At 39.9% G+C, this 144,179-nt stretch overlaps 1 protein-coding gene and 1 long non-coding RNA gene across 2 annotated transcripts; one reads left to right on the forward strand and one right to left on the reverse strand.

Moving 5' to 3' along the window:
* Window positions 1–29,640: 29,640 nt before the first annotated feature.
* On the reverse strand, window positions 29,641–33,704 carry LOC143441400 (uncharacterized). Its single transcript, XR_013108754.1, has 3 exons — window positions 32,624–33,704; window positions 31,597–31,756; window positions 29,641–30,508 (listed from the first exon to the last, which is right to left on the reverse strand). It is a non-coding gene; the product is annotated as an uncharacterized LOC143441400 (long non-coding RNA).
* Window positions 33,705–34,695: 991 nt separating this feature from the next.
* On the forward strand, window positions 34,696–94,526 carry Spred1 (sprouty related EVH1 domain containing 1). Its single transcript, XM_034494857.2, has 7 exons — window positions 34,696–34,838; window positions 68,426–68,600; window positions 77,519–77,687; window positions 78,992–79,038; window positions 84,219–84,377; window positions 87,545–87,646; window positions 89,537–94,526. The coding sequence occupies exons 1-7, from the start codon at window positions 34,807–34,809 to the stop codon at window positions 90,182–90,184; spliced, it is 1,332 nt and encodes a 443-aa protein (XP_034350748.1). The 5' UTR covers window positions 34,696–34,806; the 3' UTR covers window positions 90,185–94,526.
* The last annotated feature ends 49,653 nt before the right edge of the window (window positions 94,527–144,179 follow it).

A 144,179-nucleotide genomic window follows, 5' to 3' on the forward strand; every position in this document is an offset into this window, starting at 1 on the left:
CCTGTTGTTGGCAAGGAGTAGCCTATTCACCAGTGGGCCTACTTCACTTCACACACCCTTTGCAAAACAACATTTTTGGAAGAAATCCAATGACCTATGAAACCAACACAGGGAATATGCCAGGTAATTAAGACACAGGCAGGTTTTCTTTGGTGCCTCTCTGCCCCTGCCCACACTCCCTCCCACCTCTCCTGGCTTTCAAAGTCAGAAATACTCTCTCTCTCTCTCTCTCTCTCTCTCTCTCTCTCTCTCTCTCTCTCTCTCTCTCTCTCTGGCAACACTCCTCCTCCCCTCCACTCCTTGCTGAGTGTGTGAAGACTAGGAGATTGGAATAAAAGGGTTCATGTCAGGTGACAAAGCTGGCACATGTTAAACACTTAGCATTATACAGCCGCCCCTTCAGAGTGCTCCAAATCCATCAGTCATCATGGAAAAATTAGAAGCTTTACTGGGTTCCTGCCTCTCCAAACAGATCTTCTCAGCTCCTTAATGCACTCCATAATTCAGCATTTGAGAACAGAGCCTCAGACCAACAAGACTGTGTCTGTAACACACTGTCAGGCAACTTGGAAAAGACAGAGAGGAACAAGTCAAAACCATCAGCAATTTCATTAAGGGGATAAGATTAATCTTGAATGATGCCCAAGTCTGACTCACATTGTCAATTATATATGATCTCTGCAAGCAGGCCATTTTCCCAACTCACTGAAACATCTGCACATTTCAATGGGCTGAGCTTCACCCTATCCACTGCCTCTGGCTGTTTTTGTTGTGGATTATGTAATTTACTGAGTGACGCAGTAAGAAAAAGAATGCTTTCTACCTGCACTTTGTACACGAGAATGGCCAACGATTAGGGCAACTGGCTAAATGGCCCAGAACCTTGTATTTCAACACCCTAATTTGCTCTGTGACCTTAGGCCTATTACTTCCCGTCTCTGGCATCTGCTATAAAATTGATGTGGAACAACTCTACTTGCCTCTGTCATCACTGGATCTGAAACAAACTGTATCAGCCATTCAAACATGGACTGGTCTCTGAAACAAATACCCAGAAGATTTGGGCTAAGATTCCTGCAAAGTACACAATAGATATTATTTCAAACAACAAAATATTACCATTATGATTTATATTTGCATTTAGCTGTAAGAAGCTATGCTTAAAATGGGGGCTTAGAGGTGGATATAGAAGGAGGAGAAGGAGTTCAAAGCCAGTCTCAGATGAACTGCAAACTCAAAAACAGCCTGGGCTCTATGAGACTCTGTCTCAAAAAAGAGTTGTAAAATAAAAAGAAACTTACATTTTTATCTACCAGTGTCAAGTATAGCAAAAAAAATTAGAGATCTTGGGTCTGTTAAACACAAATAAAAGTCACTTTAAAAAAACATAATGCATTCCACAAGATTAAAAATTATGTCATAAAGACACTAGAAGGAAATGGGTTAATATTCTTATAACCTTATGGCTTTCCTATGGATGCCATAAAATCCAGATGCACCAGAAGGAATCCTGATAAATTTACTACAGAAAACAGATTTTTTTTTTTTTTTTGAGAAGCCAGACACACATAAAGCCAGCATATCAAAGAACTGGAGGCAACATTTGCATTTGACATTCCAGAAAAGACAAATGTCTCTAAAATATGATATCCTTTGAAGAAAATCTACACAAAAATTAGAAATACAAAAATCAAACAAAAGATATAAACAGACCAAAGGGGCAGAGAGAGAGAGAGAAAGAGAGAGAGAGAGACAGACAGACAGACAGACAGAGATAGAGAGAGACAGAGAGACAGAGAGAGACAGAGAGACAAAAATTGACCAACATGTGGGAAGATCCCCATCCTTGTTCACAGTGCTTACAAAAGGAAGGTAAAATCAGTTATGTCTTCTTGCTTGTCAGACAGACTGGTGCTTCAATGCTTCTGCCTCTTGACTAGTATAGCATGGACAAAGGACTTTCTATGTCCTAATGACTTATGTGGATACTCAAAGGAGTTGGTAAACAGACGAGATATATTGAATTTCACTTAAAGAGTTGGTAATTCCTCTCCAAGAATTTGTTCTTCAGACATACATTCAAAAATATACAGAGACTATTTACTTTAGCATTGTAGCCATAAAACCTGGGAGCATCCACATGGTACAATACTGATTCTAGACCATCAAAATTATAGTACGTGTATACGTAAGATGACCCAAGCTGTTGCAAGTGCACCTTTAAGAGAAAAAAACAATGTCAAAATTAATGAATATAGTACATCCCATGTAAAATTAAGAAAAGAATCATATATAATATGAGAATGAGGACAGAGTTGTATAAATGTACTTTTGCTGTTGTCTTAGAATCTTGGCTGTTTAAACACTTACCAAAGTATTTACCCAGCATTCTAAATAGCAGTGTTTTATATTATCATCCAAACCTTTCTTTCAGAGAAAGAAACCCTATGTAGTGTTTCTTAGCGCAACCTCCACCTTCACTTTGAGAAGGAATTGGAGACTGATCAGAGAAGGAGAAGGGAGACCAGAGAGGTGTCATTCTCATAATTGAGTTAGTGCTCCCTGGAGGCCCTCACATCCAGAGAGGCTGAATAGAGAGCAAGAAAAAGCACACTTGGGAGAGGATGGAGGCTCACCAGAAGGAGACAAGGCAGCTCCCCAACCTCACACTCTTCGATAGTCTCTGAACACTCACTTGCTGCCTGCTACTCTTGCGACAGCACGGTGAAAAGTGAAAAAAAAAACAAAAAACAAAAAAAAAAAACCCAAATGCTGGAGGTTGACCAGTTGTTCCCTAGAACTTGAAGCACACCACTGCCTAGAAAGGAGCTAAAGTCAGACAAAATACATTTTAGTTAACTTCTCTTGTTGCTGGGACAAAATACTGACAAAAGCAACTTAAGGAAGAAAAGGTTTCTTTTGACTCATAGTTCAAGGGTATGGTTCATGCTTGCAGGAAAGGCATGGCTTCACTCACCATGAAAATGACTGGTCACATTGTATCCACCACCAGGAAGCAGAGACCAATGGGGGTTGACCCTCAAATCCTTTCTTCCTCTGTACTCAGTCTACGACCTCAGCCCATAAAGTTGTGCTACCCACATGTAGGGTGAGTTTTTCCACCTCAATTAACCAAATCTATAAACTCCTGCACTGCCTGCCCAGAGATTTGTTTCCAATTCTAAATCCTATCAAGTTGACAATTGTGACTGAGCGCTACAGCTCTATTCCTTGTCAACTCGACACCCAAACATTTCACTTTTAAGGGACAATCTTGCACCCCTTGACAATACTAACCATCACTGGGAGTGTCAGGAATGACCTGCTGGGATAGAGCAAAGAAAAGGGACGCTGGTGGAAACTAGGAGTCTGTGGAGCAGTCTCCAGGCCTTTCCAAAGAGCCAAATGATCATCCCAGAAAGTAATCACATCTATGCTGTGGAAAAGTCCTTGCTTCAGTTTGTGGCTTGTGTTAGCAGGACTATCTCAGGGGAAGTCTTGTGGGAGCTGGAGAAGTGTAGAAATCTATTTGGGGAGAGTCCTTAGAGGCTTGGAGATCTACTATAACAAACAGTTCAAGAGAACAGAAAGCCTTTACTAGATCTCTGAAGTGCATGAGAAACCCACAGACCCACCCTATGCAGGAAAAAGCCAGAACATGACATCTATCACGAAAAACAGGAATAGGTCTCAGATTACATGGCCCCTTTTAGGTAAGACCTTATCCTTTTCTTTATGTTTTGTTTCTGTTTTGTTTTGTTTGAGTCAGTGTTTCACTCTAGCCCAAACTGGTTTGGAACTTGCAATGAACCTCCTGCCTCAGCCTAGAAATGCTGGGATTATTGGCATGAGGTACTTTGTTTCACTAAGACCTTTTCTATTAAATGAAGGAGGAGCCATCAGGAGACCATTCCACCTAGGTATTCATCCCATGAGGATTATCAATTTACTCTTCCCCCCACCCCTCTTCTAATATCTCAACACCCATAATCAGCTTGAAGAAGTTAATGAAGAGTCAGTGCCCCTATTCCCTGGGCTTGGGGACTGAGGTGGTTAATATTGGGCTGTCTTTCTAGGGAAAAGTAGTGGTTTTTGGTGGAACAGGGAGGATTAGCTAGGATTTATTGCATAGCCATAACGTACTGGTAGAAATATGTATAATTGTTATTAAGATGAAGTTATAATTTCTTAAATGGTACAAAATTTACTTTGATTTCAAATTTAAGGTTTTCATTGGTACGAGCTTCTTATTAATATAAAAGTGAGATGAATATTGTTACTATCATAGGCATTGCACCTGTATAACACATTTAGGAATACAAGGCTTAGACCCAGTCCTTCTTTAACTTTTTAAACTTATTTGAGATGGTTAGCCTGTGAATTAAGGGCCTATAGCAAATTCATGGCTTTGAGTTTATTGTTAGGGTGTTTTCTATATTTTCTTTAGAAATAGCTGAGAGGAGTGAACAGACAACAATCCAGATTGCCTTACATAAATAGTTGGTTTTCAAAACATCAGAAATCCACAGAATTGACGTTACAAACATTTCTTTATTAATGTTCATTGTGATTAGAGACCTGTCTGCTCCTGACAGCTTCCTGTCGTGGATTCTAAGAAGAAATTGAGCATCCTTGGAGTTATTCCAGTTGTGGTGAGACAGCCACTAGGCAAGAATTGCCTCTTTCCATCTACAGACAAATTACTGTCCAGAAAAGGACACACTTGCAGAATAGTCGACTGATTATATCTGCCTAGACAGAGTAATCAGCCCTTAATAATTCTGCATCACTAAGGTCTGTCAGATGATTCTGGGCCAGAAGGCTGAAGATTTGATGCTCCAACGTTCGGTAATATAGGGGCTTTCCAGGTGTTCAGCGGTCTTTATAAATTGGCTAAGTTTTAGAAGCTATGCTTAGTGCTTCCCATAATTTCAGTTAACTCAGTCATTTTGGATCTCTGATGGGGTTGAAGACCTATAGTCTCATAGCCAATTCTGGCTATTTACTCTGAGAGAAAAGATCTGAGTGGATGGTATTCATTCTAAAGCCAAGAAAAAAGCCAGGTTCAAAACTAAGGTGTTTTAGTTAGGAGAGATGACAGAGGTTCTGGTTAGTCAACAAAATGATGGACTGGGTATTAGGACTATCTTGTACCTCACTGGTACAATTAGGAATAATTATGCTCTAATTGCATTTTGAGAGAAAAGTTTTATTTTAACAGGAAGGGTGAAGCTAGGTGATGAGAGAGAAAGAGAGAGAAGGGGCGGGGCAAGGAAGCAGATGTTCACAGGTCTCCCCCAGTCAAAGATAGTTTATATATCTAGGTTGGGTATTGGGTTACACTTCTGATTGAGCATTACCAAACTTATAAAGCCTTTGATTAACATTTTAAAAAATGTATAAAAACAAAAAGGAAAAGGGGGCATGGGATAGGGGTTTTCTAGGGAGGGGAAATGGGGAAAGGGGATGGCATCTGAAATGTAAATTAAAAAAAAAAAAAAGAAATAAAAAAAAAAAAGACCTTTTCTATTTCACTTTGCCTCCTACCCCTCTCTGTTCTGAAGGATCCTGGGATCAGTATGGGTCCAGCCAGGTGGAAAAGCAAGGTTAAGAAGAGGAAAGCCAAAAGCTACAGTTCCTTTCTCCCTGAAGGTTTCTTTTTTTGTTTGTCTTTTGAGACAGGGTTTCTCTGTATAGCCCTGGCTGTCCTGGAACTCACTCTGTAGACCAGGCTGGCCTCGGATGCAAAAATCTGCCTGCCTCTGCCTCTCAAGTGCTGGGATTAAAGGCGTGTGCCACCACTGCCTGGCCTCCCTAAAGGTTTCTGAACCAAGCCAGGCTTAACCTCTGGCTATAAACAAGAGGTAGGAAGGTCTCTAGGATTTTATTTTATTTTTTATTTTTTATTTTTTATTTTTAAAAAAGGGGCAAGTGTTTTAACATCTGAACAGGTTGGAAAAGCTTCAGGATCTGACTGAGGTACTTACTACTTAGGGGCCGTGCCAAGAGGAGTGCAGAGGGGAAAAAAAAGGCTACTTTCCTTGTTCCCTCTTTCAGTTTCATTTACTTAATGTGCAATTTAGCCATGTGCTAAACATTCCTAAAAGGGTCAACAAGAAGCTGTTAGCTGCCCTTCAAGACACAAGACTAGAATGTCTCACAGGAAGCCTTGTTAAAATCCAGACTTTGAGCACCTTTTTAAAAAAATTACTCAATATTTAAAGACAGTTTTAATATGGAGCTAATATACATCTTGTAGCCAAAAGAATTTTCCTGGGGCATTTTATATCATCTCTCCCAGAATCCTCTCCTTCAACTTTTACACAGTCAACTACCACCTACTTGGCCTAACTGACTAGTACTAAGTAGACATCTCTGGCTGTCTAGTTGCCCTTACAAGGCACTAGAACCTTTTGGCATCTATCCCTGCAGTGTGCTAAAAAAATAAAACTCTCAAGAGGGAGGTCCCAGACAGCCGGAGCTGTGGGTAGTGAGACTTACCTAACCAAGGGCATTGTAGAGCATTCCTGAAGCCTTCACAGCTGTTGTCAGGGCTCCTGACACATTTATGAAGTTTACTCATCCCAGTACACTTCTTAAGCCTTGACTGACAGTTGCTGTCAGGGCTCCTAACACATATGTCACACAGCAGAAGGGGGTCCTGGTATGAACAAGGTCAGGTCTAGAGAGTTCAATGGCTGTCACTAGGATGCTCATTCATTCACTTATCACTGTCAGTCAATAGCTAGTATTTTGATTGATTATTATTACCATGCCATGAAGTAGGAAAAAAAGAAAAGAAAGAAAAAAGAAAAAAATACGACAAGGAAAGAAAAGGCCTTGGGTAGTTCTTTTGCCCATGAACTTTGTGGTTACCAGGGTGTGATTATCTCCATGTCTAGACAGTTGTGAGGATGGTCTGTATCCCTAGGAAGGCTCATGGCTCTGGTAAGGTACTCTCGCTTTCTAGAATAAGTGCTTTCCTCATGTCTCTGCCAAAAAGAAAGGTGTGATGCAGAAACAGACAAGCTCTAAGGCCTCTGTCCCAGCCTAAGGTCTCATGCTTTTGAGTAATTGCAGCCATACAGAGCCTGTAGATGAGTGCATCTTTGCCCCCAATTTCCACTGAGGAAAACCTTGTTATTCTCATTACCTTAACTTCTCCAAAAGCTATGGACAGGGAAAGAGCTACATTCTCCAGACTAGGGAGAAACAACCAAAGAATGTTCCATTTGGTCCATGAAGAAAAAAAAGGCCTACATTGCCATTCTGCCAGGCTTCTAGCTATGAGGTGATCTTTCTTGGGCCTTCACCTCAATGTTACCAGGTTTTTGGTTTTTTTTGTTTTGTTTTTTTGTTTGTTTGCTTTGTTTTTTTAATCCCAAACTGATTCCTCCAGAATCACCCAATAACAACACCAAGCATCTACTGAATAGTGAAGCCAAGAACAAGAAGTCAGAGATATTCTTACAAATCATCTGTCACCCTGTTGGGGTGAGGAAGTTATAAGATACAGTGTAAAAGAAAGAAAGTCTGGGTAAGCTAAAAGGGGAGGAATATTCATATCTCTCCTAAAAATTGATAAAGATTTATGTCTTTTTGATATTTTCCTGGTTCTTTTATTGCCAACTGCCCTAGTGCTTGCAGGGAGGAGTCATTTGTGCATACAGATAGAATTACAAGGAATTTACAGGTTGCCTGGCAGCCACTGTGGTGGCCATCTTTGTTCTAATCAGTTTTTGGCTAGCCTACCCAAATAGGAAGTTCTGGCCTTCAAGTATCCTGTCCTCAAAGGTAAACAAGATTAGGACAAGGTACCAGGACACTGCCTAGGCCTCGTCACAACCAGTCCCCTCTCCAGTGCACCTACCAAGTTAACTTCTTAGCAGCTGTCATCAAGGCTTCAGTTACAGCAAGATGACAGCCATCAAAACACCATCAATAAGAAGAGCCAGTTAGGACCACCTAGGAGTAAGCAGTACAGGCTGAAAGGAGCAAACTGTGGGGCTTAACTTCTGGCTTTAACCTAAACGACAGCTAGAATGGTCAGGAGCCAGGATGACACAGATCATTAAGTCAGGGTCAAGCAGGAGGAGGAATAAAGATGGAGAGAGTGCAGTTCAGTAACTTGACTACTTAAAATAACAAGATGGGGGAGGGGAGCTGAAACAAGGAACTGTACTTCCAGCAGAGAAAAAAGTTAGCTTCGTTTCTGGTAGACTGTCAGGGTGTGTAGGACCTTAATCAGCTGGGGCATGCTGTGGGGCGCTGGAAAGTCAGAGAAACGACTGACAGGAAAATTAACCTGGATTTTGGAATGTGCAAGTGAAGATAACTCTCTCTGACCAGTTACCACAAGACTGCCAGGAAAGGAAGTTGCACAAGACAGAAACGTAACAATTAATTAACAATGCAAAAGAGCCGGCTCTGGAAGGGAAGGACAGGAAGCTCTCACAAACCTATAAATTATTCCTGCTTATTGAGTGCTAAAAGCACAAGTTCTAGACATATATAAATAATATATCCCTGTAAATAATTGAAAACACAAGGCAAATTACATAAGCAGAAGCCAACTCTAAATTTAGCGAGGCCAGTGGCTCTTAGATCCCCTACACATTATGTTTCTCTCTAAGCCTCAGCACCTTGGCTGGATGTGGGGAGGTAGGGATGGGGGTAGGTTATGATCCTACCCTATCCTAGAGAACTGACTACAGTATTTCCTTTCTCTGGCTTTGTAGCCTCCATATCTTTTTTTTTTTTTTTCTTAAGTATGAACAAATGAGCTGTGAACTCTCTTCCAGACTTGGCTTTCTGTTTCTGTGCAGATACACATGTCTTGGAGCATCCCAAAACATCTCTGAATTTCAAGTTTGGAATTTCTGTTGGGATGAGTCCTTGAGCAGCACTTCCTGCAGTGGCTTGGGAATCTTGGTTTGCTGGTGTGTCTGTCTTCAGCCAACTGAGTGCTCTGTAGCTAGAAGGTTCGTTCATGCATTAGCTAATTGTTGTTCTCTCCTTAGGAAGTTAGCTTGTTGTCTATTTCCTTTGGAGAAAGGCTTCATTTTCTTCGTTCTGCAAAGCATATGGGGAACAAGACCCCATGCTGCCCGTTTCCTCTAGCTATGGCTGTGTTCCACCTTAGGGGCAACTTAACAAGTTGCCACCTGATTAATGAGAAAGGGAAAAGTTAGATGCAGGAGTTTGGCAAAGCTTCCTTTGCTTCCTTTATCTGAGATTGTTAAGATACAGAGGTAATGACTTAATCACAACTGCTGTTATTTAGTATATAGGAACCCGGTGACAAGCACACACATTATCACTGGTCTTGTGATGACTGGATGAAATAGATATTATCATGAAACTCAGTCTCAAAGATTAAGCAAATTGTTAGTGACCACATAAGAGACAGAAATAAGAACCAACCAGGTTCTCATCTGACCCTAAACCCCAGTTCAGTTAATCACATTGATTCTGAGTCAGTTACAATGTCTTAGCCTACAGGAGTGACATAGTTACTCTCCAAGTTTCAATATTGTAAGCTTATGTGAAGACATTATTTCAGAATCTTAGACCCTTCTCTCTTACTGTCTTGAGTTTACATTTGTCTTTGCCCAGTACTATAGCTTGAATGTTTGTATCCCTCCAAAATTTATGTTGAAACTTAATCTCCAATGAAACACACTAGAGGCATGGCCTTGAGGAGGTGACCTGGCTAAGAAGGATCCGCCATTCTGAATAGGATAAAGGGCCTAGAATGGAGATCGAGAGAACACTGAGATTTTACTCCGGCATCTTACACCAAGTGAAGGGTCAATGTTTAACAAGCCCCTTTGGAAGCAGAAATCGGAGGCCAAATATATCTTGATTTTGAAATTTACAGCCTCCAACTGTGAAAAATAACTTCCAGTTATTTATAAATTAATTGGCCTCAGATATTTGTATCTGAGAACAAATGGACGAAGACACCGAGTAATACACAGTTGTACTCAACCACAATTTAGAATGTCTCTGCTATTATAAAAGCATTTTTATGTTATAGTGTCAGATAGCTGGTATCATAAAAGGAAGAGGACTACACTAAGCTATGAATTTTACATCTTATCCTCATTTGTATTTCTCAGAATTTTGCATACTCCCTTAAGTTGATCATAGTTATTAATCAATGAAAATTTATATGACCATTAACTGTGAATAAGTACAACTTAGAAACCAGATATAGATATGTAATGTCATTGTTTAATAAAATAATATATAAACTTCAAAACAAGGGGAAATGTCTGCTTGAAGATTTCTCGTGGAAATCAATTTTGTTATCCTAATTGTAAAGAATTTAATCTAGCCTAGGGTGAACATTAAATCAAAGGGATTTCAATAGGTGAGTGTGTTTCAAGTGAGAAGTAGGCATTTAAAACTACAAACCACAGATCTAAAACTACTGGAAAGGCTGAATGGCTATTTCCATGTTCGGAGTTTGCTTTTAGTATAAAACGATTTTGCAGAATTGAACAAAGTCTCTGGGGCAACAAAAATTGTTTAAATTTCAGGCATTGAAACAGGATGAAGCCTGTTTGGCATATGATAATAAAATAAATAATTCTTAAAGAACAAGGATGCTGAACTTGTATCAAAATCTCCAGCCCCTGCTGGCCATCAGCACTGTGATTTCCTGATCTATGACCTCTTTGTCTCCAACTCTATCCTCTGATTGCAACTGTCACTGAGTCACACAGCCTGCTCTAGGCAAGACGCCAATTTGATTACAACAACTGCTTGTGCGACAGAGAAAGTTAGTTTTCAGGGTCTTAGCAAATGGTTCACCCAGGCTCCTGGTTCTAGGACATAAAGTTTGGCTGTCATTCCTAAGATGAAAAGTTAATGACGCCTAACCTGATAAACCAGTGATCTGGGAGACTTTTATAGACAGACAGACTGACAAGACCCTCAGCTCTAATAACCAGATATGAACACAGTGACATTCCTCAAAAGCTCAGAGTCCATGAGCTCGCTCAACACCTTTACAATCCTGTTTTTATTTTCCATGGTTACAGTGTGACTTGCTCATTTTTGGATTCCAGATGTCTAGTGCATGACACATGTACAAACAATATTTATTTAGCTGAGGTGGAATAATTAAGTCACCTAGTTACCTGTCTAGCTTTATTTACTCCCAAGGCTGTTTGTGACTGGGGAACAGGGCACTGAAGATTTTCATATACCTTTAGTCTTTACAACTGAACTAAGTCACTCCATTTTCAACCAATTTTTTTCTCTCTACAGAGAGAAACTATATCTTCAAGGGGAAGAACAAAGCCAGGCCTAGCAGCACATTCCTTTAGCTCAGCACTCAGGGCAGAGACAGGTGAATCTCTGTGAGATTGAGGATAGCCTGGTCTACATAGTGAGTTCCAGGATAGCCAGAGCTACATGGTGAGAGAGACCTTGCCAAAAATAAATAATTTATTAACAAATAAATAACAAAATCTTACTAAATAATATCGTGTTCTATTAATGTAGAAATATAAACATATGCATGTCACCAGGTCGGGCTACCACTGTAGCAGCTATGAAGTACATTACTTCATTTTCATGTTTATGTGTTGTCATTGGTTTGGATCTAAAACATAAGTTAGGACATTAAAATTATTCAAGCCCTCAGAAAGAAACATGTCTCTATTTGATACACGCCCCCCCCACGCCACTACCCAATTGATAGTATACTTGTTTTATTTAAATAGCTTACCAAATAAATTCTTATTAAATTGCATAAATAGGTAATTATAGGAGTAAAAGTATAAGCAATGATATCAGCTGCAATGTAATTACCATTTCTTTGTCTCCACTTATGCTAATGTGTACAAATATTAGCTCACCTGTGGTGTCAATGGTGTCTTTACCTGTGAGGAACCTTAGAGAGAGAAGGGATGGATTCAAGGTCGCCCGTCTCATGAGCACCAAAGCTGAAGCTCAGCCCAGAACTCCTAGGCTCCGGAGCTTAGTTAACACGGAAACAGAATCAAAGATGTGGCTAGTCAATGGCATTCTGGAGCCTGACACTACTTGGATAGCCCTAATGGAGAAAAAACCACACCAGGCCAAGAGCCCCGCTTTGGTGAGGACAGCAATGATCACACAAGCGAAGTCAAACTTGGCAAATCCCAGTGAGTACAACTTAGCTTGAGAGTCTGCACTTTGTAGTCATTGCCATACTTCCTCCCTCTAGAACATTCTTCTCCCTGCTCAGCCACTCTCTGTTTCTGTTTTGTAGCTGGGGTGTTCTCCACAACATCCCGCTCTCTCTAGATTTCTTCTTCTCTTCCTCTTGCTCTGAGTCAAAGCTGGGATTTTTTTTTTTTTCAAATGCTGTTCTATTAAGAAACAAAGGGGCAGAGGCTTGGGAGATGGGTCAGCAAGCAAAATGCTTCCCATGTAAGTATGAGGACCTGAGTTTGATCTCTAGTACCCCAATGAAAGAGCTGGCCTGTAATCCTAGCACTATGGAGTTGAAGGTAAGAGCATGTTTGGGGTTTGCTGTCCAGCAGAGCTGGCCAAACCAGTGAACTCCAAACTCAGAGAACCACCTGGTTTCCAAATGTAAGGCTTTAACTGAGACTCCACCTCCATGAATAAGTTGGAAGAGCAATGCAGGATGATTCCAGACATCCACTTTGGGCCTCCACATGCTTAGACATACGTGTACACACACACACACAACAGAAAAGTAAATTAACAAAATTTGGTGACTGCTACTTTTTAGAGAAGCAAATAACTCAATAGTAAGGGGAAATGATAGAGCCCTCCATGCTTGGCACCAACAAGCATTATATTCTTGTATGTTTCTGTTGTTTGGAGAAGCTGTTTCCTGAGAAAGTATAAGAAACTAGGACTCGAGCACACTTCCTTCTGTACATTGCATGGAGCAAGCAGAACTGCAGATGAACAGCTGGGGCTGGAATTGCTCTCGCCATGCTCACCTGCAGTCTGTCTGCTGCCTACAACGCACTCACTGTGCAAACAGCCCCCAAAGTGAAATCTTTTCCACACAGACCCTTTCTTTGTATGTTAAAGCAATCTCTATAAAGAGATGGATAAGGAGAACTATCCAGAGGAAGAGAGGAGATGACGTGATTAGAAGATGAAGGAGACTTTTATAATGATACCATTGTGGTCGGGAACCACCTCATTGAAAAACATATGGATAGTAATCAAGTCTAGCACAAGTGACCCGAAGGATCCACGATGTCCTTTTACAACAGGACTGTTAGGAAGATAAAAGTTGATTAAACAAGAAACTACTGATGGGTGCCAGTTCCCTCCCTCCCCTTCTTCCTTCTTGTTCTTTTCTGTGGTATGTAAGATCAAACCTACAGCCTTCACTGCCTAAGCAAGCATCACATTGCTAAGCTGCAAGTGTAGACCAGCTCTTCAATAGTAAGTTAAGAAAAGCTGGCACTTTTTTACTTTAAAGGGTCACACTTTAAACAAAATTAATGTTTCCTTTACTGAGTTCCTATGAGCTCTAGTCTCTTCTATTATGGATCTTTCCAGCAATAGTTAGAATATCTTGGGTGGGGCTTGATAATTTTACCTTCAACAGGTTTTTTGGTTTATCCTGGTGCACCCCAAATCCAGCAACCGTTGGCACATTGTTTATTGGCTACCTACCAGTGTATTAGAGATACTGATTATCTATCTATCTATCTATCTATCTATCTATCTATCTATCCATCCATCCATCCATATATACATACATACCTTTCTGGGACATTTAATGTATGTTTTCACTATTCTAAATCATGGTACACAGTCTACCTTCATAAAAATAATCAGCATTCATTGAATGTTTCCTATGTGCTAGCTAAGTTTATGCAGTCAGGACAAATTGTTAAGAGGTAGGATTTACTGAGATAAAATCTGTGTATTTTAAGGGTTTTGATGCTTATTTCTAACCAGCTACAGCAAAAGATTAGCTCTGTGGACATTCCACACTTTTTATGACGGAAAAACACTGATGGTTATGTTGCATGGTGGCTAGCACTCAGCTATCCACTCAGTAAGCACCCTCAAACAGCTGCTTATTCGAGAGACTTAGAAAAGATAAAGCCCCGTGTCCTGGCTCCTGCTTTGGATCTTAGCTGCTATTGTTTCTAAAAGTAGCACTCCTGAGTGGTTGCTTCCAGGAATGTCTACCCAGACTGAGCCACAGAGACGGTTGGCTGTCTCTGGGAACTGGAACATTTCACATGCTGTCTCTTCCAGGACCCATCAAGCCATATAGCTGTAGTCAAGGGAACATAGTAGTGTGGAATTACTGGTCCCAAGAATTTTTTTCAAATAAAATCTGATAGCAGATTGAAAAAATGCTCTGATATGAGAAAAAAAAAATTGTAATGACCTAAATAAATGGCCAGGCTATGAAGAAGTTAAAGCAAGCCTAAAAAATGTAATAGTCAGGTATAGAGGAGTTATCCAATGAGGGGAAAAGATATCTTTTCTTCTGTGGTGATTTTGAATAAGAATGGCCCCATAGGCTAATATGTATGAATACCTGATCCTCAGCTAATGGAACTGTTTGCAAAGAATTAGGAGGGGTGGGTAGCCCTGTTGGAGGATGTGTGTCACTAGAGACACACACAATGGCTTTCCATACCATTCCCAGTTATCTGCCTCAAGACATAAGCTCTCAACTACTGCTCTGCACCATGCCTGTCTGCCTGCTGCCATGCTCCCTGGCATGATAGCCATGGACTAACCCTCTTCAGCAATTAGCACAGATTAAACACTTTCTGTTATAAGTTGCTTTGGTGCTTTTTTGTGAAAATTGAAAAGTAACTAAGACATCTTCTTACCCTTTTTATACATTTCTGTCACGTGTCATTTGTGGAGAACTTTAGCTTACACTTATCACCCACTTACAATACCTTAGCCATGAGGTGGGCCAGAGAAGGCACTTGGAGGGGTGGTGTTTACCTATGTAAAGCCAATCGAAGGTAAGTTTTAGCCACCTAAAAAGACGGGTTTTTTTTATTACTTGACAGGGCCAAAACTTTCCAATACTTATTCAGAGACAAAGCCACCACATTTCCAAAGACATCATGGAGGATTTGGTTCAGAGAGTAAAGTGTGGGTTACATTTTACCTGGACTTGGAGTAATGTTATGAAAAGGAATTTTTTTGAAACTGGAATGAAATTTCTACTTACACGACTTCTAAAACCTCCAAAGAACATGGTAGAGTGAGGACTATAAGCAACTTCAGTACATATTATCCAATCTCTATTATTTTATAAATTAGAAAGCTATGGCACCAAGGACCTCAAAAATGAACCCTATGACATCTGTCTGTAAGCCAAAAGCTGGTTGCCTATATGGCTCTCTTCTCTTTCCCTCTTAGCCCTTGTAATCAACTCTTGAAGAATTTGCAATCTCTAAAGATAAATGTTCTTCCTTTGCGGCAAAGTACTACATGGGATATATAATAATTACTAAGTAAAAGTGTATTCTCCTCCTGGCTGCCTACAATGTGCCTACAACTAGATGCAATACTTACTGTGAAAAGAGGCAGTTTTTCTCCTCTTTACCTACAATGTGCTTCTCACAGGGTGTAAATACCCTCATCTTTCCAAAGGGGAAAATACAACTGCAGACTTACTTACTTACTGTTGATCTCATGGCTGTGCTTGTCAGAGCAGTTATCACTCTATGTGGACTTCAGCAAAGCTGGTGTTGGAGTCAGCTAGCACATGGGAACACAATAGAGAGCCAAGGGAACAGGATGCTTCCTGACATTTTCAATAAGGAAGCACAGGGATCATGACAAAGATATATGTGTGTGTACACACAAACACACACACACAAACACACACAGACACATACACACAAAGCTTCCTAGCACTGAGGCTACAAATCACTGGTAGCACATTAGTCTAAGCATGTGTGAGGTGCTGGTTTGGGTGTCTACTGCTGCTGCACTAGCCCAGTGGAGGGTGGACAATGTAACTATTAGGAGTAAGGGGAATCAGAAGAGCGCTGGTTTGATCTAAGAAGCAGTATAGGCAGGATCAGAAATTCTGCTGCTGATGTTTTCTGCTGCAGTCACGTTGCCCATCAGAAATCAGGTGTGGTCCTCAGTGAATGTTCATGATGGCTACTGAACAAAGACATGTTTACCTGGACCCCAGAACACCTGTGGTCCAGTTCTGGCTTTCTCACTGGCCTTGGGAACCCACTCTCCTGAGCCTCTTTTCTCACTGGTACAAGAAGGGTATGGACTAAGTGATGTCTTTGGCAAATATTGATATGTTTGCCCAGCTCTGGCTTAGCAACTGCCCCTGTCCAACTCCAGCATCCATGTAATTACAGTGAGACCACACAACTTACCATCACATCGTCCGTCAGGCAGAGGCATTCCTAAGCTGAGCCAATGGGAGAGGTCCCGCCCACCAAGGTGTTTCAGAATTGGAAACTAAAGGATTCTGTTGGCCTCTTTCTGGTGTCTGAAGCTGAGACTATACAGACCTGCAACTCGTTGGTAGTCACCTTCAGCAATTTGATCTGATGGTAAACAGAGCTAGGAAGGAAGGAAGGAGGGAAGGAGGGAAGGAGGGAAGGAGGGAAGGAGGGAAGGAGGGAAGGAGGGAAGGAGGGAAGGACAGAAGGACGGAAGGACGGAAGGATGGAAGGAGGGAAGGAGGACTTAGTCATTGGGTAAAGTAAAGTAACAGAATCACTTTCAGATCTGTGATCCCAGTTGAATCTGAGAGCTGGTGCACCCCTGGTCTTACATGGTATTTATGTAACATAATACTACAGAATCCTTATGCTACTATTAAATGCCTTAATGCCTTATTAAATTCCTTAAATGGAAACTGACTTAAAGACAGAACATCTGCCCAAAGGAGAGATCCTAGGTGGGGACCACAACTGTACTTTAAGTTAGGATACATACCAGAAAGTTAAAGGAAGCATCATCCTTCCTGAACGTGTGAGTACGAGACAGAAAACAGGCAGCCATTTCTACAATCCTAAGAAAGCTGGAAGGCAGGCACACTCCCTGTCACTATTTAAAATGTTGATATTTGGCTTCATGTGTTTTCTTTAAACTTTTACTTTTAATTTTTAAGAGGGAGTTAAACTATTTGTCAACTGCCTCCTTCAATTTGAGCTTGAATGCTATACTTGAATACTTTCAATTTGAGGTGAATACTGCATTCAGTCACCTTTGTCCCAGGTCTGAAACAAAGGGTTCCATCCTCACAAAGGGTCAAAGCAAAGGTCTCGGAAAAAGTGAAAGGGGAACAATGAATGGACACTTTAGAAATGTGTTAAGCCAAACAATATCAAGTAACTACATAGTAGGTTATAGTTTGCCTTCATGCTCACAATTCATGTTCCTAGGCGCTCTCTTCACTGAGTAGGTGAAGAGCTTTGCAAATAAGCGAGTGAGCTTACTACGAAGTTTAACAAACTGTTTGGAAGCAGTGCTGGAATGGATTCAGAAGCCTATTTCATGGGACTCTGAGATAAAAGCCTTTGTAATGAAGTCCGGGGAAACCTTTGATGTTGTGCTGTGGGTCTGAGTTTTCATCCTGATGGCTGTTGAAGAGGCAGAAGGTCTGCTTGCCTGCCACCCTGCACTATTCTGTGGCTGAGAACCATGGCCTCCTGTTACTGGCTCAGTTGTCTTTATGTGTAGGTCTGTGCTGTGATTGGCATCTGTCACTGATCTGACAAGGAGATACATTTAATGGGGTCGCTGAAGAAACACAGATGTCCTAATTTGACACATACTGCAAAGAACAAATGACCCCATGACTCCAGGAATCTTCTAAAGAGGTTGGAAGAGTCTCAGGAGGTACACAGAGCTACATTCATTAGGGGAAAAAAATGTAAGAACTTTGTTCTTCAGTGCATTTATTTTTAAAAATTCTACTTTAGAATTTTTTAAAATTAAAATAATGCATTACTAGATCAATGTATTTATACTATTTGTATTTTGATTTAATTTATTAATTTTAAGGTTACCAATGAAATATAGGTTATTTTTGAATGATCTTGGGATAGGTAAAATCATATTGTGTTAATAATAGCACATTTGGCCAGAGTCAGAGAGCATTAATTGAAGCCCTATGGTGCTTTTTACTCATTTATGCAATCTCGGACAAACCCCTCACCTGAGTGCTTTAGTTTTCACATTCACTAAATATATTTATGAGGCTTTATGATCTACTGCATGTAGGACTGAACAAAATTTTAAATAGTGTATAAATTTCAGTTACTACCACTAAATACTTCCTTAAAATTCCCTATATAAATATTCTAGGCTACCACCAATAGGTACGTTAAGAGGTATATGCAAATCTGTAAAATAAGTTTTGTTAAGGCAAGAGATAGTCTAATTTGAGGTTAATAAGTATTCCTTACACAGTTTCAATAGAAGAAAGCTTCTCCCTTTTGCTATTGTTATCTCAACATCTGCTGCTTCATTTTAATCCATGGCTTTATAAAGAGACATCCAAATAATATCATTCACAAAATACTCTCCAGAGAATTCCATGGCTAAAGAGAGGAAATGCTGGCAAGGAGCTGCACCCAAACACATTGGCTTAAGCTTTTATACTACTTCTATTTTGCATTAATTTTTAAAATGAGTGGTCTGAATTTAAGCCAGACAGGAAGGAGTTGAAAGAAAAGAAACAGAAGATGGATAGAAAGAAAGGCTCTATGAGTTCCTTAATCTTTGTTTGGAGGCAAATTCCCATACTATCAGAGGGAGCCTAGTACCACTGTCTCTCAGAAAGTGTGGGTCCAACCAGGATGCTGCTGACATCTTCAGCCAGATAATTTGCTGCAGTGAGGGGCTGTCCTTAGGAGTGTCTCTAGAGTCTTCTCACTAGATGCCAGTGACATTCCCTCCTGCCCACCCCCTGAACTATGACAACTAAAAATATTTCTAGACATCATCAAATGTCCTCTGTGTGTGGGGGGATGTGGGGGTGGGGTTTGGGGCTGGACGAAAGAAACTGCTCCCAGCCGTGGGCCACTTGGATAAAGTAGTTTCCTATTATTTTTTCTATTGTGCATAATTGGGTCCAGTGAATTAGTGAGACCCTGAAGACCCAATTCTAAACATTATGATGACTCTTTCAGAATGTTTTTCAAGTGTACACTTTCCAATTATTTAGGAAGTTTGTATTAGACCTATAGTGCCTGTGGGGTGTAAGTATAAATCTTCCTTTGGAAGAGTTCGGGTCCTTGGCATTTCTTTGGACTATAGCCTGGGGAGGTGAGACACTTGGGCTTTCTCTTGATTCTCAGCATCCACTGTCTTCTCCCTTCTGTTTTCCTCCATGGCCCTCACTTTTCTCTTTTCTCAGTCTGTGCCCTTGTTATGGTTTCTTTTCCCTCTGATACTGTTTTAGTTACACTCTACATGAAGACCCAGCGTTGTGGTTACGAAACCAGATGGCCTGACTTTGAATCAGAGCTTTGAGACTTTCTTGTTGTGAAACCTCCTTGAGCTTATTTAACCCCCATCTGCTTTCATTTCTTTCCCACTGAAATGACGGCGACACCAAGAGTATCTCTCTGTGGTGGGATGACCATGAGCATAGACGAAGCAAGTGGGACTGGCCAGGTGGTGAGCGGCCAACAGCATTAGATATTACAGTCTCTTCCTTTCCAGCAGCATGGAATATAGGGCTCACGTTTAGAGTCCAGCGACGCCCACCTGCATCTCTCTGGACAATTATTGTTCATTACTGCTTTGAGAAAGAAGACAGGGGGTACCTGCTTTTAGGAGCTGACTAAACTGCTTTGTGCTGGGGCAACATTACAACAAATGTACTAGGGTTAGTTCATTATAAGCCAAGGATACAGCTCAGGAAACTGAGGCAAATATATATATATATATATATATATATATATATATATATATATATATATGAGAAGCAGGTAAATAATAAAGCTCACTGAAGAAGAAACATGAACGACATTAAGGTTGGTAATTAAGGAAGTACAAAACCAGAAATATTTGGGTAGGGTGTTACAATTAATAAAAATTAAGAAAGATCAATATCCTCGTGTATGTGAATATTAGAGAAGATGGTACTGTCATTCATTACTAATCAGAAAAATAATTGTTTTTTTAAAAAGACATACTTTGGGGGGGAATCATATAATTCTATCTTTAAAATGTTTATTCTCAAGTCAGCTGTAGTATTTTACATTCAGGAGGCTGAAGCGGTTAGATTCTGGAGTTCAAAGCCATGGGCTACAGAACAAGCAAGACCCTGTTACAAAAATACAATAAGTAAGTAAACAAACAAATTCTTCCTTTTTAACTTAGGAATGCTACTAATGTACAGTTTCCTGAGAGAAATCTTTACTTTTAAGTATACTTTAAGGTAAGTATACAGGGTATTCACAAAAAGCATATTTCTGACAGGAAAGATTGATGTAGAAACAGATCAGTAAAAGGATGCAGGTAACTTACTGTCTACCCACAAACTACCATGTGACTATTTCAAAGACTAAGCACTGCTATAAAGCATGCACACGGCATGGTGCCATTGTGGTGCATGGAAACCTGTGTTTATTGCCTGTGCATTTAGATATATAGTAAAGAGTCTGAATTCGTATATTCTCAACTACTAACAGTAGTCCCTTGTCAACATGGAGACTTGGTGCCCTTTGCAGAAATTTCTGAGAGTTCCTAGAGCTTACACAGAACACTTGATTTAATTTAAAAGGCAATTTAGTATCATTTCCTTTGCTCGCTGGGACTCCTTGGGGTGATGTATGTAACTTGGTTTCTTTTTCTGTTTCTGTGATTAATGACTCTGACAAGAGCAACTTAAGGGAGTATGGGTTTCTTTTCCCTCACAGTTCCAGAATCCAGTTGATCATGGCCAGAAAGTCCTAGCAGCCAGAGCTTGAGTCACCTGGTTCCATCACATCTGTAATTTGCAAGAAGAGAATGGTGAATACTTGCACTCAGTTCATTTTCATGTTTTGTATAGTCCAGGGTCCCAGCCCAGGGCATGGTAGGCAGGCCTTCTCATTTCAATTAACCTAATCAAGATAATCCCTTACAGACATGCCCAGAGGTTACCCTAATTTAGATAATCCCTTACTATGTGGCAATGGCTTCTCCCCTAAGTGAGTCTAGTCCTATCAAGTGGACAATTAACACTAACCATCACAGGATGAAAAACTCATGTAAACAGTCAAGTTCCTTAAGTCTGAGTTGAGGTGATTACAATTTCTCCATTTGGTATTATTTTTTTAAATCACTGTTTAGAGTTACACATCATGCCTCAGGCTCACAGGAACTTCCTTCAGATATCTAGTTCATAACTATGATTTCTAAATCATAACATAATTTCTATCTACTAATATTGTCAAGATATTTAGTAGTCTAGATATTTAGGGAGGACAGAATATATATATATATATATATATATATATATATATATATATATATATATATAGTTTTTTTTTTTTCAAGACAGGGTTTCTCTGTGTAGCTCTGGCTGTCCTGGAACTCACTCTGTAGACCAGGCTGGCCTCGAACTCAGAAATCCGCCTGCCTCTGCCTCCCAAGTGCTGGGATTAAAGGCATGCGCCACCACTGCCTGGCAGGACAGAATATATTTTAGGATGTAAGTTTCCTGGTCTCTTTCTTTCTATTACTTTTTTTTGGTGGTGGGGGGGGAGGATGGGGTGAATCCGCTTCTCAGTCTAGCCTTAAGTGTGCATGCACCGAGGTTGCATCTCATCTCATTATGAAACCAAGGCTGGTTAAAAATTGTCAGCAATTCTTCTGCTTAGTCTCCAAGTACCGGTCACTATGCCCAGCTAAAGCCTCCTGGCTCCTTAGTTTGATATTGAGAACATACACTGGAAAGTTAAGAACTTTTTTTTAAAGACTAAAATAGAGATCACACAAAGATATTAGGTAGTATAGAAATTTTACATGCACCTAGAAGAAAAGAGAAACATAAGTCAAAGTACAAAGTGTGTGGGATGGACACAGGCAAGGCCAGGCCGATGGCCTGGGGCATTCAAAAGGGATATAAAAGACAAGTACTGACAGCTAGGATCTCGGAATCAAAGCAAAACCACATTCAACTAAGTAAGTAAAAGATCACTTTCTCTGGGTGTTTAGGTATAGATTAGAGATTGCTGGGCTAAGCCAAAAAGGATCGATATGACAAACAACCGCTAGAAAATAGAACTGAAACAAATATAAGCTGGCTACATGCACACTTAGAGGGCTCTGTGTGGTTGGTGCCCAGCAGGTGTTCTCCAGTATATGTGTTTATTTCCTCAGGGCAGGCTGAGGGGGAGGTGCCTTGACAGTCTTATTTTGGTAGGGCTTCACACTCAGGGTTGTGGCCCTGGTGTCCCAGAGTACAGAAGAAAAAGAGAACCACACACTTGTCAGATCTCTAGGCACCGTTTGGCCCCTGAGAGGCTGAATCCACACAAACAGCAGTCAGCACTTTATGTTCACATTCTCTGTGAACACATGGATGGAGTCAAGGTCAAGGATGTTTTTCACTTCCTTGTTCTTATGTATGTTTCACAATAGTGCTTCATGGCAACTTGCTGTTGTCTTTATTGTGTGAAGCAAAGCTGGTTGCTCCCATGCTATACTCCTTCACTCATAGTGCTTCGCTTATAGTCCTTACCAAGTGACCTCTCCTTACCAAGTGACCTCTCCTTACCAGGTGACATTTCTCCTTACCAGGTGACATCTTCTTACCAGGTGACATCTTCACTACATTGTAAGTTTCTTGAAGTCAAGGAGTGTGTTTATTTCATCTCCAGTATGAACCTGGTATTTAAAATAAATATCTCAATAAATGAAGATATTCTGATAGGGAGATCTTCTGTGAGTTTATACAGATAAACCAATCCTTGAGTTGAATCAAAATATTCTTGCTAGTAAAGTCCAGGTAGCTAGTGTGTTTTCAGAAGAGTCTCCATATCTTTAATGAGTACTTTGGTCTTATACCATAAGATATGAGTCATCCTCCTCGTCCTTCCCCTCCTCTTCTGTGGTGTTTTGAAATAGAGTTTCTTTTCATAGCCTTGGCTGCCCTGGAATTAGCTCTGCAGACCAGGTTGGACTTGAACTCAGAAATCTACCTGTCTGTGTCCCCTGAAGGCTAGAATTAATGGTGTGTGCCACCACCACCCAGCTACTTGTCAGACTTTCTAATGACAGCCTTTTACTTGAGTGAATAGGAACTCCCAAAATAGAAAGTTGTAAATTAAAAGTTGTCTTATGAAGGGTAATGAATTATAACACTCATAGTAACCTCTGACAAATACCTATCAGATATCCCACTTCATAAGTTCTTATATCGATAACTGATACATCTGAATATTGAAATTTTATGAAAGCATGAGAAGGACAGATAGCTAAGTATAGACACTAAGCAAATGGAGTTAAGAATACTACCATGGCCCAAAACAAGAATAGCTACACACTGCTAAGATGGAGGCTGGACAAATATTTGCAGAAAGCAAATTTATCTTCCCAAATCAATTCTAAACCATTTTGTAAAAACAGTCAAGAGATGTAAATATGTAAGCACAATGAAGCAGGTAAGAGAGAGTCTGTTCAAAGGATGTGGCATGGCTTGGCAAGAGACCCAGAAGGAAGTCTGGGACAGTGCAACAAAGGAAGGAAACCTGAAATAAACAAAGATTGGCTAGAATCCAGGAGGCAAATAGGGTGTGAAGTATTGAAGGGCCTTTGATAAAGAGTTATAGAGCCCAAGGTGGCTCTCTAGTATTGTAAAGGAAAGACAGTGTCTGCTTGGCCTTTTAGCTTTGGGAGAATAAAGACAGTTCTTTATGGTGAGGTGATCATTGGCCAGCTGTCACTAGAACTGAAGAATTTAATGGTTTGTTTTCATTTTTTTAATGAGGGCTTTTTGTTTGTTTGTTTTGTTTTGTTTGAGACAGGGTATCTCTACGTAGCCCAGGCTGTTCTGGAATAGGCTATGCAGACCAGGCTGGCCTTGAACTCAAAGAAATCCACCTGCCTGTTTCCTGAGTGCTAGGATTAAAGACCTGTACCATCATGCCCAGTTTATATGAGTATTTTTATTATATAAAAGTATATACAATAATACAATAGGTTTTCCAAAATGAAGGTGTCACATTTGTTTCAACTAAAGAAAGTCATACCAGTTAACATATTACTTGCTAGGTATTCAGTCATGTGGCATTGTTTATTAACTAAATGTTGCCTTGTCTCTGCAGACCTCCAGGTCCTCTGTGGATCTATAGCAGCCCTGTGGATTCTGTGGCACACTGCATTTGCAGTGTTATCCTGTTTTCTCACTCAAGCTTCAAGATCCATGAGCAATATCTTAATTTTTCTTGCATAGTCTGTCTTTCTTTCTTTCTTTCTTTCTTTCTTTCTTTCTTTCTTTCTTTCTTTCTTTCTTTTTGTGGGGTGGAGCAGGGGAAGAAGGTCTTAGTCTGTAGCCTAGGATAGTTTGGAATTCACTGTGTAGCCTAGGCAGGCCTCAAACACATGCTCCAGCCTCACCAGTGCTGGGGTACTAGAAATGTGCCATCACACCTGGCTGCCTCATTACAATAGCTTTTTCTGCTCCTCAGCCTTACAGTGTAACTATGGAAACAGAGGAAACTGAGAGGAAGGGCAGGCAAAATGGCTCAGTAGGTAAAGGAGCTTGCCTCCAAGCCTGATGATCTGAATCCCATCCTTGATTCCCCCATGGTAGAAGGTGAGAACTCCCGGGAGTTGTCCTCTAACCTCCACATACATTCCCCCAACCCCAACACACACAAATAAATAAACCTTTAAAAGAAAAGATTTCGATAGTAAAGGTGCTATTTAAAAGAAATAACATTTTCTCAAATCCTAGTATCTCCTTTCTAGCTTTTCTTCACCTGTATCCATTAAATGTGTATATTCTGAATTTGAATTACAATTGCACATATATACGCATATACCTATCTACCAGGTAAAGAGTTGTTACATATAGTTTGTATGTTATATATAAATCAAGAGTGTTTAAGATTTTTAAAAGTTTAATAGACAACTTGGCAATTACAACAAAACATAGAATTGTAAGAAACTCCAAAAGAGTTGTGTTAGAAGTACTGAGCGTTATGAAAACACAGCCAAGAGTGAATAAATTAAATTCTAACATCAGATTACAGAGGGAGCTGGGAAATAAAGAATGGATTGTTAGTTTATTTTTGGAAGTCAGGTATGTTTTAGAGAAAAGAAGGAAAAAGGGACTATATCAACTATATTACCTATTGTTAGGTGGGGAGAGAAGCCCGACAACAGCTACATAGGGAAGGAAAAAAATATTTCAGCTCACAATTCCCACAATCCATCATGGCTGGAAGACATGGCCCCAAACATTTGAAGCAGCTGGTCACATTGTATCCACATCCAGGAAGCAGGGAAGGTCCAGGGCTGATGCTCCCCAAGCTTTCTCCTTTTCAGGCAACCCAGACAAGTCCAGGAATGGTACCATTCAGGCTGACGGCAGTCATTCCCACATCCATTAACCCAATCTAGAAAATTCCTCATGGATGTCCCCAGAGAGCTGTTACCTACTCTGACAAGGTGACAGTCAATGTCACAGGGAGGCATAGTTCCCAAACTGAGTCTTAGGACTGCAGGGAACTTAAGCAGTATGCCCACCCAGAGGTGAGCTAAGACAAGGTGCCAAGGGGTCAAAGTTACAGGCTGGAAGGACGTGGGTAAAGGGAGCAAGGGCATCGGCCCTGTGTGTTGGGACTAGAGAAAGAACTAGATCAGTGAAAGAAAAAAAAAAAAAAAAAAAAAAAACCTTAGGTTTTTGTATTCTTAGTCTGCACAGGTCTGAGACACAATGTTTCCAGTCAGTGTTAACAAAGGACAGCATCACCTAAAGATTATCTTTTACCAGGACTTGTGTTTACCAGTGTGTAGATGAGGGAATACTGTTAAGTGAAAATTTTAATTCAATAAGGATGGGGTGGAGGCAAGGTGCCTACATTTCTAATCAACTCAAAGTGATGCTTTGCAGCTCTGTGTAGCAAAGATGGACACTTGAAGTATTTTTATAAAGCAAATAAATAAGCGAATTTATGTTCCTCAACAGAGATATCTCCTGTGGGCTTATCAAAGACCTTAACTATGAAATTATCCTCTCTTTTACCTTTAGTAGAGAGAAATGAATAGGTAATCAGATATCAAAAGGCAGAATCCAGTGTCCCGGATCAAGCTAGTGATAACACACTTGAAAGCATAAACATTGTTACATATTCATTTTAATAACAAGATTAGTCCCTGTATTATTTATAGCAGTACACATCTCCACACTAAAGTGTCCAAGACAGCTTTCCTGTGATAATAGCTTAGTTTTATAGCTAAGCAAATACATATGTCTATTGGGCATTTGAAATATCCCTGGTACACCTCAGGAATAAATAGCCACACATGGCTACTAGCCACCATGTTCATTAATGTTGCTGGCATCACCCAAAGATGCCAGATACCCAGATGTTTTTGCCTTCTGATGAAGTATTCTTGATACTAAGACTCTAATTTAGCTACTGATTTATAAAAAGAGATCTCAGAAGTCTCTGAGCCCTGGCCTGAGAGCTGATGGATCATAAAGAAACTTGAGGACCATAGAAGAGAATTGAAAACACCCAGCGAATTTAACCCCCCTTCTGTTTAAAGGTAGATGGTTTCTCCTGTCAAACTATCATCCAAAAGAGTAATGGCTCAAAATAGAAGCATGTGCTACCTAGGAGCCTGTGTTTAAAATATTCCGTAAAACACTGAAACACATAAACGAGAGTAAGAAGTATGGGAAAGAGAAGGGGGAGGGGGAGAAGAGGGAAGAAGCTAGGGAGGGAGAGTAGTAAAGCTGCAGCCTTTACTACTGTACAAACCCCTGACAAGTACTTAACCTCCCTGATTTTTAATTCTCAAGTCTCTGTAAATTGGAGTTAGTAATGGTACTTACTGGGCAAAGACATTAAGAAGCTAAAGTCCTATGGGACACTAAAATCCTATACCAACATTAATTATTACTCACTAAAAGAGAAGTCAATGCTATAAAACGATAATCTGAGAACTACCTAGAACCTTTTCTTAATACTGTTAATAACGTTTGTATTCTATGCACATAGCTTTAGAAGACTCTTGAGATGCATATGTGTCTGCTGTAAGGGAGCACAGCCTTTATGGAATGGGAAAGCGGCAGCCATCTGGGAGGGCAGTGGTACAGGGGAGTGCTTTATTCAGTAGCAAGGGTCTGCTAAGCATCCTCCCTGCTAAGATTACACTGAACATAAAGGAAATTGCAGACTGCTCACTTCCCTTGTACTCATCCTAATCTTGTGGAAACTTCCTGTAAAAGGCAGTTATAGCACTAAAAGTAAACTGATTTCACACATACCGGATACAACCAGACTAACAATTGCAGTCCCTAGGGAGAAATAGAAAATAGCACACTTGCCTTTCATACTTTACATTGGTTTGGAAGAACAAGGAAACTCAGAGAAGAAGAGAAACAGGCTAGAGGCAAGGGAACTATTTAGAAATGTGGTTACTGTTTAGTAATTCCACTGAGTGGTAGGCCTCATTAGCCATCAGATTGATTATTCTACAGAAAGGGAGAGAGAGAAGGAGAGAAAGAAGGAAAAGGAAGACAGCGGGGAGGTAGGTAAGAAGGGAAAGGGAGAGAGAAGAAGGCAGGGAGTGGAGGAAAAAGAAAGGGGAGAACAGGGAGGAAAAGAGAACCAGGAAGGGAGGGGAAAGAGAGAAGGAAGAAGGGGGAGAGAGAATCATTGTACAAAGCATATGGCACCATGCAAATAGAGTCAAAGTGTGAACTCTAATGCTTAACAGCTATGAAGGAGCAATGCTAAGGGAAGGGGGGGTGGGGGGTTTTGGAAATAGAAGGGAACTTGTTCTTTAAATAGAAGGGAACCTCAGGTGTCGGCGTGGCCCTCTCCTCTTGGGCTTGACAAGTGTGCAAATATCTGTTGAGAGCAAAGAGTCAGACATGGTATGTGTGTGTCTGAAATGTTGAACCACCATTATCCGAGTACAGAAGGAAGTGCGAGGAACTTGTGGTTTCAGCCCAGAGTCAGGCTACACAGCTTCACCTTTATGTGTAGATAAGGCCTTGGCACAATCTTCTACCCCAAAAGCTCTGTTATTGAAAACTGCTGCTAAAAAGAACACCAAAACAATGAAAAGTTGTTTTTAGCCTGTTCCCTGGGAAAACAAATGTACATTCATAGAAAGATAACTAGCAAAAAGTTCATTAATGCATTAATAATAACGTATAAACAGTAAAGGCCAAAAGGAAAGAACCTCAGAAGACATCTTCATAGGAAGGATGGTTACAATAGAGTGCTGTGTGGTGGGGAGACTGGTGGAGACAGAGCATAGGGTACCATTTATTATCCTTGCCAATTTCATCACAGCATCTCATACTGCTGTTAAGAAAATATCCCTAAAGAAATGATTTAAGAAAGCAAAGCTTACAGTATCAGGTTATGCCAGTCATGCTGGGGAAGACATAGTGGCAGGTATTTGAAGCAATGGGTCCCGAGGCATCTACAAGCACAAGGCAGAGACCAATGGGCGTCGGTCCTCAGTGGGCTTCCTCTTTTTCAGTTCAGGACCCCAGCCTGTGAGATGGTGCTGCCCACAGGGAACGTGGGTCTTTCCACCTAGGCTAACTAAGTAGAAAACCCTTCAAAGGCCTGTTTCTTAGGTGTTTCTAGATCCTGTCGAGTTGGCAAGCAATGTATTAACCAAACTTGGACTATTTTATATGCTGGAAACTTAGACTCCACCTATGACTTAGCTTTTCTGAAATTATCCCATCCTTGTCTCACTTGACAATTGAGGTTTTGCTCCTCTCTCTTTGGCCCTTGGCACTACTCATGATTCCATTTTCCTTTCTATTGCTATGACAAATACAACCAAAAGTCAGCTGGGGAGAAAAGGGTTCATTTGGCTTCGAGGTTACAGCCACTACCCCAGTGATTTTCAACCTTCCTAACACTGCGACCCTTTAATACGTTCAGTTCCTCATGTTGTGGTGACCCCTGACCATAAAATTATTTTGTTGCTACTCCATAACTGTAATTTTGTTATTGTTACAAATATCTGACAACTGTAGTTTTGCTACCGTTATGTAAGTATCATACATTCAGGTTGAGAACCACTGCACTACCTTGTAACTGGTTGGTGTTTGTGGCTGTGGCCAACTTTTAAGAAGCTGAGGACAAAGTACAGAGAGCTTGCCAACTGTGGGAACCAACAATTGTGGCCAGCCTTCTTCCTCAGCCCCACCCTCAGAGAAAAACAACCAAGCAAATACAAATGTCCTCTCCCTTGAAGAGCCACAACCTAGCCTTGGAATCTGTGACTAGTAGCAATTGCCAGAGCTGGGACTTAAGATGTAACTGTGATGTCTGTAGCTTCTCACATACAGGAGAGGCTGGAGAGGCTGTTTCTTTTTGTTTGTTTGGCTGTTTTTTTGTTTTTTGTTTTTTGTTTTTTTTTTTTTTTTTTTTTTGTTTTTTTTTTTGTTTTTTTTTGCTGGCTAGAGCAGTGGTTTTAGCTAGGGATGTATTAGGAGACAGGCTGACAAGGTACTTGCAAAGAAAGTGGAAGACTGTGAAGGACTAAGATGGCGTACTTCTGGAAAAGGAGAGCTGTTAGGTATACTACAACCATGATGACTAGAGCCTCTAGGTGAGGGCCTCACCACTCACAGGGCTGGGGGCAGAGTTTGAGATAAAGCATTGCTTAGTTCACAAAACATTCTGGGTTTGATGCTCAACGCTTTGGAAAAAGGAGTCCAAAAAGAGGCACTCACAGAAGATGATGGGGGAAAGACTTTTATAGTGGAAAATTTCAATATAAATAGTGAGGGAAATATACTTGCCTATAGCCAATCTTGAGTCCTCAATCTCTGCAGTCTTTTATTTTGAAGCAACTGGCAAGGGCAGTTTAAATCAGAGGAAGGCTCTGCAGGTCTCATAACCTGGTCTTCAAAGACGGTCTCATGGGGCAAGTCTGTGTACTTGCAGGCAGACTCTTGGGACAGATGGACTGGGTAACATCGTTGGTTGGTATCCATCTTGGAGACTACTGCTTGAGGTAAGGCCTCATAACAACGGGCTGCAAATGCTACTAGGTAGATGAGGATGTCACCAGGCTCTCCCATTAGATGTCCACTGATGAAAGAATTCCGATAGATCACCCTCTTCTCCCACCAAGATTAAGAGCAGGTTCTGAGGCTAATGGAGATGTTCCCAGGCCCACACAGTAGCAAACTGATCGAGGCATCCAATGTCCTGGAGCTCCAGCTCTTGGCTGACACTTAAAGAGCTTGCAGCAGCAGAGGTCTTCTTGTCCCATGTCACTGGGACATATCTTTTATACTTCAAGATCTAGACACCAGGCTCTGAGCATCCTTGTAAGATCATTTCTGTTCCACAGTTAAAAAATATTTTAATGTATAATATATATTAAACTGTCGCGAACCCCCCACGCTTGGGCACCAAACTGTTGTGCTTATTGGAGCCCGATGTTGGACGCCAAACTGTTGTAGCCCGTATTGCCCGTTCCGGTCCGAGGGTCAGGGTCTAGCGAGAGAGAGAGTGGGGATAAAGGGGAAGAGACACGAAGAATGGAGACAAGACAGAGATTCTGATCAAGTCTCGTTTATTGAAGGGAATTCGGAGCTATTTATAGGCTTTTGCCACGTGCCTTGTAGGCGCGTGGATACCACGTGCCTTGTAGGTGTTGATATGACGTAAGCCTTACAGGCGTCTATAGCGTGGACAGCACGTGCACCGCAATGCCTTGCAGGCGTGGATAGCACGTGCGCCTTATAAGCATGTATGGTGTAGATAGCACGTGGACAGCACGTGAACTGCATTGCCTTGCAGGCGTGACTACCACGTGCACCTTGCAGCTGGGGCCAGTAAACAGCAACACAAAATATGTGGGGTATCAGAGTGTGCTTTAGCTGTTGTAGGCTATTGAAAACCAAATCTTTCATCAGGGTATATGGTTCCAGATGGCTGCAAAGTTGATCTAGCCGCTTTCTGCTAAAGTCGGCTCCCAACATTAAACTGGTTCTATAACCAGGCAGATCTTGAACTTGCAACCGTCCTACCTCAGCCTCTATATTAGCTGGAATCATAGGCCTGTGTCAGACTGGCCTAGATTGGTTTAAACTTGAGTGGGATATATATATATATATATATATATATATATATATATATATATATATTTAAAGTAAGTAAGATCGTCAACTATTGGTAAATGGTGAGAACTACAAATGTCCTCTTAAAATGGACACAGAAGGATCTTAACTAAAAAGAATTGATAGCTTGACCACCACCCACATCTTGTCCATAGGGCACAGAATTAATAGATGTATTAATAATTTAGGCTGTTCTCTCTCTCTCTCTCTCTCTCTCTCTGTGTGCGTGTGTGTGTGTGTGTGTATGTATATGTGTATGTACATTGCTTGATATATGATAAACAAAGACAGTTTTCTCATCTTACCCGAAAGTCAGCTCATGATTTCTGGCCTGCACAGGAGCCTCAGACAGCTGTGTCTTCTCAAAAAAGAAAGCTGCCTTTGTAAATGGCCAACCTTGTCCTTAATCACAACTATGATGGTTATCACTGTTGATGGCTTACCAGGGGCCAGGTCGTGTGTCTACTGGGGTGCACAGAAGAGGACAGATGGTTATTTGTTGAATGATTGAACAATGCTGAGTGCTTTACAATTAACCTTCACATGCCATCACTTTGACACGGGCATTAGAACTTCTGTTTTACAAAATTATAGTGAGAACTGGACATACCATCACCTCAGAATTTGTTCTAAGTTCTTTATGTGTGTTGCTAGCCCATTAATCCATGTAAAAGCTCTGTGAAATAGATGCTATTAGCCACATAAACTAGACCAAGTTTAAGTGATTTGCTTTAAGAACAGTCTATGGGTGATTAGACATGACTCATGCTCTTCACTCCCACCTCAGTAATGGGGATTTAGCCCAGGGTCAAATGTCTGTCCCCACCCTCCCCCCAAGGCATTCCGCTAGAAGGCTAGATCTTTGGCCCCTTTTTCATTTTAAATTTTTATTTTGAGACAGGGTCTTGCTAGTTAAGGAGGCTAGCCTTCAACTGGTTCTGTAACCCAGGCAGACCTTGAACTTGCAACCCTCCTACCTCAGCCTCCACATTAGCTAGAATCATAGGCCTGTGTCAGTTTGGCCCAGATTGATTTAAACACGAGTGGGCAGAACCAGTTAGTGGCAGAACCTGGAGAACAGACTACCATCAACGCTCTGGGGTTCAGGTTCTTCACATCATAAGATCAAGTTCAAAATGGTAGGGGTAACGATCTCTTCCAAGGCCTCATTCACTCACTCTCTCCCTCCCTCCCTCCCTCCCTCCCTCCCTCCCTCCCTCCCTCTCTCACTCACTCACTCACTCCTCTTTCCCAATCGCCACTTGCTCCAAAGATGAACAATCCTGCAGACGTGGCCGGAAGGCAGTTATATAAAGAAACTTGAGTGATCACCGTATGGGTTTTTGGTGCACGCCTGGCTGGGTTAGCGCCCTTATTCCTTCCTCAAACATACGTTAGGCACTCTTATGTGCACAGTCCTGTTAGCACATTACTGTGTACTCATTCGGAGAGCAGCAATTCTGAGGCTTCCTGGAAACCCTTGGCTGAAGAGTGACGGTTTCCTTAGGAGGCCCTCTGGATTTCTTCTTCCCCTGGAATTGTTCTTTACCTCAAGGTGGCTGGAGCAGCAAGCTTCCTTCCCTGGAGGTTAAGGAAATTTGAGAACAAAGTGAAAAGCCTATCGCAGAACCGCCTAGGGAACTTGGGAGCACTAGGGCACTAGGGAGTCAGTCCCCCAGGCGATCTTGTCTATAAGCTGACTACGTAGATAGAGGAGAGATAATAGAATTTAGAGCTAGGAGTTCCTAGCCCTCCGGTCACAAAGATCCCAGGCTCCAACCCTCAACCTTAGAAGGTTCTTGTGCAAAAAAGACCTTTTGGGATGATTGCATACATTGTCCTCTGACAATGCAAACGTGACAGCTGCCTATCCAACAACCGTTCCGCCTCCGTTCGCCAAAGTTCGTGCCACACTGGCTTCTCCTGCGCTATAGTTATGCAACCTCGCTCGCAGCGGGAGTTATTTCCTGTGCTGCTAGATGCGCCAGATTCAGTAACCCGCCTACCCCAGGCTTCAATGGAAGCCGTTCTCCATTAACAAGCACTCGGGCTTTCAGACATGAATGCCCAGCATTGCTTGTTGTTTGCGCAGTGAGAATCGCGCTGCGACGTATTGAAACCAACTCTTTCTACACACACACACACACACACACACACACACACACACACACCACCCTTGTGCAAGCAGCAAGGGGACTGCAGCAATGCAACAAGAGGGACAGCAGGAGGAGCTCGCTTTGCAGTCTTGGCCTGTAACCCCCACTAAGAGATGAACTCATGCCAGTTCCATTCTTTGCAAGAAAAACACAACACACACACGCGCGTGCACGCGCAGAACGGAGTGGCCCCCTGATTTCTTCCCGGAGCACACGGTGTGCTGCCTGCTCGTCCGGGCAACCGGGATAGTCCAGGCCGAGTAACCGTGAGTTGCAGGTCGCAACAATACCAGTCCCAGAGAAGCTCTGCTCACTGCTCCCACCCCCGCCCCCTTGCCGCGGCGTGCCAAGAGTTTGGAGCGCGCGCACGCACACGCGCGCGATGCAGTGCAGCGACATATCCCTCCGCCACCCTCCGCGCCCCGCTCCCGCTGCCCGGCGATTTGGGAAGCTAGGGGAGGAGGGAACTACTTTTCTGAAACTTGTTATGCTGCCCACGATCTGGAGCTGCAGTGATTCGACTGCGGGCCGGGGCTTTTAGGTCTCCCTCAACCCTCCGAGGCCCCGCGCCTCCGGCTCTCAGCCGCGCCCCACGTCCTCCCGCCAGCGCCCGCGCGAGCCCCGCCGCCGCCGAAGTCGCGAGGGACTACTTCGCCTGCCTCTCCCGCGGGCGCCCCCAGTTCGAGCGGCGGAAGGAGCGGGCGGCGTGAGCGCTTCCGCCGCCCCCCTCGCGGCTCCCCTCTCGCGGGCGTGAGGAGCGGACCGCGGAGCTGCGCTGATCTCGGTCCTCCTCACCGTCGCTCCGCACTGTGCCCTCGGGCTCCGACGCTCGCCTCGCGCCCTGCCTGCGGCCCCCAGCTGGAGCGCGTCTGAGGGAGCCCCCGAGGGCCGACCAGGCGCGCCGCGCGGGCAGCCGGCGGCCAGGCGGGAGATGGTGCGCGGCACCTCGGCGGGACCGCGCCGCCTCCCGCAGCCAGCGCTCGGCTGCCCCCCGCCGGCTCCCGCCGCCCGACCGTCGCCGCGCCCCTGAGAGGAGCACCGCCTCAGCCACCGGCCGCGTCCCCCTCAGCGCCCGCAGTCGCCCGCGCCGTCTCGGCTCTGCACCCGACCTCGGCGCGGCGAACCGCTGGGGTCGCCACGGCCGCGCTCGCTGCCGCCGCCCCCCTGCGGGGGTGGCCGGGCTGCCCGGCTCGCGGGGCGCCGCTCCGGGTGAGGTGTCCACCATGGTGAGGCCCCCGAGCCGCTGCCCGCGCGCCCCGCCGGCCGTCGTCGCCCGCCGCCCCTCGGTGCCGCCGCTGCCGCTGCTTCCCCGCCTGCTGTTGCTCCTCCATCTCCTGAGCGGATCACGGTGAGGGAAAGATGAGCGAGGAGACGGCGACTTCTGACAACGAGTAAGCGAACCCTGGCCTGGTTGAGCCCGGTGGGCAGCCCCCTCCCCCAGCTTGTCCCGCCCGTGAGGTGATAGATGCCCGATGTGTCGGGCCATTTTCTTTAATGGCAGCACCCCTTCCCATTCGTGCATTTTCGCCTCTCTGCTTGGGGAAGGGGATCGAGTGCAGTGCAGAGGCGGCGTAGCAATCGGACGTCTCCGAGACGGAGTAATTATGTGGGTATCTCAAAGTGGAGTAGAAACTACCCTTTGCCTGCCCTTCACTCCGGCATCACACTCGCACCCCCCAACACCTTGAACACCCAGCCACCCTGCCTTTACAGCTATTTCGCTCGGAAACTAATGTGTGGGAGCTCCTCCAGCCGCAAACTGCTCTTGAATCCTAATTCGATGACTCAGTGACTCTTAAATACCGATTAAGCCTTCGCCCCCCGCCCCACTTTTTAAACTTATGACCTATACTATTCTAGTAAAAAGATAGGGTTAGGGAAACATTTTAAGAATTAAATAGGATTAAGGACACCTGGAGTGTGGGCGATGTTGAGTATTGTGTTTTTACCTTCGCGAGTATTGAACCCATCTTCATCAAGAACAGAGTAATTAAAAATTTTGAATGCTGGTGTTTGGCTTCCGTCTGTGAAAAAGCACGGTTTACATTGCCGAACGCGTTAGTGACTTTATCGGAGCTTCATCCATGACTTTTAAGTTTTTGCTTATTTGGACTGTCCTTAGGTTTTCCAAACGAATCACCGTGCCTTTTAAATAGTTTGCTTTAATGTAGCAGCCTCTTGGAGGAATAATGGTGCTGTAAGAGTTTCCTGTTGAGAAGAGAGTTAATTTGGGGGCAGATTTTGGTGACTTTTTTTTTTGTAATTGAATTCAAGTTTTGTTTATTTTTGGAGGGCTGTGAAGAGTTAAATGAAGACGAGTCCTTAGGATACGTTCTTTTAAATAAAGTGTATTCCTCAAGTCAGATCTTTTCTGGAAGGCTTTAAAGGCCAGTGCCGAAGCCCGTTTACCGTAAAATAGCTAGAAAAATGCCGAGCAACGTCGTCCGGTCCCCCCCCCCCCACTTTTGAAAAGCACGCACTGAGGAGCGGGTGTGGAAGGAGTTGGATTGCTGCAGTCAGTGCAGTCTAGAAGCAGAAGTGGCCGCCATGTTCTCTCTTTTTGTGAATCGCCCTCATTTGCATAGCACACTTCATTCATAAAAAAAATAATTAAACATCCATCACCTTGGACAACTTGAAAGGGTTTCCTGAGAAAACCATTAGAAGCTTATTTGTCCTTGTGTAGATTTTTGGGCTCAGAAAGTGAGGAGAATTTGAAGTTTTAGATTAAATTTTGGAACATACGCGCACAGACAAACAACTACCCCAGTTCTCAGAATGTTGACACAGTTATGTGGGAAATATCAGTTCGGGGAGGTGCTGGGATCACGTGATCGCCTCCATTCATAAAATACCTGGCTGTCCATTCACAGTGCAGTACACTGTCACTGCCTTCCGCAGACTAGACCTATTTTGAGAGAGATCAAGAAGCCTGTCTCAGATAGTGCTGGGCTGGGAGGAAAACTGCGGAAATGCTGAAGGGAATGACGGGAACTTTTATTAGTATCTTGCAATAAAGCAGCTGGGATAAAAATCTTAAGATCTATTTTAGAGATGGGAAAGATGTCTTACCAGTTTAATAGTTTAGAAAGTAGTATTCCCTTACTATGGCCGAGGAACAAATGATGAGATGTAGATTAATGCAAGCATAGAATATATTGTTTCAAAACGGGCCTTTTTTGGTTCTATAGTAAATTGAAAGTGCAAGTGAGTGTATGAGAGAGATCTCAGTGGATGGAACCGTTGTTGAACTAAAATGAAAAAAATATTAACTATGGTTTTAAATCTCAAGATACTGATGCCTTGAAATAGCCCCCCCTCCCCCAAAGGTACTTACGGGTGATTTGGAAATTATTCGTCCAGATTTTTAAAATTGTTTTCACAGAGATATACTGCCTTAATCCATTGTTCTTGAGGAGCCTTGTAACAGTGTCAGTTTGGGTAGTAAAAGGGTAATCTATTTTAGCATGTATTGTCCTCTGAGAGGTTCTCCATAGGGCAAAACTGGGTGGTGATGGTTAGTTAATGTTAGGAAATGATTGTGTTCATTTGCTAATCATTGCTGATAGAACCAAAACTGTTTACTTGTGCTTTAGCTCAGCCACAAAGTGAATTTCTTGGAATGTCCTTTTTAATCTGGTCATTTGTGTATCTCATCTTTAACATAGGAGGTGAAGTTTTGAAATGAAAATTCATTATTTGTAATTACACATTAGGAAAAAAACGAGAGATCCAGTAGAGCCCTCATGGGCTTAGGCTTGGTTTAAAATGGCCTTGTTTTTATTTTTTTATTTTCTCTCTTAAGCTATCTTTCATAGGGATTTGATTACAGTAGAAATTATTCTTAATACTTTATTGCTTCATCTTTTTCTTTGTTTCTAGCCTTTTAAAGAAAGTGAAAATGATCAATTTCTTGGAAGCCCATGTTAACTTTCAAAAATTGATAGCCACTGTGCTAAAATATAGTAGAGCCTTTTAGAGCCATCATTTTGAAAAACCATTATTTGAATTTAGACTTTGTGTGTATATGTGTGTGTGGAAATAGGTAACTGAGGTGCTTACATATCTAATCAAGAATTAGTGGAAGGTGTATTATATAAAAGTGTAAAAGGCAGCTTATCAGTAATAAGTCAAATGAGGGAAAAATGCACGAGACTAGGATGAAGCCTTAGATTGTTTCAAATTCATGTTTGAAAATAAGATTTTTAGGCAGGTAAGATGGCTCAACTGGTGAAGACGCTTTATACTTTGTAGCCTGATGACCTGAGTTTCATTTCTGGGACTTACACAGTAGAACCTGTTCCCACAAGTTCTCTGACTTCCATGTATACATATGGCACCCATACATTGAAAACAGTCACACAAATAAATGTAATAAAACATATTTTAATTAGACTTTTCAAAAGACAGTAAATATACTCTAGAAGTAAACTGCTTTATATCACAAATAAAGGAACTGGCAATATAGTTTTATTTTCAAAGTTAATACTTTATTTTATGATGCTCCAATTGTTTCCAGTAAAGATATATCTTATGTATATAATGGATTAGCCTTTTAAATAAAATTTTGAACACCTAAGTATATATTATGTAATGCATAAGGGCCTTGGTAATTTGTTGTTGAATGAGTATAACACTGCATGGCCTTTGCCAGTTTGACCAAAGCACTTAGAGGAGTGAAGTATCTGAAAAACCAAGCGTTTTGTTTATTGTGCACAAATAAGCCAGAACCAAATGCCATGTCAGAATTAGCAAGCTAGGATTTACAGTAATTTTAGACTAGGCTAATTAAAATTGAATCACTTGTGATAAATTTTTGGTAGTATAATCCATGTTAGAACCATTTCTCCTGTCAAAAGCAAATTTTGTGGTTATATCATTTAGTGCTTCATTAAAAACATACTTCACAGTGGGACTATGTGAATATATGTATTTAATTCCATTTATCTTATTTGTGTGTATGCATACGTTATACACATATAGTTAGGAAGTATTCTAGAACTGAATAGAAAGAAACATTGGCAAGCTGTGTAACAATTCAAGTAATGTATGTTTATGTAGGTATCATGGATACATAATATAAAATTTGCTTAGAATTCAGTTGAACTCAATGCTTGCTCACCTTGCTTCACTTCTCTTTGATATAAAGCTTTTGGTTTTTAGTTATTATTTCTTTAACTATGCTAACATACTCAAAATAATAAACAAAAGAAAACAAAAAACTTGTGGAAATAATTTTCTCTCAAAAGACTCAATTATGTCGTGATCTCCAACATTCTGTCCTCCTGTATCATTGTGCACTTGTTCTGTACTTACTCAGATTTCAAAATCATTCTCAAAATAACACACATTTTTATGTGTGTTATTGCGCCTTATTTCATAATGCTTGTTATACACTTTTGTGTGTATGACTTTGTTTATACACTAGGGATTATTTAGCTTTGTTAGAAAATAGGCCGAAAAATTATGGGAAAATAAATTACCTTTTAAAGAAGATTTACCCTTTTATTTCCTAAGCCCAAAATTGGCTTCATTTTTGACATGTTTTATTTTCTCAAGTTTTAGAAATAATAGGTGAGACCTAAAACTATCCTGGATACTCCTGGATAATCATTGTGTTGGGCTCTGAGCTATGCACTGTCAACAAAAAGGTACTCATTTATCTGGTTGATTTCAAAGATTTGAAAGTCCCTTTCTTTTACAACTTCTCCATAGCGCCAACTATAATAAACTGGTTAGGAATAAAGAAGCTCACTGATGGGGAAAGGGTAAAAACTATAGGCTTCCTAATGCTGTTGCCAGTGCACTGAGAAGTATTTAGGGGGAAATAATTTATTTGTTGTGCTACCATGAGATATCAAGGACTAACATTTGTTATGTAACTGTATATTCCTTTACACATGATTTTAATAATGTTCATATATTAGATTTTTTCACATTGTTCCAAGCACTATGTGAAAAGCTTTATTTAAGAATTACATAGCTAATGTTTGTACACACACAGACACAGCACACCCTCACTCTTTTTCTGAGTGGAATGGAATTTCATAGTGAATGTTACAGTAGATAAATATATGTGAATATTTTTTGCTATGTTTGAGTTATCTTTCTAGAATGTGACTTTTAGTGGCTAGTGTATGGTATACATTAATGTTTACTAGTCTAGTATTGTTGGAATTTGTTCTGTTTTTTTTTTTTTTTTATTGAACAGTACAAAGATGACCTTGAAATTTTTTTTTTTTTAGTTTGTATCTGTTTCTTTTTCCTTGAGATAGTCTAGGAAGGTCACATCTTTTTTTTTTTTAAATTACCATATACAAAAGAAAATATTGTATATGAGAATACTTAGGCTTTGAAATGTCTGTTCAGTTCTCTTTTAAAATTATAGTTTTACGGAAAATGAAATTTTATTCAGACTGTTAAAAACATGCTGGGTGGTAAAGTAGAAATGATTTGTTTAGAAAAATGTTTTTGAGTAGCTAAAATTTTTGAAATACTGCACTATAGAATTAAAGTGATCATTTTGAAGTAATTTGCATATCTAACTTTTAACTGTTTTGTGCAATGTAGTATAATACAAAGAACATTAAACTTGAAATCAGGAGACATGCTTTTCTTATAACTAATTCTGTGATCAAGGGTGAGTGACGCTGGCTCATTTGTAATTGAAAGAGTTTGAACTAAGCATTATGGACTCTTCTAATATGCTAATAGTGTATGATTTGTTTTAATGTTACCAGTGGTAGATACACTCACTTGATTTTGCTAATTATATTATTTTTGACATATATAAGCAAATGCTGCCTGATATTATGGTGGTAATGTAAACACATGGATTTTGAGTAAAGAGATAGAAAACTTGCAAACAACTGATACCGTACATTCAGAAACAAATCGGGATTACTAACCATTTTATTTTCATTAGGAGATGAAGTCTTACTATCTATTCCAACTTCTCAGACTTGTTTGGTTTAAATAATCTTCTTTACACCCTCCAGTTAGTTAGGGATTATAAGGGGACTAATATCCTACACCATCAGCGTGGATTAGTTGGAAAAGTGAACAAAAATCTACTGGACTTGAATGCCAATATCAGGAGTTCCATAAGAGACATACTAACATCATGCCAGTCTCTTAAAGCTTTACTTGGTGACCAGGAACACCAGTAAGTCATTCTTACTTGGTCACTTACCAAAACCATGTTAATCTAACACATTTGGTTTCAGAAGTTAACACAGAACACAGGTAAAGTGTATTATTCTCCAGCATTTAAATACTGTTCTGTGATGTTTGGTGTCATAACTGTACCCTAACAGTCGAGAGCTAAAGTCATTAAATCTATGAGATTTGTGTCTGTGATACTTGGAATGAGGAAATTTTTTATTTGTTTGTTTATCTTCTTTTGAGAGAGGCAGTGTCTCATGTAGCCCTGGCTGGCCTCAAATTCACAGAGATCTGCCTGCCTTTCTGCCTCTTATCTAACAAACAAAATAATACCAGTATATTGTGAACATTTGCTTTCATGTTCTGAGTAAAGATTGGAAAAAATAGGTAGATACAGAACATATACTGGGAAGACCAGAGAGATAAAGGTCTAGTTCTGTATTTTTGGTTTGTTTGTTTTTTGTTTTGTTTTTTGCTTCATAAAACAAAACAAGCTGAGGGGTGGTGGTACATGCCTTTGATCCCAGCACTCAGGAGGCAGAGGCAGGTGGGTCTTTTGAGTTTGAGGCCAGCTCTGGTTTACAGAGGAAGTTCCAGGACAGTCAGGACTACACAGAACCAACCAACCTACCTCCCTCCCTCCCTCTCTTCCTCCTCCTCTTCCTCCTCCTCCTCTTCCTTCTTCTTCTTCCCCTCCCCCTCCCCCCCCTCTTTTTTTTTTTTTTAAGGCAGGGTTTCTCTGTACAGTGCTGGAACTCACTCTGTAGACCAGTCTGGCCTCAAACTCAGAGATCTTTCTGCCTCTGTCTTCTTCCACAGATAGAGGCATGTGCCATCACTTCCTGTCTAGGGTTTTATTTAAAAACTGGTCTTAATGCCTTTCTGAGCACATTGTAGAAGTACAGGTAGGTTTGATGATGTTCCCTCATTTTAGGTGGAAAAGGACATGTTTCTCATAGTTTCAACTCAAGAGGTGAATTTAAATATCACAGTAATAGGGTCAAATGTTTACTTTCTTGGGAGAAATAATCCTTTTCAGTTTCAGTTATTTCATGAGGTAAACAGCTCATGTTCTTGTAAGCTGTGATCCAGCTAAGATTTTTTACTGGTGAGAAAGATTTGCTAGCCAGTTCACTGTTCTTGGTTTAATCTGTTAGAATTTTAATTGGTCCAACCAAAAGTCTGTCAACTTATGTGTAAACTGCCAGTTTTGGTCATGAACAACTAGCAAAAATATTAATATATATTATCATTAGTCCTTGATATTTAGCCTGCTATTCTGAGGTAATTTGTTAACTCAGAAATAACTTCTTGGATATGTAACTGTATGCTTGGTTTAGGAGTTAATTGGAAGTTTATTGATGAATTAGGTGATGAATGTACATACTTTGAGGCTTGTTTGACTAAAAAATACTAGGTAGAAGTTGAGAACATGTAGCAAATAACCTTAACAAATGCATCAAACCAGAGTATTGTTTAACTTTGCCTTTTAAAAATACACAAATACACACACAGAGGGAGAGAGAGAATATGAATATGAATGAAATAGTAACCTTTAGCCACCCTTTGTTTTCCTTGGCAGCTTTTTTCTGAGTCCTGATATTTAACAAGGGAGCAAACAGCTTTAGTGACCAAAAAGCTTACTGATCAGACACACAGTCTGGACTGCTTTGAGTCTGAACCTGTGTGCTGTTTGTCCTCTAGTAGAGATCAAAGGAAAAGGACAGTTTGGCTTGTAATTACTGATTAACTTCAGCTCATCCCAATATTGCATTTATCCTGCCTTAACTACAGTTAGCTTTTGGGAAGTATAGTGAAAACAGTACTAGCAAGATGGAGACTTACAAGTGGATCTCTGAGTTAGAGGCTAGTCTGGTCTACATATATGTAACATTGTCTTCAAAAAAAGTAAAATAGCTAGTTTTAAATGACTTTGAGGACAAGAGCAATTAAAGTGAAAGATTTACTAAAAAAAAGTAGCTATAAAACCTCTACAGACCGTTCATAGACATGAACTTTATGTGAATATATTTTTCTTTTTAAATGTAAATATAAAGTTATTGTTAAATTAGATTTTAATAATAGGTCAAAAAGCAATAGAGCTATTTATTCATTCCTACTTGGTACACATAATGTAAAGACTGTTTCTTTGGTTTGGTTTTCCAGAGATAGGGTTTCTCTGTGTGGCCATGGCTGTGTTGAAACTCATTCCTTAGACCAGGCTGGCCTCCAACTCAGAGATCTGCCTGCCTCTGTCTGTCTCTTAAGTGCTAGGATTAAAGGCACATACCACCACTGCCCAGTTATCTGCATATTTGAATAGTCCTCACTAATACTGTGATATTTCATCATACTGTACCAGAAGCTGACATACCCATTTTCTCCTTATTGAGTGCTAGGTTTCCATCTCTTTAATAATACAAATAACACCATATGGTTGGTGTTCAAGCTGCAATCCTAGCACTTAGAAGGCTGAGGCAAGAGAATTTTAAGTTGACAATTACAGATTTCAGGTTAGCCTTCGCTGCATAGTGAATTCCATGACAGCATGTTTCTGTCTCTGTGCCCCCCTGTGCACGCTCGTGCACGCTTGCGCGTGCGCTCTCACACATTCTCTCTCTCTCTCTCTCTCTCTCTCTCTCTCTCTCTCTCTCTCTCTCTCTCTCTCTCTCTCTCGCGGTGTGTGTGTGTGTGTGTGTGTGTGTGTGTGTGTGTGTAGACCAAAGAAGGATGTTTAGTCTTCTGCTCCAGCACTCTTCCATCTTACTTTCTCATGGAACTCAGGACTTCTGGAAGAGCAGTCACTGCTCTCTTAACCACTGAGCTATCTCTCTAGCCCCCATAGACCTTGATTTTTAAAAAACTCCCAATAGTATATATTATTATATATACTACAGTATATATATATGATACCTATTTTTATAAACATCTTTTTTTAAAAAACAGTAAACCTCTACACAAACTTATTTGGGTAACTACTGAATAGTAAATAATAACTTCATTGGTTTTGTTCATTTTGTTTTGTTTTTCCAGTACTGAAGCTAGAACCTGGGACTTTACACACAGGAGGCAAGTACTCTACCAACTGAGCTATATCCCCAGCCCCACATTTTAGCCTTTTAATAGGCCAAAATAAGGCATTAGATTCTCTAGAGCTAAGAGTCATAGGCAGTTGTGAACTGCTTGATGTGGGTACTGGGAAGTTAACTCTGTAAGAGCACTATATACTTAACCACTGAGCAATCTCTGAAGCTGCATATTTAAGTATTTTTAACATGCATTGTAAAATTTCTTGGTGTTCTTATGTAACACTCCTTTTGTTACCACACTGTATTTTCTTTCCCAAGATTATTTGAATTGTTCCCAAATATTTACTATCATGAATGTACTTGTTTGTGCTCCTGGCACATATGTGCTAAGTGTTCTCTAGGGATATATGTAGGAACATAGGTTGTTAAGATAGAGTGTGAATTTTGAAGTCTGTGAAGCAGTGTTCTCCACCCCCAAGAGAACAACAAAACGAATGTGTGTGCCCAAGAATTCAATTTATACTTAAAAGAGTGGTTCTTAAATTGAACATTGCTGTGATTTTAACTGGTATCTTGAATATCAGATAATGACTTTTGATAAAATGTCATAGAGTATTTTTTCCAGGTACTGAGTTAGTGAATTAATTTATGTTATCAACAAATTCATTTAATACAGCAACCCTATGGTGTAGGTACGGCTAACTCATATAGACAAGGAAACTGAAACGTGGTAAATGATAGTTAGGATTTAGACTTGGTTAGGTCAGACAATAGACTGCTCCCTTCTTTGATAGTTTTCCTTACTCCAAATTACTGATATTTATATTTCCTAACCTCTTTGCCTTTTCACCTGCTTTTACTCATCTGTTGGCCTGTATGTGTTCATGATAGAACATTGTTTGATATGCATAGTCTTCTTTTGAAAACACATTTTTAGAATTTGTTTCCTCAGTATTAGAATGGGTAAGGTGGCTGTGATGATTTCTAGAACTTTGCTTTTAATTATTTTGTAATTTAACTTATACCCCTATTCATTGCACCATTAACTTCAAGATAATATTATTTGTTTTATTTTACCTTAATTATAAAAATATGAAACACTTGAAAGATGTATTACATAATTCTGTTTACAGTTAATTACTTTTATGGATTAGCCATTTAGGTTATTTAAAAATCTGCAGTGATTTACACACACACACACGTGTTCTATATTAGGTTAAAAACTACAAAGCTAACCTGGAGTGGACTTGACATGTATTAATCTCCAGGTAAGCATTTAGACACCTGTAGCTGAGCTGTTTATTCAGCATTCTTGGTGGTTTTCTTGAGGTAGTCCTTTATGATACCAGTTATCTGTATGGTCTTCGGTCTTCTGGGTGGTTAGTTGATAATTGTGTTTTATTGTTGTTTGTATTCTCTCTCTCTCTCTCTCTTTCCTATTTAATTTCATTTTTATTTGTATGGCTGTGTATGGGTGCCCACTGAGGCCAGAAGAAGTCATTGGATCGCCTGGAACTGGAGTAACAGATGATTGATTGTGAACTGCCTTTTGACTTGGGTGCTGGTGACCAAACACCAATCTTCTCCAAGAACAAGTGCTCTGAATCACTGAGCCATTTCTCTAGCACCAGATTATTTGTTTACTAGTTTTTTTAAGTAATTATTTCAGAAATGATAATACTAGCGTTAGGAGAATTTATTACTGGGTGGCAAAATGCTAGAACCCAGTAATAAATGATAATCCCTATGCTATGTGTGATAATCTAAATGTCAGTAACATAAAGCATTCAGGTCATGTAAAAAAAAAAAAGGTTATGTCTGCTTCAGTAATAAAATGTCCTTTAATTAAAAGTTATTATGTAAGCTCTCCATATCTTAGAGGTCACTAAATGTTGCAGTGCAGTGGACCCAAAGAGCTTAATCATTTATGGCATTGGAGGACGGACTGGTGGTAGCAGCTAGACAGATGAAAATGAGGATGCTGCCATGTTTAATAGTCAAATACAGTTCATCTCCCACATTTTGCATTCCTTCTAGGTTTGCCACAGTTGTTAGTATTGACACGGAGTGAGGAAACACGCAAGTATTTGTTAAGTATTTATGAAATCCTGGAGGAAGGAGAGGAGCTACTACTTTTGAGGCATACTGTGAGGTATTAACATAATAAGCAATGGGGATAGAGATGAATAGAATAGGGTCATTCTCAAACAGCTCTCCTCAATTATTAGAAATAATTGTTAGTTTTTGTAATGTATGGCTTGGAGATAATGAATTAACTGTGAGGGCCAGTACAATTTCCCAAAAAATGAGAAAAAAATCATTTATAAGAGATTTTTCATGTACACTCAACTCTTACAGTTCTAAAGTGTTATGATTTAATGTAGCTACAATCTTTGCTGACTGATATATCTTGAAGTTCACATGGCAGGATAAATTTTATCTCTTAATTAGTAAAGGTTAAAGGGTTAGTCTGTTATGGCTTAGAACAAAGGAGCAAATCAGTACTGTGGAAGTAGCCTTTGTACCTTTATATTTTATATGTTGTTGATGAATTTTGTGAGTGATCTTTTAGGTATCATATATTTATACACTGTCTGGTGCTCCTTCACTAAAAAGAGCTTTGAAGTGAATAATTGATAATTGTTAATACAAGGCAGTTAGCCCAGTTGGGACACCATTTAATGTAAGAGCATGAGGTGCTGCTCTAAAAGTCACACTCCAAAAAGCTGCATTTTCTGGTCAGAAGACAAAGGGCTACCGAGATGAAGGACAGGGTTAGAGTTGCAGACTTTTCTAATCATTGGCCATGAACAGATTGAACTGTATTTTCTTCTCCCTTTCCATTTGGCTATTCTGAAACTGAAGACTTTTTGAATAAAGGTGAAGTAGAAACAGTGAAGAAACAGGCTGTTACTTCTTGTCAGCTTACACATTCTTAGGCTGAGTTTCATTTAGAGAAGAGAGCTGTTGGTAATTATAATTACTTATATTGCTGTTTTGCTTCAAAAAAGTTGTATACTTTAGTATCTTATGTTCAGTGGTAAAGCTAATTCTTTCTTAAAAATTATTTTCCTCTTTAGAGACCCAAATATTCTTTGCCCTTAGCTTAGAACCAGAATTCTACAGTTGACAGTTCAGTTCTTCCTGTAGACTTGGTGTATTTGGTTGACTGGAAAGATCAAGTGTTTGCTTCTTGTAGTTTCAGAATCAAACAAGTGATGGGAGCTGCTAACACTTTTTACCAGAATCTCAAAGCAAATCTGTGGGGTTGAGGAAATACTGTCTTTGATTAAACCTCAAAAAATAGGGATCCATTTACAAAGACACAGTATCCTCAGTCAGTGTCCTAAAATGTTAGTATCTTGCATAGCCAAAGGCAACATAGATAATATTGTCTACGAACAGTGTGAGTCCCTACTAATACTATTCAAGTTTCACGAGTTGCCCTGATTCAGGATTTGGTCTATGATTGTATGTTGCAATAAGTTGTCATGTATGTTTAGTTTCCTGTAATCTGAAATATCTCTTTAATTTCTCTTTACATAATCTTGATACTTTACCTGAAGAGTATTGGGCAGATATTTGCAGAATATTCCTAAATTCAAGGTACCCATTTTTGGCAACAGTACCATGTTACAAGTGGTAGTGCATTCATTCAGTAGGTTGGTGAGATGAACTGAATATTTGGCTAAGATGTTGGCCAGGTTTTCTTAACTGATTAAGTTTTTTTTTTTTTTTTTTTTTTGGGGGGTTTTTTTTGTTGTTGTTGTTGTTGTTTTTTGTAATAAGCAGCTTGTGGGGGAGATTTTTGAGGCCTGAAAAACAGTATTTACCATTTTTCTCATTGATAATTCTTACTTACAATTACTGTGATGCTTGCCAAATGATTTTTCTATATCCATGGTTTTTCTCACTTTTAATAATCTGTTATATGGTAGAAGGGCTCTCTCTTCTCATATTCATATACATTTTTAGTATGACTTCTAGCCCAGTGTCAGTATTTTTATGTGCAGTTTCCCTGGAGCCATTGGGAAGCATTGTTGGTTTTCTATGTCCCTTTGACGAGCATTTAGTTTTTGAGTACTTCCTTTCTGGTATCACAAATTTACGAGGCTCAGTGAATACTTTGTTTGTCCTAGCTTTGGAATCATTAATTCTTTAAGGGGCACTATTTTTGTTGTTATTGTTTTGTTTTTTTAATTGGAGATTTGTTTTTAAAACCTTTTTAGCTGTGCTCATTGGCTTTTGGAGTAAGGTCCATGATAGTATTTAGCTTATACTACAGATGGAGAAAGCTAAACTGAAGTTAAAGGTATTTACTCATAATATCCAGGTAAAGTTATAGTAATAAGAGTTGGGATATAAACTTAGACTTGGTCTATACACAGGTGGGGTTTGTTTTCCTTAACTACTTAGATGCTTAGATTATGATGTGCCTTCCTTACCTTCACCTTCTTTCCTTTTTTTGGGGGGTGGGGGTGGGGAAACAAGGTTTCTTTATATAGCTCTGGCTATCCTGGAAGTCACTGTCTAGAATAGGCTGGTCTCCAACTCAGGGAAATCTTCTTGCCTTCGCCTCCCAAGTACTGAGAATAAAGGTGTATGTCACCACTCTGTTTCACATTTACTTTAATAATTTGTCTTTTTCCTTTCTTTGACACAATATAGTTAAAATAAATTAGAATTTGTTTGCTAATAATATAGCTTTTTCAAAGTAGAAAACAGTCATTGCAGTTCTAAACAATTTTTACACATATTCTCTGAATAGGGTTATGTGCTAGATATTAGTAGTTTTGGATTATGCATGTACATGTTGGAGACACTGCTGAGAAGGTTTTGTTTACTATGCCTTTTTCCTCTTAAGCATGTGCTTAAGTACAGGTAGGTGGTGTGATAATTGTGATTATTTTATATTCTGTGCAATTAGGTGGCTCAGGATCTGCATGTAATATGTAGAAAATATGATACACAAACACGTAATACTAGATTTACTTTCATTTTTGCATTTACCTGTGTCTCCATTTAGTGTCTTATCATTTCATAGGTGTTATAATATAACCTTGCTAAACATTTGTAAGCATTTTATATTTGTTGCTTAATTCTCACTGTCTAAATACTGTTTTACCACATAGATTCCAGTGATTTGTTGAAGATAGGACAGTTCAGTAAATGAAGGTGCATTTAAATCTATTTTTACACTATCTACTGTGAAACACTGGTTCTGTTGTCATACTTGCTAACTATTCTTTCTTAGGTTGAATGTTTCTATTTAAATATACATACATACATATGTCCATATTTTTTTGGCTTGCACTTTCGATTTTATCTTATCTCAGCTTTTATATGATTCATAAAACAGTATTGTTTATCACTAAATAATCTCTTAGGATAACTTCTTATGAGACATTTCTCTGGGAAGCATTTACAAAAAGACTTACTTTTTGTAGTAGTAGACTGATGCTTGCTGAACATTTCTGAGCGTAGCAGTTGTAATATTTTGTAGTCTCTGCACACATACAAAAAGTATGCATAAAAGCTTAATCACTAATAATAATGAAAACAGATCTGAAGACAAAGTTCACCTGTTTTTAAAGAACTCTCTGGGAATCTTATTCACAGTTAGGTTAGCATGTAAATGTATGCACTATCGATTTGGGTTTTTGCTGTCGTAGTAGTAAATGTTAGTAAGTTTAGTCTCCTGAGGTCTTCCTGGTCATAGCTGTTGTGACTCAAAAGTGCAATAATCAAGTCCAGCCCAAAAGAACCAGTCACACAGCATGTGTCTTCACATAGCAAGCAGTAAAATGCTAGCTGTTTGTTGAAATTATTACTGTAATTTCACCACAAGTAAATGCCAACAAGTTCCTATTGTAGAATAACCTCTAAGCAACACATGCTAAACATCAATGGAAACCATGGAGGGCAATTTACAGATCTTTGCTGTTTCACAAAAACATGAAGAAATTTGGAATGTAAAAGGATTTTTAATTAAATAGGGCTGTCAGAATTTCTATTGCTGTGATGAAACACCATGACCATAAACAACTTGGGGAGAAAAGGGTTTAGTTTGATCATACTTCTATTTCATGGTCTGTCATTGAAGGAAGTCAGAACAGGAACTCAAGGTAGAGAGCAAGGAACCTGGAGGCAGGAGCTGATGGAGAGGTATTGCTTTTATTCTCCATGGCTTGCTCATCTTGCTTTATTATAGCATCCAAAACCCTATGCCAAGGGGTAGCATCACACACAATGAGCTAGGCCCTCACAAATCAATCATCAATCAAGAAACTGTAGGCAGACTTGCCTACAGGCCAATAATATGGAGCCAATTTCTCAATTTAGATTTTTTTTCTTCCCACATGACCCTAGCTGGTGTCAAGTTGACATAAAAGCTAGCTAGTTCAAAGACCTTATTTGAATAAATAACAACACTAAAGCCTGGGGTTATAAGATAGGTAGTTTAAACTTTTATGGTTCTATTGTGTCTGCCTTGAGGGGGAAGTTTGTCTTCATAACTGTCATTTCAGTGTTGTCCCCATTGAAAATTGTTACCCCTGTTTTTCCCTCCCTATAAAATTGGTCACTTTTCTTTGGGGAGTCTTTTGCCCTAAACTGCCTAGCCAAATTCTACCTTCTGTGATGACCCAAATGTCTATACTGGAAAATAATTTATTTGGGGTAATCATCATCTCTTATTTTTAGGGCTGGATCATAGATACTAGTAGTTAGCCCTGGAAAAGGTATCACCTTTTCTTAAAGGTATATATAGCTTCTAGTCAGAATTTCTGCTAATGCCTGCCATAGGTTCATGATAAAAACTTCATAAGAACACTATTTAGGTACTCACAGTAGCCAGGCAGGTTCTCAGCAGGAAGTTGGTGAGATGCTTATGTATTTTATAGATTTTTTTAAAGATAAGAGTGCAGAGATAATAAGGCATCTATATCCTTATTACCCGGTGAATCACTATTAGCATCTTCCTCCCAGCTTTTTATCTAAATCTCTTACTGTTTTTGTGATAGTGGTTACAATGGAGTTGAGCTGTCATCTGTCTTTTCTAGAAACATGGAAGTGATGAATACATGATTTCTACTTTGGGTTATCTAAGATTGGGGGCTAGCAATGTGTCCACCAAGTTAGTGAGTCTGTGTGTGGATCTTCAAATTCTATTTTCTTGCACAATCCAAAATAATTATTGGCAGAATCAAATGATTTAGAATAACCTAGTGCTAACTTAATGTCTTTCAAGGAAAGGATGCACTTGGATTGTGAATTGTACTGGAAGCAGTGGTTTCCCTGGTGATGAAGCTCCATGGGGAGGAAGAGGAATGAAGAGAACTTATTCTGGCAGCCAGGAGACCACCGGGACTCTGAATAGACAGCAGTCTCAAGTTTGAGGCTCTCCTCTCTGTTCTTATAGGGCAGACTTGTTATGACACTGCATTCTTCATACATAGCATACTCAAAAATCTATGAGAACATCCTTGGGCAGAGAATGTAGTAGTAGTAAAAGGAGTACAGTTTACCTCTAGGTTTACTTAAAAGGGTGGAACTGTGCCAGTTTCTTCCTAGGTTACCTTGACATTTTTTTCTGCCAGGGTCTTGTCTGGTGAAAAAAGCACACAAAAACCATTTTGAAGTGGACTTTACAGTCATTTATGGATCTGAAGCTATTTTTTTCTGCAGTTAGATGATGGTCTTGGAAACTACTGGCCATAGCTTCTAACAAGCTATATGGCCTTTAATTTAGGGAGTATAGTAGTCACAGAAAGGATGATGTCCCAAAGCAAATGTGATGAATTGTTCTGTAAGTGTGCCTACCCTACCACCTACCATCTTGAACACAATTGTTTTAGTTATTCCTTAGTCACACACACACACACACACACACACACACACACACACACACACACACCTCTGTTGTGGTGAATCTAATTTGCCAGTTTGACATTTAAAGTATAGATTAAATGAAGACAAGTTGTAGGACCTACAGCTGGTCAAGTGGAGCTTTGAGTAAACCTGATGAGTGAACTAGCTCTAAATAATGGGAATCACATGATTTTTTTTCACATGGTAAGAATAAATCATATTCTGTTCCTGAGAATAAAAGTGGAATGAACAGATGGAAGTTTAAGGAAAGATAGCAGACTTTTATTCTATGTATAGAGACAAAAACTAAGTTCCTAATGCAGTTTGTCTGATGGTGGAATAAATTGTCTTGGGGAGTTGGAAATCATCATAGTTACCAAGTGAGAGAAAATTGATCATGTGTGAATTTTTTTGCAAAATCAAGTGTTAGGTTTTAGTTAAGTTGGTTTAAATCTTCTAAAGTTCCTTGTAATTGCTTAGGATTCGTGCTTTTTGTTTGTTTTTGTGTTTTTTTTTTTAAGATGGGTTTTTTTCTTTTTTTAGCCCTGGCTGTCCTGTAACTTGCTTTGTAGATCAGACTGGCCTTGAATTCACTGAGATCCACCTTTCTCTGCCTCTCAAGTGCTGGGATCAAAGGAGTGTGCCACTACTGCCTGCCAGAATCCATGCTTTTAACCCTCTATACTTAGTATGCTTCTCTGTTTGTTCAGGTTTCCACCCCCACAAAGTGAATGTTTGTATAAAAAAGAAACAGTGTAACAGTGCTTAGCTTTAGAGAAATACTCTACCGCTTGAGATTTATAAATGAAGTATTCACCTTCATTAGTTGTTTTTGACAAAAAAACAAGACAAAGCAAAACCAAAAAAACAGCAAGCTCATTTGGTTTGTGCAGCAGAAATTGTGAGCAATTTCCTCCTTCCTAGTCTTGTCTGTCTGCCTGCCTCCCTCCCTCCCTCCCTCCCTCCCTCCCTCCCTCCCTCCCTCCCTCCCTCCTTTCTTTCTTTCTTTCTTTCTTTCTTTCTTTCTTTCTTTCTTTCTGGCATTTGTTTGCATGCCTGCTAGAGGTTGAAGTGTCCACTGTCTTCCTTGATCATTCTCCACCTTATTTACTGAGACACGGACTTTTACTAAACCCTAAATTCACTAATCAGCTAGTCTGGTTAGCCTAGTTAGCCAGTTTGTTCCAGGGATCCTGTCACCACCTCTGAAGTGTTGTGATACAGATGTGCCCTAACATTTATATGGGTGTTTGGGATCCAAATTCCATTCGTCTTGGGCTTGTGCAGTAAGCATTTATTCATTGATAAGGTAGCAAGCAAGTATTAGTTCTTTGTGTAGCTCAGTGCCTGGAGAGAAAGAGCCTGCGTTTAGCAAATATGGGCCTAAGTTCAATCCCCACTGCAATTTTTTTTTATCAGCATACTTTTCTTATGCAGACTTATTTTAAAAATCAAACTGATGTTTTCTGAATTGTCGTAATTGAGTAGGCATCAGCACTGCTGCATTCATACTGTTATACTGTTCCACAGTGTAATCTACATGATCTGTAAATACAACTAAGGAATTCGTAAAGAATTCCCTATTCAGATGTACAAACCATGATTGGTATCTTTGGTTCATTCCAGTTTTGTTTGACATAAAAGCTGCTGACCTAAATGGATGAACAATACTGGAATGATTTGAGTTGTGGGTCTTGGAATCACTCAGAATGTGTTATCTGTGTCTGTTGATTGGTAGCTGTGGAAAAATTGTGTTCTGTATGCCTGTAGTGTAATCTTTGACTCATTGAAACTTCAGAAATGAAAGCATCATAGACTTAAATGTTTATTTCTAGTAATGGCTGTTTTTATTTCTATTATGCCACACTCTGAAACCCTTCTGAGTAATGACTGGTGGTATATAAGTGCTTCATTGTCAAGACATTTTGGTTTTAAACCACATTTCTCTTGCTGCTCTTCATGGGAATTATGAGGCTGATTTGAAGTCAGTATTGGTCCTAGTTACAAAGCTTGTAGCATCTAGTGTATTCCAGGAAATTTTGGTAGCTGAACATTAAGGGGTTAATGAGTTCAGGGCAACTCCACAGGGTAAACATATGGAGGTGAATGCATTTGTAGAGTACAGTCACATGTTTTGTGGCTGTGATGTTGAGGGCATGATTATGGAATTGAAATTTTTTTTCTGTAGATGCTATGAGCTTACACTTAAACCAATAAAATTGCAACTAATAGAGAATATACACCCCAGCCAAAGATAACTTTCATGTAAATGAAACCTCCTTTCTAGGCACTTTAATTCAAAGCGCAGAGCAGAACAAGGACACAAAGACAGTGGGGGATTTAAATCCTCACTCAGGCTCTTACACAAGATGCTGTCTTGTCAGTGGGCATTATTGTCAGAATTAAACATGTCTTGAACCTAGTTTCTCAGGCATAGTAGGCTACCGAAGTCGAATAGTTTAATACTCTTAGAAATCAGATAATTTTTTTCCATTGTTTTTGCTGTTGTAAAAGAAGAAAATAAAAGTAACCTCTCTGTCTTCTGACCATGGTGACATTTTGTGACTCTTCCTAAGGAACAATTATCCTTGTAGAAATTCTCTCAAACTGAGATCATGATGTTTCAAAGTCTACTTCTGTGTACTTACTGTGTCAGTTTGTATATACTTTGCTTCATAATAATAGTTAAAGATTTATTTTTAGCCCCTTGTTAATGAGCCTCTAAGTTCCTTCCATTCTTTATTAAATTGTACTCATCATAGCTTTATGCATATAGACTTGAGTATACCTCTGTTTTTCTGGAATTGATTTCTAGGTGTAAAATGTGTGGTTCTGAGGGGGGTATATGTGTGTACAGATTTTAGTTTTATGGGGGATGGGAGGTACCAAACTACTGTAAACATTATAGGTGGTTATATTCCCATAAGCTGTGTAGAAGAATGTATTGATACTATTATTAATACTTAACTAATTCAGTAGGTGAAAAAGTCATGACAATAGTAATTAATTTCTACTTTGGTAATTACTTAGTAGAGTTGGGCATCTATGACATTCATCTTATAAATTGCCTTTTTTATGTCTCTCCTCTAAAAGTTTTTTTATTTGTTTTTTCTTTTGAGACAATCTTGGGTATCTCAAGCTAGCCTTAAACTCACTCTGTAGCTAGTGATGGTCTTCAGCTGATCTTTCAGCTTCCAACTCCTGAGTTATGAAAATTTCTATTAATAATTTTATCATTTTAATTTTAGCTTAGAATTGTTATTTTTTCCAGAAAGTGTACTTTTTTTTACTTTAACACTACTTATTGGGCAGCCATTCTGTTTCCCACAGATCTGATAATGTCTTATTGCCATTCATACCAAATACTTTGAATACATTCATGTATTTTCTAGACTACATTCTTGAGTTTTCACTTCATCTATTTTCTTTTAAAGCATATTAGTGGTCAATGGCATGAGAAATGTATTTAGACATTTGGTGGGATTTATGAGTCAGTGACATAATAAACACATTAGATTACTATGGTGCATTCATATTATAACCTGTACATTTGTTTAATCTGGACCACAATATTTTAAATACTACATTTTTATTTTGCCTGTTGACTTATAAATAGGTTCTTCTGTCTTTCTCCCTGTGCTCTTTTTGAAACTATATATGTAGCACATACAATAAAAACTCAAAAACATTCCTCTATTAAAATTAAACCTTATTTGTTTAGTACTTATTCACTACCAGCCACTGAGTTTACAGAAGGTTTGTGAGCTTACAAATGAATCAGTCCAGTTTGTAATACTAACTTAGCCTCTATTCCCCAAACAGCTGCTGGAGTGGAGCACCTTTCCTGTTTTGCCTGCTCTATAAAGAAGTACATGCTTGTATCTCTTAGAGGTCTTTCTGGAATCTTACGTTTTCCTGCCATAGAACACTGATGTGAGAGCTACAGTAGAATGTAACAATGATGTACAGCACATATACTGTAATACTGTCCTGGAACAGGTCACAGAAGGTAATGGATAGAGGAGAGATGGTTATGCCATTACTTCTTTGCTTAGGATATCTGACAAGCCTTTACTGCAGAGGGGTAGAGTCAATTGAAAATGCGCAGATGTACTACTTGAAACCTGAGCTTCGGAAGCACACTGGGCACAGAGTTTGCCTCTATGCCATTTGATTTTCTGATCAAAATTTTCCGGTTGTTAGCTATATTTCTCAGCAGTATTTCATTCCCTTGGCTCCCTCCCCACAGTTTACTTTAATCTGCAAGGCAGTGTTTTTCTTTTTTAAGTATAGATTTTACATTTCTCTCCTCAAAAAGTATTTTTCTTAGTAAAGAAGAGCCTTATTTTTACTATGTGTGAGGTGCTCTATCTTTATCTTACAGCATTGTTTTCTCACCTGACAATTTTTTGTACCTTGTGGTCTTTGTCTAAGATGGTCTTTTATAAGAAGTCTCTCTTCCCCTTCAATTCTTCCTTTGGCACCTCTGGGATACAGAGCACCTGGTTCCTGGAAAAACTTGGATCTCTCAGATCAGAGATGTTTTTCTCTAATGACCAAAATTGAGAAATGTCCATATTGAATGAGTTTTGCTTGACTTACAAGCTGTATCATTAGAGGTTCTTTTTGGAATCTTACGTTTTTCTGCCCTAGAACAAAGTTAACCTAGAAAAGGGACACTCCATTTCAGTAGCTGTCTTAGGAATGGAGGTTGAGCTAATACTGCCACACTGTCTTGATCAATATTGGATATCGAGATTTTCTCTTAGGATTAAACTTTAATAAATTTTTTTATTGTCTATATAGAGTCTGATAGATTTTATTTTAAAAAATCTAGTGAAATTGATTGCCCAATTGAAAACGAACATACATGTCATGATTGGCATGGTCACTCATGCTGTCTGTCACCTTTGGACATTTTTAGCACCGTGTCATTCATCTTTCTGTTGCTACTTGGCTTTGTTGTTTTGGGCCTGTGGTGAGAGGGGCATGGTCATGGAACAAACTGCTCACCTCTTGGGAAGAAGAGTGTAGGATACGAGGAGGTTTCCACCATTTCCCAGTAGCACCGCAGCCTGGTGGCCAAGTCCTGTAGTACATGGTCTTTAGGAAACAATGGCAACCCAAGCCATAATACCATGCTGAATGCTTATTCTGGGTTAGCAGCTTCTCTGCACCTACTGATCTCAGTCCTTACAGGTTTGTAGTCTTGGAGATCATCTGATTCCTGTAGTTTTTGTCTCACCCTTTGTCTCTTAATGCTTTTTATCCATGAGTTTTGTTAAAAAGAATGGATCTAGAATTCTACTCTTAGCCCTTTCAATAAAGACACTACTGTAGTCTCAGATTTCAGTATTAAAATAGTGTCAGAATTCAAATAGCATCTTCCTAGCTGCCTTTCTGTCTTGCTTTCTTCTGGTTATTCCAAGCTTTCTTGATTCCATTTTTTAGTGTATTTATTCTTAGATTTTCATCGTATTCCGCAGCACAGAAGCCTAGAATAATTTAATTTTTAATATATAAGGCCATCTACCAGTGAATTCCCAAGTTAACTCATTTTTCTTGTTATTTATAATCTTCCAGTCACGCTTGGATAGTATATATGTATTTTATATCTTGTACCATATTTGTAATTAAGTCTGTGCCAGTGTTATTACAGCATCCATTTATAGTCTTCGTCTGTCAGGCACACCTTGACTCTTACCTGTTGAGATCTCCTAACTTCTCCTTAAGGTTTCATCCTCTCTTCACTCTCCGGTCTTTTCATTAAGTGAAGGTGTGTTTGGTTTGGGATTAGCAAATAAGCCAAGACAGACAAGTTAATTAGACAGTGGAACTCAATTCAACAATTTTGAACACTAAGAAGAACAACTTTGTTGGTTCTCTAAGGATTTCATGAACTTGAAGTCAGTAAAGGACCCTTAGCAAGAGCCAAATTTAAAATGAGGTTCAGTTTATTTTAAAGATAAGCCCCTTTGCTTTGAAGCCTTTTTGCTATACTTAAGAACCTCAATTGCACAGAATGTGTAAAATTTCTCACTGGCATTTGTATACTTTGTCTACATATGGATAGTTGTGTTTTATACTAGAGTGCATGAGAGTCCTCTGTATCTTCACCAAAAAAAATCTATCAGCAAAGAACTCTGGAAGATTAGATAAAGGGATTTATTTTTATGTATTGCTAGAGAATGTGTAAATGTAAATATATTTTCTTGATTGGACCTGAGAGATAGTTCAAAGCTTTATACTATCTTTTTTGTATGTGCTGGGGAATGAAACCCAGGGCTGCTGGCTTGATAGGTACATGTACCACCACTGACCAACTGAGACTTGTTTAAATCTCTGTCTTTTGACTTAGGAACACTTATATGTGAAATTAGGTATCAGGAAATAAAAGGGTTAATTTAGGATCTCTCACTACTGTAGTGTACAAGGGAATGCTTCCAGAAGATTGTATTGTACCCAAAGTGTCTCTTTTCTTTAAAACAGATCAGCTGCTAGACTGTCCTTCGAAGCTTTGGGGGTAGTTGGGGGTGGGGGCGGTGTATGTGTCCTAGCTTTCCGTTCTCAAAACCTATCATGTGCTACCTCTCAGCTGGCCAAAGTTGTGAAAACTCTACCTTGCTGTCTGCTTTTAGACCCAGGATACATATTTGCTATTGTTTCAGATGTTTCAGAGTCTTCTATCACAACCTCCTTTTCCTCCTCTTATTTTTGCCTTTTCCAGAGACTTTTTTTTTTTTTTTTTGAAACAATGTTACATGTAGCTTTTGCTGTGACTTGGCTAGGTAGTCAAAGCCGACCTTGAATTCCTGATCCTCAGGTATTGACATTATAGTTGTGTGTTACACATGCACACAGACAGCCTTCATTGATTCTGAAGAATATCTTGTTTGTTACATGTAGCTTTTGCTGTGACTTGGCTAGGTAGTCAAAGCCGACCTTGAATTCCTGATCCTCAGGTATTGACATTATAGTTGTGTGTTACACATGCACACAGACAGCCTTCATTGATTCTGAAGAATATCTTGTTTGTTAAAAGTAACAATGATTTATAAGTCACTATGAGGAAAATGGGGAGGCTGGCAAGATGATTCAGTGAGTAAAGGCAGTTGTTGCCATTCCTGGTGACATCATTTGACCCCTGGAAAGGAAGAAGTGATTCCAGCAGGGTGTCCTCTGACCTCCAGGCATGTACAGTGGTATAGAAACTCCCACACAGACATACACACAAAATAAATGAGTACATCTTAATAGTAAAATAAAAAAAATCTATTGTGAGAAATGACTATTTTCTACTTATGTCTATCTATATATCATGCACGAACAGGATATCATTAAAATTGATACTATATGTAATCAGGTAGTGACCATGTTCTGAAAACTGACATTAACAAAATGAATTAGGAAGTACCTGTTTATTTAGTGGCTATTTTGTTCTAGATAGCAGTAAACAGTTAAGCAAATCTATTCTTTGTGGAAAATGACTTTGAGTGGAATTTAGTTCTAGCTGTCTGGATTTTTAGCTATGTTACTAGGTGACATTTTGTCTGTTGATGAACAGCATAGGGCTGGGAGGCCTGGATGACTTATGCTTGGTGGAAAGCCAAAGTTGTGTTCTTCCCTTGCCATGACTTGAAGAAATTGTCTGTGGAAGTATAAATGATATTTTGGTTCCTCTGTAGAGCTCAACTTTTATCTACTTACATATCTGCTTACATGAACTCATTTTATTAAACGAATTTAACAACTAAAAGTGCCATAAATAAAGAAAGGAAGAATGGATGGATGCAAGCAGCTGGGTTTTCCTTCCTTTCTCTCTCTCTCTCTCTCTCTCTCTCTCTCTCTCTCTCTCTCTCTCTCTCTCTCTCTTTCTTATTTATTTATTTATGCAGACTCCAGACCAAGTTGATGGTTTTTGTTATTTAGTTTAGCTGAAAACAGTTCGTTAAGAGCGAATAAACAATATCAGAGGAGTTATAAAAATGGTTAAGATGTAGATGTTAAATGCCTAGAGTTCATAAACCAAGCCAAGATCGGAGAGTCTGTGTAAGTTTGTATATAGAGGAAAAGAGCCTTCTACTGGAGAAAATATAAAGGCAATATTTATTTGTTTGTTTATTTATGCATTTGTAAGTATATCAGTTTCTTAAAAAGTGTTAGAATTCATTCTCTCTCTGCAGTGTCCTTTTACATTTAAAGATTTATTTATTTTAGTGTATGTGTGTCTGTACTACATGTGTACAGCACTGCCAGAAGTAGAATACCCTGGGACTGGATGCATAGAGAGGCTTATAAGCTGCCATGTGGGTGCTGGGAATCAGACCCAGGTCCCCTAGAAGAGCAGTCAGTGTTCTTAACTGCCCAGCCATCTCTCCAGCCCCTCCCCTTACAGTTTAAAATAAACTTCCAGTATTGTACTTTATGTAGGTACAGAGCAGTCATCAAAATTGACATTGGCTATTTGAACTTAGTAATGCAGACCAGGATAACTTTGATGATAATAGCTTTTTACTTTTCTTTCCTTGACTTGGAGTTTGCTTGGTCACTGCACCTATGTAATTCTAACAAAATTGATTCTGGGTACATTTTACTCAATCTGTTGGTGTTTATGTTTGAAGCAACATACCATATTCAGTGCTGTCCTCTTTAGTTATATAGTTTGAATCTGTTTTTTATTGGACAGTGCTGCTGTAGGGCATTAAATTTTCAGTAAAAATTAAATTGATTTCTATTGCATTTAGGCAGAAGGGGTATTTAAATTTTCAAAGGTTCCACAGTCTATTTTCCGACTAGTGTGGCCTCTTAAGATGAAGTTTGCAAACTGCCTTCTGTGGATGAAATGTTAGGATTATTATGTAACCATGTGAACACCACTAATGAATTTTGAATTCTGACTGAATTCTCATTTGCTGTTGAAGTCACCTTGTAGGGACCACACGCCAGAGTTACTCTTGAAAGGTAACACTTTTAATGTCTCCTTTATCTGTTTTTGTTACTCTTACCTTCACCTATTCAGGTATTTATTGAATGCTTGGAGGTACCTTCTAAGACTTTCAGATGTTGACCATGTTTAGAACTCCCAGTTGGTGGTTTTTAATACTCTATGTGAGTTTACTCTTAACGTTTCCTCCTTGTTAGTCTGTTGATGAATCTGGGTCCCTGTCTCTGACTCCATCTTTCTTGTATCCCCAATTTGATTGCATTACTCTTAAGGCTGGCAGCTTACCGTTTACTTCACCTACCTGCATTAAGTGCCAAGATGTTGCCAAGATGTGGACTCATATTAATCACACTAGCCATTAACTACTAAATGTCCATTTTCTGAGTCCATTTTCTGTCCATTAATGTATTCACCCTACTTGGTGGAAACATTTACAAAATAATTTCCTCTCTTGCCTGTGTCTTTCTAGCTCCTCTCTTAGGAGGCGTCTACACTTTTTACACATCCTGTAGGAGAATATCAGCCTTTATTCGGGCACAACCTTGATTGTGTTGCCTATTTAGTTTTTGTAGAACAGCTGAGTCTCATGAGATATGTCCATCATCTTTGGAAGGAGCACATGTTGGGTGTTCTAAAAATGAGTGTGGGAAAGCCTGCAATATCAGTATGTTGGAGCAAGTTAGTGAAACATGGGACATTATAAGTAGTAAAGTATCATTTCTTCCAAGTTGATAGAGGATACATGCATTATGTAGGGAGTAGTAGGTTTGGACATCACAGAAGAAAGAGACTAACTCATCAACTAGATTTGCTCAGTCAAAAAATTTTCATATTTTAAATTTTGATGGACATTTATGTTACCGTAAAACCTATTGTACTAGCTTATATTTTTATATTTTCACTGTCTTCTGAGCTAGTAAATGCATTGTTGGTATTTGATCATTTCTAGTTTGCATCATTTTTATTATACCTAAGATTCTTTATTATTTGATGGCTTGTAGATGTTATTCATAAACATTTTTTCCCTTTTGAGTTACCTTCCTTCCTTCTCTTTGGAGTTTCCTTCTCTTTTCTCTCTTTCTCTCTCTTTTAGTTTCTTTCTTGAAAATTTTATACCTGTATAGAGTTTGAGAGTTTTTAAGAGAAGTGCCTTTGTTTGTTTGTTTGCATGTATTGTTTGTGGCAAAAAATAATAATGTATTCACCATTTCTCTCCTGTCCCCAAAAGGCTCTTAACCCTAAACTCTGGAACTCATAAATATGCTAGCAACCTTGAAAGTATGACTGAAGTTAGCATTGCTGTGGAGAGCTCGTCTTGGGTTACCTAAATGGACCTAATTAGACACGGTGCTAAGCATGTTATATTATGTCTTCATTTATTTCTTACAACACTGGTAATAGGCATTACCTTACTTTATGTAGGCCAGGGAAATGGAATAGGGAAAGCCTAAGGTTATCTTACTTTTAACTAACTGGTGGGACTGCCTTAAACTTTAAACGTTTTTAAATTGCAAAATACAGTTTTACAAATTAGAATGTGGAAACAGTTAAAAAAAATCAGATGTCTAGGACTACAATTCGATTCCATTGGTCAACAAAGAAGCCAGAAATACAAATTGGATAAAAGACAGCATCTTCAACAAATAGTACTGGTCAAACTGGATGGCTGTGTGAAGAATATATATAGATCTATATTTATTACCCTGTAGAAAACTCAACTTGAAACGCGGGATAAGGCCAAAATACCTCAATTGCCCCATAAAAATGGCCTGTGGACATGCTGTGGGGCATTTTCTTGACTCACAGTTGAGGTAGAAGGGCCAAGCTCACCAAGGGTGGTACTATCCCTGGGCAGATAGTCCTGGATTGTATAAGAAGCAGCTTCTTTCCATGGTCTCTGCTTTATTACTGCTTCCACGTTCCTGTCTTGAGTTTTACCTTGACTTCTCTTGATGACAGATTATAACCTATAAGCCTGATAAGCCCTTTCATACCCTAGGTTGTTTCTGGTCAGTGTTTTATCATAGCAACACAAACCATATTAGAACACACAGACATGATGTGTATACAGATACATGCACATAAACATCATTTGGAACTGGATTGATGGTTACTACCTGGGAAATGTTTCTTCTACCTTTAAACTTTCTAGTGTAGAAGAGTAATTGGACTTAAAACTTTCTAATTGTACTTGGTCCTTAATTCTCTTATTCAAGTGAAAAGATAACTACCATCAAGATTAGTACAAGGTTCTGAGAAAGATCTCTGAAAAAACACAGATCAGTCTCCTCCCATGTTTTCTTCATTTTACATTCTTTTTTTTTTGTTTTTGTTTTTTTTAAAGATTTATTTATTTTTTATTTATATGAATATGAGGTGTCTTCAGACACATACTAGAAGAGTGCATGGAATCACATTACAGATGGTTGTGAGCCACCATGTGGTTGCTGGGAATTGAACTCAGGACCTCTGGTAGAGCAGTCAGAGCTCTTAACCACTGAGCCATCTCTCCAGCCCCATTTTACATTCTTTTATTTCAGTAATGAGTAATAATCTTATTCATAGTGTATAAGACTTAATTATTGATTCTTAAGCCAAATGTGATGATGATGCTTGCCTATAATTCCAGCACCCAGGATCTGAGGCAGAAGGTCTCAAGTTTGAGGAAAACCTGGGCTACATAGTGAGATCCTGTCTCTCGCCCTCCCCCAAATAAAGGGGATCTTAGTGGTCTCTATTTGCCATATGTCTTTACCTGAGAGGTGCGAAGCCTCTACATGAAAGGAAACATAGTTTTCCTGTTTTGTGTATGTATGTGACTTAAAAATAGTGCTCACTAGTTAATTGAACAGATGAATGAGTTGTAATTTGCTTGTTTTCTCAGTGTTTGCCTTAACACTTTGAATGGTAAGTATGTCTGGAGTATGCCATAGTGAATATTGTAAAAAAATAATAAAAAATATTTTATCATTGTTAAGCATACATGGAATGGGGGCATGGACAGCTAATTCTTGTACCGAACACACCTTATAGGTTTCTAGGAGTTTTCAGTTTGTGAGGAAGAGGGGCAGCTAATTATCTTTTGTGGTTGAAAAATGGTAGTTTTCCTCTTCTGTGTATAGATAAATTCCATATCCTCAAGATTTTTTTCCCTCATGCTTTTCTACTCATTTCCTGTTGCTGCAGGAACAAATTACCACAGCCCCAGTATCTTTAAGGCAGTAGAAATTGTTATATTGTAACTTGGGAGCCAGAAATTTAAGCAAACTGTTTAGTAAGTTTACGTCAAGGTTTGTGTCAGTTGGTATATCATGGAAGAGGATACAGGCAGAGGAGAGAACATTAGGAAACTAATTTATTTTACAAATGTTAAGGACAGCCAGACAAAGTATAAACTACAGACAGATGATTACAAATACTTAAGAACACCTGAGAGAAGCCGGAGCAGAACAAGAAATTCTGTTTTGTGTAGCTATGGTTGAAAATACATTAATTGAAAATTATGTGGATAAAACTATGTGTTTTCTGTATAAAAGAAAATATATCGGTGGTTAAAGAGCTTTACATTGCAATACAGGAGTGTATGTGTTTGGGGAGCTGAAGAGATAACTCAGTGACTAGGAGCTCTTTCTACTCTTTCAAAGGACCAGCTTCAGGGGATCTGATTCCCTTTTCTGGCCTCTCTAGTCACTGTGTATGCTCTCTCTCTAAGTACAAGGAAACACAGTTTTAGGAATTTATAGTACCTTCCAAGTTATGCAAATGGGACATTAAAGATTTTTGGTCTAAAAAGCAAATTCTTAATAGATAATATTCAAGCCCTATCACTAGGATAATAGTTCTTTGCTAGTTAACTAACTTACAGTGTTCTTTTTAAAATAGTGTGTGCCTTTTGGTAAGAAAGTTCTGTGCATGGGAGTGAAGATCAGAGGAAAAATTGGGGGAGTGTGTTTTCATCTTCTATCACATGGATCCTGGGGATGAAACTCAGTCATCAGCTTGATGGCACACATCTTTACCTATTGAAACAGCTTTCTGACCCCAAGAAGTAATAGGAAATAGGATCCAACTTGAGTCCTATAAGAGCAATGTGCATTTTCTAAACAGTTGAGTCCTCTTTTCACCCCCTTTAGCATCTTAAGTAAAACCATAATCTTACTACACTTGTAGGGGAGCAAAACCGCCATAATGTTCTAGAAAGAAAAATGAAATTAATGCCAGCCGATTACAATTCTATATGAGTCTGTCTTGTGCCACGGTGCTTGGTTATTGCTTTTTCCAGTTGCTTAGTTAACAGAATAAATATCAGCTGATAATAACAAGATAAAAATACAGAACTTCAACATGAACAGTAAACTTCTGGGCTAGTCATCTTCCCATTGCTGTGAAAAATACATGAGAAAAACAGCTTTAAAAGAAGAAATGTTATTTTGGCTTGGAGTTTCAGAAATCTCAGTAGGTAATCACTTGGCTCAGATACTTTGGGTCTGTGGTAGGGTCGATTATATGCCAGGGAACTCACCCCGTCTAACAGAGCTCCTTAACTCCTAGTAGCAAGGAAGCAAAAAGGGGAAAGGAACAAGGGCCTTAGTATGTTCTCTGAGAGCATGCTCCTATGACGTACTTCCTCCTGCTAGTCCCACTTTGTCTAAGAATGACATCAGCTGAACAGCAAGCCTTTAACATGTAAGCCTTTGGGGGCAATGTTCCTTTTTCTGGACTTCACAGGGTTTAAGAGAACATCTTGACAGAGAACTGGACTCTCAGGAGACAAAAGTGTCCTGTTTCTTGATCTAGGACTTTGTAGTCTCCAGAACTATGGGAAGTAAATCTCTATTCATTAGATATTGCTCAGCCTTGTGTGACACTGTGGTAACTAATTCTGCTGTTCTACAGTTGTTCAAATGAGAGTAGAGATCTGATGTTCAAGTACTATATTGGTTTTAAATCAAAAAACAAGAAAGAAAGAAAATCCTTTAAGAATGCAACTAGCCCTGTGATTTTGAGAAGTTTTAAGGAGAGGATTGGCAAGAGACTAAAGAAGAAAGTGCTAAAGTGTACAGATATAGTGGTTCCCTGTAAAGCCAATCCCATTGGATCTTCTGTATAAAGAATTATGTTGTCTCCAGTGATAGAAAATCATCACTGCCTGGCTTAGAATAACCAGAATGACAACTTCAGTTTAAATGTTTTCTACTTAAATCTACTTAAATACAGCATTTGTGTGTGAGACACCGTTTGCTTGTAATAAAGATGGGTACTGTTACTTCAAAGATGAGGCATAGAAGTTTTGCTATTTTTCCAAAGGTCTCAGCTAGTATGTGGCCAAACCTACATCTAACTTAAGAACATTAACTAGAATCCTCACTTTTTTCTTGTTCTCTTCCTCCTTCTCCTTCTCCTCCTCTTCCTCCTCTTCCTTCTTCCCCCTTCCTCCTTTTTCTTCCTCCTCCTCTCCCCGTTTCCTTCCTCCTTTTCCTTCTTCCTCTTTTTTCTTCTCATTGTGTAGCCTTGGCTAGCATAGAACTTGCTGTGTTAACTAGACTAAGCTGGCTTCAGTCATACAAAGTTCCATGAGCCTCTACCTCCTAAGTTCTAGTGTTAAAGGTGTGTGCTATTACAGTCAAGCAAATCCTCGATGTTAACCACAGTACAGGGCAGTATAATATTTTTTGTCAAAAGACTTATGTCTAGAATAGATAAAGAACTTCTGAAAATAAAAAAAAGACAATATAATTTTTTAAATGGGAAAGCTGGGCATAGTGGCACATACTTTTAAAAATCCCAGTACTCAGGAGGCAGAGACAGGTGGATCTCTATGACTTTGAGACCAGCTTTACATAACACATGGGCTAGCCAGGTCTAAAGAATGAGACCCTGTCTTTGAAAAAAGAAAGAGGGAGAGATGGAAAGACTTAAAAAGAAGATAAGCAAATGGCTAAATGAAATTATGCTAGCTCTCATTAATTTTCAAAGAAACAGCTAAAACAAGAATAGTAAGATTTAAAATATTGAAAACACCGACATTAGTAGGGATGTGGAATATATAAAGCTGTCATTTTTGATGAGGTGTGTAATTTCTACTACTTTGGAAAGCAAATTAACTTTGTACATGGTTAAACATGCAGCTGTCTTGTGACCTAATAATTTTATTTCTAGGTAATTAAGAGAAATGAAAGCATTGCTTGTATTGCTCCTTGTCAGCTCCATAGTGAGTTCTAGGCTGGCCTGGTTACCTTAGACCCTCTCAAAAACAGGAATTAAAGAAGAGAAGAGCTGTATAAGAGCTCCATCATAGCTTACAAACTGGAATGATCAAAGTTCCTAGTAGTGTAAGAAGTCGATACTGATTGAACTAGGAGGCTATTTAGTAAAATCTACAAAATGAACTTCTGATACACTAAAACAATGTAGTGAGTTAAAAAAAAAAAACAAACGTATAATGATAATAACCTTTGCTTCAAATTATATGAAGTTTTAGCATGGGCCAAACTACATGTTATAAATAAAAACAGAAAGAAGGCAAAAGAAGAGTCTCTGGTATAGCAGAAATGATATATCTTAATTTCTATGGTGGTTCTACATACCTTAGTCTGTTTGGGCTTCTACAACAAGATAAAGCATAACTGGGTTATCAAAAAACATTTCTTTCTCATGATTTTAGAGGATAAGAACTTCAAGATTAAACTGCCTTTTGAGGATCCACTTTCAGGGCCATAGGTGACTGACCCCCTTCTGGCTCTGTCATCATACTGGGTAGGGGGTGGGGGGAATGAAATAATTTTTTAGAGTTTGTTTTCTAAGGCTGCTTCATGACCCAAATACTCTACCTTTGGGTTTAGATAGCAGTGCATTTTTGAGGGACACAAACACTGCATATGTATATATCTATAGATTTTGGTGGTGCCTGTTTATTTAAAATGGATACATGTTACTGTGTATAAAGTTACTTCAGTAAGAAATAATAAAGATTCACACAGGAGGAGGTGAAGGGATTAAAGGGAAGGGAGAAATTATACTTTATAATTTTTTAAAATTAAAAGAAATAGTAGAAACAGCAGCTGAAGCAAAGAAGAGCTCTTGGGCCAGCACAGTGCCATACGAGTAATGAGCAGCACCTTAAAGCATGCAGAGACACGTTTAGAAGCAAAGGCCTGTTGCATAGAACCTCCGCTGATACTCCTAATTAACACAGAGCTAAACTGTAGCCAGTATATTTTTCTAAGTCTGTATGACTCATTATGCAGACTTAGAAAGGGTTTGTTAATAATCAGTAAAAGTTTCAAAAGTAAAGGCTTACAATTGTATAGGACACTTAATGCCTTAAGTGAATTTCCTAGATTTTATGTAAATACTTTTTGCAAATTTGGGGAGAACATTAATGAAATGGAACTAGTCTCTTTTAAGAGGAGAACCTTGCAAAATGACAACACAAAAAGTTACCACAGATACATTTGATTGATGAATAAGCAGGACGTTTATCCCTCTATTGTTTATTAAAATGGTATAGGCTCCTCATTGCTAGAAGAAAATTTAAATGTAAGCTTCTAAGCGTAAGCATGTTTATTTCAAAGTTTTGTTTATAATGTATTCCAGAACAGTTGGGAACTTAGAAGCAATTAATAAATACAGCAATAATTTGTCCTTGTTTTAATGTTGAAGCAAATGTGCACACGTAGTCTAGGTGACAAATTTCCTATGGGATCCATGATCACATGTGCAGGTCCGGATTGTGGGCTGAACCTTCAAAATAAAGAATAACCTGTAGTTTGTGATTTTTCCCTTAAAGTTGGGGGTTTTGTTTTGTTTTTTTGGGGAGTGGCCTATGTAGTATTATGGAAATAAGTAATATACCCAGCAGTTACTACATAGTAATTAACTACATAGTTGTCTTTGGCTTCTCAGATAAGATGAGCAGATTGGCTTTCTTGTTTATGGAAGAGCTAATTCCTGATCTTTGCATCTGTTTTAGTAATAGTTATGCACGAGTGCGAGCTGTGGTGATGACCAGAGATGACTCAAGTGGTGGATGGCTACCACTCGGAGGGAGCGGACTGAGCAGCGTCACTGTCTTCAGAGTCCCTCATCAGGAAGAAAATGGCTGTGCGGACTTTTTTATCCGTGGAGAGAGACTCAGAGACAAAATGGTAATGATTAATATAGCTGTCACTGTAACTTTAGGATACTTTCTGAAAAAAATGAATTATCTGTTTAAAATTCTAACTGGTACATTATTTACGAGAGAATTAATTTTACCTGTGACTCAGTGACTATTTCTTGGGAATTGCTTTTATATTTATGATAAAGACAGCAATATGTGACTGTTTCTAACTGGGTCTAACAGCAGTGTACATACATTGCAAGGGATTGCCACTTTACTGTTGAGCTTAACTCAGGAATGTTCACAGATAGCTCTCTATCTACCCTTTCTTATTTTCTCCTTGTTCCTTAGGCCAAAGCTCAGCAACTCCTAGTCTGAAGGACAGATTCAGGCATGCCACCTGTTCTTTTTATTGGTTTTTATTCAGACCATGAGCTAATGCTTTTTGGGGGGGTAGAAGGAGTTATTTGTTTTAAACATTTTCAATAAGTTGATGAAAGCTGGTCATGGTAGCTCATGCCCGTAGCTCAGTTCCTCAACTGTTAGGAATCTGAGGCAGGAGGATTATGATGAATTTGAGGTAAAACTGGAAAGCATAGTTCTAGGCTACTCTGACCTGGCCTACACAGTGAGATCCTATCTCAAAAGATAAGGGTTGGTAAAGTCAAAAAACATAATTTTGTGACTCATAAAATTAAGTGAAATCAAATTTTAGGGTCCATAAATGCAGTTTTTAATAAAAAATGAATTTGTATTTATGTATATAGATGTTTGCTTACGTATTTGTCTGTTCACTACACCCATATCTAGTGCCTTAGGAATCTCAAAGAGGGTGTTGGATTCCTTGGAACTAGAGTTACAGATGGTTATGAGATGCTGTGTGGGTTCTGGGAATGAAACCTTGGGTCCTCTGGAAGAGCAGCCTGGGTTCTTAGTGCCGTGCCATCTCTTCAGCCCCTTGCAAATTATTTTAAGTTTAGCTGAAGTCATTCATTTATATTTATTACTGCTTTCATGCTATAAAGACAAGACAGTAATAGCAACAGAGGCCCTAAGTTTATGGCCCTCTGCAGAGAAACTTTGCTTATTCCTGCCTTAGACTTTTGAGGGTCTCAGGTTCTCTCTTAGTTCCCCATAAATCTTTTTAGTCATATAAGATTACCTACTGGCCAGTCTGATTCTTAACACAATTATTTTCTACCTTTGTTTATTTTTTTTATATAAAAATATTTTAAATGGCAGTTTAGTGCTTGATGTTAATCATTTTTAATTAGTGTGGAAGGCTTATTCTCATTTTATCTGAGAGCCCAAAACTCAAGTATTTGTAGTTGAGTAACATGTCATTCCTGTATCAAGGAAATAGTGTATACATAGGAGTAGTGTTCAAAATTCCTAAGTTCCTTTAAAATAACTAGAAACCCTTTAAATTATTTGTAGATGAGCTCATAAGCCTATTTAGCCTCTGTTAGTTTTATCAGAAATATTTTAGATTTAAATAATTTTTTATGCATGAACATTTTGAATGCAACTGGGATTTGAATTTCATAATGTTTTTCATTGATGGATCATTTCAATAGCATAGAAAGTTGCTAAACTAAACTTTGGCCAAATTTCTCCCATGGTTAGAATTATCCTAAGTGATCTTGAAATACTCCTAAGTCCATTGTTTTGTGGGCTTATAATTATTTCCTAATATTATACATTGGCACAGTGAATCACAGTTAACTAGAATATATTCAGTTTTGTGGAAAACTCCAGTTGAAATCAGAGGATAATAGAATAAACTTATAAAGTGTAAAAGGTGGTTCTGTACGCACACAGAATGGTATCTGCACATTTAATGCCTTTTGAAGCTTAGAGACAATAAGTAGCCACCATGCTGCTGCTGTAAGTAGTCTCAGAGGATAATGTTTCTCATTTGATATCCAGGTTTGTTGAAAAATAAGTTGTAGATGTTTCTTGTGAAAACTTTAGTAATAAATATTTTTTTAAAAACTAGTCATGTGGAATAAAAAATTGGAGAAATGTTTCCTAGTAAAACTATTTTAATGTTAACTATGGAACCCAAACAGTATACTTTGAAGTGAGGCTGATATGAAGTACCTCATATTGATGGAGACACTGAGTGTTCAGTATGTGGCTTTACCGTACAACTATTGAGAGTGAACCTGGGATTCAAAAGAACAATCCTGTTTTCACTGATAGGAAATGAGAGAGAAAGAGGAGAGAGGGAAAACACATACACGAGCACAGAACCTACTCCTGGAACAGGACCTTCCCTAATGGTTAGTGGAAAGATAGGTTTTTCTGCTAGTAGTACTGACCAGGAATCGAAGCGTATATTGTTTCACCTAACCATTGGCTGCAAGGTAATAATCAGATCAGACATAACCTAAAGGAGACTTTACTTCCAGTTGGAAGGTTGTTGTGCTTGTTCCATAGATTAGCTGTAATGAAGCATTTTCGATTATGGAGGCTTAGGGACAAAGGTATAGGTATACTCATAGATGTGTAACTTGAAAGTAGCAAAGTATGCAGTCTCAAGTCAGAAGAGACAGGAGCATTGAAATCAAGAGATAATAGTCCTTTAAGGATGGCTGTGTCTTTCTGTGACTCCTTTTGGTGATTGGCTTTACTCTAGTCTGTTTTCCTCACCCTGGGTTCTGGTTTTTGTTTTCTCAAGGTTTTTTTTTTGGACTGCAAATCTGGAAATTCATAAAGATCTTCCCAAATTAATAATTGCTTTTTTTTGAAAGATCTTCCTACTAAATAAACACTGTATTTTACTTTCTACGTGGTAATTAATGTATTTGCTAAACACTATCCTATACCTGTTTCTGGGCAGCATCTTAAGAGTTGAGAAGTGAAGCTCTTGTTCTTCAGGCTCCTGAATGAACTTGTAGCCTTTAAGAAAATAAATACTAGGAAGAGGTGCACAAGGCCTCTGCTGACTAAGATGCATACCTGGTAAGACTAAAGGATGTTTATAAGACCCTTGAAGAAAGTAGTTTGTTGTTTGTTTCTTGTTTTTCCCCATGGTGAGTGGAACATTGCTTTGACAAAAGACTTTTCCAGCCTTTGATTTGTAATTACTTGTTATGCTACTCAAAGATTACACAGTAGCAAGAGGAAGATAGAAAGATCTCCCTGAAACAGGAAATTGTTTAAGGTGCTTTGAAAACAAGAACAGGCAAAGTTATAAAATAGCTACCAATATAAATATTGATTAGCAAAGAATTTGAAATGAGAAAGGGAAAGACAGTTCCTTTGTAGGAATTTGCCAAGGAGATCAAGAAGTTATTTTTTAGAATTAATAAGTAATTAGATTGTGAATAAACAAAATTTAAAAAAACAGAAGTTTCATTAAAATACTTACTCTGTTCTAAAAAAAAAAACAAAACAGTATTTTTAAAGTAGAGCTTTTTGCTACCTATTGGAGACCAAGACAAAATTAGATTATTTCCTGGGATAAAGACAAAATAATTAACAATGCCAGTTGCTTTGATTAAAATGACACTCACTTCATTTCTGTATTAGGGAAATCTTAAAGCACCAGAGAAAGTGTCTTCTGTGGGTTGAACTTGGTAGAAGTACAGAACAGGAATTTCCTGCTGAGCTTTCCCTTGACACTTCTGAATTATTCCACTGTCAAATGGCAGTCCTAGCTACTAAAAATTTTAAAATGACTTCAGTAGCTTTTACTTAGGGTTTGGCCTTGGCAGTCTTGCCTCCTGAAAGACACTCAGTATCACAGTAAGGAAAGGGGTGGGGGTGGGAGTGGGAGTAGAGGTGGTGTGGCTATTTCTGTATGTCGCTCACATACAGGAGACCCTCTGCTGATGCTGTACCTTGCAAATGACAGCCTCTGGCTTTTACATTCGGCTCTGAGCTTCACAGTTGCTCCCCCAAAGCAGCCCTTCCACTGTTGGGCCTTCTCACTCTTCCTGAGGGCTCTTTGTCTTGCCATTGTGGTCTTCTTTCCAACTGATTCCTTTCTGGGTTTGGTTGTTAGTCAGGACTGTTGGTTCTACCTGGGACTCTACAGTTTCCTGTCATTCCTTCTTTGCACTTAAATTTCATGCCTATTCAATTACTTTGCCTCTAATTTTCACCTAAGCCCACTAAATTCCTATGTCTAGTATTTTTATTAATATTTATAAGCCTTGGTTCTCTTTTAATTTTTCTATCTTGTACATTATTTTTCATCCATTCTGCACTAGAAAAGAATTTGAAAATTTACTTCACTGTAAAAGCAACTTATAGCATACTGTTTTAATAACTACATCATCGTTCTTGTTAGTGCTCAATGCTGGTGTTTCCTACTAGGTCTCCTGTTCTGTTCTGTTCTGTTCTGTTCACCTTTGAACTGTAGGCTGTTTTTTCTTTCACTTTCATGGTGCTAGGGGTTGAATTCGAGACCTTATATTCATTAGACAAAAATTTTACCACTGAGCTACACTTCTGTCCAGGCTGTTAAATGTTTATAGCCTTCTAACTACTGAATTAAAGTCTAACCTCCAACTGAAATTATTGGTGATGCATACTAGCTTTCTCTACTACTTTTATTAGATGCTAAATAATAATCTGACCATATATACTTTTAGTTGGCTGGTTAATTAATATGATTCCTGTCTGTATTTAATCATTTAAGGTTAGAGTCTTTCTATGTGCTAGGTTTCCTTCTCAGGCTGCCGTAATACATTATTGCTGGATGGGTTCAGCAACAAAAAAATGTATGCTTTGTAGTTCTGGATGTCAGAGTAAGAGATCAAGGGTATTGCCTGCTATGTTTTTGATGAGGGCAACTCCTGGATGGCAGACTTTTATCCACCCAGTCCTCTGGTCTAGAGAGAGGAGTGCTGCTCCCTAGTTCAGCACAAGGGCACTTGCTTCACAAGAATTTAGGCTCTGTCTGTACCACCTCATTTGACATTTGCCACTTTTTCACAGGCCCCGTCTTTAAAGAAAGACATGGTAGAGACTGGGGCTATAGCATAGGAATTTGCAGGGACTGAGTTCAGTTTCAGTAGCTTCCTGCTTAACTCTTGGTTGGTAGATTTTTAGGCAAACATACTTTGTTATATTAGAACTGTACATTGAGAACTTAGATCTTCCTGGCTGTAGTTGTCCTCATTAGCTATTGCTTTCTGGTAAAGTGTGTTTTTCTTCATTGTTTGAGAACTGTAATGGTTTTATTTTTAAGCCATATAAATATATTTATTCAATCCTTTTTGCACATCCACAAATATTTCCATCTATTTCTAGAGTCTTTTAAAGTTCTTCTTGCAATCTTTTTCCTTTAGGCACTAAGTAGAACTTTCTGAATAATATTTGGCACTATTGATGATTAAAGATCTTTTTTTGTGTGAATTTATAGACTTTTTTCTATTGAGCCTTCAGTGCTGATTCAATATTCTAGATGCTAGTTCTTTCTGGGAATATGTACATGCTATCTCCCAGCCTGTAGTTTATCCTAAAAAAAAAAAATAAACAAATAAAAGGCTCTTGTAGAGCTTTAAGTTTTGATAAAGCTCAATTTATTTTTTTCTTTTAATAGACTGTGATTTTAATGTTAAATCCACAAACTCTTCTCTAACTGGTTTCTAAGTGTATATCCTGTAATTTGTTCTACAAGAGTTTTATAGTTTATATTTAAACTCATGGTCCACTTTAGACTAATTTTTAGTTAATGTGATACTTAATTCAAGATTTTCTGGTGGCTGGATGTTACGACTGTGGTTGGTTGATTTTTCTCTGCAGCATTTCCTGAAAAGCTCCTTCCTGCTTGAGTCACCCTTCTGTCTCCTTTAAGACGAGTCAAGTACGATTTTGTAGGCTCTCTCATTCTCCTGATCTGCTGGTCTTTCTGCAAATGCTGTATCTCATGCTACTGTCCTGTGTGTTAGCACCAACACCTAGGAGACAGAGTCCTCCCACTGTTGCTTTCTCTGCCCACGATTGTTGTAGGTCCCACAGCCTTTTCTTTTGGTGGAAGTTCTAACTGTTGATCTTCCCTGTCTTTTATGAAGCCTTACCGGGACCTTCACAGGAATTGTTTATGGTGAAGCATCTAAAATCTGTCTATTTAGATCTCTAAAGTCTTAAAATTAGGGAAAAAAGCATATTTATTTTGTACATTTGACATTAAATTCTTTTGTTTTCTGATTTTCTTATCTGCTAAAATTTTTATGTTTCAAACTCATTTTAAAAATTCTACCTTGGTTGCCCCACATAGGCTCCGCACCCCTTCTCCACCCTCTCACTCAATTTCATGCTGATTTCCTTGATTCATTAGGCCCTTAGAAGTAGTTGCATATTTTGCTAAAGAATTAGGTTAGGTTATTTTCTAGAGAGTACAGTCTGTGATTCGTTGTCAAGATACATTTTATGTTGTCAGTAAATTCATTTAAATGTTATACATCATAAAGACTATCTTTCATGCATTTGTTTGCATGTGTGGGTGGCATATGAAACTTGAATGGTCTTGTTCAAATTGACTTTACCTTTTCTACTTTGAATCTATTTTCTAGTTCTCTACTTACTTTCTCCATTTTATATGATCCAAGATCCTACTCAGGGCATGGCCCTGTCCACAATTGGGACAGATCTTCACTCAGTTAATGTAATCAAGATAATTCCCCACAGTGTGCTCAGGGCCTCTCTCCATGTGAATTTGGATTCTATAAAGTTGAGAGTTAATACTAAATCAGTAATATTCTGAGTATTTTGTGTGGTACTTCAGTTACTTCTTCAAAGTAAACTGGACAGTAAGTAGAGATAGAGTGGGATCCACGTGGCTTTGGGTTCAAGGTCCACAGGCCTAACAAGTTACTGTATCATATTTTTTCACCATCTTCCTTTATGCTTTGGAAGTATGAATGTTATATATCTGTGTGTTCTGTTTTTCATAACTCAATGTTGTTATTTTGGACACTTTACTAGAACGCATTCATGCTCATTAACTTTATGTGATGAATATACCTGAGTGGATTTGAAGTCACCCAGGAAACACCTCTGGGCCTTTGAGAGTATTTCCACAGAGGTTTAATTAGTGGGGAGGAAAAATAAACCCAGAATGTGGGCCACACCATCCTGTGGGCTAGGGACCTAGGCTGAAGACAAAGGACCAAGTTGATTTAGTATTCATCTTTGTGTCCTTCCTGACTGGATTCAGTGTGTGTGACCAGCTGCCTCATGCGGCTGTGCTGTCTTTCCTGCCATGATGTGCCTTACTCTTCAGACTGAGTCAAAAAGAACCTGTTCTTTCTCAGTTACCATTCTCAGGCATTGTGAAAAAATTAACTAATATACTTACTGCCTTTCCCCACTTTCTTTTAATTTTTAACTCTGTTTAATAGCACAGAGACCTTGTTTTTTCTCTTTTTCTTTAATATTAAATTTTAGTAAATTAATGTAGTAGGATATTTTTTATTCCAGAGTTCAGTACAGTTTTTATAATTAACATCTATTTACTCTTAATAGAAGAATAGGAATAATACATTTTTACTTTTTAACATAAGTATACTTATTATAATAATCAAGAATTCAAAAACATAGTGATGACTTTTTAATTTGTTCTTTGCTAACCAGCCACATTCTAAATGGATCAGTCACACATCAGTTAGGGGTTATTCTTGATAAAGGCCGAGAGTAGCTTCCATATTAAAGACTTAATATAATACGTGATCCTAGAACCTTATATTAGAAATTTTAAAAATGTTATCAGGCCTAATTAGAATATGGACTGAGGTAAATGACATAATTAGAATTAAAACTGAGATAAAATGTTGTCTCTATGTTAAATTTAATTGCTGTGTTACATATAGCAAATAGCAATGTCTTAAGAAACACTTCCAAGTATTCAAGAACAATGGGACAGTAAGTTATAGGCTCCTTAGTACAGTTCAGAATAAGAAGAAAAAAATGTTTGATGAGGAGTGTACTTCAGTGACAGACTACTTGCATAGCATGTGAAGCTGTAAATGCAATTCCCAGCACTGTAAAATAGACAAACAGATAACATAAAGCAAAAGTTATATATGTTAGAATGTATAGAGAGAATGTTTAAAAAAAAAAAAAAAAGTAAAAGGGAGAAAGGAATTTTACCTGTTGTTATTTCCCTGAAACCATTTCAGAAAAAAAAAAAAATTGAAGAAACAAAGTTGTATTTTCCCACAAATTACATGAAACTATTACTCATTTATTATAGGATCTATTTAATACTGTTATTGTATTTTTAAAATGAGGAACCATAGGATCTATTTAATACTGTTATTGTATTTTTAAAATGAGGAACCAGAGCTTTGAAAAGTTATCTAGCCAGAGTGAGGCATGGTGGCACATGACTTTAATCTCAGCACTTAGGAGGCAAAGTCTAAGAGCTTGAGGCCAGCGTGGTCTACCTAGCAAGTTTCAGGCCAGTCAGAGCCTTCTCAGCGAGACTTCGTCTCAAAGGGGAAAAAAAGTTATAACCCAGCTATAATGGCAAATAAGTGATCTGCTTCTGTAATGGATCTCTTAAGAAATTTAGAGATGAAATGGCTGGAAGATATAATTGATGGTAGAGTACTTGTCTAGCATGCACAAGGCCCCTTGGTTAGATCACCCCGAACTACAAGGAAAAAGGGTGGTGGGGGTAAGTTTTGATATTTGTTAATAACCACTTCTCTCATGTCTGTTCCCCAGATTATCTTAAAAATATTGCTAAGTATATTCTTCTGGGAGTTTTGTATGTAGCACTGTGTTTATTCTTTTAAATTGCAGTATAAATCTACAATCTGTTTACAACCTGTATGGTCTTTTTGATCCCCTCTTAGTCCCGTTATCAAGTTGATTTGGTGAAGATTATAATCAAGGCCTCAATTTATTTAAAATGGTTCATTTTATTTATAGTTCTTAGTGTTTATTAAGAGTTACATTAAATGCATTTTGTATGTTCATTAACTTTGGCACCTGACTTTGCAGGTGGTTTTGGAATGTATGCTTAAGAAAGACCTCATCTATAATAAGGTCACTCCCACATTTCACCACTGGAAGATCGATGACAAGAAGTTTGGCCTTACTTTTCAGAGTCCTGCTGATGCCAGGGCTTTTGATCGAGGCATTCGAAGAGCTATAGAGGATATTTCTCAAGGTAGGTTTCATTATTATTATCTGGATATTTATATATTATATACAAGTAATAAATAGTCTCTTCTTGAACTTTGACCTAGAGTAGTTGCTGACCTTTTAAAGGTGTTTAATAATAGAAAACAAAAATGTTCTAAGAATAACAATCAGTCTGTGGTAAGACTCAGAGTAGTCAAACATGCCTGTTAGCTCAGTGAGGCAGAGGGATTGGGGGCTGGAGATCTTCTTGGGTTGGGGTATTTAGTAAGACTGTATCTAGAAAAGCAAGCAGACAGTGAGTAGGGGGAGTACAAGGTGTTGTTTTCAGAAAATTTGAAGAAATATAAACTACTATGAGGAAACCAGATATGAGCATGAAAATGCTTAATGTTAAGTATGTTTTGATACTGTGTGAAGCTGGTTAATTTTGGCATATTTTTTAAAGCTCCCAGTTGATTATATTTTTAGATAAGTTTTATAAAACAACTATTTTAAAGAGAAAATTATTATTCATAGCTGTTAAAGTGAAAGTAATATATTTCAAATTTTGGGTTGACTTATAAGACCATATTAATGCCCTTGTAAGAGAATTCTGTTTTTCTAAGATGGAGTAAACTGGTTACACAGTGCTGAGCCAGTTGTATGTTTAAGGAGGAATTGCACATATGCTTCACCGGGAGAGTATGGCAGTATTCCCTGTCTTGTTAGGCATTGGATATCATTATCAACAGTGGTCTCTTTCAACAGATTTACTAAATTTTTGTCACTTAGTTTTTTTATCCCAAAGAGTAAACTAAACTACTTTTTTTTACAAAGGTTACATTCCTTATCTCATTCCTGCTTCATGCTAGCCATGTCTAGAGCATAAACAGAATATTCTGCTACCATACATAATTTTGTATTCATTTATTATAACTAATGACACTCCTAACACCATACAAACTTATGAAGACATGTGTATGCACAAGTCAGTCAGACAGCCTTGACTACCTGTGGTAAAATAAGACTGACTTCTTTTTTAAATTGAGTAGCTAAAATTTTGATTCTGAACACATGTGGGTCAGACAACAGTTGAATTAGTCATATTTTGACATCACTAAACAACCAGAGAAATATAACACAGCTAGTCTGCTTAGCCATGAAAGAAAGTAAGTGGAAGTTTGTCAAGAGATGATGGAGACAGTCACTTTTTATTCTAACAGAGGAGGAATGTAAGAATCTGCTATTTGCTGTTGCCAGGCAATGCATAGTCAACCATTAATACTAAAATATAAGGCAAATATATATATATATATAAATGCTATGCTTAACTTTGACCTCTTTTCTTAGGGTGCCCAGCAACAAAAACTGAGGCTGAAGGAGGAGATGATTTACAAGTAAGTGGTTTGGCTTGAAAGGAATTTTAAAACATCAGTGTCTGTAGGAAATCATTAGAATTCATAAGTAAACAACTCACAAATTTCAAAGATCCCATATTTACCTTGGTCTTCCAGATAAACGGAACCACGTCACAGAAAAGTTTATTTTTATAAGGAGTTGTAGAGGTTCCAAGCATGAAATTCTTACAGTAGGCAGGTTGGCTGGAAGCTGGACAAGTCCATGCTGCATCATTGAGCTGGATTTCCAAACCCCTCGGAACATCATCTGTGTTGATAAGGCCTCCCACACTGAAGGAAATCTCCTTATGAACTACTGTGTATTGATTGCATGCAGTCATGTCCAAAGTATAACCTTAGCAAAGTTTAGGTTGTTGTTTAGCCAAACATCTACACACCATATATAACTTGGCAAGCTGATAAAATTAACAAGGCACACCTGTTTACTACTTTCCAGTTAATAAAGTTTGCCGAAAAAGGAATTGCACATTGTTAGTAGCATATAATCAGGAGGATGGCAGCCGTATACCCCCATACCAAAAAGTCCACAGCCCTGGCTTACACAACAGAACATTCCAGTGAGAAATTGATTTGGCTTAATGGTATTTTTAAGTTTGTACATCTTTACTTTTGTACATGTATGTTGTCTCCAAATTTCTGACTCAGTTTATGATATGGAAGTTCTTTTAAGCTGCTTTGTTTTTTGGAGATGTCTTATATAGTGAAGTTAAACCTTCCTTAAAATGAGTAGAAAGGGAGTCTTTATTTGTATTTTATGTGTGTGAGTGTTTGCCTGCATGTGTCTGCACCATAGTGCTCAAGGAGACCAGCAGAGAGAATCAGCCCTTGGAACTGAAGTCACAGACGGTCATGAAACTTCATGTAGGTGCTTGGGATAGATACCCTCACACCAGGTCCTCTGAAGAGTAAGCAGACAGTACCAGTTTCTCTGAACAACTGAGCTATATTGCCAGCCCCTATATAGCACTATTTTAAGAGTCCATGTCCAGGGTTGAAACTGCAAAAGAGAATTCTTAAATTCACTGTAACACTGTACAGTTTATCTAGTGATATGCTAGAGTTTTAGAGAATGAATGAATGGGTGGAGGGGTTCGTGTACGTAATAGGGAATACATGTGCACCACAGTATACATGTACAAGTCAGATGACAACTTTTGGGAGTCAGTTCTTCCACCATGTGGGTTCTAGCGGTTGAACGCTTGTCATCAGGCTTGGTGGCATGTGCTCTCACCCACCAAGTCGTCTCACTGGCCCATGGTTACTTAATTTATTACAAGTTGTTTTTTGACCATCATTTGTAAAGACAACAAGAATATAGTTTAAAAGTATAATGTATAACTTCTTACTCAATTTTTCAGCCTAGTAGAAGTAAAAGATTATCAAATTTAAATGAATATTTTGAAAGGATTAAATATCAGAGCAGAAATCTCCATTTTGAATATTCATTAACTCCCATTAATTCGATAGATATTAAGATTGCTGCCATAATTGTTAGATACAGGATTATTTGGTGGAACATCTTCCTGTTCTGAGCAGTTTGCTGTCTTTGTAGCTGCCAGGAAACTCTGGGAGGAACTTATTCTTTTTCAACTACCTTTAAATGATCTCAGAATGGGTCCATGGTTTGGGTTTAAAGTCCCGTCTTTTACTCCTGGTGTCTACTACAGTCCTGAGTATAAACATAGTTGTTACTTAAGAATATTTAAAAGAAAAATGCTAAATTTAAAGTTGGGACTTTAAAAAACCAGACATCCTGTTCTTTTACTTGGTTTCTTTTCTTAGACTATTCTGGTAAAACAATTAAGGTTTTGTTTGCTTTTGTTTCTTAATTCTGGTTTGTGTTTGTTTAAGTGTTATTTGTAATGCTTTTTCATCCAGATAAGACAACATTGGCAGTTTTAATTAAGACAACCTTATTGAGATAAACACAAACTGTGCCTTGTAACAGGCTTGAGATCGAGCAGAGATCTTAGGTGCCATGCTTCTGGGCAGAAAGAAGACCCAGCTGTCAGAAGTTAAAAGGCTCACGTTTGTTTTACTGTTGAGAAGCAGTCAGTTTTAATCTTTTTTTAAAAATTAGATGCTATAACCAAAATGACTAAAAAGGCTTTCATTTACATTAATTGACTAAGATAAATCTCCGCACTGTGGGACATGAATTGTTAATGTGCTGATTTAGAGAGATGTTACTTTTAATAGGCTCTGTTTGAGAGTTGAACACCTGGCTGCCTTTAGTCCATGGAAAGTGTTTTCATGTATCTCATATATTTCATGTATTTCAGCCATCATCTTTTGGACAGACCGTCACATAACTCTAGAAGTTTCCAAAGCTTGTTAGGTTGCATTTTAATTCATATTTCACATACATTTTTATTCAAAGTTTTTCTTAATGTTTATTTCTTTTTATTCTGTGTGTATTGTTGTGTTGTTTGCATGAATGTCTGTGAGGGTGTCAGATCCACTAGAACTAGAGTTACGGTTGTGAGCTGCCATGTAGGTGCTAGGAATTGAATCCAGGTCTTCTGGAAGAGTACCAGTGCTCTTAACCACTGAGCTATCTCTCCAGCTCTTTGTTCAAGTTAAAGTAAAGTGTAATCTTGGGCTAGAATCTTAGAAATAGGTTTATCAAAAAGGGTTATTTTAAGATATATGTAGATAGCAAGAACTATATAACTACTGCTTATTTTCTCAAAAATACATCTATGAACAGTAAATAATCTCTGCAAACTTAAAAATACCTATAAGCCAAATTAACTTTTCATTGGAACATTTTGTTGTGTAGCCACGGCATGGACTGATTTCTCCGTACCATTATTTTTCAACAGATATTATGTCTTGACATTTTTATGTTTTCTCACTGTTTCATCATAATTACTATGTCAAGGTTGCTTAAGTATAATAATCAATGCTAGTGGTATTTCTAGATAAAACTCTTAGAAAAGTACAGAATTAAAAACTTAAGGGAAACATGGTAGCACATACCCTTAATCTCAATCCTACATACAAGAGGCTGACATCTCCATGAAGTTAAGGCCAGCCTAGATAACATAGTGAGTTCTAGAACACCAGGGCTACATATTTAGTGAGACCCTGTGGTGTGCGTGAGGGATCTAGTTTATTCCTAATAATAATGCACTTGAGGAGTTCTGTTAAACAGAGGAATTCATTGTGGCCAAATCTAAACTGAATGGGCACTAGGAACATGAGAATGTGTGTGATTACGTTAAGGTGAAAGAATTAAGAAATGTATTTTGAACTTTATACAATTTTTAACTACTATATTTTTGCATATGTTTATATTTATATATATTTATAATTAAGGTTTTACTTTGTTGGATATCATCTAGTTATACATTTAAAAAGTTATCACTGATTTGTGATAACTTCAATGATGAAATTCTTGAGCAAGTGCCATGCATTACACTTTTGCTTATATGATAAAGTTGAATTTTGTTGAACAATTGTTTCTTTCCCAGTGCATTCCTGTGGACCAGCAGTTACTTAACCGTAGCAAAGTGTTTAGGGGATTCTGATTCTCGTCCTCCTCTTACGAGTGTGTGCCAGTCTCTTACTGCCTTGGTAGTTGGGACTCTTAAGTAGGGCATTGAGATGAAACCCAGAAAGTCTTCATGAGAAATGATGGGACAAAATCTGAAGGAAGATCGGTTTGACTCATATTAAAGTGAGACAGGCGGGAAAGTTGCAGGGATGGAGAGTGCTTTCAGTCACACTGAGTGAGGAGAAGAGGAAGTAGATTGGAAAGTAGCTGGGAAGGCTCACTGTTTAGAAAGTCATTTTATGGACATAAAGACTTAGTCTGTGTCAATTGGGAACTCTATGGCCAGTGTGTAGAAAAAAGATACGTTATTTAAAATAATGGTGACTGGTTCACTGGTAGAGTATATTTGTATTAATTGTTGTTCAACTTCACAGAACAGAAATACAGAATTCTACCTCTCCCCCTCTCCCCACTCCCTCTCCCCCCTCCCCCTCCCTTTCTTTGCTCTGAGTAACAGTATTTTTGCCAACTTCCTTTCAGTAATTTAGCATTAATTGTCATATTTTCGGACAACTGTTAGGAAAATAGGTCATAATATAAGTTAGCTGGTTTTGACATAATTGCTTTACTTGGCAGTAGGTCCTCATGTATATTTCAAACTTTAATTACTTGATTCCTGGTATGATGACTGCTTTTCACTTAATGTTACAGTTAATTTGTAATTTAAAAAAAGTTAGTTCTGGAGAAATTAATGACTGGAGACAATTGTTACAGAGCAAAAAGTAGAGTTTTACTTATGAATTTAAAAGATCCTAGTCAGTTTATTTAATTTACTTGTTTATTTTAGAAGTAGTATTAACAAACTCTTTAAAACTTATTTAAGTAATGAAGTACACATTTTGAACCTTTAAATTTACTAGCACTATAAAGGTTATTCCAAATTATTTTAGAATAGTTTTGGTAATAATTTGAGCTAGTCAAATACTTCCATTTCTACTTGACAAATTTTTTTCTCAAATAATTATGCATTAATGGAGACAATAACAAATAGTATAATATACACACACTGAGAAGAGATGGAGAGACCTAGGGTTTGTTCTATAGTGTGCTACATTACAGTTACGTAACATTTTTGTTTGTGACATTTTGGAATGGTGTCTTAAATGACTGTCATTCATTAATCAAGTATATTTCCCTATCTAAGTGTGATGATGTAAGTGTCTGTAAGCCATCACAAGTTCAGGCTCACATTTTATTTAACACGATCATGGACCACTGTTGTTCGTGTGTCAGTATAGTTTTTACTATGTGCTTTTAATTTTTAATCTGTAAATTGTTATATTTATTTGTATTTCCCTCCTAATTTCTTCATCTTCCATGACTTTGTATAGCTCTCAGTATAATTAAAAGTCATTATTAGATTTCTATAGAAATCTAATTATAGAAATCTAATTTCTATAGAAATCTAATAATAGCCTTTAATTTCTTTTAAGTTATTACTAATAAGAAAGTCCATTTCGTTCACAGAGTTAGTGTTCTAAATTTCTTCTTATCATGTACTTTGAGTTCAGGGAATTGCCTTTCATAGTAATGGCAATGACATAGACCTACTAATTGTGCTGAAATAAATATCTTTCTTTGTTGATGTTGTTCCCATCAGACAACTGAAGAGGACACTTCCCGTTCCTTAGTGAAAGATCATTTTTTCCAGCAAGAGACAGTTGTTACCAGTGATCCTTACAGAAGCTCAGACATAAGACCGTTACCCTTTGAAGATCTGAATGCCAGAAGAGTCTACTTGCAAAGCCAAGTCAGCCAGGTGAGAAAATGAATACTGTTCACATGTATAGTGTGTATAGGAAAGCTGATGTGATACAGAACACCAAGGGCCTCTGCCCTTTCCATGGTATGAAACTATATAATGGTTTCATAGAGGCAGCCTAGAACTTCCACAATTGATTTCAGGAAGAGACATGCAGTCTCCATTACAGAGAACACCATGAGCTAAGGTGTCTGTGATCTGGTAGAAAATCACACATATTAAAAACAAAGAAAAAAAATGCAGAGAACTGCCACTAGGCCGTTGAATGTTCATACTCTGGAAAACATCTTGGAGTTTTATGTAGTGTGTTTTTCATAAATTTGAACACATAGTTGTATAAGAAGAAACTAGAGATAACACTGAACATTTTTATACATTGACAATTTTACTGAAAAGTAATCTAGAATACTTCTGTTATTCTTCCTTTCTTTTATTCTGAAGTAATCAGTAGCTGGAAATAAATAGTATTGTATTGTGATTTTAATTTTAATTTTTCTGATTGCCAATGTGTTGAACAAACTATTTTTCTGTGTTTAATGACCACTTAGGAATTCTTTTATAAAGAACCTAGAAATGATCATATTGAGTTGTCTGGTCTTTTCTTAGTGGTTTGCAAGGATATTCTTGCACTATTTTGGAACCAAGTCCTTTGTCAGGTAAATGCCTTACAACCTCTTCATTGTTTAGTGTTCTGCTCTGTAAGTTAGGTAATACCAGAATTTACCTCCAAAGGTTGCAAGATTATGGTGATAAAATATGATACATAAAGCACTTAGAAAAGGTATTTTATTAAATAAAGAAAACAATGTTATTCCTAGTCTTTTATAATTGAAATGTTTGCTGATCTCCAAGATTGTAAACAGAACAAAACAGGTAACCGTCTCATTTAATAGGAGTTAAATTTGATGGGTTAGTTTCCTTTAACACTATACACTTATTTGTCAAGGGTTAATATACAAAATTATAGGTTTGATAATGATGTTTTCTTATTTATCAAGAGTAAAACAACATCCACACTTCTGTAGTGGAGCTCCATTGTCTTTATTCCCACATAGAACTGAATTGTTAGAGCCTCCCTTATTGGTGCATAGAGCCCTGTGTCACATACTGTGTTTCCCTGTGTGCCTGGGTTTGCTTCTAGTGTTTCTGATGTGATGTGTTGCCCCTTTGTCTCTGCACCTGCACCATTCTCATCTTCACTGTAGAATCCCATCTCTGTAAGAAATGTTGATGTGCAGCAAGTGTCATAACTTAGCAGCTGAATAATTTTTTGTGTATAAATAGTTGAATTGTTTTGAATCTGTGCATTAGCTTAGGGAGACTTTGGTGTCACTCATGAAAGTAATATATCCTTCTACTTAGTTATTCCTCTGTTTCTTTTAACTACATTTTCTTAAGGAAAAGGGCCTGTATGTCATATTTACTTTTTTGTATTTTATTGTCATTATGAGTGGAATCCTTTTAAAAGTCCTCTTATTACTATCTTTGAGAAAGCATCTTTTTTTTCAGCTGGTAAATTATCCTAAAGATTGTAGAAATAGTATGTAATTTCCAGTGTGTTCAAAAGCAGCACTTAATTTGAGGTGTATCTTTTAGCGTCATTGTTAAAAGTGTCTAAAAGCAACAATGGACAATTGTCCATTTGTCTTCACTTACACATTACATGAGAGAACAATATCTGTTTCATTGATCCATTAATCTGGATAGTTGCAGAGTGTATATGAGTTTATATGGGTGTGTATGTGTAATTTTTGAGATAGTAAAATAGGGATAATAAGTGAAACTGGACATTTTTACTTTTAAAAGACTATTCTTACAAAAAAAAATTACAGGAAATTTTGGGATTTTGTTTTCTTGTAGCACTATGGATTAAAACCAGGGCTTTGTATGTGCTAGACTCATGCTTTGCCCCAGAGCTATATCCCCAGCCACTACGAATATGTACTTAGTATTTAACTAAGCCAGAAAAGTTTTTCTCTTAACTCCTTCTCTGTAATGGTCTTCCATTTACTGTTGTTTTAGTTTCAGTTTCAGTTTCAAATTACACTTTTATTAAATGTGGCAAGGTTTGGATCAGAATGTTTTAGTGCAAACAGTAGAGAGAAACCAGAATGACTGAAATACTGAGAATGATGATTGGTATGGGAATTCTAAAAAGTAATTCTGATAAAATTCTAATAAAATTTTAACCATAATCTGTTTCCACTTTTAAATATTCTTTACGACTCAAGCTAAGAAAACTATCAGGACATTGGTGCCCTCCTGATTTTTTAAAAAACATAATTCATATACCAGGTAGTTAATATTTGGTGTTTTGATATATTTACAAGATTGTACCATCACCACTATTCAATTCCAGAGCGCTTCCATCACTCCAGATAACCCATCAGGGTTAATGTCCCCTTCCCCACTTCTTCGCCCCAGCAGCCACTGTTGTGACACGTGTGGATGTTCATTCTTGTTGCTGAAGAACACTCCCCACACAGAAGTTCTTCTCCTGGCGTGCTATGTTATTTATGGACAGTCAGCAGTTGTTCTTTGACAGGATTTTACTAGACTAGACTAGTACTCCCATTTTGTAGGTCAGGTTGTCCTTAAGTTCTGGTGATCTTCCTTCAGAAGCCTCCAAAGTGCTGGGGTTAGAGGTATGGCTGCCATACCGACTCTCTGCCTTGTTTGTTTGTTGCAAGATGTTACTTGCTAAATTGGAATTTTAAATACATTTTTTACAACAATAGCAACATAGTTCTCCTCATTAGAAGTAAAATGGGGAAGAAGTGATTCTGCTTTTCTTTTTTTAAGATTTATTTGTATATATGAATATTTTGCCTACATGTATGTTATACATCACAAGCATGTTTGGTGCCTGTGGAGGTCAGAAAAGAGCTTGGCTCCCTGGAACTCAGTTACAAAAGGCTATGAGCCATCTTGTGGGTGCTGGAACCAAATCCAAGTCCTCTGCAAGCAAGTGCTCTTAACCACTGAGCTACCTCACCAGCCCCTTACCTGTTCTGCTTTTTATTAAGAGAGGGCTTTGTGCGAGTGTTGGGCATAGAGACTGGTTAGACATGACTATAGTTTTGAAATGTATATTGTACTTGATTTTGTTGAAAATAGGAAATTTATACTGCTGTCACTTACTATAGAAATTATTGGAATTTTAGATACCATTCGGTCAGCAAGGCCTAGACATTCAGAGCCGAAGTATGGAATACGTACAGCGGCAAATATCTAAGGAATGTGGGAGCCTAAAGTCCCAAACTAGGGTAAGTAATGTTCATTTATCTTCTGGTCTAAAATGCCACAGTTTAGAATCCATGAGTAATTTCTTTCCTTTTTGGATAAAATGTTCATGAGACTTACTCAGTATGTATCTGCCGCGTCTATGTGCCCAATCTCCATTCAATCTGAGTGGCTGCATCATCAGATAGGACAAACAGGAACTGGAATGTTGTTAATTTAGCCCATGCATCCTTCTCCTACACAGAATAACATGCACCTGCATCCAAGAGTCCCAAAGGTTTGTTCTGCTCCAACATCTAATCTTCTACTCCAAGTCCTAGCTAAGGCTTAAGCTGTCATCCACCAAAGTGTGTGTGGCCCTTGAAAAATGTCTTGAGACAAAATTCTTCTCCATCTGTGAACCTGTGGAACCAAATAGAAGATAGCTTCTAGAATACAATATTAGGAAAGCATAGGGCAGAAATAGTCTCATTACAGAAGTGAGAGGCTGAAATGAAGATGTCAATAGCTTGTCTGCTGGAAGCCAAACCGTAATAAGCATTCCATTCCATTTCAGGACTTGGAATTAATCATCTTTGGTCTTGTGTGTGTCTTTTTTTGCTCTTGGTTTGGTGGTCCTCCATGCCTCTGCTTCAACCCTTGGATCATTGCTACCATAAATACCAAAGCATGCATGGTCTACTGAAAAGGGAGACTAGCCTTCCCCCTGAAACTGCAGAAGATATCTCAGCCCTACCTTCAGAGACAGACTTCTTTACTGGAGAGGTGGAGCATGCCTGTAGCCACACAGTGCTCTTGGCATGTTTTAAAGAGATGCAGAGATCCAACCTTCTGTCTTCATTCTGTCCTGGCTGCTTTCGTCCATGTTAGCAGCATTTTGCTTTATCCAGCTCTGTGCCTGGTAGTCTCTCCACTTCCCCAATGTTTGTAATAAAGTTACACTGGAGATTATCCAACTGCTTAGCAATTCCTTCAGTTTGTCCTTGTATGCATGCATCACACACACACACACACACACACACACACACACGATACTATAAGCAACAAGAAGAAAACTGCCACAGCTTTGGCATTTCTGAATATCTTACATCCAAGTTCTATTTTCCAAGCTGACCAAACATAGTTGATCTTGTCACTTCCATTTTCTTTCTCCCAGTGTCCAGCAGTATGTTCCTTTTTTAGAGTCCTCACCAGGAGGACTTTATAGGCCATATTCTTCCTGTAGTTTCTCTGAGGCTCTGACATATATTATAAAGCACTTTTAGTTAAAAACTGTTACCCGTTTCTACATTTTTAAAGCTGTATTACAGTGGCACACAGCTTGTTGGCACTAAAAATCTGTGAAGCTGAACCAGTGGGATGAGTAGATAGAGCTTCTGTTTTAAGGAATTGTCTCATCCAGTAATGGGATACAAATCCAAATTCTAGTCCAGGTCTCATGGCACAGACCTACAAGCCAAGCTACTTGAGGCTGTGGCAAGAGGAATGAGAGCATAGGACCAGCCTCAACACCCTCGTGAGACCTTATCCTAAAATACAAAGGCAAAGATAGCGAGCTGTTGTGGCTCAATAGTAGACTGCATATCTACCAGCCAGAAAGTTCTAGGTTTAATCTCTAGTACTGGAGAGAAATAAAAGTGAAATGTGCAGAATAAGCCATTAGGATGGAGATGAGGAAAAAACTGGAGCCTGTGTCCAAAGGCACTCTGCTGGCAGAACTTCATCTTGCTATATAGGGAAATAGGCTTTGTTTTAGGTGTCATCTGATTGGATATGGTCCACCAGCTGAAGAGTTGATCTCGTTTAAAACTTTGTCACAGAGATTCTTGGATGAATCCCTAGGTAGGGTCATGCCACCAAATTGAGATAAAATTAACCACCATAGTCCTTACTGCAATTTTTATCTTGTCTAGGTCCCTTTGAAGTCAATCAGACATGTCAGCTTTCAAGATGAGGATGAGATTGTTAGAATAAATCCTCGAGATATCTTAATACGTCGGTATGCAGACTACAGACATCCGGACATGTGGAAAAATGACTTGGAGAGAGATGATACTGACTCCAGTGTTCCATTTTCTAAACAAGACAGTAAAAAGTCAGACTATCTCTACCACTGTGGGGATGAGACTAAGTTAAGTTCTCTGAAAGACTCTGTGGTATTTAAGACACAGCCTCCCTCGTTAAAATTTAAGTCAAAACGAAGAAAAGAGGATGGGGAACGTTCTCGCTGCGTGTACTGCCAAGAAAGGTTTAATCATGAAGAAAATGGCAGGGGGAAATGCCAGGATGCTCCAGACCCAGTTAAAAGATGCATATATCAAGTTAGTTGCATGCTCTGTGCTGAGAGCATGTTATATCATTGTATGTCAGACTCAGAGGGAGACTTTTCTGACCCTTGTTCGTGTGACACTAGCGATGACAAGTTCTGCCTAAGGTGGTTAGCCCTGGTAGCTCTGTCTTTCATTGTACCATGTATGTGCTGCTACGTCCCTTTGAGAATGTGCCATCGCTGTGGTGAGGCATGTGGGTGCTGTGGTGGGAAACATAAGGCTGCTGGGTGAAGCAGTCCAGGGCCAGCATGAGCTTAAAACCTTCATCTCCAGGAATTAGCTAACTTGGATTTGTGGAAGCTGTTGGCAAGCAATATGGAATCTTGCCTGGTATCACTGGGGCCATGCGTAGAGGAAGCAGAACTCATCAGTTCTTGTGATTTACAGATGCTAGCCATGCCTGTTTCCCTGAGTGCATGGCATGTTCTGGGACAGATCATAGAGTATTTTCAGAAGGAAGTCATTTCTGGTTATTGACTACAAAAGGTCAACATAGAATATGATTCAACTAAAAGGGATTAATTTTGGCATTTTTATATTTATGCACTAGGTGATGGGACTTTTTAAAGATTTGAATTCTTTAGGACATTAACTAAAAAGTGCACTAAGGGACAGTGATTTCAGTACAGAAAAGTTAGTACTTGGGAAATTAAGAGATAAAATAAATGCAACTAAATCATTAGTTGTTTTTGAAAGCAGTTTTATGTATAAATAACAAATGTTTATATTTAACTAAGTGTAAGGTACGAACTATGACACATTAAACTTTTCTTGCCCTTCCTAGTTCTGAGGCAGATGTGCACATATCTGCTGCCACATTCCATATGTGTTGAGTATTTAACTCATCTAGTTAATAACGTTTGTATCCATGTGAAAGGTTTGGTAAGTTCATCCTCATTTCTCTTTGGCTGCAGTATATATTGAGTTATATCTGTACATTCTGGAAATCTAAAATCTTTAAAATACTCTAATAGCCTTGAGTGACCAACTTTTTTTTAAAAGCACAGATGTAATTGTCTAATGTTCTGATGGAAATGTAACACTTATTTTTATATAAAGAGACTAAGTAAACATAGAAGAAATTGAGGGTTCTTTTAGTTGTTTTGTTTCTGTGGTATTCAACCAGCAAGTTTTTTTTTTCTTCAGAGTTTCATCCTTCAAAGAACTTAACTGCATTTACAAATGTTTTTACAAGGCAGAAGCGTTAACTAACTGGATAGTTAGTGTGAAACAGTTTCCGCTGGAGATCTCCATTTATCATTCTGCTAAGCCAGAATGTGCACAGCTGTTTCACTGATTTTTCTGAGCTTAATCCTCTGCTTATTACTCACATAACAATGGTAATACTTTTCAGTTGCATTTTATTATATTTCAGGAGCAAAGTTACTTTGCATTTAAGACGTATGCAGAATTCTCCCAGGAAAGTAATCCACCATTGTGAATGGAAATCTTGTACATCACATTCCTGTCACAGAGCATTTGTATTATGGGATGTTTGATTTACAAAGTGGTGTGATATGTGATATGTTCCAACAAACAGGTTAAAAGTACTTTGAGGTCAAATTGTCTTCTTCTTCTTCTTCTTTTTTTTTTTTTTTAATGTTACATTAAAGCTCTTGTGAATGATTCTTTCACAGTGCTCCCTTAGGGAAAAGAGAAAGCTAAGCAGTGTGCCTTTTTTGCCTTTTTTTTTTTTTTAATGGTTTAAAGTTTCTGAAGTGATAGAAATGAAAATCACACTACCATTTGAAGCTCATTCTACAGGTTTTCAGTGTCATTTCTGTGTAGTCCATTTTGTGTGTTACACTTAGGCTTGTGTTGGCTTTCTTCTTTTGCCCCAGATCAAACTGAACAATGTATATATAACACTATCTGTCTGTAAAATACTTTTTTTAAGAAAGCATTTATATTTATATGACAGCTTGAACTGACAACATTATGTATATAGATCATCTTGAAGTATTATTTCACATTGAAAAGAAGAAAAATATATTGATAACTATAGATGTTATGAAGAAGAGGCTATTTCTAGTTTTGTACTAAAAATCAATTGGATGAACTAAATCCAAAACCGGACACTGTAGCAGCAATTTTCAGTCTTATTTTTACTGTTTCTATATTGGAGGCTGCTACACAGTTAGATGATCTTCATTCTTGCCGTTTTCGGTTTCCTAGAGCAGACTGTTAACTTTCAAAATTCGTTTTTATTGCTGAAATAGAATACAGGTTTTCCTTGTGAATGATTATTCATATTTGTAAGTTCTGGGTTTATAATTCAGGTTGGAGCAAGGTGTGAATAACTAAAGAAAATAACTTGCTGGCAATATAGGAAATGCCATGGAAATGAGCTGTGTATATACTTCTGAGAAGAACAAAATTAATCAGATTTTTCTGTTAAGCACTAGTCACTATAGTGCATCTCCTGGTTCTGTACTGTATTTTATACGCAACGTACATGCTTTAATATTTTAATGTTTGTGCATTAATATTTTCAGTTTGTTTAACCACTTTGCTGCTAAGATTTTGCCATCCCGTTCCCATTTTTTCCTTTACAATTTTAAACATTTCTCTTCATTAAAAACTATGATAATGAAATTGGGTTTTTTTTTTCACCTTGGATTTTTGTAATTAGCACACATGAATAAAAATGAATAGAAACTCAGCCCAGTCCAGCAAAGAAACTGATGATATAATGTTATTGAGTCCCTTTGTGAATTAGATGGACAGTTTAATCCAATTCCAAACATGTGCAGGTGGATTCAAGAATGATTTCTTGTTCGCTGAACAGATTTGGCACTGCCATTGGGCCTTTTCTTTAAAACTTTTCTTCTTGTCTAATGTTTAAGCAGATGGTTCAACAAAACTAGTAAAGTAAAAGTAAATACTGAAAATGAAGTCATCTGAATGACATGACCAGAAAATTCTCCACCTGTTGGGCTTGTTTGCTCAGAATCAGTAGTTCTCAAAGGATGCTTATGGCTTATGGGGAAGCCCTTGATTTCTTGAGCAGGAATGCTTGCGGAGCTCCACTGCCACCTGCTGGATGATTTCAGACCAGCACTGAAAGATGGAGATGCTGTCGCCCAGTGAAGAAGGGCCGTTCATGGTGGCCACTGCCCACCAGAGAAATCAGGGGTAAGGAACGGCTCAAAGGAATGTAAATAAGTCTTTCCTGAAATGAATATGGTTGCTGGAAGATTTTAAGCACTTTTTTCTTACACATGCTGTTTTAAAATATTTATTGAAACTTGGAACTGGCAGTCAAACTTACGTACTGAAGCATTTATACAGCCAGTTTCTTTAACTCAGAAGCCATTACCAAAATGGTATTCCTCTTTTCTTCCCAGTACTAGTCAGGGAGAAATTTTTTTTAAAAAAATAAACATAATTACCTGTATTTTATCATGACAACTCCAGAGAGTGTATATGTTTCTGAGTAGATGTTGATGAGGCAGGACTTAAAATTTAAAGAGAAAAACTTGAAACTACCTGTTTTCATTGGTTATTAAGCAGTGCCTAAAATGGGCTTCTGAGATAATACAAATGCACTTTCAATTCATGTGTATAGTGCCATCTAATTCTTTGGGTGAGTCTTGCTTTTCCTCTCCCTCGCTCTTCTCCCTTAAGTAAGTGGTACGCAGGCATTTCTTAGTGTTCATGTCGGGCTTCAAAGTGCAGCGAACATGGTGGAGAATTTTATAAATCTTTCTTCTGTTGAAATTGAATGTCTGATTATATTTGCAACATGTAACTTGGATTAATGTATTTTAAAGTAATTTTAATTGTAGTCCAACAGTGCATTGAGCAAGTGTAACTTTTTTCTGAAAAATAACTTGGAGACTTTAGTTAACTGATAAAACCGATTCATCACTAAATGTTGCTTACTCTTGATTTGATCCAGATCACATTTCTGCGTCTTATAGGAAACACCAAAAAGTTGTTAATAGATGATAATAGAGCCGTAGGTGAGCCAAACAGAAAATATTAAAAATGTGCACACACAGACAAGCAGAGGTGATTTATACAAACCAAAATGTAGGTGGGGAGAGAAGGAAAATTAACAGGGGGTTTTAAGGTACCAGTTACCAGCAGCCAGGCAATTAGAAACCTTTCAGTTGCTTTGGTACACTGTTATCCATTGCTCCTAAAAGCTAAACTTGCAAAGGTTACTAGTTTTTTTTTTTTTTTTTTTTTAATTTTTTCAAGAATAATTTAGTCAAATGCCTTTGTATTTAAGATGTAGGGTTTTTGTGAACAAATGTGTAGTACATTTTGCTTTCTGTTTTCTTGACCTCAAAAGTGCCTCACTTGTATATTACCCCCTAGTAGGAGCCTGACTGCATCTTTCTAATAGTCCATGGAAGCCCGCTTTATTCCTGTCCTTAATGCATCCTCCCACATAGAGCCAACTAGCTGAGAGTTGTGAGTATATAATGTAAATACGCACATGAGTTTGTAACTGCTTTTGTTGCGTCATATCATGTAATTGGACATATCAGATGGTAGACTATTTGTTTCAGTGATTTCTCCTCCCTTGGAATTACCTGATTAAACCAAACCATGAAATTTAAAAGGGCTTTTCTCACTTCTTGAGAGCATATCATAGCTGTGTAAGATGCTAATCTCTGGAGAAGAAAGCAGGGGAACTGGGCGCTTTCATAGAAATGTGGTTTCATTCTTCAGAGCTGTATTCTCTAACTGAAAGTTCACCTACAGTTCGGCTTCATCACCCCACCCTTGATTCCAGATCACTGTAAATTGTTAATTTACAGAGTTCCTAGTTTGCACCCATGCTGCAGCTGCAACAATTAGCCACCCTAAGCATGTGTGGCAAATGTTTAACAAACTGCAAACTTTGTGTGTGTGTGTGTGTGTCTGTGTGTGTCTGTGTGTGCACTAGCTACTTCCTTTTGTAATACAGCGAACACAAGGGCAGAACTGTAAGGGCAGAATCAATTGTGATAACATCTTGATACCCAAACAATGTTTTTAGATTATTGTGTTACAGTTGTAGTCATTCGAAGAATGAACTGTGGACCCTGGTCATGTATGGCACATAATTGTGATTATTTATAGGCTTTCAGAAAGTTACTTATGTTGTTCACACTTATATTGTTATATTGTTGTCAAGTCAATACCAAGTTTAAGAACAGTTTTATAGCAGGGAAGTGGAATCAGGCCATCAATACAGTGATATATGCAACAACACTGCTTAAGGGGACAAACAGATGGCCTGCTCTGTAGTTAAGTGTGCTTGCTAACTCTTGGTGACCTGAGTGGCTCCTAGTACCCATTCATTCAGGCTGTTCACATGACATGTAATTTCAGTTTCAGGGGAATCTAATATACACTCTGATTGTGGAGGACACATAACACACATGGCATATATTCATACAGACACATGCACATAAATAATTAAAAATCAATGAATGTATAATAGCTGGAGTGAGTTCCTTTAAAATTAACTGCTTTGAGATCTGAGTTAGAGCCTTGAAATCAATGATGATTCAAAACCACTTTGTAATATTAAGTCTGTTAGGATAGCTAGAGAGCTTTTTGTTTTTGTCACTTAAACCTTGCCTAATTTTAATGTGTGGCTCTGCTTCCCTAAGAGGTTTAGACTTGGGAGATTAGGAAGTGCTCCTGAGGACCATCCTGGTTGGCTCCACATTTCATCTGAGTCCTGGTGCAGTTTGCCTGTGCATGACGGCGTCACATACACTTCACAGGAAAGGAACAGTTATGTGAAATCAAGTGCTTGCTTTACCCTGCAGTTAGATCACAAGGGAATCATTTTTTTCTATTCTTCTTTACTTCTTTACTTCATTTCTGGACCCCTGTTCATCCATCTTACTGAGGCATGGTAAATCCCTTAAAAGTGGGAACATTGGATTGCTGTAGGTCACTGGAGGATCCTTGAGGCCTGGCAGCTGTGCCTGGTCTGTCACTGTAAAGTGCTCTTCACTGGTGATGTTTTCCTACAGTGATTCTTTTTCAACAAAGCAGGAGTAGATACTTCCTCTTGAGCCAAGGAAAAACAATGATCTCAAGTGAGTCTATTATTGCTTCTCAAAGAATGGTGGGCCATTCCTATGTCAGCTCTCCCATAATTCTGTCCTTGGAACCAGATTTATAGTTTATAGAGTTTATAGTAGGGACTACTTAAATATGTCAAAATTACTGTCTCTCTTTCCTCAAAGTTAATGGCTGTACTAAGAAAATAACTTCTAACAGCTAAGAGACTATGTGTGACTCAGAAGGAAGGGCAGGACCAGTGGGAGATTTGCCTAATTTCTGTTACTTGCTAACTCATTGTCGGATGAGAGCTGTCACCTTGATTTTCTTTAAGGTTTGTTGTGTCACAGATCTTTTTATCCTCCATACTTTCTTTCCTATTTTTTCCTGCTTTAAAAATATTTCATCAACTTAATCTGTGGAAAAATTCATAAAAAGGGAATTTTAATGATATATTTTACACACAGGCACATACACATACAGCCCCACCTCCTGTTGTTCTTAGAAAGGCTACATCAATGCAAAACATACATCTGTTGTGCCAAAAAGACTATGAACAGTTTATTCTTAGCCAAATATGAGTGAATGTGGCCTAGGAACATGGATTCGGGTTACCCTGAATGAGCTATTGTATAGACTCATGGTCACAGAACAAGTCAGTCATAAATGCAGTTCCTACATACACTCATGGGGACCTTAGGCAGATGCATTATAATGGGAAGACACCATTGCTAAAGGTCTCAGATGCTGTATGATAACTTTTTTTTTAAGCTTCAGGGTAGAATAATGATCTGATCTGCTAAATTAGTGCATTCCAAAGGTTTTACCTGATTGGCAAAAGGATGTCAGACATGGAGGAGGCATGATAAAATTGTTACTAAAGGAATTCTGGTTAGCCCAAGGTAATTCTGATTCCTGGTCTGCAGCATTACAAGTCTTCATGAGAACAAAGTTCTAGTCAGTATATAGAATCTATAACAGATGTGGCTTTTTCAAGGAATGTCAAATCATACCAAGAAGGCCTTTTGTGAGAAGTTAGTGATTTTACTCTGCCTTACAATGTAAAAGAACAATTCATGAGCTTCCTGCTAATTAGTAAATCTTATTCAAGTATGAAAGCACATACTTCTAAATGATGTGATATTCTTGCAAGAGGAGAATGGGATTTTAAGAATTGGGTTCACTCGAATTACAGGGATGTAAGTTTCCCTTTGTACAAGAATGTCCCATTTAACAGGTCCAAGGAAGTTTACATACTTGTGCAGGGCCATTGAGTTGCATCGTAACAACCTGCATTAAATTTAACTCAACTACCCAAGTGTATATCTCTTCCAGAAAGTTGAGGATGCTCCAGTTCTCAGTGATTGCCCTCATCTCTCAGACCTTTGTCCTTGCTCTTCTCTGCCTCGATGGACCGCTGCACCACTACCCATCCAGTTGGCCTAGTCATCACCCTGAGCCTTGCACTGAGATGGGAGTGGTGTAAGGCTCAGGTATGCACAGCTCCCATCTCAGAACAAGGCTCGGGTGTGCACAGCTCCCATCAGCACAGCTTCTGGTGTGCACCATTCCCATCGCTTTCCAGGCAAAGGCGTTTGGGGATTTTTGTTTTGTTTTATGTTCTTCACTTATGTAAGTGCTTCTTGCTTCCATTCTTTGATCTCAAATGACATTGAAGTAATCTTAAGGTTTCAAAAGGAAATCGGTGCAGGACTGAAGAGATGCCTCAGGGGTTAAGAGCACTACAGAGAGTCTAGGTTTGTTCTCCAGCTCCTGCATCAGGCCGCATACAATTGACTGTAATTTCAGTTCCACAAGATTCAACACCTTCTTCTGACTTTTGTGGCTACCTATCTACACATGCATATAAATTTCATACATACACATAAATAAATCCTGACCAGTATTAAGGCATAAATAAAAAAGAATTATGCTTTGAATATTTAGATGACAGAAACAGGGTGAACCTCTACCATGTTTGTGCAATGCCTTAGGTTCTAACAAAGAGGCCTCTGTTTGCTTCCTGGTCATAGTGCAACATCAAGTCTAATGTGCTTAGTAAATGTGGGCATCCATCCATTACTTCCTGGAGCTTGATCTACGATTGATTAAAATCATTTCCCTTTGGTAGGAGATGGTTATTAAAAGTTTGTGTTTCTGAGAATGAGCTCACTGTCCTGAGCACGAGATGCAGGCACTTGACAACCAATCTACTGGTCTGGCCTCCATGTTATCTTAGACTTATCTCCATAATGTCTGAAGCCCCTTTCTTCTAGTAAATGGTTCTTTTCTTAGGTTTTTGATTCGTCCCCTCCCTGATGATTAATCTTGATTGTCAGCTTTATCATCTAGATTTCAAGGATCTAGAATCTCCATGGAAACGAGCCTCAGGAGTAACTGAGGTGGGAAAACCCATGTAACTGGGTAGAATCATTCCATGGTTTGGGGTCCCAGACGGTATAAAAGGGGAAAAGCTAGCTAAACCCCAGCATTTATTCATCTCCCTCTACTTCCTGATGCAGAGAAAGTGTGATCAGCTGCCACAAGCTTCTGTTGCTGTGACTGTACCACCACGATGAACTGTATCCTTGAGTTCTTGAGCCAAAGTAAACCTGTCATTTATGAATACACAGTTTCTCAAATTACAAAAAAAAAAAAAAAGGACTGGAGAGAAGGTTGAGAGTGCTTGCTGCTCTTGGAGAGGACCTTGGTTCAGTTTCCAGCTCCCTATGGCAGCTTACAACTGTCTGTATCTCCAGTTTTAGGAGATCTAACACCTTCTTGTTTTTTGCAGACATTGTACAACATGGTGAATATGAATACATACATGCAAGGAAAATAAAATATAGAACATACTTTATTTTCATACATATGTAGAAAATTTATTTAGATGACTATATTGGGAAATAAATTTCAAAAGGCTTGGTTATAGATACTTCTCATGTCAGTAGAGTTAAATATTTAAGAAATGTTAAGAAAGGGCTTAAGTGTGCTGACTCACTTGCCCTGTGAAGCCAGGTAGCACATACCAGGGATCCCAGGTCTCACACAAGAAAATAGGTGGCTGAGGCAGGAGAATCCCTGGAAGCTCATGAGCCAGTTAGCTTGTCATATACAATGGAAAGTAACATTTTAAAAAAAGTTTCAAACAAAGTAGAAAATGGGGACAGATACTTGATGTTGACCTCTGACCTCCATACTCAAACTATGGTACTTGGACACCCACACAGGAACACATATGCACACAGAAGAAACGTGAAAAACACTGCAAGATAATGTATTGTTAATAAATTATAATAAGACCTGTTAATAAAAATTTAAGATAAGGATGTGGAGATGGCTCAGTGGTTAAAGAACTAAGAATTTGATTGCCACCAGCCTGAAAGTTCTCTACCCAGGGCCCACGTGGTAGGTCAGCTTGCCCTCTTGGTTACCATGCTTATGCCATAGTGTGTGTGCACCTATACACACATGCACTCTAACACAATAAATAGTAAAAAAAAAAAAAAAAAAAAAAAAAAAAAAAAAAAAAAAAAAAAAAAAAAAAAAATTAAAGAATGTAAGATTATTTAAGCCAGAATAACAGTAGTAGCAGACACCAAATGTCAAAACGTAGAAGATACTTAGAGAAAATGTTAGACCTTTAACATTTAATTTTTAAAAGAGAAGTCACATTGAGCTACAGAAGAGCCAAAACAATAAGCCCAAGAAGAAATAGTTTAATAAGGTCAGAGAAAGTAAGGAAAGAAGATGAGACCCCTAAGATTAGACTCTAGTAAGCTGGAAAGTAAGCATACAAAGTGTTAGGTCTCAACCTGAAACAAATGACTGACTGAGGTGCCCATTAACATAGCCAATAACAGATGCTGGCTGCCAGGTTCTCCCAGCATCCCTCAGTTTCTACTTAATAAGGATCAAAGCTGGTGTACCCTCCTCCCCTTACCCTAAACTAATTCACTGCACTTCCCAAGCTGGTCTTTCCTTTGAGGCCAACCATTTTGGCTATATTGGCCCTTTTTACCTTTTGGCCTCTTGGCTCCTGGTTCTCCCCTCTCCTTTCCTCCTTCCCACCTTCCCTCACATGGCCTAATTCAGTCTGTCAGTCATGTCCACTCTGGACTCTTCCAGATGTCTCATCTCTACCTCTGGCTGTTTATTCCCTCATATCTACAATAAACCACCTCCACCATACCTAGGAGCAGTCATGTCCTTTTTATGTGGGAAACTGGGCTTTCTAGATATCTGTTCAGTCCTGTCTCTAGGGACACTAACTTTGCTTTCCAGTGCAAACCATTCCATTTGCAAATAATGATCCACAGAGTTCGGTTTTTTGTCTTTTTCTCCACATGGTCCATTTCTATGACATGGCTATTAGTTATGATGAGAAAGTCTTTAACATGTAATAAAGCCACTGCATATATAAAAACCAATTTCACTAGTAAAATTCTTATAGTTCTTTTTGTATGAATGAATGGAACAAAAAGAATTTCAGATTTTACGTGTTTCTACAAATGGCTGGAAACTGCAAGGGTAGGAGGATGAAGGTAGGGATGAAGATCAGAAAGAAAGTACAGACAAGAAGATTGAATACCAGAGGAGAAAGGAGATGAAAGGGGGGAGGAAGGAAAAACATGTATGTGCATGTGCATACATGTTCATATGTACATAAGTCCATATGTTCTTGCAGGTGAAAACTAGAGGTCAGCCTTGGGTATTATTCCTCAGGCATCATCCAAAAATAATTTAGTGGGGAGGGGACAAGGTCTCACTAATCTGGAACAGGACAAACAGGTAGGTTGGGCTGGATGCCATGGAGCAAGCACATGCCAGCACACTTTAAAAAAATCAATCAACAAAACCATGGGCTATGAAGGTCAAACCCTGTACATACAAGGCAAGTGCTCTACTGACTGAGTGCCCTACTCAGCCCACACTGGGTGATGCCACCAGCTTGAAGAACTTACAAATGCAGGTGACATTACCTCTGTAATGATGGCTCACATATTTTTCTCCCAGCACACAGCCACACCATCTTTCTTTACAAAATTGTGAGCCAAGACTAACTCATATGCTCCCATTCTGCCTGTAACCTAAGGCTTTTATGTGTTAATGTGGTTGGAAAACAGTGGGTTCAGGACATGAAAATGACAATATTCAAATTTCATTGTAAAATTGGCATTATAGAATGCATTTGTGTTGACTGGATGCTTTGAATTGTGCATCCACCATGGAGTAGTGATGGGTGGCTATGACAGACTCTGCATCCCACAGAGCACTGTCTGGACTTTTAAAGATTTGTTTTTAAAGAGGTTGTGCATGCATGTGTGTATGCATCATCCAAAAAATAATTTACGGGGGAAAGGGACAAGGTCTCGTGTCTTTTTGATTGAATTCTGCATTTACCTATTTATTTAATAGACAGGATCATTCCATGACTCTGAAACTCAGAGATTCTGCTAGCCTGCTTGGCCATGAGCTGCCAGAATTCATGTTCAGTTCTATTTCCCAATCTCCCAGTGCAGGTTTTACAGAAGTGCTCTGCTGTTAACCTGCACAGCTTAGGCTCTGACCAGACTGGGGTAACATGGAGTGAAGAAAGGACAGACACATGCACAGAAAAGCTGGGACTGGATGGGCCATGTCTCTTAATGCTGGTACACCAGCAACAGTGGAAAACCTCTTTATTATATACACAGTAGGAAGGAGGAGGAGCTAGGCTAGCTAGTCTCAGTAGGACGCCCCTGTGAGAGCAGCATTGGGCACAGTCATCAGGGGAGAAAAGTGTGGTTGGTAGCTTCTACACACAGTGTGAGCATCCTTACTAGGATGAGGGGAAGGCTCTGCCATTTTTCTGAGCCTGACCTGTAGAAGGCCTAACCATTCCCATGGGTTAGGGGCACTGGGGTCTCTAATATAGCCAAACTCAGAACTTCATTTGCTCACCATACCACTTCCCTGTTTTTATGTAGTTTCTAGGGATATAAACACAGGTCCTTGTAATTTTCATACAGGCACCTTACTGACTAAGCCATTCCCAAGTCAATTTATGTTTGGCTTTATTTTATTTTTTGTTGTTGTTGTTGAGATAGGATTTCACATAACCCAGGCTGCCTTCAAACTCGCTATGCAACAGAACAACATTATACAAATGCTTCTGCTTCCTAAGTTCTGGGGTTATAGGCATACACCACCAAGCCCAGTCTTATGTGGTATTGGGAACCAAGGTTTTGCGCATGCTTACCAAGTGTTCTAGCAAGTGTGCTGCATCCCAGTCTCATCACAGGAGGTTTGGCCTGTTTGTCCAGCACAGCCTACCATCTCTTCTCTATTGACCTGGCTTCTGATACTCATTAAATTCTAGGTAGTATTTCAATGTGCAACTTTCTAGTCCCTCTCTGAAGAGCTGCCCGGGATCCCTGCCAGAGCAGACATTTCTGACTCACCTGCTGACTCAACCCCTTTGGATGTTTTTATCCCCAGAATTGAATGTGAAGGGAGAGCGGCTGAAGAGAGTGCTTGGTGTGGCTTTGTTCCCACTTGGAGAGGAAGGATGAGGGGAATGGGCCATTTCCAGCTTCAAGTGTCCTTCCACATTGTCTTGAGCTACGTGTCATATTTGATGATTGAGATAACTTGCTTGTCAGCAAGGTTGAGTTGTCATGTTAGGACAATGGGGACACTGACCAACAATAATACTAGGGGAGCCATTCAGGCACTGGGGACGTAGTTCAATGAGTGAGAGCACTTGCTGTAAGCATGAGGACCTGAGTGAATCCTGAATGTCCATATAAAACGCCATGTGTAACTCCAACCACAGTGTCGGGGCAGGGCTGAAATAGCCTAGCACCACCCCCACCCCAAACATTGAGTTCCAGGTTCAGTAAGAGACTATGTCTCAAGGCAATACAGGAGGACACCCTGCTCACTCTCTGATCTCTTCACATGCATTCATGCATAGGTGTACATGCATACTTAGACTATACATAATTGCCATTTGACTCTAAATTTTTTATGGGGGCTGGCAAATTGGCTTACTGGGTAAAAACACTTGACATGCAAGTGTAGCACCCTGAGTTTGATCCCTGGAACCCATGCAAAGAGAGAAGTTGGTCACTGACCTCCACATGCATACGTGGTACCAGTGCCCACGTATACATGAATACACACAGCAAGAAATAGTCCTTCGAGAGGCTTGAGAAAAAGTTAATGGAAGAGAACTTTCTAGAACATACAGGGCCCTGCATTTAATCCCTAGCACTGAAATAAAAACAAACATATGAAAGTAGTATAGTAATTACCAGGGAGCCTGAGTATCAATTGGATTTGTGCTTGTTTTACTTGACTGAAACCCTGGCTCTTCCTCCAGCTAGCTCTTTGGGCCTCAGCAAAATAAGTGGTTTGGTAGTAACTGAGAGCCAATGTTCCCTCAAACCTCAGAGAGTCTAAGATTTCATAATGGGCTTAGCAGCTGCAGGTTTTTGAAGATGTGCCCAGAAATACACATAGCAATTGGATCAAGATTGTGAATGCAAGAGTCTTTAAATAAGGGGTGCCTTGGAGTGATGAGAATTTTGCTGAGGACGGAATGAAAAGCTGGATGTGAATATACTTTGAATATGAAGCCCTGCCTGTATAGAAGAGTGAAATGCCATTTTCAACAGTTCCCTGTTTCCTAAACAAAAATAAGTCTTTTGTACCCATACTAGCTCAAAAAAGAACACTTGCTGAGCAAACATTCTAGAGAGTGCATAAGGATGGAAGGCTCACTCCCAACCCTTTAGTCTGAGACTTCAGCTCAGGACAGACTTCTGCATTCATTTCTTCCTCCTGCATGCTGGGTACCTGGTCTATTCCCTTAATCTGTTCCCTGGGATGGAGTGGAGTCCCAAGTATAAAAACCAAAAGAGAGTAAATCAAGTACTTATGGAATAGTTACCTGAGAATGACCATGAAAATCATGAGCCCTGGTCAAATTAGCTCTCACTACAACTGTGAGAAAGAAATCAATGTATATATTTTTATTGCACTCTTGAGTTGTGATTAAAGGTATGTGGTCCCTCCCCCCCCCCCATGCACCCACTGGTCTTTGTGGTGTGTGTGTGTGTGTTTACATCTATGGTCATACATTATGTGTGCACTTGCATGCAAAAGCCTGAAGTTAATGGTGCTCATCCCCCTCAATGATTGTCCATTTTGCTTACTTCTGGCTGTGCTTGGAGCTCACCAATTCTGGATAGTCTAGGTAGCCAGTTTACCCTAGATCAACTCTTGTCCTCCCATGTGTTGAGATTCCAGATGAGCCACATGGGTTCTGGTAATCTAAGCTCATCTTTAGATCGTTCATCAAGGAAATTCTCCCGTCGATTTGTCCGCTATGACCAATGTGTTGGAGGCATTTTCTCAGTTGAAGTTCCCTCTTCCCAGATAAACTTGTCTCTCATCAAGTAGATTCGAAATGAGCTTATCTACTCCACCATCACTTAGGAAAAGACAAGTCCTTGTTTTCTGAAAGTCTGTTGATGCAAAAGATGGAGCTTCTCGGTGTTTCAAACTCACTGGCTGATCCTTCTCAGGACCCTTTGCTAGCACATGCTCCCTGAGGTACCATGAGTGCAGGCTTTAGCCCTCTCATCTTCTCAGAGTGAGTTCATCTGGAAACATGGCTATATTTACCAGTCGTTAGCTGAAGAATTCCTTGATAACTAGTCCATCTTTAGACCTCTCCCCTCACTCTCAGCCTTGCCTAACAGAGGCCCCCTTCTCCCTTCTACACTGGCTGTGTTCTGATCTTTTCCAATTGCCCTCTAAATCATTCTCAGCCTCTCTCCTTTCTGTCTGTTAATGATAATCACCTTACCATCCTGATCCCCTCTTCTTACCCGAAACCCTGCCTGCTGGAAGGCAGGAGATGGGAAGTAGAGGAGTAAGACCTCTGGGTTCGTATCCTTTCGTTAGGGGAAACCATGTCCTCTACTGAGGCATGTCCTCTACTGTGTTCCCTGGTGGTATCAGTTAGTTACTCAGATTACAGAGGGCCAACCAGCTCTCCCTGCTGTTTATTGTCCTTAAGGGCTGGAAATGGAACTGTCTGTGCTCTAACTTGTCCTGGGGCCACCCTGTGTTGGTTTTCTTTTCTTGCCCACTTTGCTCAGTTACCAAATTTGGTGTGCACCTGTTTCCTGCCTAGTCCTGATTTATACAGACCCCTCAAGTTCAGTGTGGCCCAAATGAGAGTCCTTCGTCCTCCTTTTAGTCCTCCTTATTGCAATATATGGCACCCAGAAACGTAAGACCCAATTTCTTTATGATATTACTTTTTTCTGGGTCCTTGGGTTTTTACAGTTCATCTGTAATTTTCTGGCTGAGATAATGACAATGTGTAATTGTAAGAATGGAATTTGTCTCAAGTACTGCTTATTACATCTGCAATGAGAAATCCTCACATTTCTCTCTATAGTTTTAACTTCACAGCATAGATTTGTCTTTTTTTTTTTTTTTTTTTTTTTTTGTATCCTTACGTAGGTTAATATTTGGAATATAGTAGGCAACCCCAAAAGATATATTGGATTTATGCATTTGGAAGCAAACCCACCATCACTATTTTATTTTATTTTATTTTATTTTTATTTTTTTTTTTTAGCAGTCTTACTATATAGCTCAGGCTAGGCTCAATGGTGCAATACTTTTGGCTCAGCCTCCTGAGTCCTGAGACTACAGTCCCATGCCGCCATGCTTGGCAGTGGAGCCTTTGTGTTCTTATGGATGTAAAGTTTAATAGAAAGACAAACCTCGCCCCTGTAACACTGCCCATGCATTACACTTTTAACTTTCCCAGAGGCAGCCCTTTCTCAGGGTTAATACTCTAACTCTACGACATTCTTCTAAAGTGCAAAAGGTGAAGATTAGAAAGAACTGGATTTTGGTTTTTGAGTTGTTTTTGAGTTCAATGAAGTTTGCAAAATAACTGGGAGCCTTACATGAACAGCTGTTATGTGACCCCTAGAAGGAAATATGCATTTCTAAGAAAAAAAAAAAGCAAAGTATAAACAATGAGCATCCTGGGAGGTCAGTTTGAGCAGAGAAAGAGGAAGGCTGGGAATAGGGCTGAGACAGGGGAATATTTTACACCAGCTCCAAAGAGCTAAGCATTTTTCCTGATTCCTCTAAAAGATTTAGCCATTTTTGGAGAAGAGATGATTGTGGCTATTTATGAACACCACGTTGCTAGGTGACACCATGGAATGAATACCATGCTAACCTATCACTGACTTTCAGAACTAGCATCAAGGGGGTGTACACGGGTGGGGACAGAACCCAGGAAGGCATTCAGAGGCACTGGAGTGAGAAGTGTCTTGGGTGAGTGAATCGGGCTTATCAAACCCTTTGGTTTGCCCTCTCCATTCCAGTAAAAGGATCTATTCAGGGTCTTGGGTCCAACCTACCCCTTGCTCATTCCCTTTCATTGGGGCCCCTTGTGGCCAGCAGCTCTCCCTCCAAGCCCCCTGCCTTTTTCTTTTCCTTCCATGACATTTGGCCTCCTCTGGGAGAAAAGCAGATCTTCTTCCTACAGAAGCCAAATCAGGAAGTCACTAGGGAGGAAGCCGAGAAGTCAGACTCCCCATGCACCAGTCTGAGAACAGCTTCTTCTAAGTCTGTATACATAGCGTGGGAATGTGTGGGAGGCAATGCATCTGTGCTTATGTGAAGAAGCGAGGGCTTCAAGAATGGTATCTTGAGTGACAAGGCTGCCTTCCAATCAGCTGATTGTCTGCCCAGCACATCTCAGCAGCAACTTAAAAATGTTACCTTTACTTGAGGAAACATCGATCACCATTTTGAAATGCATCCACAGAAAACTAAGCTCCTAAGGTATATTTGTCTCTAAGAATTCACTCAGCTTGTAAATCCCCAGGATCCCATGGCTAGAACCAATGATTGGCCACTGCGGGATATTAGTCAGCATCCTGAGGGTGTGGAGAATTTGTGAATGCCTTGGGGCAGGATGGCGTGTGGTTACTATGTCTCAGTCCATTCCCACTTTTGGGACACAGACTTGAATACAATTCTAAGACAGATACAAAAGCACATTGAAAGCACTTACTGGAACTAGGGCTTTCCACCCACTCATTACTGTGGGGCCATGGTGAGTCTAACATACCTCCTAGTGGCTGGGACTTCCTACTGAAGGAGTCCTTTCCTTTTGCTATTATGCCATTGTTCTTGGAGGAACTACCTCATGAATTCTTTTAGGGTTGTCACAGGCTCCCCTGCTGGTGTCCTCTCATCCAGGAAGCTCTCCACATCAGAAAAAGTTGTCATCAGGGAAACTACTTCTCCAATACCACTCTTGCCTAGAGACACTGCAAACTACCTTGTGCAAAACTGTAAAGTATATTCCACCATACACATTGGATGGATAACTGCTCTCTGTGGAGCTTTTAGAAAACTACATCTTTTCCTCCTGACGACACCATTGCCCACCGAGGCAACCTGTTTGGCAAGAGAGGCCAAGGCTGCTTGTGGCTCTGCTCCCCCTCTGCTGCTGGCTGGTGCCTTGTCAACACTGTATGTCATGGCCCTCTGTTAACTGAAGCCAGATGCTAGGTTTTTTCCTTGTTAAGACAGAGTCTCAGTCCAGACTGCCCTCCCATTCACCAGCTGAGGATGACTTTGCACTTCTGCCCTTCCCGCCTCTACTCTCTGACTGTTAGAGTTACAGGAGTAGACGGTGGAGGCCAGGCCAGCTTTTATGCAGCGCTCAAGGCGCACTCTGTAGCCTGAGCTATTTCCTAGACCCAGGTGCTAGTTGTTAAAAGTGTTCTATTATGGGGAAGTTCGAATCCCCACAGAGCACTTGATTCTTCTCCTTCAGGTGCCAACTTCCAACAGGGTGAGGTGGTTACTCACAAGCTCTCCCCAAAGCCACCAGCAAAGCTTGCAGGAAGTAAGTGGATGCATGACTTGATGTGTTTAAATCCACTACAAATATTGACTTTGCTTCTGGTTGCACTGCCTTGCCTTTGGCTGGTAGTTATAGTTTGGCCTGCCCAGATGTCTCTGTCATATTGCTGCTGCTGTGCCTTCTGTTCTTTATTCAACCATCAAACCCTCCCCTGCTTGTTTTCATGCCTTTGTCTGCATGTGTTTGTTGTCACCCTATGAGCTTCCTCTTTCAGTATGTGCTTATTATTCATTTCATAATGTAAGTGTAGATTCACAGTTCCTCAAGGGGTTTTAACACACCCTTTGCTATGACCATCATTATAACTTGTTCTTTTAGCCCAGATTTGGTCCCCATGAGCCCATTGGTTCCCATAGCTTGCAGGACAGGTCCACCAGTCATCACGTGCCCTTCACTCTCTGAGCACTACTTACTATCTGGCACCATACATATACCAGGCTTGCTTCCAGCACTTCCCAGCTGAGCCTCTACTTTGCTTCAGCAGAGGATGCTATAAGAAAAAAGTGCTGGATGTGGGCTGCTACTGAGGAATTGCAGCTCTCAGCCTTCTCCGTGCACAGGCGTGCACACACGCATTTGCACGCATTCACACATTTACATCCGTCTCATCCATCTGTGGGTCAGTTTGGCTGACTATTATTACCTTTAGAACTATTTGTCTACCAACTTTAAACAAACTCAAGCTCACTATTTTATTTATTTTAGGCTCGTTTATTGTTGTTGTTGTTGGTGGTGTGTGTGTGTGTGTGCATGCAGATGTGTGAATGCCACAGAACAAGTGGAGAGCAGAGGACAGCTTCCCACAGCCCATCCTCTCTCCACCATGAGATCTGGGGATTGAACTCAGGTCATGAGGCTCACATAGCAAGCACCTTTGCCTGACGAGCCATTTATCAGCCTGAAACAATCTCATTCCGATAGCCCTGCCACTAAGGGCTCCAGCCTCCCTTCTTCTATGTTTGTGCCATCTCATTTGCAGTGAGAGATTTATATCCCCTATCCCGTGCTCAGTCTTCCTCCACCCCACTAAGCTCCTGTGGCCCTCTGCCTGGCATCATGCTGCCCTCTTATTCTCCCCTTCCCTAACCTTTGAAACTCTTGGATTGAAGTAGGAAGGGTCAGGAAAGAAGGTGGAAGACGGGGACAGAGAGGGGATAAGAGGGAAAGAAAGGAGAAGAAGACAATAGGGGGGAATTTAAATCCCCTTTAAAAAAGAATGCCACAGAAATAATTATTCTCAAATGATTCGGGTATGGAAAGGACTTTAGCCTATCACCTCAGAGGTTTGCAAGGATATAGTCAAATGGTTTTGAACTTTCAGGTACAAAAACTACAAATGATCTCGGACTTGAGATAGGATTGTGTCTCAATGGCACCATTATAAATGGAAACTATCCTGTTGAGAATACACCCAGCCTACCTCAGCTTGCTTAGAACGCTTCCACTAGCCTAGAGCTGGCAAACTGTACAGAACATAAGGCATGTTTTAGAGTAAAAATGCTGAATACCTCATGAGATATGAGGTATTAACTTGGAAACCAATACGGTTTCCATGGTTAGTGTGTTAGTTTGACAGACTCTAAAATCACCTAGGAGATGGACCTCTGGCCATACCTGGCAGAGGGAGGCTTGACTATGGTCATTGATGAGAAAACTATTTTAATTTTGGACAAGGGATCCTGGGTTGTGTAAAATGGAGAAAGTGGATTGAGCACTTGCATGCAGCCTTCCTTCCTCTCCGCTTGCTAACAGTTAAAATGCCATGACTATGCAAGTTAGGGACTCTTTGTAAAGAATGAGGACTGTTGCTCTAAAGGACTGTAGTTGACCTGGAGGAGTAGCCATCCAGACTGTAAACAATGACTGGCAAGGGGAGGAGAAGAAAATAACAGAACATTTATGTACCTTTGTTTTTAATGCAAATTTGGAAAAATCTCCAAATATTGAACAGTGAGATCTGCAGGAGAGTCAGCCACATTACACATATATGAACCAAGCTAACATATAGTATTATTCAGCTTTTTTAAAACCTAGCCTTGATGAAATGTGCAAAAGAAGTTTGCAGACTTCTGCAAAGAAATTTAGGATGGAAGACCATACTGGATGTCGGTGCATGTTTTCATTCAAGAAATGTTATGGCAGGACCTTAAAGTCAACCCAAGACTCGAAGCTCATTTCATGTATGAATGTGTGTTCTCCATCCTCAGAAATGGCTCCACCCTGCATTGCTATTTCAAATACTGCCCACAGGATTAAGCTATAAAACCCAGAAATCCAAACATAACGAGAAACTGCTGTCGATACGACTGTCTCAGCTTCCTTCCTGTTGCTGTGCTAAAATGCCCCCAACAAAAGCATCTTAAGGGAGGAAGGGCTCACAAGTCCAGGTCACAGTCCATCACTGTGGGAAGTCCGGGCAGCAGGAACTCAAAGCACATGCTCATAGCCCAAAGCGGTAAGAAAAACACAGATGCCTGCCTGCCTCTGCTCAGCTGGATCTCTCCCCTGTGAGCACTCCAGAGCCTAGCCTATCAAGTGGTGCCTTTCAGGGTGGGTCTTCCTACTTCAGTTAACCCAATTAAGAATAATCCCTCACAGGCCTGCTCAGGGGCCAACCTAGACAACCTGTCATTGAGACTTGTTGGTAACCGCACTAGCCCCACGTTTGGGCGCCAAAATATGTTGCGGCCCGAGCAAAATGTTGAGGCCCGGGCTGCCCCGAGTTTGGTGGCCACTGTATCTCGGCCCAAGCTGCCGCTCTGGTCCGCGGGTTGGGGTTCAGCAAGAGAGAGAGTGAGGACGGACTCGAAGAATGGAGACCAGACAGAGTGTGTTTCAATCCCGTTTATTCTTCAGTCTCTCTTCTTCTAAGTGTCTTAAGTCCTAAGTTCCTAGTCCCTAGTTCCTAGTCCCTAGTGCCTCCAAGTTCAAAGTTACTTCTTCCAAGTTCTCTTCCAAGTGCCTATTTCTCTGTCTTCTCTCTGCTGTGTCTGATTCTCTGATCTCTGTCTGATTCTCTACCGTCTGCCTCTTATATGTCTCACTTCTAAGCCATGCCTTTTGGTCACACCTTTAATCATGCCCTTAGGTCTTGTCTCTAAATCTGATCTCTACACTTCTAAGTCACTCTTAAGTTACACACCTTTAATCTCACACACCTTTAATCTCACACACCCAAGGTATCTAAACCAAGATTATCAGAGTGTGCTCAACTGTTGTAGGCTATTGTAATCCAAATCTCATGTCAGGGTATATGGCTCAAGATGGCTGCAAAGCTGATAGCCACCTTCTGCTAAAGTTGGCCCCCAACAGAGACTCCTTCCCCGGGTGATTCTGTATGCATCCAGTCGGCAATCAGAATTAACCATTACAGTGAAGATTTAAAAGAACAAATTAGGTAGAGTATTAGTCACTTAAATTTGGGGCAGCTAATCTATGGTCCAGTTTTAAAACCGGCCCTCTGTTTGTTTCTGTGATAAAGCTTAGTTAGGATGCAGCCAGAAGTGCCTGTTTGCTTATGGACTGTCTGGGGTTTCTTTGTACCATGACAGTTGCTTTATAGGTATGGCAGAAAATTATAAGCATCCTAGAAGGCTCAAATATTTACTCTCTGTCATTTTATAGATGGTTTTTTGCACTCTCTCTGAATTAGATGCAAGCATATTCATTGTCTGTCCTCAAATGTTTTAGTAATGAAGTGTACAAAATCTATTTGTGTGAATTGTTGTGTATAATTGTGTAAAGAATGTAACATTCCAGTGGTGAGTATTGTAAAGTTAAAAGAAACCAGCATGAATCCAATGTCTCTATGTAGGCAGCCTCGGAAAGGAAATCACTGCTGTGACCCAGACAAAGAGAGAAAGGCTGCTGGAATTGGCAGGGCAGTGCTGTTTGAAACACATTCCACATATCACTCACAGGCTACCTTGGGCAAGGCAGACATACAGGGCCACCAGCTGTCATCAGGGAGGTGAATTTTATACGAGTGAAACCTGGTTAAATGCACATTACACTTCACGGGATGTCCTAGGCAGCCAGTGCCAAAACACTTGAACTTGAAGCTCCATGCCTGTAACTAGTGTATGGAATGGTCACTCTCTTCAAAGATGTTTCTTCTTCTAACCATTTCTCTCTGCTTCTCCCTCACCCCCTTTTTCTTTTCCACAACATACTCTGTCTCTGTCCATCTTCTTTGTGCTTCGGCTTAAACCTTTCCATCTGATCTACATCCAGCTTACAGTTTTTGAAGCTGTGCCTACCTGGATGTTCAGCTTGTTCACTGACGTCTTATTTGTGTTGCCCCCTCCCCACGATTATTTTATGCTTCCTGATTCTCCACCCATCTTCTCAGAGTTATCTTTTAGTTACTTGGGCACATTAATCATATGTGTTTTCAAATTCATAGCTAATAACCACATTATCTGGATCTATTGTGCATTTATACCTGTCGCGTGTTCTCGCTTCCGTAGTTGATTATTATGTTTTTGAGAGTTTAGTAATTCTGTCATGAGACTCTGACATCGAAGACATCTTTTCGATCTCTGGCGTGCGCTTTCCTTTGCCAAGAAGGTAGCCTTCACTTAAGTGGGAGTGCAAGCAACGTGGAGTAGTAGTTAGAGATCACCTTGATTTAAATGGGAATTATAAAGACTGGGAGCTGGGCTTTAGTTATTAAGAAGGTTAATTTAGTTGTGGTAGCTATGGTCTGTGGGATAGAATGGTGAATCACTAGGTAGACGAACTCCTGAACATGCCTTTGGAGGATTAGATTAAGTTGATTGGTGGAGGAAGGCCCATCCTCTGTGGCCCTGGACAGTAGAAATGGAGGAGGGGAAGTGAGCAGGAGCTCACATTCACCCAGCTCTGATTCCTGACTGTGGATGTGATCTCACAGCTGCTTTGAGTACCCATTACCACACCCTCCCAATCATGATGGACAGGAGTCAGGGACTGCCAGCCAGAATAAACCCTCCGTCTTTAAGTTGCTTTTGTTGGATATTTGGATATTTTATTATAGCAACAGAAAAGTAACTAAACTTACAGGATGTCTCTCTCTCTCTCTCTCTCTCTCTCTCTCTCTCTCTCTCTCTCTCTCTTTCTCTCTGTACACACACACACATATGATTTATTAGAATGGCTTACAGGCTGTGGTCCACCTAGTCCAACTGTGGCTGTCTACCAACAGAAGTTCCGAGAAGCCATTGGTTGTTCAATCCACAAGGCTGGATGTCTCAGCTGGTCTTCAGCATACATTGGAATCCCAAAGAAGTAGTCTCCAAAGCCAGTGGAGGAATGGACTTGCCACTGAGAATGAGATCAAGAACAAGAGTAAGCAGTCAAAGACAGAGTGCTTCCCCTTTATGTCCTCTATATAGGCTGACAACAGAAGATGTGGCCCAGATCAAAGGTGGATCTTCCCACCTCAGAAGATCTAGATTAAGAATGGGTCTTCCCACTTCAAATTATTTAATTACAAAATAATTCAGCAGGGATCCCAGGTGCTCTAACTCGGGCAGTATCTTAGGTAAGCAGACAGCAAGGCCCGCCCCAAACAGGGAGTAACTGGGACCCACAAGGACCCAGGAAGTCGCTCCCTGCCCGGAGCACTGGTTCCTTCCGGTCTGAGCCAGAGCACTGAGCAGACCTTGGGTGGCAGCTCTGCCCCCAATCTCTAAGAACCCAGAGGAAGCGGGGATCCCAGGTGCTCTAACTCAGGCAGTATCTTAGGTAAGCAGACAGCAAGGCCCGCCCCAAACAGGGAGTAACTGGGACCCACAAGGACCCGGGAAGTCACTCCCTGCCCAGAGCACTGGTTTCCTTTGGTCTGGGCCAGAGCACTGAGCAGATCTTGGGCAGCAGCTCTGCCTCCAATCTCTAAGAACCCAGAGGAAACAGGGCTCCCAGAACTCTAACCTGGGCAGCATCCTGTCTGCACTTGAGCACTGAGCAGATTTTGGGCCCCAGCGCTTACCACAGTAGTTACACCCACACCACAAAGTTCTGATACAACCAAGATAATAGGAAAGACAGGCTCCAGTCAGGGACAGGGCAGGTAGCACTAAGGAGATACAGATGACAAATGGCAAGCACAAGAACATAAGCATCAGTAACCCAGGGTACTTGGCATCATTAGAACCTAGTTCTCCCACACTAGAAAGTCCTGAATTCCCCATATCACCAGGAAAGCAAGATTCAGATTTTAAATCACTTCTAATGATGATGATAGAGGACTTTAAGAAAGACATAAATAACACACTCAAAGAATTTGAGAACACAGGTAAACAGGTAGAAGCCCTTAGAGAGGAAACACAAAAATCCCTTAAAGAATTACAAGAGAACACAACCAAACAGGTGAAGGAATTGAACAAAACCATCCAGGACATAAAAATGGAAGTAGAAACAATCAAGAAATCACAAAGGGAGACTACACTGGAGATAGAAAACCTAGGAAAGAAATCAAGAGTCATAAACACAAGCATCACCAACAAATGACAAGAAATACAAGAGAGAATCTCAGGTGCAGAAGATACCATAGAAAATATCAACACAACTGCCAAAGAAAATGTAAAATGCAAAAAGTTCTTAACACAAAATATCCAGAAAATACAGGACACAATGAGGAGACCAAACCTAAGGATAATAGGTATAGATGAGAGTGAAGATTCCCAACTTAAAGGGCCAATAAATATCTTCAACAAAATTATAGAAGAAAACTTCCCTAATCTAAAGAAAGAGATGCCCATAAACATACAAGAAGCCTATAGAATGCAAATAGACTAGACCAGAAAAGAAATACCTCCCATCACATAATAATCAAAACACCAAGTACACAAAACAAAGAAAGAATATTAAATGCAGTAAGGGAGAAAGGCCAAGTAACATATAAAGGCAGACCTATCAGAATCACACCAGACTTCTCACCAGATACTATAAAAGCTAGAAGATGCTGGACAGATGTCATACAGACTCTAAGAGAACACAAATGCCAGCCCAGGCTACTATACCCAGCAAAACTCTCAATTACCATAGATGGAGAAATCAAGATATTCCATGACAAAACCAAATTTACACAATATCTTTCCACAAACCCAGCATTACAAAGGATAATAGCAGGAAAGCTCCACTACAAGGAGGGAAATTATACCCTAGAAAGAACAAGAAAGTAACCCTCTTCCACCAAATCCAAAAGAAGATAGCCACACAAAGATAATTCCACCTCTAATGACAAAAATAACAGGAAGCAACAATCTCCTCTCCTTAATATTTCTTAAAATCAATGGACTCAATTCCCCAATTAAAAGACATAGGCTAATGGACTGGATACATAAACAGAACCCAGCATTTTGCTGCATACAGGAAACCCACCTCAGTAACAAAGACAGACACTATCTTAGAGTAAAAGGCTGGAAAACAATTTTTCAAGCAAATGGTCCTAAGAAACAAGCTGGAGTAGCTACTCTAAAATCTCCATCCCGAGAACACAAAGGGAGGGACTCATGGCTCCACCTGTATAGGTAGTTGAGGGTGGCCTTGCCAGGCATCAGTGGAAGTGGAGGGCCTTGGTACCTGAAAGTTTGGATTCCCTAGTGTTGGGGAATTGCAAGAGCAGGGAGTTGGGAATGAGAGGATGGTGGGAGCACACCCTCATAGTAATAGTGTCAGAGGGGGGGAATGGGGTAAGGGGTTAGGCATCAGTGGAACTGGAGGGCCTAGGTGCCCAAAAGTTTGGATTCCCTGATGTTGGTTAATTTGAGAGCAGGAAGGCAAAAATGGGAGGATGGTGGGGGCACACCCTCATAGAAACTCCAAGAATTATATGGATTAGACATGACAGAGGCAGGCCGCTAGAAGACTAGATTCCAGAATTCAAACAAACAATTATCTTGATACTAAAATTTGTTTTGAGAATTGTATATTGCAGAATACATAGCCTTGGTATATCTACACATCAGGCAAGCTGAGCAGACCTGCTCGAACCTCTGATGTCCTGGAATTCCAGATGGATGCAGTGAAGACACAGTGTCAGAGGCTTATCAATTTATTCTTCCCCCAACCGCTCTTCTAATATCTCAACACCCATAATCAGCTTGAAGAAGTTAATGAAGAGTCAGCACCCCTATAACCTGGGCTTGGGGACTGAGGTGGTTAATATTGGGCTGTCTTTCTAGGGAAAAGTAGTGGTTTTGGTGGAACAGGGAGGATTAGCTAGGATTTATTGCATAGCCATAACCTACTGGTAGAAATATGTATAATTGTTATTAAGATGAAGTCATAATTTCTTATGGTACAAAATTTACTTTGATTTCAAATTTAAGGTTTTAATTGGCACAAGCTTCTTATTGATATAAAAGAAATGAATATTGTTACTCTCATAGGCATTGTGCCTATATAACACATTTAGAAATACAAGGTTTAGACCCAGTCCTTCTTTAACTTTTTTAACTGATTTGAGATGGTTAGACTGTGAGTTAAGGGAATATAGCAAATTCATGGCTTTGAGTTTGTTGTTAGGGTGTTTTCTATATTTTCTTTAGAAATAGCTGAGAGGAGTTAACAGACAACAGTCCAGATTGCCTTACATAAATAGTTGGTTTTCAAAACATCAGAAATCCACAGAATTGACGTTACAAACATTTCTTTATTAATGTTCATTGTGATTAGAGACCTGTCTGCTCCTGACAGCTTCCTGTCGTGGATTCTAAGAAGAAATTGAGCATCTTTGGAGTTATTCCAATTGTGGTGAGACAGCCACTAGGCAAGAATTGCCTCTTTCCATCTACAAATTACTGTCCAGAAAAGGACACACTTGCAGAATAGTCGACTGATTATATCTGCCAAGACAGAGTAATCAGCCCTTAATAATTCTGCATCACTAGGTCTGTCAGATGATCCTGGGCCAGAAAGCTGAAGATCGGATGCTCCAACATTCTGTGATATAAGGACTGTCCAGGTGTTCAGCAGTCTCTATAAATTGGCTATGTTTTAGAAGCTATGCTTTGTGCTTCCCATAATTTCAGTTAACTCAGTCATTCTGGATTTCTGATGGGGTTGAAAACTTATAGTCTCATAGCCAATCCTTGCTATTTACTTTGAGAGAAAAGATTTGAGACGATAGTTTTCAGCTGACAATCATTCTAAAGCCAAGAAAAAAAAAGGCAGGTTCACAACTAAGTCTTTTATTTAGGAGAGATGACAGAGGTTCTGGTTAGTCAACAAAATGATGGACTGGGTATTAGGTCTATCTTGCACCTTACTGACATAAATTAGTATAGTTATGCTCTAACTGTATTTTGAGAGAAAAGTTTTATTTTAACAGAAAGGGTGATATGTAGGAGGATCTAAGGTAGGAGGAGTAAGGAGAGGAGGAGTAAGAAGAGGAGGAGGAGGAGGAGGAGAGGAGGAGCTAGGTGATGAGAGAGAAAGAGAGAGGGGGGCCAGACATGGAGACAGATGTTCACATGTCTCCTCCAGTCAAAGATAGTTGATATATCTAGGTTAGATATTAGGTTACACTTCTGATTGATATTGAGCATTACCAAATTTATAAAGCCATTGGTTAACATTGAAAGAATTGTGTGGAAGCAAAAGGGAGAAGGGGGTATGGGATAGGGGTTTTCTAGAGAGGGGAAATGGGGAAAGGGGATGGCATCTGAAATGTAAATAAAATATCCAATAAAAAAGTTTGCATAAAAAACCAAAATAATCCATCATAGGTGTATGCAACCACTTGGGTTTTAGTTAACCCCAGATATAGTCAAGTTGATAACCAAGAATAGCCATTAGATTCACTAAGCCACTGGTTTACCACTAGGCTCTAATGCCTCAAGTATGATGGAGGCAGAGTTGACGCTTGTTGACTCTTTCAGCCCATTCTTTTTAGAGAGAGAAACAGGTCTAAGTGCAGTGCTTGATTCCCCCTACTCCCACACTCCATGAACTTGCCAATACCTTCAGATTGAAATTCATTTCACTTTTTTTTTCTTTAAACAATTACATAGGAAAATACTTCAGACATACCCAAGGCCAACAAAGCTGGAAGGAAAACTTCACTGAGAGGATGCAGTATGAATGCTTTTATTTAATAAAAGATCAAATGTACTTATTACCGTTGCCATTTTCTCTGCCATTATAGCTATGGCTAGTACACTCCCTTGCGGATTGTGACAGAGCATTCTACTGTTTTAAGGCAAAGGTGAAGTCTAACAGAGACAGGCACCATGTTTTATAAGTGCTATGGAGAAAGAAATTTGCAGAGGAGCTGTGTGTGTGTGTGTGTGTGTGTGTGTGTGTGTGTTGTACATGTTTGTGTGTATTCATGTGTCCTTGTAGACGTACATCACATGTACATGAAGGCCTAGGATTGCAGTTGGTTTTTTTCCCCTGGATTTCTTCTCCACTCCATTTTTTGAGATAAAGGTAGTTTCTCGCTGATCCTGAAGCTCACATGTTGGCTAGATTGCCTGGTGAGTGAGCTTCAGACTCTTCCTGTCTCTACCTTCCCAGGGCTAGGGTATAGATGTGGGGACAGCCATGCATAGCTTTTAAGTAGATCCTGGGAATTCCAGCGTGGGTGCTCATGCTTGTACAGCTAGTACTTTCCCTGCTGAGGCATCTCCCAACCTGCAAAGACATCTAAAGCAGTTCATCTTGTCACTGTTTCTCTACTGCAGAGCATGCTGGGCTAGCTGCCGTGAATCCTCCCATGCCAGGCTAGCTGCTATGAACCCTCCCATGCTGGGCTAGCTCCTATGAGTCCTCCTCCCATGCCAGGCTAGCTACAATGAAGCCTCCTATACCAGGCTAGCTGCTATGAACCCTCCCATGCTGGGCTAGCTCCTATTGGCTCTCCTCCCATGCGCACCAGCATTAAACTGTAGGACTCATAGCTTTCTAATCTATTTAAGTTTTCTCGCTGAAAAAATAAATTAGAAGAGTCTTGAAGCCATTTGCTAGAAATAAAACAACGTAACATCTCATCCTCTGCCTAACAACCGCAGAAACCTACTCAGGTCTCCACTGCACCTCCCACCCTGAAACCCTTGGCATTTGCACAACTGGGATTTACAAAGCTAAGACCTACAGTTGTAGTTTAATGAACATAGCCAAAGATGAAGTTTTCAAATTTGGGTTTCCATGTCTTTTTTTTTTTAATTTTTTTTTCTAATTCTAGCAGCTATTGAGATGAAGTATAAACATAAGTTGAATGTAGGACCAGATATTTGAAACACATCCAGCAATGCAGTAACAGTTTACTAAGGAAGTAAACAATGATTGTGTACTTTGTGAATGGTTTTGAACTTTTTCTTTCTAACATGTTACTGAGAACACATGAAACAAATAAATATTGTAGTAGACATACTTTACAAAACAAAAAGCATACAGATACACAAGTACTGATCTTCAAAAGTACTTGCTGATTGGTATGTAATCAAAATCCTCAAGAACTGCTTCTCTAGGGATATATCAGGGGTAGTATACGCTAAAAAAAAAAAAAACAAAAAAAAAAACAGTGATTATATTTCCAAGACAAAATAAGACCCTAAACTGTTAAAAACAAGCAACTGGGCTAGCATCCATTTGAACTGCAGAGTCAGGCACCCATTGGAGGCTCTGCTCCAAATGACCTCATCTTTAGTTTTAGGCAGGCACCGTGGCTACACAAAGCTCCCTGGAGGCCAGAGGGAGCACAAGCTAATAGGTGTTTTTTCTCATCTGTAGGAGAGGGTGATGGTGGTATTTGACATAGTTTTTGACAGCTGAGAACTGAACATCTTTCTGGTTTGCACTTGTCCCCTAGTCCTTCTGGACATCCCTGTGGAAACCCGAACACCCAACAATTCCTCACCTTGAGAGGCCAGCCCTGAGCAGCGCTGGTGGAGCAGAGTGGCCTTGATGACAAGGCCAGTATGAAGTCCTCAACCAGGCTTGTCATCATTTTGCTGTTGTAGCTCTTCACTGTTCCTGGAAATGTTCTGAACCAATCAATAGTCCTTCAGACAAAATGTTTTTCTGCCCAACTGAGCCAGGGTCACTTCGATGCTCACACCCAAAGACTTTAAGACATGTACTTGCTCACCGCAATTCTGTTGTTGTTTGTCTTATTTTAAAATTATTAAACAGAAAATCATTAAGTATTTTTTGAGCATACTTTGTTACAAGTTTCACCCCCTGACTGTATGAATGTATGTACTGTCTGCTTGCAGAATGGTTGAGTGATTGGCCAATTTCCTCCTGTGATCTCTGTAGTTAGTCTGCTGGCTTTCCCCATGGGTCTCACCTTGTAAAAACAGTCAGTACTCTAGATAGCCATCCACCATCCAATCAGTTTGGCTCTGTGCATGTGCAGTGGGGCAGCTATGTCCAGTTGTTCAAAAACAACATTGGGAAGCGGCAGCAGCAGGGAGGGGGCATCTTCCCATGTCATCATCTGCAGAAAACATCTCTGCAGAAAGCCCAGAACCATCAAGAAGGACAAGAATCACCCTGGAATTAACAACTGATAGAACTAATGCTGAGGACCTAAGAGTGACATAGAAAGAACTGTCACAATGAATCTTTGCAAAGCCTTGGAGAGATTCCCATGTGATGTCACTATGACTGAAGTTAGAGTGCAGTGGGCTGCAGAAGAGGTAACGGACAACAGACAGACAGAAGAGGGATTCTAACTCCAGGCATCACCAAACTGCAGTGCTTATTGGGTTTTTCGTTTGCTTTTTGTTTTTCCTATATAAGTATTTACATAAAATGTTTATATCATATTGTGTTATATTTATGTTAGCCATAACGTTTATGTGGAGAAGGAAAAGACCTAAGAGCACGTGACAGCGCCCTGAAGCAGAAGAACAATGTGGTACTGAGGTAGGGTTAACACTACCCAACCACAGGGCACATGAAAGCAGCTGTTATCACGACTGTGTGGAATGATGCGCACAGTAGATACAGTTCAGAAACAGGCCCATGGAACAAAGCCAACAGTTTTTACTATACAAGGGCAAAGCAAAAAAAACCAACCAAATTAAAAAAAAAACCAACAACAACTAAACCCAGACATAGACATTGTACTCCACAAAACAACTACAAATAATCCACAGTCCTTAATGTAACATGAAAAAAATTTAAACTCTTAAGTGGCACCATGGGAGAGCAGCTAGGCAATTTCTGTTTCTTGGTTGACTTTTTTTTTCCTGGAGATGTAATGCCAACACTGGGCTTCATGAAGGAAGGAACTGATGGACCAGACATCATTAACTTTCAAAAACTTCTGCTCTGAGAAAAGCTCAGTGAGGAGAGGAAGTTACCATGGACTGGGAGAAAATGTTTGCACAAGTGGTACCTGAGAAAAGACTGTTATTCAAAACACACGAAACAAACCCAGGTCTTACTGCTCAATCACTGAGGACCTACATTGAATTCCCAGAACCCACATGTTGGATCACAATCTTCTGTAACTCCACTTCTGGAAGTTCGACACCCTCTTCTGGCCTCTGCAAACACCAGGTATACATGTAGTGTACAGACATACCTGTGAGCAAACATTTATATACATAAAACACAAATCTTTTAAAAACAAAAATTCTTGAACCTTAGTGGTAAGATTTATCATCTCTTATTAGAGGGGTGGAAAGTCTAATGGCACTGAGATTCACTAGAAACACTAGAAAACCCAGAACATGACTATACTTGAAGTGGAAGATTTTGGATATGTCAGGTGATACACAGACTCACGTAGTATTTTGCTGAGGCAAGACCTGATTGGAGAGAGTATAAATAGGACTCAATGGACAGTGACGGCATGCTTGAGTAGCTAGATTTTCAGTGCTTTGTTGGTCTCATGGCAGAAAACTTCGTCTGCCTCCCTGGCTGATCCTAGTCAATCCTGATGACTTGTGCCAATATGGCGGAGGCCTAGCAGTTTCTGCTGGATTGTGCCACTGCTGCTGATTTGTATTTGCTATCCTGACACTACTAAACTGGACTGGTGGTATCCTGACAACGGAGATTGGAATTGCCCCAGGTGCAGAGATCCTGTCATGTTCAGAAGACACTGTTTGGAGATTTCCCTACTCCCCACCCCTTCCATGTTGTTCCGTAAAATCTGACCTCTGAGGGGAGGAGCTATCGGATAGATGTCCTGTTAATGGCCCAGCACAGACACTCATTCTCTGTGCTTTGAGTAGTGTGAGTCTCTATAGTAACCACTGCTCACTGCACAAAGAAGGCTCTCTGATGAACACTGAGAGCTGTGCAAATCTATACTTTTAAAGGGCAGTCTGATAGTATATCTATTTAGCAGAACATTAGTAATAGATTCACTTTTATGAGCCTATGAGCTCCCCAGGCACAAGATCTTACAATACCAGGCACGAGTTTACTCCTGTAGAGTGGGGTTTAAATCCAATCAGAAAGTGGTTGGCTACCCACAAACATTTATGCCACTTTTGAACCTCTGTGCATTTTTTTATGTTTATTGACAATTTTATAATTATTTTTTAAAAAAGTGTGCCATTCATTTTGATTGCACATTTTTGCTGGACTGTATTTTTATTGTTGCATTTTAAGGTTCTTTATACATTTTGGAATCATAGCCCTGTCAGATATGATTTGAGACTATTTTATCCTATAATGTGGATTTATTTACTTCTATGATGTATGTTAATATTTTAATGCATAAAATTTTAAATACTGGGCTGGAGAGAAGGCTCAGCAGTTAAGAGCACTGACTGCTCTTCCAGAGGTCCTGAGTTCAATTCCCAGCAACCACATGGCAGCTTACAACCATCTGTAATGGGCTCCTATGCCCTCTTCTGATGTGTCTGAAGACAGACAGCAACAGTGAACTCACATAAATAAATAAATCTTTAAAAAAAAATCTTAAATACTGATGAACTCTAATTTATATTTTCTTTATTTTAAATTGTGTGTGTGTGTGTGTGTGTGTGTGTGTGTGTGTATTTGTGGCACAGCACATATGTAGAAGTCAGAAGGCAGCCTTGTAGAGGTGGTCCTCTTCGTCCACCTTTATATTGGTTCTGGTGATTTAACTCGTGTCTTCAGCAAGCACTATACCAGCTGAGCCATCTCTCTAGCCTTATTATTTTTCTTTTTTTTCTTTTTTTTTTTTGTGGTTTGGTATTATGTTTTAAAAGTTATTGCTTAATCTAAGGTCATAAAACAATGTTTAAATTTCCCTTTTGGTCTCATAGATACTTAATTAAAATTGTTTGTTTGTTTGTTTGTAAGTTTAGTTCAGGAATCTAAACCAGGTCCTCAGATGACATCTGGTGGTCAGTTTCTTTTATGTGAGGCTCCTCTCACTGACTCATTAAACCTCAATTTTTCTCATTACCCCCCAAGCACGCATCTCTCTTTCCTGGGTGTCCCAGTACACAAATCCTTAAAGATAGAGCAGACTCTCGCTCCATATTTGTAAGATTATTTTCCGAGGTCTCCGTGCTATTGACTTTCTTGGTTCCATATTGTGTAAGATTGTTTCCTGGGTTACAGTGTTATGGACTTCCTGCCATGTCCTATTACAGGGCTACACTGCCTGGATGTCTCTTCTGGAGTGATGTCAAGATTGATCGTGAGTGCAGATGTAGTCAGCTCCACCCATCCATTACACTGCTCCCAGCAGTGTTTAATGGTTTAGGCAAATCATTGATAATCGGTGCCCAGATCTTACATTAGGAGCTGTAAAATGGTGATCAAGTCTGACCACCATTATCCAGACTTCCCAGGAGATTGTTGGACAAAATCCTGGAGGAGACATTCACTCAGTCTGTGCTGTTTGCCTCTCCTTTTCATGTTCTCATTTGTATGCGCTTTTGAAGTGGAAACTTAAGGGTTCTTTGGAAAGTTAATTGTGTTTGATGGTGTTTTGCTGGGGCAAACACATGAAGAAGAGTTTTCCTGAAGCAGACACAGATGAAAGGATGTTCTGGTAAAGCAAGCATGTGAAAGGACACGTGATGAAGGTTTCTTCCCTAACAACATGCATGTATTGGCCCACCTTACACTGTGTAGTTGAGCTCCATTTATTGGGACTCCATGGAGAGAAACACACTAAAAAACTTCTGGTGCTGTGCTGAAGCTTCTTGCTGCTTCCACAGACGTGGGCTAATGGGCAGAGTGATGTCAACTGATACAGACTCTGTGAAGTTTTACTAAGTCAGACTCACTTGCTGAGAAGGACACATGATATTTGGAGGGAGTATAAATAAGACTCAATGGACTGTGAGAAGGGCTTGGCTTGGCTTGCTGGTCGAGCTGGCTATGCAATGCTTGTTGATCTTGAGTCTGCTGATCTTTGCTTCGCTGAGAGATGCACAGCTGAGAACTCCTAGCATCCCTGGTGGTCTGAATCTCTCCTGCTGACTTGTGCTGATTTGGCTGAGGCTTTGCTGTCTCGGCTAGGTCATGCCACTGCTGCTGACTCATGTTTGCCATCCCAACTTTACCGAATTGGACTGCTGATAAATCTGTGAAGTGTTTGCGAGTGGATCGAGCCACCTCTGTTGTTCTGTGAACTGAACTGCTTATTTCCTGACAATGCAAATGGGATTTGCTCCAAAGAACCATTTCTGGTGGGTGGTAGGTTAGAAGGGAGATTAAAGTATTTAAAAACCATCATTAAAAGTAGGCATTAAAAAAATTAAGGTTATACTCTTTACAGTTTTTTTTTTTAATTTAAGTCAAAGCTCAGATCAATTGGTTCATTTGAAATTGGCTTTCTGTTCACTTGAATATGGGCCAGCCCCCCCCCCCCCCCCCCCCAGGAATAGGAACTGTTCTGACATTATTTACATTGAAAGCCTGGGCTTTTACATCTGTGTTTTCTCTCCTGCTTCAGACTCCATGCATTCTTTAATTTCAATACTTTCTTTTACTCTATCCCAATAAACATGTCTTTTATGAAGACTCTTCTAGAATAAGAAAAAATACAATAAGCTTTTTACTAATGTGCACACATATATATTTTTGCAAGTGTGCCCCACAGTTCTCTCTTATCCTAAGAAATTAATCACTAGAGACATTTTTTAAATTTTTTAAAATTTTATTTTATTTACATTTAAGATGCCATCCCCTTTCCCCATTTCCCCTCCCTAGAAAACCCCTGTCCCATGCCCCCCCTTTCCTTTTTGCTTTTATACGATTTTTTAAAAATGTTAATCAAAGGATTTATAAGTTTGGTAATGCTCAATCAGAAGCGTAACCCAATACCCAACCTAGATATAAAAACTATCTTTGACTGGTGGAGACATGTGAACATCTGCCTCCATGCCCCCTCTCTCTTTCTCTCTCTCATCACCTAGCTTCTCCTCTCCTTCAACTTCTCTCCTTATTCCATCTCTTCCTCTCAGTACTCCTTCCCACTTAGCTCCTCCTACATATCACTCTTCCTGTTAAAGTAAAACTTTTCTCTCAAAATACAGTTAGAGCATACTTATTCCTAATTGTACCAGTGAGGTATAAGATAGTTCTAATACCCAGTCCATCATTTTGTTGACTAACCAGAACCTCTGTCATCTCTTCTAAAACACTTACTTTTGATCCTGGCCTTTTTTTTTTTTTTTTTTTTTTTTGCTTTAGAATGAATTGAATGTCAGCTGAAAACTATCTACTCAGATCTTTTCTCTCAAAGTAAATAGCCAGGATTGGCTATGAGACTATGGGTCTTCAACCCTGTCAGAAATCCAGAATGACTGAGTTAACTGAGGTTATGGGAAGCACTAAACATAGCTTCTAAAACTTAGCCAATTTATAGAGACTGCTGAACACCTGAGAAGCCCCTATACTACTGAACGTTCGCGCATCAAATCTTCAGCCTTCTGGCCCAGAGTCATCTGACAGACCTTAGTGATGCAGGATTATTAAGGGCTGATTACTCTGTCTGGGCAGATATAATCAGTCGACTATTCTGCATGTATGTCCTCTTCTGGACAGTAATTTATCTGTAGATGGAGAGAGGCAATTCTTGCCTAGTAGCTGTCACCACACAACTGGCATAACTCCAAGGATGCTCAATTTCTTCTTAGAATCCAAGACAGGAAGCTGTCAGGAGCAGACAGGTCTCTAATCAGAATGGACATTAATATATAAATTTTTGTAGCGTCAATTCTATGGACTTCTGACGTTTTGAAAACCAACTATCCATGTAAGGTCACCTGGACTGTTGTCTGTTCACTCCTCTTGGCTATTTCTAGATAAAATATGGGAAACCTCCTAACAATTAACTCAAAGCCATAAATTTGCTATAGTCCCTTAACTCATAGGTTAACCGTCCCAAATCAGTTAAAAAAGTTAAGGAAGGACTGGGTCTAGGCCTTGTATTCCTAAATGTGTTATACAAGCACATTGCCCATGAGAGTATCAATATTCATCTCACTTTTATATTAATAAGGAGCTGGTACCAATGAAAACCTTAAATTTGAAATCAAAGTAAATTTTGTACCATTTAAGAAATTATAACTTCATCTTGATAATAATTATACAGATTTCTACCAATAGGTTATGGCTGTGCAATAAGTCCTAGCTAATCCTCCCTGTTCCAACAAAACCACTACTTTTCCCTAGAAAGACAGACCATTATTAACCACATTAGTCCCCAAGCCCAGGGAGTAGGGGCGCTGACTCTTCTGTAACTTCTTCAGGCTGATTACGGGCGTTGAGATATTAGAAGAGGGGTGGGGGGAAGAGTAAGTTGATATTCCTCTGATGCTGTGTCTTCACTGAATCCAGATGGAATTCCAGGACATCGGAGGTTTGGGCAGGTCTGCTCAGTATGCTTGATGAGTAGATACACCAAGGCTGTGTATTCTGCAATACACAATTCTCAGAACAAGTTTTAGTATCAGGGAAAAAAAAATTCTCCCCCCCCCCCAGGGGGCTGACATTTTTTTTGAAGATGTTGGTTCTAACAACTTTTCTTTTTTTCCCCCCTTTTTAAAATTGGTTGTAATATTTACATTTCAGATTTTATCCCCAACCCCACTTCCTCCCACCACCCAGAAACCCCCCATCCCATCCCCCTCCTCATGTTTCTATGAGGCAGTGACCGCACCTACCCCCCCCAACTATCCCCTCCCCACCCTCACATTTCCCCTCACTCTGTGTTTATTTTTTAATAGGACCAAGAAACTCCTCTTCCACCTATGCCCGACAAGGCCATCCTCTTCTACATATACCTCTGGAGTCTTGGGTCCCTCCCTATGTGTTCCCTGGCTGGTGGTTTAGACCCTGGGGGCTCTGGTTTTTGGTATTGTTGCTTTCTTCCTGGGGTCTCGAACCCTTTCTGCTTCTTCAGTCCTCTCTCTAAGTTCTCTATTGGGAAACCCCTGATCATATCAGTGGTTAACTGTGAGCATCATCCTCTGAGTGTGTTAGTCTTTGGCAGAGCTCTAAGGAGACAGCTATATCATGTTCCTCAGATTATGCACTTCCAGCCATCCACAACAGTGTTTAGCTTAGGTGGCTGTACATGGGATGAATACCGAGGTGGAGTGGTCTCCTGATAGCCCCTCCTTCAGTTTCTGTCCCATGTTTTGTTTCCGTATTTGCTCCCTTGAGCATTTTTGTTTCTCGTTCTAAGTAGAACTGAGGCATCCCCTCTTGGTCTTCCTTCTTCATGAGATTCATGTGGTCTGCTGGTTGGGTCTTCGCTAATCCTAGCTTTGGGGCTAACATCCGCTTAACAGTGAGTAAATACCCTGTGTGTTCTTTTGGGATTGGGTTAACTCACTCAAGATGATAATTTCTAGATCCATCCATTTACCTAAAAATTTCCACTAGAGACATTTTTAAAGATGTGAGCGTAGTATGTACTTCTAGCTCTGACTGACCTGGAACTCATTATAGGCTAGGTTGGCTAGAATTCACAGAGATCTGCCTGCCTCTGCCTCTTGAGTGCTGGGATTAAAGATGTCTATCACTAAACCTGGATCCTGGAGACTTTGTAAAGCCATATTTTTTCCTTGAAAAAGGATAATTAACTGTAGGTCCCATCTGTCCTTGAAAACAGAGTCTAGCCTACACATGTGAAGTGGAAGCTTCTGGATATGTCAGGTGATACAGACTCACGTGGTGTTTTGCTGAGGCAAGACCCTTGGGAGGACATGTGATGTTTGGAGAGAGTATAAATACGACTCAACGGACAGTGGTGGCACACTTGCATAGCTAGCTTTGCAATGCTTCCTTGTCTCGAGTGTTCACCTAATCTTCATTTGGTTGAGAGAGGCATGGCAGAGAACTTCCCCTGGCTTCCCAACCGGTCCTGGTCACTGCTGCTGACTTGTGCTGATTCAGTGGAGGACTGGCAGTTTCTACTGGATCATGCCACCACTGCTGATTCCTGTCTGCTATCCTGACACTACTGAACTGCACTGTTGGTATCCTGACAAACAGAGATCGGAATCACCCCCCCTCCCCATACATACACACACAAGGAACAATTTATAAACAGGTCCACATCCCCTTGTTCTATTTACCATCTTTCTCCCCGGCCTTTGGATGATGGGCTAGAAGGGTTGAAGCGTTTGAGAACCCTCATTAAAAGTAGGTTTTGAAAAAAATCTAAGCCTGTACACATGAGTGGCTGTTCTTGGGTGGGAGGCCCACTGCTCAGATGTTCCTTCACAGAAGCCTCTTCTGTGCCATCACCTCAGGTGGCTGAGAGATAGACACGGGGCAGGATGCAGGACCAGGACTACCATTTGTTTTCCACCATTGTCTTTAAGTTTCTTTGCTTTTCTACGAATCAAAGTTAAAGTTTATCAAGAAAAGATTTTAACAGAGACTTAAGCAAGTGTGTGACAAGGGAGATGGGATGGCTCAAAGGGAGGGAAGCATACACTGAAGGCGTGGTGGCGGGCTTCCCAAGACAGAGACACTTTTATGACATGTAACTCATGTACATCTTTTCTTTTTTAGCCCGTATGCATTGCTGCTTTGACTGCATTTACATCTGGGTGAGGGTGTAAATACTCTGGAACTGAAGTTACAGACCACTGTGAGCAGTCAGTGTTCTTAGCTGCTGAGCCAACTCTCCAGCCCAACTTATGCACATCTTGATGGGGTGAGCATATAGTCTTCCAATATATGTGCATGCCAACTTCATGTCTAGGCCTGGGGACATGATAGAACTGACACTTCCTTATCACTCCGTCTGTAGCACACCACTTTAAAATTGCTCGTTAGTTAATCATCACTGTTAGCTAAAGGCATGAAGAAACGTTAAACACTTAAAAGAAGTGTATTAGTTACGTTCCTGTTGCCGTGCTAGGACAGCATGACTAAGCTGATGACGAGAGGGGTACGAGTCTGTCATTGCGAGGAGGCATGGCAGTACGCAGCAGGCATGGCAGCTGGAACAGAGAGCCAAGAGCTCATATCAAGGGAGTCAAGAGGGCAAACTAGAAGTATGGTGAGACTAGGAAGTCTTATAGCCCATCCCCAGTGATGTACCTTCTCCAATAAGGCGGGACCTACTGTGGGGCAGTGGGCTGTGAGAGGCAGCTGGGTACCTAGTCGAGCTTGCTTGGAACCCCAGAGACCCTAAAGGGGGCAGTTTGAGTTTGGCTTGCTCCTGGGCCCCCTGGCTGCTCTCACTTAGCTTCAGCCCTCCACAGGCCCTCCCACAGAGAGGTCTATGGCCATCAGTCACATAGGAACAGTGCCTCAGGCTCTCTCACATGTAGATGAGGTATCTTCAAGCTCTCAGACCAAGCCAATAGGAGTTACCTGCTGCCTGACCCTGACCCACCCCAAAACTGTACATAAGAATCCTATTCAGGAGAAGTAAAAATGTGTGAGAATCATCCCGTTGTCCGAGAGTTTCTGTCACAAGAGCTGTGACACTACCGCTTGGGAAGAGATCTGCTCTCCCGAAGTGCCTTCAGGATCCTCCCTACACTCCTTGGTAGCTAGTCGGCTTCTAGACAGTTGTAATACCTAGGAGCAACTGGGTGGGGACGGTGGAGACAGTAGAAGCAGCAGCAGAGGTGATTCCCTCTCCCTGCTCACACTCTCTCCCCTTGGCGTGAACCAAATGTTGAAACCACAGTATGGTTTCATCTGTACTGTCCTGAGTCCCAGGCCAGAGATCTTCATGGAAAGCCTTCCAGCACTGGGACCAACAACATACTAAACATTCCCAAATACCACTGCCCACTGGGGACCAAGCATTCAGATATGGCAGCCTTTGGGGACCTTTCTCATTCACACCACCGTAGCAGTTTCATCAGTGTAAGGGCTGTGTCATGTCACTTCTAAGTGCAGAAGCAGAGTCAAAGCAGAGTCATCTGGGACCACACAGGCCCGAGACCCAGGCACTTTCAATCCTCTTGCTCCACCTTATGTGGCTTTCATCCCTAGGCATCTCATGACCCCAGTTTATTAAGGTCCACGTTACTCTCTGCATCTGAATTCCAACCAACAGAGCAGGGAGGAACAACAACAACAAAAAGCACGTGCCCCTCGTTTTATTCTATTTTTAACATATTTATTTATGTATTTAGAGATAAGATCTCTCTGTGTAGCCCTGGCTGTGTTGGAACTCACTTTGTAGACTAGGCTAACCTTGAACCCAGAGATCATAGATCACCTGCCTCTGCTGCCCAAATGTTAGGATTACAGGCAAGTGCTATCACTCACACCAGAATCTGTCCCCTTTTTAAAAGTACACTTAGAAGTTTCATGTGCCACTTTCCCTTTGCATCTGTCAGAATTAGTCCCATACATCACTCAGATGTAAGGAAGAGTAAGAAATAACTTTAGTTCATGTAACTAGAAGGTCAGTTAAAAGTTATGAGTTTCGTTAGTATGGAAAGAGAAATATGTGGATATCCGGAGATAACTGATCAGATGACAATCCAATTAATAATATCACATACAAATAAATATCAGAGCGGCAAGCAAGAAACAATGGAAATTCAATTCTCAAGTTGAAAACAAGGTACTTTTGTTGAGGCTGTCCCTCAAAGAAAGAGCCCTTGCCTGACATGTACAAGGCCCTGGGTGCAGTCCTTAGCATTGCAAACAGAAAGAAAATACAAAGGCAGCTTTAGCTGGTGTCTTAACTTAGGCTAAACTATTACGAATTATTTCAGATAGGGTTGACTTTCCTTCCCAGCATTCCATTGAACTGCCAAACCTTGCTCTTTCTACCAAAAAGATATGCTTTCTGGGGCCCTTTTGATGAAATTTGAAAACCCACAGTTGATGAAAACTAAATTACTGTGGCCAGTGTGTCTCTATTTTAGTGAGTTCCATTTTTAGGAGGAAAAAATTCTAAAATAGTTTTGTGCGTATTGTATTTTTAAGGCTGGAGTGAATGAGCGCTCATTGAATCCATTTGTATTTGGGTTTGGTGCCTTTGGGTTTGAATTGGTCATGTGGGAGAGGACTGCTTTGAAATCATTTATTTGCTTTCTGCTTTATATAAAGCACACTATGTTCCCAAGCTCGAATTCTGTAGAAGAAATCCCCACTTCCAAAACAACATATTGTCCAAAGTGGTCACCCCAGCTCTCCCCTCCGGGTAAGGGGCTGACTCACTGAGCACTGGCAAGACTTCCCCCTTCCACAAACATTTTGAATTCTGGAGACATTAGGATAAGCTTCCTGTTTGGTCAGCCTGTGGCTAAGAATCAAATAAAAAATGTGGTTTACCTCTCTCTGGTATGGTATGCAGCATGAAACTCACAGTGAGAGACTAGGCACTCCCCATGTGGGTGACAGGCAAGGACTCAGGAATCTCTTCAGTCATCCCCTGGGCCCCTGAGAAGGGACCAAAGTTCTCTGTTTCCAAGCTTTTCCCTGGTCATGCCTGCAGTCCTGTCTGCTTTGAGCCTTAGTAGTCCAAACACATAGACCAGGTGAGAGCAACGATTTTTGTGGTTTTTCCACTCAGCTTTAGTTTCTGGTAAAAAATGAAACAAAACAAACAAACAAACAACAACAACAAACTTCTGGAAATTGGAGCAACAACTCAGTAGCAAACAGAAGCTGGTAGTACCCTGAGAGTACAGCAGTTCAATCCCAGCAACCCTACTGGACAGCTCACAGCTGTCTGTCACATCAGCTCCATGAGATCTGATCCCTCTTCTGGCCTCCATGGACACCTACACTCATGTACACATACCACACATGTGGTTACGACTAATTAAAACTAAAATAAATCTTTAAAAAAACCTTTTATTTTCCATGCATGCTCCCCTCCTCTTCACCAGCTCCTGGATTCTTTCACACATTCTTGCCACTTTCTTCCTCCATCTTTTTTTGTTACCATTTTGACTTTGAATCCCCGTCTCCCCCCCCCCCCCCCGCCCACACACACACACACACACACACACACTTCAGCTGCTTTGGATGGTGGCTCTTCCTTCCCTATACTCTGTTCTGGAATGACTGGATGCTCTGAAAGCTACATGTATGACTTCCCCATTTTGACAAAGCTGTTCATACCTTTGCCTCATTCAAAGGGTCCTGGATGAAGGTTAAAACTCAAGCTCAGGGATCCAAGGGTCGATTACCATCCGTTGTCACAACACAAACAAAGTGAAAATATACCCTCAATTCTCTGAGTCAAAAGATTTTATTTTATTTTATTTTATTTTATTTTATTTTATTTTATTTTTTTATTGTGTTGGGGCTCTTGGTGGAACAGTAAGGTAGGAGAGCCAGGCCTCTCCCTCCAGCTTTCCTTCTTCAAGCTTTGGGGAGATGTGAACTAGATAATTGACGACTTACATGATTTCCAAGAAGACCTTACCAATTCTGCAGTAACATGGTAGCTAAGGGATAGCAACAATAACAACGAGGATGCGGTAAGGTCCACGGACAACTTAGTGTTCTTATCCACCCAAAACCCTTCCAGAATCTAAGGTGAGACAAAATTAAAATTCTCAAGGAAGGCACTGTTTTAAATTATTTTTCTCCATTTCATTGTTTGTGTGTGAGTGTTTTACCTGCCTGTATATCTGTGCACCAAGTGTATACAGTGTCTGAAGAGGCCAGAAGAGGGCATCCAATCCCCTGAAACTAGAGTCACGGTGGTTGTGAGCCACCATGTGGGTGTTAGGAAGCAAACCTGTGTCCTCTGGAAGAGCAACCAGTACTGTTAACTGTTGAACCATCTCTCTGGCCTGGATACTAATTTTCAAAGTAAATTAGTCCTACCTGCTTTTCACCCATTTGAGCCTGACCTTTTATTTCTTCCTTAAAATTGTAAAATACAGTATGCAATTTATCAACTTCCTTGATTCTTCTATGCACTTTAATTATTTTTAACTTTAAAGTGTGCATTAACTACATCTGTATCTCTGGACAAGCATCCCCGTCCACCTTCTCCAGAGCAGTTTTTATTATGGAAACTGAAATCACACCCATTGCACAGTAACTCCCAACTCCCCTGCCCCACACCTTGGCAACCCTCAGTCTACTTTTTGTCTTTATGAAGTTGATGTGTCTAGATATGTTATATAAAATCAACCACGTGGTATCCTGTTGTGAACCTCAGGCTTACACTTTCAAGGCCCATTCATATTACGGCACATGTCAGAATTCCCTGCATTTTAAGGGTGAGCAGCCTTCTGTTCTGTGCGTACACCACATTGGCTTCTGCATTTATTTTATAAACAATCGTGTGGGTTACTCCCATCTTCTACCTATTGTGAGTAAAGATGCTTTTGGATATTGGTGTATGTTTTATTGAGGCTTTGTTTTCTATTCGTTAGGGTGCATACCCAAAAGTAGAACTGTTAGGTGGATCCCCACACTGCTTGTATATAATTGCATTTATTTATTGTGTATGTGGGAGGGTGCACAAGCTATGGTGAACCAATAGCGGTCAGAGGACAATGGTGGGAGTCGGGTCTCTCCTTCTACCACTTGGGTTTCAAGAATCAAACTTAAGTTGCCAAGTTTGGAAGCAAATGCCTTTACCTACTAAGTCATTCCACTACCTTTTGTTTTTGTCAGCTTAAATATATTATTCTATTCTGGGAGTGGTAACACACACTCCTAGCACTCGGGAGGCAGAGACAGGCGGCTCTCTGAGTTTGAGGCCAGCCTGGTCTACAAAGCAAGAGTTCTAGGATAGCCAGGGCTACATACAAAGAAACCCTGTCTAGGAAACCAAAACGAAACCAAATCAAAACACCAATTTTTTTTGGGGGGGGGGGAATTCTTATAAACACAGTTATTTAATGGTAGCTCCCAGTTTGTTGGGGGGTGGGGAAGACAACTGTTGACATTAAAAGCAGCCTGATACATTAGGGACAACTAGTACACACAAATAAACAATGCACAGAAGATTGGGATATTCATTTTCTTTCCCTGCTTGGACATATACTGTGTGCATCCTCCCTGGCCCTGGCCGGTCCCTGGTATCCCAGTGTCTCTGAGGAGGCTCTGGGTGATTGACCCTCAGCAGAACCCCAGTGCTCTCTAGAGTCCTTTCCCCAGGAGTGAGGCAGGCACAGTTGGGAGTCTGTTCATCGTTGTTGGAAGTTCTGTGGACTTCTCTGGTGTGAATCACTAAGCTGGGCTTCGGGAATGTTACCCTGAGAAAAGTGGGTAGAGCTCCCTTTGAATTAAAATGCAAACCAGAAAGGTCTGGAACACATCTCATGTCCCTTCACAAGGCAGAAGGCTGTCTGTGGAGGAGGCGGGGCCTGTGGCATGGTGGGCCTGTTTCCCACAGCTGCGAGGAGACTTTTCTGGGAAATGAGAGAACTTATTTGTCCAGACTTCAAACTTGCCACTTTTCACAAGCTTGTAGGTTAGGTGTCCCACGTGGCCAGTTTTCAGGTTCTAGGTCTGATTCTTAAGAGACAAATACAACTTCCAGCAGCAGAAGCTGGATGACCGATGGTAAAGGACAAACAGAGCCTTTGCCTTTTTGTTTTGTCTTTAAAGCACATCAGGCTTCTTGCACATTAAATGACTCTTTTCAAAACTGTAGTTTGATGGGTTAATTGTAAATGATCTTAAGACATGTGGATTAAATTTTCCAAGAAGCACACACATGGATTTAAATATCAGAAGGAAGGTCTCGGTAATGTTAGCTTTGGGCTTTCATAGACTCCGCATGTTCTTCTGTTCCTAGCGCATGGTGAGTTTCCAGAATAAGACTCAGGCTTTTGTAAAGGTGACTCAGGGGATGACTGAGTGAACAGTTCTCTGGGAAATGGGACTTTCTCAGGAGCTGAATTGGGCATCTCACACTTAAAAAACCCAATTTGAACTTGAATTATTCAGGCTATGTCTACATATTAACAGTTTATCGGGGCTTTAACTGTTCTTACTCCCATCGTCGGGTGGCATATCATCGAGACAAGCACTGAGAGTTCTACCCACATCAAAGTTGCCAAACAGGTAGAGGCAGCACCCTGGCATCTCCTGTTTGGCTTCGGTGGAACACTGAAGGGAGTATTATAGAAAACAGAGCAGAGGCACTACAGATGTGGGTTCAAATCTCACTCCTCTCGCTAATTTTTTTCCTATAGATTTGCTTGTCTTTTTCCATTTTATTTTGGTGTGAGTGTGCTGGGTGGGTGGGTGAGTGGGAATGTGGGCTTACACGCACGTGGATGTGTGTGTGTGTGTTCATGGGTGGGAGCTTGACGTTGATATCTTGAATCTTCTTTCATAGCTCTTCCACCTTTTTGAGATTGAGTCTCTCAACCAAACTCAGAGCTCACCGGTAAAGCTAGTCTCCCCAGCCAACTTGCTCTAAAGATTCTCTTTGTCTCCTCCTTCTAAGGATGGCATTACAGGCAGTGTCCACTGTAAAAATAAAATAAAATAAATTCCAAGTTTTTCTTTCCCAGACCCGGCTCCCAGAATGATGACTCTGAGATTAAATATTTATTAATAAATGCCTAGCTCGTAAGCTTTGGCTTATTCCCTGACTAGTGCCATTTAAACTATTCTGTCTACCACTTAGTTACCCCTCCTTCGGTCCCGGCTCACTTCTTCCTTCTCATCTCCTCAGTCTCTCTGAGTTCATCTACCTGTTGGCTTCTTTTCCTCTGTCTCCTCAGTCCATCTTCCCTTTCACCACCTGAGTATCCCCTTTATTGCTTACCATTTCCCAGAATCCTCTCACTTCCTGCCAACGCCCCACCTCCAATTTCCTGCCTCAGCTCATTGGCCATCGGTTTTTTTTTATTGACAGGCGATATTTACTAGAGATTATCTCTACTGCCCACCCCCCAGCAGTGCATACTTTCTGGGGATCCAAACATTGGGCTTCCTGCTTGTGGATCAAGGGCTGTGGTTCGCTGAGCCATCTCCCCAGCCCTTATTAAAAAAAAAACAAAAACAAAAAAAAAAAACCCCAAAAAACCCAAACTCATTATCTCATAAGAATAATGAATGTGAAGTATGTGCAGTACTCCAATGAGAGCTGGGTACCCAGGAGTTGTTTAGGAACTGGAGTTGATAATAGTAAGTAGACCCTTATTTCCATTTTATTTTTTCTTCTTCCTCTTCTTCCTCCTCCTCTTCTTCTTCCTCCTCCTCCTCCTCTTCCTCCTCCTCCTCCTCCTCTTCTTCTTCTTCTTCTTCCTCTCTCTCTCTCTCTCTCTCTCTCTCTCTCTCTCTCTCTCTCTCTTCCTTCCTTTCTTTCTTAGTGGGCTACTTCCTGCTTCTGGAAGTTTTCATAACAATAGTAATCTACTCACTCTTTTTTCACTACCCAGAGTGGCAGGATGCAAGCGTACACAAAGATTACCCTGGATAATTTTAAGAAGGCTGTTTCCTGGCCCATGCCTTGTACTTCCAATCTTAGGGTGATGATATGGGAACCTACAGATCAGATAGTGTTTCTGGTAGTTCTGATGCTGGCTTCAGTCAGTACTTTGTTCTTGTTTCTTTTTGCTACCCTGTGGTACTGAGGATCAAACTTGCAGGCTGCTCTTGCTCTGTTACTGAGTAACATCCCTAGCCCAGAGGCTCAAACTTCACAAAGAATAATTCTCCAGAGACCTGTCCCTCTGCAAACACAGGAAACTCCCAGTCCTGTGAGACGTGGACACTTGGTTGCAGACAATAATGCCCTCAGTTCATGGCTCTCCACTAACATATCGCCACTTGGTTACACATCAGGGCTGTGTTATCAGAAAATACATGAGGAGCACTCTGCTACGATGCTAACTATGGAAGCGGTGTCTGTGTTAGGAGGGAGCTGGCTACAGTCAGAATGGAGGAATTTCCCCTGTCTTCACCATACATTAGCCAATGGCCTCAGCTCTACTTCTCTTTGTTAAACACACTGGAGGGAGGATTACTTTGAGCTTTGGAAGTAATCATCAGGGACAGTGATTCTCAAACTGTGATCAAGGACCAGCAACAAGCAAGGGACTGTCATCAGGGCCAATTCTCAGAGCTGCATTAGGAAATCCGAGGTTTAAGTAAGGGCATAGCCTCTGTGTGCTTATGAACCTCACAGGGGACTCTGTTCCAGTCTGATGAGATCTAACTTAGAAGAACAATCATGCTTGCAATCGACTGTCTAATGAGTAACATGTGAACATGTGTATGGGTTTAGAGCCATGTGTCCTGAGAGATGGTAAAATATATGTTATATAGTAGACACACAGAGATGTGCTAGTCCACATAAAGAGACATTTTGGCACTTAAGTAGAGGATCTGGTTCTAGGATTACTGAGAAGAAAAGGGTGAACTGGGTGGCAAGAAAATTTTACATTTCACATAACACTTTTGTATTTTCTCTTAAATATGTATGTATTATATTTAATTGGAATTTCTAATTTGTTAACAATGAGAAACAAATGAGAAGCAACTAAAAGAAAACAGAGATAAATATTTTTCTGATTTGAGAGAGGGAATAACATTTGAAGAAAATAATTTCAAAGAAGAGGATAAATTTATATAAGAATGCTATTCTTAAATACTACCAGTATAAACAAACACATGTTAAAATATGAGCAACATGACTTAAAACATCAGTCAGGTCCTTGGCAGGATGAACAAAAGGGAAAAGGTAGATGCCAATGGCACAGGCAGGAAAGTGGGGATAGCTCTGCGAAGACGTTAATGCAGCTAGACACTGGATGAGCCGCGTGGACGGCTCCTAAATCACCACAGCTCCAACTTACCAAATCTGATTTTAAGAAGAGCTAGAAAAATTCTCTATCAACAAAGATGCTGCATCCTTAATTAAAGAGAAAAGAACAGGCCACCTTTGTTGGGCAAATCAATTAGAGCAAACATTTAATAAAGAGAGAAACCCAATCGTACAAGAGTGTCATAACCATGAATCTTAGCAAACGACGAATGCAAAACACTTTTTGAATATCTTAGGTGGCTAGCAGGATCTCCATGTCGGAGCTGGATAAGGATATTACAGAAAGGCCATTGTAGGGTAAGTCCTCCCATAAAAGGCAAACAAATCATAAATAGGCAAGATATTATTAACTTACAGTGCCACTGTAGTGCTGAGCCAGGCTTCAACAATTTTTTTAGAATGCAAAATTTATAAACATTAAAAACAAACAAACGAAGGAAAAGCAAAGACATAGACGTTAAAAACAAACAAACAAATGGAGAAAAAGCAAAGACATATCGCTGGGGTGGGATAAGTAAAAAGCATCAATAAACAAGGCTGGAAAATGTATATTCTTCAGGATGATAAACCTAGCTTATGTTTTAAAAAGTATCAGAAGAAGACACATTGGTTGGCCACTGGGCCTGTCCAGCCCCAGCATCTGGAAGAATTTTACAATTGCAAAGCTTAAGACATTGACTGATTTGGAAAATAAAATTGGTCATTTCTTCTATGCAGGAACAAAGAGAGCAAAGACGGGCCCTCAGCCTGTGATTCAGAAATGGAAGGCCTGTGTCCCAAAGACTCATGGGCCACCTTTCGAGGGGACTTCGGTATGTTGGAGCTTTTTGTTCAAGCAGCCAGCGTTGACCCCCAACTCTCATCTGTACCTTTTCCCGTGCTCAGCAAAATAGAACACTTTCGAGAAACAACTAGGCAGGAAGTGAGGGAGGGCCGGATTTCATCCTGGGAGGTTTGATTCCCACAAGCTAAGAGCTGTGGTGGAAGCCATCAGGACGCTTTGGCGGCGCTTCGGGGTTGTTGCGCGTTATGAACTCCATCTGTTTGAGCATCCAAAAGCCGTGGAGTGGGGCAGGGAGAGATTCTATTTCATGTCAGCAGATCCCAGCTACATGAGATCCTGCTGCAAACTGGGAGCCAGCTATGGAAATCATATGTGGATCTGAGGAGGCGGCTATATGCACCGAGCTTGGAGTGGGGCCAAGGACAAACAAAGCATGATTTCCCTAACACAAAAATCTGTGTGGCGTTCACTTCAGTCTAGGATAAATCAGGTGAAATGTGAGCTAATGCCAAGGGAAAAGTCCCCCCCCCAAACAACAACAACACAAAAAACCAAATCAAAACAAAAAAACACAATCTCAAGACCAGGAGTTAAGAACAGGGTCTAAGAAACTAGACTAAACCTGTGCCTGGTGGTCCGAATCTTTAATCCCAACACTCACTCTGGAAGCAGAGGCCAAGTGGATTGTGTTTTTGTGAGCTTGAGGCCAGCATGATCTATATAGCTGTCCCATACTAGTCAAAGCTACATAGTGAAACCCGGTTTCACAAGACAAACAAACAACCCCACCCCCTCCCCAATAAACAACAACAACAAAAAAACCAGAATAGAGACACAGAAACGGTAAGAGGCTGTGAAATGCTGAACCCTGGAGGAGACATCTGCATCCCAATACTACTTTTAAGGCTCAGGGACCAGAGCCAGCGGATGCCAAGGACACAGAATTTTTAGGACACAGCAGTTGTGCATTAAAATCCACAAGCATGCATAAGACCTGTGCAAGTTCAAACCAGACAGAATCCCAGTGTAGACTAGGTAGGTGGTCATAAAGTCCTACCCCTAGCTGAGGAGCCATTGGTAATCAGTCGGGGCCAGAAACGGAGAATTAGTTTTCATTAAGAGTATGGCCTTGGGAGATCTACAGGCTCCAGGAGATGGCCAGGTGGCCAAGAGTATATAGGCAGTAATAGTTGGGTTTGATGAATGAAAAATAAAAACAAACAAAAACCAAGGACACCAAGCCTTGTGGGTAGGGAATGGGGGTTGGGGGGATCTAAGAGAAGTTTGGCCGTGGGTGGGGGTGTAGGCAGTGTGAATATGATCAAAATGCAATGTGTGGAATTCTCAGTGAATTAACAAACCAAGGAGAACCAGAATAAGAATGGTCTGACTCTAAGATGTAAAAAATAAAGAACTCTAAAGATACAGTTCGAACAACCAACCAACCACATACAATGCATTTGAACATCAAATGAAGCATGGGCAGCTGGGCCTGGTAGGGCTGGCCTGGCAGCCCTGTCACTCCTGAGTTCAGGCAGGGAGATCACAAGTTCAAAGCCAGCTTGGGCCACTTAGTGAAACCCTGCCTAAAAGTTAACTTTTTAAAAAGTAAAAAATGAGTTGGGATATATTTAGTAAGAGGGAGAACCTCTGATAGTGAAAAACCAAACCAAACCAAACCAAACCAAACCAAACCAAACCAACAGAACAAAATCATGGGAGAAAAGACAACAGAAAACCTCAAAGTCCTAAAGCAGTCATTGACTTGTCATTTACTTACAAAACATTATTAAGTAACTATTCGTTACTTAATAATGAATAATGAATTAAGTAACTATTAATTAACTATTCGTCAAGCTCAGAGTGAACATGGCAAAAATTGAAGTAGAGATACGGATCGCAAGCTAGTGATCTTCAAAAAAACAGAAAATAGGTAGGTGTGGCGGCTCTGAAGGGAAACCTGCTCACTGCCACACCTGAGAACCCAAGTTCAGTGTTCTCTTCAACAAACCCACACGGTGGAAGGAGAGAATGGACGCTGCCAATTAAAACAATTATAGAAATAGAGACCACTTATTTTATTTTTAAAGAGGCAGTAGTGGCCAAAAGTATCCTTAAAATCCTTTATGTGTTTTTATTTACAAATATACTCACATACAGACAAAACTTACCTAAAAGCACAGATGTAGATCAGCTTCTTTTAAAAACTTATTTCTTTCATTCTTTTGAGATTATAATTACATCATTTCTCTCTTCTCTTTCTATCTTGGAGAGGATGATTTCTCTTGCTCCCAGCATTTCCTGTTTGCTTTGTCTAGGATTCTTTGCTTGGATACTTTGTCTAGGGTTGAGGCACTGTGAGATCCACCCATTTCCATGTTAGCCTCTCTACTGTTGATGCCTTTGTCGAGGTCTTATTTAGGTAGCCATGAGGATGAGATGCCATGGATGTAGCTTCCCTGACATTTCTGGGATATCCAAGCCCACATCAAACCTCCTGTTCTGTATCTCAGTCTTTAAGCTGTATGTGCAGGGGTTGTGTTGTACTGTCTGAGTTGGGGCTGGGTACCCCATGATTTTGATCAGTTTCTTTTATGTGGAATGAGAACTAAACTGATCTGTGTTTATAAAGACAAACATTTAGAATGTAGTCAGGAGTTATACTTGGCTTAGTTAGGTTTTTACTGCTAGGAAGATGCCATGACCAAGACAACTCTTATAAGGACAACGTTTAGTTGAGGCTGGCTTACTGGTTTAGAGGTTCAGTCCATTATCATTAAGGTGGGAGCATGGCAGCATCCATGTAAGCATGGTACAGTAGAAGCTGAGAGTTTTACATCTTCATCTGAAGGCTGCTAGGAGAAGACTGGGTTCCAAGCAGCTACAACTAGGACGAGTGTTTTAAAGCCCATGCCCACAGTGACTCAACCTACTCCAACAGGGCCACACCTCCTAATAGTGCCACTCCCTGGGCCAAGCATATACAAACCATCACAATACTGATATAGTAAAGTGACAGCTGTAGGCTTTCCTTTAAGATCTATGTATGACTCACTAATCTCAGGTAGTTAGCTAGGTTTCCAGTATAAACCATAGTTTCCCTCATGTTGAATCAGCCTTTTATAGTTCAATTAGAAAGTTATTGATTACTGCCAAGATCTGTGCTTTACTGAATGAACCCTTAAGGTTATCATGCCATGCTAGTCATTGGTATGGTTCCGAGGTGTCACAGCTGGGTAGGTCTACTGGCTACTTCCCTCCCTTTGAAGTTAGCATAGAACCTTCTGATGTCTAGAGTCTAGTTCTCAGGAAAGAAGCTTCCAGGTTACATCCATCTGAGATCCTCCAGGTTCTGTGTCCAAACTGCATGGTGCCTTCAGCTATATGAACTTACCTTCAACCTCTGGGAAGCAACCAAGAGCAACAGCAATAGCCTGTTAATGTTTTGGCAATCTCTTGGACAGCACTGTCTAGCACAATCTAAAAGGGGGGGGGGTGTCTTTTCATGTTAGGTGTTAGGGCATCTCGAGATAGTCTATGTCTCTTACGGGAAGCATTGTCAGCTCATGGGAAAATTTCATTTAAATTATATATGTATTTGTATACACAGACTTATATGCATGAGACGTAGTTTTGGGTAGATGGATAATAATATGAGTCCTTAGGACTTTTCCAGACATCCTTACTGCTAATCATACCATCCTCCCAACTTCTATATTCATCTCCTGCGCCTCCTCAGCTAGTTCAAACCCCTCATCCGTCCCCCACCCCTTCAAGTCTCTGCACCCTGCTATGCCCCTTGCTATTGTTCCTGCTTCCCTGCCAAGGCCCCACGGTGCTTCCCTACTTTCCTGTTTTCTGCAGTCGCTCTAGCTTATGTACTCACATTTAGAGATTTGGAGCTAGGGACCACAGATGAGAGAGAACATGAGGCATTTGTCTTTCTGGGTTTCTCTTCTTCAGTATGTTCTTTTCTAGCTCCATCCATTTACCCAGCCAGACTGTAGCAAAAGGTGGGCAGGAACTTGATGGGCAGCGAGGCTGTTATAGGACATTTCCCAGTGGTCTAAGCAGGAAAGTATAAGGACATTTTCTTCGTTTGGTGCAGTTGTTCTTAAATTAGTTTTCTAATATTATTTGGTGGTGGTGGTGAAGACCCCCCATACTCGGGAGACCCTTCCTCAAGCCTCCGGAATCGCGACCACCCAAAGATCACAAGAAACCATACCTGGATGCAATCAGCAGAGGTTTATTAGGGAAAGAGCTGGCAGCCAGCGGTCTGACCAGGTACTCGCGCTGGAGTCAAGGTCCGACCCCCTCGGCCAGCCCTTGGAGGGTTTTAAAGGGAAAAACCACAAACCAGGGGAGTGGGATGGGGTTGTTAAAGATACAAAACATGAAAACAGTGGAACAATTCAGAGGTATTCACTCTAAATGATTAGTGTCATGTGGAAATCGCCCTGCATTCTTCTCAAAAATGTGGTTTTTACCATGTCATTGTGCCCTATCCGGCCATTTCAGATTGCTATCTTTACTTTTTCCGGCTATAGGGCTAGGGCCCCACCTAGGTGGTAGCATCTTTATCTGTAATCAGGAATGCCTTCCTGCCTTGGGCGAGGCTTGAGGAATGTAATCCAGCAAGTGTCCTTCACCTGGAATGTGAAGGCCTGAAATTTTATTTTCAGTTCTGTAAGGCAAAAAATCTACACATATTTCATAAAATGGCCTTTATAATTTTTCACTCTACAGTGGCTTGAGGGAATCTTATTTAGAAATATTCCTAAACCCTCATTATTAGATAGCTATTTCTTACTATAATGAAACAGCTGAGGAAGGGCACTTTATTAAAAAAAAAAAAAAAAAAGATTTATTTAGTTCACAGATGTGGATGATGGGAGTCCAAACTACAGGGTTCAGGCTTAGCTGAAGGTCTTGATGACTGTGCTGTGCCATTGTAAAAAGGTGTGTATCTGGCCTCTGTCCTTCTGTCTTAGTTAGGGTTTTTTCTTGTCTGATAAAATATGATAAAAAGCATTGTGGAGTGCAAGGAGCTCATTTCACTTACACTTCCATATTACAACCCATCACTGAAGAAAGTCAGGGCAGGGACTCAGGGTAGGAACCTGGAGCCAGAGCTGAGGCTGAGGCCACGGAGGAGTGATGCTTACTGCTTTGACCTCCATAGCTTGCTCAGCCTGCTTTCTTGTGCCATCCAGAACCAGCAGACTACCCACAATGGGCTGGGCCTCCCTACGTTGATCACGAGGTAAGAAAATGTGCCACAGACTAGTGCACTGCTAAATCTTATGACGGCATTTTCTAAATGTAGAGTCCCTCTTCCCAAATGACCCTAGCTTGTGTTGAGTTGATAATAAAG

The sequence above is a fragment of the Arvicanthis niloticus genome, chromosome 2 (genome assembly GCF_011762505.2).
Source record: "Arvicanthis niloticus isolate mArvNil1 chromosome 2, mArvNil1.pat.X, whole genome shotgun sequence".
In the NCBI taxonomy this organism is placed as follows: Eukaryota; Metazoa; Chordata; class Mammalia; order Rodentia; family Muridae; genus Arvicanthis; species Arvicanthis niloticus.

Excerpts from the sequence above, each read along its gene's own strand:
- Spred1 (XM_034494857.2), top strand. The coding sequence starts at position 34,807 with ATGAGCGAGGAGACGGCGACTTCTGACAACGA. Across the intron at positions 77,688-78,991 it reads TATAGAGGATATTTCTCAAG|GGTGCCCAGCAACAAAAACT; the intron begins GTAGGTTTCATT and ends CTCTTTTCTTAG. Across the intron at positions 87,647-89,536 it reads GCCTAAAGTCCCAAACTAGG|GTCCCTTTGAAGTCAATCAG; the intron begins GTAAGTAATGTT and ends TATCTTGTCTAG.